This window comes from Schistocerca americana, chromosome 8 (genome assembly GCF_021461395.2).
Source record: "Schistocerca americana isolate TAMUIC-IGC-003095 chromosome 8, iqSchAmer2.1, whole genome shotgun sequence".
In the NCBI taxonomy this organism is placed as follows: Eukaryota; Metazoa; Arthropoda; class Insecta; order Orthoptera; family Acrididae; genus Schistocerca; species Schistocerca americana.
In genome coordinates, this window is record NC_060126.1 from 288,965,824 (window position 1) to 289,110,002 (window position 144,179).

Consider the following 144,179-nt stretch of genomic DNA (forward strand, 5'->3'; position numbering starts at 1 on the left):
AGGGTTTCAGAAGTGAAGAGTTTTGAAATTTGGTGCTACAGAAAAATACTGAAGATTAGATCGAACAACTGGTGAGGGCCGGCCGCTGTGACCGAGCGGTTCTAGGTGCTTCAGTCCAGCACCGCGCTGCTGCTGCGGTCGCAGGTTCGAATCCTGCGTCGGGCATGGCTGTGTGTGATGTCCTTAGGTTAGTTAGGTTTAAGTTGTTCTAAGTCTAGCAGACTGATGACCTCAAATGTTAAATCCCATAGTGCTTAGAGCCATCTGAACTGGTGAGGAAATACTGATTCGATGTGGGGAAAAAGGAAGTTTGTAGTACAACTTAACTGAAAGAAGGGACCGGTTCATAGGTCATATTCCGAGGCATGAATGACTCGTCGATTTGGTAATGGCATGAAGTGGAAGGGGCAGGGAATAAAACCGATAGAGGGAGACCAAAGCATGACTACAGTAAGCAGTTTCAAATGGACGCAGCATGCAGAAGTTATTCAGAGATAAAAAGGCTTGCACAGAGTAGAGTAGCGTGTAAAGCTGCATCAAATTGAAGACCACAGCAACAACGGAAGCTCGTACAGCACTAAACGTGGCTGCAGACAAAGCCTGGTGGGCCCCACAAATCAGGCCTCATTAGTAGTCGAGATGGCGGCCTCGTTAGCCGCTCGCCCATGGGGCGGTCGGTCGGTGGTGAAATCCTCGGCAGCGTCTGCTCTCTCCTGAGCGTGTGACAACGGGAAGCTCTGCGCCACTGGTTGTATAGGAGGCAGACCCGGTCGAGAAAGCAATTACTGCCCTACAACTTTCCTGTCATCGCCTAAGTGTGGGCCGGGGTATCTATGACGGCATGACCGTGTCAGAACTGCCGTGAGTCAACCATGCTGCTCTGCTGCAAGGCGCTGAGTTCCGGATTGCGGGACTGTAACGAGAACGCGGAATCGAGCTGGATACAGAGGGCTGTTCTAGAAACTGATACAGATAGGTGTTTTGCCGAAAATAAGCAGGAAACAATCTACCTCGTATTATTTTACAGTAAATCTAACTGCTCTAGTGTTCTGGTGGTTGTCAGCTAAAGATTAATAACTTATTGTAGCCTAATTTGTCATTATAGACATGGTATCTACAGAAGTTTTATCGTTTACATTTCTCGGCCTTGTTTAGTATGTAATGAGACAGCAACGATGTTTCTGGAATCCATTCAGTCGTATGCCACACTGATGCCCTTTACACGTCTCAGATTCGCATTTCACAGCCCTTACCTCTGTAGTTCCCAACCCTTTCTACCTGGTGCTACCTTTTGCAATCCCAGATTGTCTCAAGCCGCCGCATGTTCACTTTTATATAATTTTTTGCTTATTTCCAAAAACGTCTTTTGACAATAATCTGCAATCCACACTTTAGTAAAAGAGGTTTATCAAATGTAGAGTAGCATAAAACTATAGTATTTTAAAGGAGTTGGTAGCCGAAATAGAAATGTCTTTATGTCTTACTTAAATACCTAATGATACTGTTTTTACTTGAACAACACTTTCCACATCTGACATCATTTTTATATAAAAGTCATAAGGATTATCCTGAACATCAATGAGACCATTGAAATTACTTTTTTTTAAGCAGTTCCCTAATGTTTGGTTTCCAACTATTGAAAGCGCATTTAAGGTCACTTTCCAGATTCAGGCGTCTGTGGTGTTTTCTTTTCATGATTGCTAGTGTCGAGAAGCCACTCTCGCGTAGCAATGTAGATGAAAACTGTGCGAGGACTTTTAATTCTTCCTTGGCCACTCCTGGATAAATAGAAAGGAAATTGGACCAGAATTCTTACAACCCCATTTGCTGAAATTCAAATCAAATATCAATTCAATTATATCCTCTTTTATTTCATCAGCAAGTGCATGCACATCATTTATGGAGGGTGAGCTTGCTAATTTGCACTGACAGCCGTTTGAAGACAAATCAGGAACGTAAAGTTTGAACTCTTGTTGAAACCATGCCAGGTATTCACTGAAGATAACTCTCCACTCCTTGACATCATACTGTTGCCTACGTAGAAATTCACTGAACTGAGGGAATGACTAAAATTGTTGGAAGCATCCAGGCAACGTTTCCATAGTTGTGCCTTTTCCAAGACCTCCATTATGGTGATGTTTCTCCCACGTAGTTTCAAACTGATATTATTTAGGGTTTCAATAAGGTCTGCAACGTATCCTAGGAAAAATATAGTGCTGTCATCAGTGAAACAATGATGAACTTCAGCTTTCCCTTGACTTAAAAGAAATTGTTCTACCTATGATTTCAATTAATACAGCTTCCTAAGCACAATGACCTTCGAAAACCGACAGACTTGTGTATTTAAGATATGGATTGGTGCTCAGAACTGAGATCATTACACAGAACTCGGAAAAAACAGTATTCACAGCACTTGACTTAGTTTTATTAACTACGTTGACAGCCCGTTTCAGTGGAACGTTCAGTCTCTCAGGTAAAGTCTTAGAAACTATGGCTTATCAGTGGATCGTAGAATGAGAGCCGATCAGATTATATGATTTTTTTCTTTGCAAATGCTTAGGATGCCAGAACGTGAACTTAACATGACTGATGCACCTATTTCCATAACTCTCTCCCAAGACAAATCATTTTCTACCAGAAATTCATAAACGTTAGAAAATACATCAGAAGCTTTCTATGCCGATTGCAGATTTTTAGAAAACAATAGTTCTCCCATTAGTTTCTTATCATCCACAAGTCGGCAGTACACTGTTAAGTGATACTGCTGAACTATATCAATAGAATCATCACATTGCAAGGCAAAATATGGATGCAAGACAAAAAATGGAGACATTTCCAGACTTTTAACTACCAATTCTCCCACGTTTAGAGCCATTTCTTCAATCGTATGTTGCACACTGTTGTTTGAAAGAGGTATTTTCTCCGTTTCTCGCTGAATATCTTTTCAAAAATCAATTCTGTTTGCTGTAGAAATGGAAGGTATGATTAACGTTTCACCAATAATATGAAGTTCCTTGTTTTTTTGCCCTGGAGAGCTGCTGTAAGACGTCGTTTCAGGAGCACAGGCAACAGTGGTTCGTTACTGCAGACATTACGATACAAATACACTCCGGCAGCTGGTAATCCGTATTTGACACATTCTTAATTATGCAATCTTCTTTTAGGGTACCTTTTCACTCAGTGTACAAAACCAACAAAAACACTATTTACTTCTACAGAGCACAACAAGCTTAATACTTAGATAAGAATGCAGAGCGCAGACTGAAGAATGTGTTGCGTCAGCAATAACTTGTTGAGGCGCGAGTCAAATCTCATGCTGCGAACTCCACAAAAAATTCGCTCTCTGACTGTAGTCAGGAAGTAACATTTTTGACCTCTCGATCCGCAGGTTTCTGCTCTCTTCTGAACTGTCTGTGCCCCCCTCACCGTCCTTTAAATCTCTCGCGTCTCCTCCCCCCCCCCTCCACCCATTCCATCCCCAGAGTGGCAAGGTCCACAGAATCGAAAACCAGTAACAGATGTCCGCATGAACCAGAGCGAGCATCTAAATTGTCGAATAGAAGACTGCCAAAGTTTCTAAGACATCACAATATGCTATACAGAAACAAAAATTCGTATTTAGTACTGTCGTTGTCCTGTAGCAGCTCTATTACAGCAATATACGGGGCGAGCCCGAAGACCACCGAAAAAATTTCGGGCACTGATCGGTGATACTTTCTGAATGTTTTGGTCAGAGGACACGGATCTCTGATCTCTCGTTAAAGGGCTGTTACTTTTCGTTTGCTTTCTCAGCCTTATTAAATTTCTTTTGATATCTTACCCCCATTTAAACAGTCTATATGAATAATATTGAAAATATCGGCACAACAGGGTAAATGTCAACAGCAGAAGCTGTGGGTCTTATGTGGAAACAAACTAGTCCTATTCTCTCACAGTACTTGTTGTAGACAACATTGATGGCCACTTTACCCTTGGTCCTCTAGCTTCCATTCAGTCCTGCTCGGTTGTGCTTTTCCAGCAGTGTTAGTTGCATATTAACAGTGATATGCAGAAGTGTTTACAGCTCTTCTGATGAAGAATTGGACAGTTTGCTCCTCATGTATGGGTTCAATAAATGTTCAGTGAAAGTGAAGCACAGTGAAGGTACACTGAGCTGTTGCCTCGGGAAGGCAGCCACATCACAGCGCTCTTTCATCTGCGGATTTTTCTATTCCTTTTCTATATTATACGTTTTGGAGACTACGTGTTACAACCTTTATCAATGTTTGGGGATGTTTTTAAACAAAAACAAATAGATTATTACACTGTGACGATCAATCGGAGATAAACCAACCCTCCTCCCGAGAAACTCAACCGGAACAAATATCAGTGGAGTTCGCGCTCACTCATTAGTCAAATGTGGGTCAAAGAATAAAAGTTCCAGGAGGGTCGATCTAATGATGAATGCTCGCGTCGGGCATGGGTGTGTGTATTGTTCTTAACACAAGTTACTTTAAGTTACTTTAAGTAGTGTGTAAGTCTTGGGATCGATGACCTCAGCAGTTTGGTTCCTTAGAAATTCACACACATTTAAACATTTGAATGCTCGCGTGTGTAGCTTTTAATAGTGCCAGCCCATCATTGCTCGGTACCATTCGACTATTAGTGATTTTGACAGGTTCTCTTACCTTCATTGATTTCTTAGTCACGGCTATCATCTGTATTTTTCCACATGTGTCAAATAACTGTCATCCTTTCCGTAACTGCATTACCCAGTCTCCAGCATCTTAGCTCATTTTCCATTCCCTTCTCCGTTTGCCGGCCGGAGTGGCCGTGCGGTTCTAGGCACTGCAGTCTGGAACCAAGCGACCGTTACGGTCGCAGGTTCGAATCCTGCCTCGGGCATGGATGTGTGTGATGTCCTTAGGTTAGTTAGGTTTAATTAGTTCTAAGTTCTAGGCGACTGATGACCTCAGAAGTTAAGTTGCATAGTGCTCACAGCCATTTGGACCAACCTTCTCCGTTTCAGTAATGTGTTTCTGGAAAAAACTAACCTGAAACCAGTTGTGATCCAAGGCTAACTACATTCAGATGGGAACTTAACTTTTTCCTGTTAATTTAGTTCCAACAGCAGCCACAGAAGTGTCTAAGAAATCTTTTTCTGTTGTTATCGACATTGATTCCCTGTCAGCATACCTGAGCCCTTTCCCTCGTGTCCAAAAGAGAACCAGTCCATCATTCACATCCTCAACACACTCCTACATTTCCTCGGCTTTATCTGTTTTTCTTCCTCGGTTTCTCCTCTTTACTTTATGATTTTTGCTGTTTACAAGAAAACTGTGTCTCCAGATTTGATTCCTTCCATATTGCTGCTCTGCCTTTCTCTCTGTACATCGTCACTTCCATTCCACAGAAATATTATATAAAATTAATGCTCTTGACTAAATGTTAATACACTATACATTACGACGATTTTCTAGCTGATTATTGTAACGATATTAACAGCAACAACTACTACTAATACTACTACTATAATTACTAGTACTACTACTATTGCTACTACTACTGCAATTATTATTATTATTGTGTCAAGTTCTAAACACATAGCAATATTAACTGCGAAAATAATCTCTGAGGAAGACTAGTCTCATGTAAGAGGCGCCCTGAAATTCTTAATCGTGATAGTAGATTAAATAAATTGTTAATCGTAATAAATAGTGAAAATAATATGCCCAGTATATTACAAAATGACCATCTGTTTCTGTATGGGCCTGCAAAGAAATCAAAAGTTGTGAAGTCTCTAAATCTTCGTTATCATTAGATCTGCTAACACAAATGAGATTCACAGTCTTTGCTCTTCTTTCACTTTAATGAACAGCTGTTGCAACATCAGTGCCTCTGGCTAGTGAGGAAAACTGGTACTTCCCAAGAGTGTGATACCTGTAATCACCTTTTGATTACAGATCAATCAGTATCTCAGCTACTGTATCCAAAGCCCTGGAGTATATTGCTCAGTATCAAATAACTGAATACTTGCGCAAATTCACCTTAACTTACTGACAAATATCAGGCTGCCTCTCGTAAACATCATAGCACAAACAAAGCAGTAATTAAGCAGTAATATACCGTGAAAAGATACGTTCCGTTTTGGATTAACGTTTGATGATGTCTGCTTTGTGAGGCGCTCAACTGCGCGGTCATCAGCGCCCGTAAAAAGTCCCAATTTTTAGAAAGCCCAATTTTTTACACAATCCAATCGACTCACTGTCACGAATGATGATGATGATGATGACGAATTGATGAGGACAACACAAACACCCAGTCCCTGGGTACAGAAAATCCCCAACCGGCCGGGAATCGAACCCGGGACTCCGTGTCCAGAGCCGGCAACGCTAGCCATTAGACCACGAGCTGCGGACGTCTTAACGCTTAAGAAGAGAAGAATGATTAGTGCATTCAAATATTGACTAATAGTGTTGTGGATTGGCAAGAGAGCCAAACCACTATGAGAGGAAGCCGAAAGGCACGCGTTTTAGCTCACGCAGGCTGGCGTGAGGTCTGGAACAGGTCAAGGAAATGAGACTAGCAAAAAAGGACGTAGCTGTGGAATACTTAACTTTAATCCATAAATGGTGAACATCGCTCTTGACGGTACATGTTTTACAGCATCAATAGTAACTGGTAATGGCGCCTTGCTTGGTCGTAGCAAATGATGTAGCTGAAGGCTATGCTAACTATCGTCTCGGCAAATGAGAGCGTATTTTGTCAGTGAACCATCGCTAGCAAAGTCGGCTGTACAACTGGGGCGAGTGCTAGGAAGTCTCTCTAGACCTGCCGTGTGGCGGCGCTCGGTCTACAATCACTGATAGTGGCGACACGCGGGTCCGACGTATACTAACGGACCGCGGCCGATTTAAAGGCTACCACCTAGCAAGTGTGGTGTCTGGCGGTGACACCACAAATCTCAAATGAATATCACGAGACAGATGATTTTTATATTACATTTCTTTGCATTTTTCAATCGGCTGTATTCAACAAAATTATTACATCAGTTCCTCTTCTTCTAACCAAAATCTCTAATGCAGAAATAAGCCATGCAGCGTAACGGCGAATTTTGTGCCATTTTCTCCGTTGACTAAGCCAGAAAGGGTGAAAGAAAAAGACAGAGAAATCTGAACGTCCCGCAATAAAACAGGATATGAACGTAATTCCCAGCGATGACGCAAAATAAAACAAAATAAAATAAAATCTATCGGTTCTCTGTCTCAAAAAAATACATCTCTGTAAATATACAAAAATTTAATAAACGCTAGTGTTGTAATATTTCCTCAAAAATTAACGTGTACTGCCAATTTGTCCTCTACGAAACAGTAATTGTTCCCAGCTCCACTAATACACGATTCGTGCTCATCTCCAAGCTTTATTATTTTCCTCTTTCTCTCACGCTTCCATTCCATGTAATGTCCGTTGCTACTACCGATACAAATATGCATAAATTGGTACTGCAGTGACACAGTGACACAAAATGGGCTAAAAGCAGTCTTTACATACTGGAGAGAACTTAAAATGCCTGCCAAAAACTGACAAGCTGGATAGATTGGAAATTCCGTAAAATATTTCTAATAACGCTTTTACTCTTTTACGCTGGGTATTTTCAATGAATTGCGATCGATGAGTAAAGTATCCGGGAGAAATATAAACCAAGCGTTGTTGTGTTCATCGTATATTATGTGTACTTACTTGTTGTTCACGAGGTATGTTCAAAAAAATCCAGCACTTTGTCCACAAAATTTTTCTACCCATGTGTATCGAGTATTGAGCCGGGGACCTAGAAACGACGGAGAGGCTTCCTCGCGCCAGCGCCATGGCCCTCAGCGGTTCACAACACCACAGTGGACAAACTCTCCCCCTCCCCCCCCCCCCCTCACCCCCACCCCGGGGAACGCCTCATATCAGACGAGTCTAAACCCAGGTGTTTGCGTGGTAGAATAATTATGGTATACGCGTATGTGGTGACAGTGTTTGCGCAGCAATCGTCGACATAGTGTAACTGTGGCGGAGTAAGGGTAACCAGCCCGCATTCGTCGAGGCAGATAGAAAACCGCCTTAAAAATCATCCACAGGCAGCCCGGCACACTGAACCTAGACACTAATCCGCCGGCTGGATTCGTACTGGGGACCAACAAACCTTCCCGCTCGGGAAGCAGCGCGATATACCGCGTGGCTAACCGGGCGGACTTTCCCGCCCTTACCTTTTACTCAATGTGTACGGTCTCCTTCGAAACATTCTCCTCCGCAATTGATACACCGCTCCCAACGCCAGCAGTCTCGGTACGCCTTTTGCTAAATCACGCGAAGCGCCGTCTGCGATTTTATGTTATATCGTCTGTCGCTGAAAGTCTTCGTCCTTTCAGCTTCTCAACATCATAACCGTAGACTCACGTCTCATTACTCATCATTGTCTTAAGGAACTTCCCGTCCTCATTTGCGCGATCCGAAAGCTTTTCAAAAGGACTATTGCTCTTGAGTCATGAACCTTGGGATCAACTTGTAGACATATATGTGTCAAAGTACATGAATGCGTCGAAATTTATAAATGAGCTGTCAAAACTTTACTGACCTATGGAATTCGTTTCATATAAGCAACACCAGGGAACCAGTGGAAAAATTCTGTTGTCGCTGCACAAAAGGGCAAATTAGTTCCTCTTTAGAAGAATCTGACTGAAAAATGGGGACCATTATGCCTTCCTCACAAAAACTTTTCGCATGCGAACATATTCGTATTTTTTATGCTGAAATAATCAGAGAGCCAATCACGATGGAAGAGAAAGGAGACAGTGCCAGTGGGGTAAAAATAGAGAGAGATTGTGGTGGTGGGAAAGGGAAAATGTCAGAGGAAGAGAAAGAGAGGTGGATGAAGGCAGTGGCAGTGGGAGCCAAAGAGAGAGAAGATATTGATAGTCCCTCAGAAACAGTGGCAGTAAAAGATAAAAAGAGATGGACGAAGATAGAAGTAGTGGTAACAGAAGAGAGAGGAGACAGTGGAAATGTGAAATGTAGGTAAATGGAAAGCTTACATAATATTGGGGGTTTTGGATTCTCTGAGACCAGAGAACTTAAAGACGGGGGTATACAGCAGAGCGCATTTTGAAACAAAATTTGAAACATGTGTGTCTATGGTAAGGAATAAGTTGGAACCCCCAGAATTTTTGAGCTGCTGAACTATGGCAGAGACAGTGGCAGTAGGAAATAAAGACGAAAGGAGACAAAAAACAAAAGGAGAAAAAGGAAACATGGGATATATCCCATTGTTATAAATCATTGATTCCTTTTTCTCCTTACATATATAAGGTGAGTCACTATTGCCACTTCGAATAAGAATGGAAGAATGTTAGTAGCTGAAACATTTGTGGGACAAATGTTGCATGGGACAACGGGGCTCATAATATGATTCGTAACGAAAAAGCTCCGAAATTGTGAAGTAAAGGTCATCATGTACACTGACGGCAATAAGCTACATTCTTCATGTTCGTATAGTAAAATGTAGACTTTCACGGCCAGAAATGTCGCAATTAATAAAGTGTTCCACGCTATTATACTGTGGTCGTCGGATCCACACTGTGACTCGCTACGTTCTCAAATCTGAATATATTCGAAAGATGAAGCTGGTTCCTACTAGTGCATGGAACGTCACCGTCAGAGCTACTCTTCTTGAAACTGGAAGACAACTAGTGTAAGTAGGCTGTTTAGGTTTTCTTATTGGTAACGCCACGTAGCGCTCTGTATGAAAAATGACTGGCTGTGCTGTGTGCAGTCTGTGGCTAGGTTGCATTGTTGTCTGCCATTGTAGTGTTGGGCAGCTGGATGTGAACAGCGCGTAGCGTTGGGCAGTTGGAGGTGAGTCGCCAGCAGTGGTGGATGTGGGGAGAGAGATGGCGGAGTTTTGAAATTTGTAAGACTGGATGTCATGAACTGCTATATACATTATGACTTTTGAACACTATTGAGGTAAATACATTGTTTGTTCTCTATCAAAATGTTTCATTTGCTAACTATGCCTATTAGTAGTTAGTGCCTTCAGTAGTTTGAATCTTTTATTTAGCTGGCAGTAGTGGCGCTCGCTGTATTGCAGTAGTTCGAATAACGAAGATTTTTGGTGAGGTAAGTGATTTGTGAAAGGTATAGGTTAATGTTAGTCAGGGCCATTCTTTTGTAGGGATTTTTGAAAGTCAGATTGCGTTGCGCTGAAAATATTGTGTGTCAGTTTAAACACAGTCATGTACAATTGTTCTAAGGGGACGTTTCATATGTCGACCCTTAGCCGAGGACACCTCAGTGGAATCTTCTGATTTTTTTCTTGTAGTTTGTGTAATTAGTGCAGCCTTTGTTTATTGCTAGCGCGTAATTGTAGAGAGAATGTCCTTTGTAGTTGTAGTTTTTCATTGTTGTACAGTAAAACAGTTGTGGCATGCATGTAGATTTGCACCAAGTATTTCGCAGCTGCACTTGCAATTAACGAGATATTATTTTCAATGTTATGTTAATGTGTTTTCTTATTTTGCTCTTCAAATTGTATTTTTCTATGTTGTCGAGTGAAATATTGTGACAATAATGGTGTGTGAAAAACGTAATCCTAGGCTCCAACGTAAACTGAGAAATGACAGTGAAGACGAAAGCAGTGTGTTAACGCCGCCGAGTAATGAATTAACTAATGTTCAAAGCAGTAATTTGGTAACTGTGCATAGGGAAATGGAGCGGGCTGCAAATAATGGTGTAGGCAGTGACACAATTAGTGAACAAGGAAGCATTATCGATCGATCGGTCGGCAACAGCTTGCCTCAGGAATCCGAAAGGACAGGACACAATCTCGCAAATACTGTAGATTCAGGTTTTGGGTCCTCACCGTTTTCTCAAATAAGACAAGACACATTTTCTGCTTGTCAAAATGTGAATGTTGCCGGTGCAAATTCACTGCCGAAAAGCACTGAGGAACCTGTTTCAGACACCAGTGCATTGTTATTACAATTAATACAACAAATGGGAAAACACAGCAAAAGCTTCAAAAGTTAGACACAATGGAACAAAATCTTCAAAAGTTAGACACAATGGAACAAAATCATCAAAAGTTAGACACAATGGAACAACACCAGAGACAAACACAGCAACAGTTAGACGCAATGGAACAAAATCTTCACACCACGCTTGAACAAACACGTGAAAGGGAATACGGAATCGGATTTTGGGTTAAAAAATCGAATTTTTTTTATTGGCGTATTATATTCTGCCATGTTTCCTCTTTAAAATGACGTATCATACATAGCTCTACTACAATTATAACTATTTTATTTTTATATATTTGTGAGATCGGGTATTGCGCTTTAGTTATACACGTCTCTCGTGGCTGACCATGAACTTTTTGGCAGTACCTTTAAAGTGACATGAATTCAAATATCCCGGTTTCCAGCGACTATTTATACACTAGTTGCCCGAAAATGTTTCTTTCTGGTTTCCTCAAGTTACTCTTTGACTTTGTGGCGGGACTGTTTTGTAAACAGTGTGATATAAGAAAGTAGTTGTTGTTGAGTTATTTCGTATTTAGTGCTTCATTTTTCGCAGTGAAAATGCCTAGAGCTAAAGCAAAAGTATTTAAAAAGCGTGTGAACTGGCAAAAGAAAAGAAATAATGATTCATTAGCAAAGCAAAGCAGTTCATCATCATCACTGTTGGAAAATGTGAATCCACTTATTACTGATTTGCCGAACGAACTTACACCAAATGAAAACAGTGCTTCTCATAAAAAACCAAGAGATTTGGAAGAGAAATATAATTTACTTGATAGAGGGAATGAAGTTTTTGAACTCATTGATACGAATATATTGTGTGAAGCTCTTGAAAACAGTTTGTGCTGCAAAAAATGTCATGGAAACGTTTCTCTGAAAGTAGAATCCCATGTTGGCCTGGCTGCCCAGTTTAATTTAATATGCAGTGTTTGTAAATACAGCTGTAAGTTTCCAAGTTCGGTTTCAGTAACTGTAAATAATGGATACAAGAAAACTGAACTTTATAGTGTAAATATTAGGTTAGTTTATGGATTGCGAGCAATTGGTAAGGACAAAGCAGCTGGTGATATGCTATGTGGTGTTCTAAATCTTCCAAGTGCACCTTCAAAGTTTGAAGCTTACAATTATGTACTAGGATCTGCAGTTGAAGATGTAGCACAGAAGTCAATGCAGGTTGCTGTGGAAGAAGCAGTGGAAGAAAATGACGGCAGTCGTGACCTCACAGTGGCGTTTGATGGCACGTGGCAGAAAAGGGGCCACACCTCCAACAATGGTGTTGTAACAGCAACTAGTGTTGATACTGGCAAGGTTATTGATGTTGCAATAATGTCTAAATACTGTAGGTGCACAGGCAGGCTGAAAAATGAACACAGTGATGACTGTATTGCTAATTATTATGGTAGTAGTGGTGGCATGGAGGTTGCTGGGGTGAAGAAAATTTTTCATCGCTCTTCACAGTGGTATAATGTTCGCTATGTCAAATATCTGGGAGATGGTGACTCTAAAGCATTCAAAGAAGTTTTGGAAAGCAAACCATATGGGAACAGTGTAAATATAAGCAAACTTGAATGTATAGGACATGTGCAGAAGAGAATGGGTGCCAGGCTGAGAAGGTTAAAATCAGTTATGAAAGGGAAAAAACTAGATGATGGGAAAACCTTGGATGGCAGAGGAAGATTGACTGATTCCATAATAGACCACATTCAGAACTGCTATGGCCTTGCAATCAGGCAAAATACAGGCAATCTTGAAGAAATGAGGAGAGCTATATGGGCTTTATATTTCCACACCGCATCCACGGATGAGCATCCACAACATGGTTTGTGGCCCAAAGGTGAAAACAGCTGGTGTAAATACAATAGGGGACTAACAACAGGAGAGAAATACATTCACCACCACAGTCTACCATCAGCCATCATGGCAGAAATAAAGCCCATTTTCAGAGATCTGGCTGACAGAAGTCTTCTGATGAAATGTCTTCACGGAAAAACGCAGAACCCCAACGAGTGCTTGAATAGTGTGATATGGCATCGTCTCCCAAAAACACTGTTTGTCGGAATTAATACACTACATTTTGGTGTGTATGATGCTGTGGCAACCTTCAATCTTGGAAATATAACTAAATGCCAGGTCCTTCAAAAGTTGGGTATGTGTGTTGGTTCCCGTACGGTACGTGCTATGTTCTTTTTAGATCAGCACAGACTAAGGCATGCTGATAATATAATCAAGACATAAGTGAAAAAAGCAAGACAGGTGCAGAGGGCTGCCAAAAGAAGACTTGAAGATGATTATGAAGACTGTAAAGGGGGTATTAGCTACGGATCAGGAATGTTTTAATCTTCTTTCTCCGTTTCCCGTAAGTTTACTTTTTACTTCATCTAGGAACATTATCTCAGGTACTGGTCAACCTAGAAGTCTGAAATTTTTATGACGTAGTGACATAGGTCCCTATTACATACTGAAACAACGATTTTTTAATTACTTGATTTACAAAAGACTTAGGGGTGATAGTCTAGTAAAAAGCGATGGAAAAAATTTACTTAAAAATAAATGTACAATATCTCTGTAAGAAAATACTTTGACAATAAACTGTTGTTTCAGTATTGTTGTAACATATGAATGCACATACAGTAAAATTTTTACCTCTCTGTCTCCAGTAGTTTGTGAGAAAATGTTCCCTATAGTAGGCATATATTAACATTGCGGGGATAGGTGATTCCGTATCCCCTTAAAAGAATTAGAAATTGACACTGACAATCGCGGAACGCGAAAACAGGAACACAACAATTACAGGTCCCATCCGTCACAATTCCGCAACGAAAGAAATAGTAACTGGACTCGACAAGGCTATTCTTACAACGCAAACCGTGACCAAAACAGACATCATCCATATGACAACCACTGGCAGAGTAATAGTTACAGAGAAAGATCGCATTTCCGTAGTAATGAATATGACAGAGATTACCACAGAAACAGACAATATGGGAACAAAATCAATTATTATCACGGGAGACAGAATAACTTCAGACGCAACGGTCCAGCGTGCAGTTACGATGCAGGGAGAAATTCTCCACCACGTGACCGACAAGAAAGAAACTATGGAATCTACCGACATGACGACAGACGATATGATCGTAACGACAGACCTGAATTGCATCAGAACTGGCGAGATTCAAACAGAGCAGGGCACTCTCGACAAGGTGAATTTGTAGAAGTTAGGTCTCCTAATCCCAATAACGACGCGCGCCAACAAAGAGACAGACAATGACTCGCACCGCAGGCAGCCACGTGCGCCCGCTCGCTCCGAGAAAAATAGCATAAGACGCTAGCCTTGAGAAAAATTTTAGCATTCCTTACCGACGTATACAACATGATAATTGCTTTGAAGTTGAAACTCAGCGCACTAGAGAGTAAAGGATTGCACCACATTTCACATGTAAGACTGTTTATTGAAAGATAATCTGCTTTTTAACTTTTTCTTTGCCATAAAACTTTTCACTTTACATTTCTAGTATGCTTTGTCAGACTTAGAATGTGTTAACATGCAACAATGTTTGAAGTTAAATATCCAGTCAAGAACCAAGAGAAATTACTTAAACCGAAATTACGAATGCATTGTTATAGTGAGCAGATGACACAATGTTGTTGTTTGTACATTCTTGCTTGTTAGTTCCACTATCACGTAACGACTATAAGGATCACATACTTAGAACATATACCGGCAACGCTAATGAGATTTTCATGCAACATTTTGGTTTACTTGAAAAGACATTCTTCTGTGGGATTAAAGATGACTTAGCATTTGGTTTCTTAGACAGCTACACATCTATATCACGACGCTACTAATATGTGACAATTTACAATGTTGCTTTTGCGGTGTATCTGCTTTATATCTGCACAGTTTTTCTAAAATCTTCTGTGAAGTAAAACATGTTTTACTTTTGTGGTATAGCTACAAGGAGACAGCCTTGTCCATAGGACAACAATACATTACAGCACAGTACTTTCTTCATCACGGCAATAAGCGTAATAACTAAGATATCTATACGCAAAGCATTTCACTTTTGTGTATCATGAGGTAAGTACATTGACTTCTGCAGAACTTAGCTTTCGGCGAACGATAACTACGACACCTCCACAGAGATTATCTTACAACATGACGCACAGTTTAGCGTTACAGTACACGTATTTGAGTGATTAATTTTGTACTTAAAACATTTATTTTTAAAGATATTTCAAGTACAATGATACAAAGGTTTTCCGTGATACATTTCATTTCGTTGCTGTAATCTTTAACACCTGAGGGTATAATTACATTAATCTTCAGGGGGTACACGTTTACTTTGTGTACCATGTGTTTGGCAAGCACAAGGAGCCCTAGCTAATATGGTATTTGCTTATACAACTTTACACATTGGTACCATATTTCTCTAACAAACAAATTACACAGCTATCTGATCATTTAACTGAGAGATAAACATTTTTTTTACTACATCAGTGACACATGTTTACGCAATTACACAGATGGATAACTTCACACTTATGAAACTGTATTTTGTCTGTACTTTCTGAAATGTTCATATTTTTTTGGAACCATTGTGATACTATGAGAGCTTTGAATGATATATTTGGTATGGGATCATGATTTTTAAAGTATATTTGAGGTAGATGACACTATAAAATGAGCAGAGAATTTTCTTTAGGTTTTGGTATTATTGGAGGAAGCTACGACGTTTTGAGGTTTGACTGAGGTGTTATGATGTTATTATTACGATGACGATGTGTATTATGCTGCTGAGGTATGTTTATGATTAATAAGCTGATTCTATATGAGTTATTTGATTATGCTATGTATCTGTTATGATGAAATATTGAAGAAGTGTCGACGAATATGTATATGTGTAAAAAGGTGAGGAATAATGAGTAGTGGTTAGGGACTCTGGTTTGTGAAAAAGGTTGTTGGAAACCAAGAATCGTACTTTACGAGTTATGAAATGTATGTAAATGCATGAATGTATTACAATGCCGACGAAAATTTTTTGGATACTGTTATATCAATAGGATTTTGTTTCTACACATTTGTAACGCAAATTCTCAACCTGTGGAATTTTTTTATATGAGGCTGCCACTGTAGCAGAAACTGCTGTCGTAAATATTTCAGTAAGAAAGGTAAGTGACCTTGACGTAATGCGTTTTGGGCGCCCAGCTGAGAGGTAGTCGTCTGACAAAAGAGGGCCATTAGGTGGAGAAAAAAAGAGGCCATTATCCTCGCCATTGACATTCCTTTAGAGAAAGCATCGCAAATAAGACACGCTCATTACTTGGAAAGATACTTACACCTGCACACCTGATTATGACAAGTGTCTTTCTACGAGAGTTGAGAGAATTTCTATTAACTTATGAAATGTCACATGGCTATTGAATGATATTTTTATGCTTTGCTTTTCATAGTTGCTTATTTCATTTGATATCTAGTTTCCAGCTGTGTTGCAGCATTGGTTTTATAAAATAAAATTAAATGCATTTGCTAATGTGAACACTTTCCATGAACAGATCTATTAAATAATTATTTTATGATCCACATTCTTCGAAAAAGGAGCACTTGGAAAGGAAAGAACAATAAGAAGGTATTAATAACAGTTATTGCATATATAATTTTCTTTTCAAGTACTTGGTAATTTTTTGTAGAATTAGTTTTCGTGGTGCACCACTTTAATTACATAGACATTAAGATGTGAATATACATTTCCCTTGTCTGCATTGTTGTCTTTAGTGTAATATTTTTTCTGCTTGAGCTATGTCATGTTTAGATATAAGTTATTGCACTTGCTGCTGCTGTTTGCCAGGCATAGTGCTACTAAATTTCACTTTACATTAATCTGTTAAGCCAGTTTTACTACTGATTTATTTTTCTTGTTTGCTGCACAGTGTCTGATATTACTTGTAATACTGCAATTGCTTTGCTAATTTAGATTTCCTGCTGCCTGCTTTGCCAATTTGCATTTTTTTGTCATTGCTGTTTGCATTAATTGTTTTGTGCTGCTGCATTGCCTTGTCCCTTAGTTTAGCATCTGAGCTCAGTGGATTTAACTTAGCTTAAGAGGAGGTAGACTATATAAGAGAACGTGTTATGACGAATTGGAAGAAATGCATTGAGAAGCTATAAGAAAATGGTTTGGCCAAAAAAGTAGTGTACAGTGGAGAAAAACTATTTTTGAAAGAGGATATGAACAAAAAAGTAGGGTTTAGTGACAACAGGTTTAGGTAGGATTTTCTTGGAAATAAATGATGAGGTAAGATAATGGAAAATAAATAATGAGGTAAGAAATATGTGAACATATAAATACAGAAAGCATGCTTGGATAGGATTTTTTTGGTGGAAACAAATGTTGAAATAAGACGAAAAATCTATGGAATGAAGTTTTGTGTTGGACTGCAGTACCAAATGTTACACTGACAACAAACCCTGTCCTGTATTTTGGTGCTATTACGCTACGTGAATTTGTATTTTTCCTGTCTGTATGTGTTTAGCTAATAAGATTTATGTTGTAGAATTTTTCTGATAATATGTTATTTACCTTGTAAAGATGCTTAGACATTGTTTATTCCGTTTTGTTTTAATGCTCATGTGTAAAGTTGATGTTTCAAAAGTTATTCTGATCTTTTATGTATTTACTTATGTCATAGTTCCTGTAACACTGATGTATATGTTAGTTCGATTCTTTTGTAAAGCTCATATTACTACAAATGTTATCTGTATTGTTATGTTCTTTAATGATATATTTTGTACCTTTGTCATTGTTTTCTCATGTTATAATATTGTAATTGACACCAGTTCAGCAAATTAAGTAACTTGTAAGTTCCATTTCACTGCACCCATTTCTGTTGGTGATAGTATATGGACAATATGTGAGAAGTAGAGACTGTTAGCGTTTGGACATGTGTTAATAATTCAGCAAGGGCCCGATTAACAGCATTGCTGGTTCTAAGGACAATTCTAGAAACTTTGTGAGTGCACAAGTGGTGGTTTATGGACTTGCTATATTGTCTGCAAGACTCTTTGATGGTGATAGTGCACCTGCACAGTCGCAGCAGATGGCTGCTGAACATCTCTACAAGAACTACAGTGGGTCTGCTCTTTGATGACCTACCTACCAATATTCTTCAAAACTTCGACTGACTCTGCAGTGGGTTTGCTCTGTTGTGGCCCATTACATGTCAGCATGTCAAGAGTCAGCACTGCCTTTCCGTTGGAGGGACAAGACTGCATGGAAATCCACTACTTCCATGTGCATTGTCTTTTACTGCTCAGACTTTGAGAAAATGGTTCAAATGGCTCTGACCACTATGCGACTTAACATCTGAGGTCATCAGTCGCCTAGAACTTAGAACTAATTAAACCTAACTAACCTAAGGACATCACACACATCCATGCCTGAGGCAGAATTCGAACCTGCGACCGTAGCGGTCTTGCGGTTCCAGACTGTAGTGCCTTTAACCGCACGGCCACTTCGGCCGGCCTTTGAGAAAAGAAACGGCAGTTTTACTGTGATGAATGATCAGGACTGTCTTTATGGACTGTGAGAAAATTTTAGCTTTTGAGCAACATTGTATTAGTAAGTGTGTTCATTTGATATCTTTCTTACTGTAATTATGAAAAAAATTTTCAAATCTGTATTGGCCAGTGCACAAAACAATTTGTAAAATTTTTTGTGGGGAGCATGGGGGCTATGTAAGTAGGCTGTTTAGGTTTTCTTATTGGTAACGCCACGTAGCGCTCTGTATGAAAAATGACTGGCTGTGCTGTGTGCAGTCTGTGGCTAGGTTGCATTGTTGTCTGCCATTGTAGTGTTGGGCAGCTGGATGTGAACAGCGCGTAGCGTTGGGCAGTTGGAGGTGAGTCGCCAGCAGTGGTGGATGTGGGGAGAGAGATGGCGGAGTTTTGAAATTTGTAAGACTGGATGTCATGAACTGCTATATACATTATGACTTTTGAACACTATTGAGGTAAATACATTGTTTGTTCTCTATCAAAATGTTTCATTTGCTAACTATGCCTATTAGTAGTTAGTGCCTTCAGTAGTTTGAATCTTTTATTTAGCTGGCAGTAGTGGCGCTCTCTGTATTGCAGTAGTTCGAATAACGAAGATTTTTGGTGAGGTAAGTGATTTGTGAAAGGTATAGGTTAATGTTAGTCAGGGCCATTCTTTTGTAGGGATTTTTGAAAGTCAGATTGCGTTGCGCTGAAAATATTGTGTGTCAGTTTAAACACAGTCATGTACAATTTTTCAAAGGGGACGTTTCACTAGCAAACCGTAAGTCGACAAGAAAGGGTTACGTGCGGCGAGCTGCCTGTAGCTACTGGCTTCGGCTCGCCCCTGTAGCCGTAACTGGATCGCGCAGAGCGACGCCTGGTCCTGAGGAGGACCGTGCGGCCAGCTCCGGCGGCCGCTATGCAGCGGCGCGGACTGCACCCGAGTGTGGGGCAAGGCGTAGCCGAGTGTTGCGAAACTGGACGAGGAAGCGGCTGCGGCTGCCGCTGCGGCTGCGGCGCTGCCAGAAACCGGACACTGGCGCACGCCGCCACCGCGCCGCACCTCGCCGAGCCACGCAGCGGCCCGACGGTCACGCTCTCGCCGCAGAAGAGGGCGCGTGTCGCGCGTGCCGCCCACACGCGTCCCACCTAGCATCAGCTCCACTTGCTCAACCACTCTCTGTTATATCTCTATAAACAGATTGCGGCTGTTCGCCATTCCCATGATGCTCTCTCAGCAGTTAACTAGATATACATTGTGTGTGTGTATGTGTGTGTGTGTGTGTGTGTGTGTGTGTGCGTTTACTGCTTGACAGAGGGCCGTGAAATTCGAAATCTATGGTAAGGTCCTATGGGACCAAACTGCTGAAGTCATCGGTCCATAGGCTTACACACAACTTAATCTAACTTAAACTAACTTACGCTTACATCGGCTGTCATTACTATTCGGTCACATCTCTATTTCGAGCAGAACGTCTCCTCCCACCATGAAAAAAAAGTAATAAAATAAAATGAAAGTCATTGGGAATACCCGGAATTGAAACTAGGTATTTCAGGTGGCTGTCGTACACTCTGACAAGGGAAACTCCTCTTCGCACCCCCGTCAAATTTGGTGGTAAGATGCGTGACGTCTCCTGGCAAGACATTCACAAAATCGTTGTAATACAAGAAAAAAAAACATTTATCTGTACTACTATTATTATTTCATATCTGTATGAACGGTTGTCGATTATGTAGACTCTGTAAAACAAGAAATAATCTTTTGTCATTTTTATGATTGTGCAGTAATTATGTGTCTATATTTTGCAAATAACGTCTGTGGTCGGCGAGTGTAGAAATCGAAGCAGACAATGACAAACAAAAAAGATTACAAAGATGCATATTAAATTGCCTATAAATGGTGTAGGTTAAAACATTACTCTCTCTGACTTCTTGTAGCCGTTTAAGTTGAAAGAGCCGGTAACGTTCGATTGAATGCTTGTTTAGCTTTCTTTTCTTCCTTGTTCGAAGAAGACGCCATTGGAGGCTGACGAATGAAAAAGGTGTGTACTTTAAATTTATGTGATTTTTGAATATAGAAATTGTTAAAAATATTTGTAATTGTTTATTGCTAGCTTTCCCAGTATTTCATTCCACATTTTTAGCCGTTTCCAGCATATTTAGAATTTTTCATGACGCAGAGCTATGTAGAGATCGCGGGAACCGCTGCCGCGGCAAATTCAAATTAAATTGAATGAATGCAGTTTTCCCGCAATTAAGCTGGCAGGTAACGGTATATCAAAATTATTTCTTTCAGCTTCCCGGAGACGTAAGAGGTGAATCATGGATTTTATAATGTCATTTTCAAGTGGACATGGGCAACTGCTATTACAATATCAGTCACGTAAATAATTTACGTAAATCTGAGTAATAAAATTTTACTTGAGTGATATCAAAGACTGCTGTGATGAAACCAATTCTGGCTGGCTATAATAATACTAATTTTCAGTGCATTTGAGAGATGAAAGTAGCAAAGGACATGTTTAATTTCATAATTATTTACTGTAATGATACCGTGTTCCATTTCTAACAAGCCAGATCAGGGTAATATAAAAATAGTTTGCAAATTAAAGATCATACGTGCACAGCAGGAAATCTTTTAGCGTTGTGCGAATCCCCACGTAATAGATCAAGGTGCACAAAGTTAAAATATTTTCAACTGCAGCAACTAATAGTGAGAATCTGAATTTTGAAAAAAAGAAGAAAAATAGAAACAGTGGGCTATCCAAGCTCAATATGTGGAACATCGAGCGAACAAGGAGGGTCACGGCATCGTGGTTATGTGGTCACAATATTCGATTGCAAAGCGGGGGATCTCCCTTGTCTCCCTTTTTTTTTACAAAATTATGAACAGTCCGTCCCGTAACTGACGTGTCTGTTCGCTGTATTCAAATCTATGTATGTGTCGTGCCGCAGCGGCCAAATGTAAGGAAGGGACCTAGAATGAAAGTCGTTCCGAACAACTACTTGCGCAGCCGAAAGTAAGTGGTTCTCGAATGGAAACCGCAAACGTTTGATGACAAGGGACGAGTTAACCGGGTTCTCCACCGGAAAACACTACATCGGTAACAGTATGCGTGTCATATGATAGGAATCTCTTGTCGGCGCAACTCACTTGCATGCCGGGTGAGTAAGTGAGATATGCCTCCTTGCCCGATGTAGCTGTTCGTACGAATGTGAAAGTGCTCACTCACAAAGAAATGGTGAAAATCATTTTTTTTTCCATGGTGGGAGAACACTTTCTGCTAAAAATAGTGACTTGGCCGAATATTAAAGACTGCCATTGTAAACAATACAGAACATTAGGGTGGGTTGAATTGTTTGGGGGAGGAGACCAAACAGCGAGGTCATTGGTCTCATAGAATTAGGGAAGAATGGGGAAGGAATTCGGCCGTACCCTTTGAAAGGAATCATCCCGGCATTTGCCTGGAGCGATTTAGGGAAATCACGGAAAACCTAAATCATGATTGCCGGACGCGGGATTGAACGAACCGTCGGCCTCCCGAATGCCTCCAGTGTGCAAATCACTGCGCCACCTCGCTCTGTCAGAACATTGGGGGTTAGCACAAGTATCCTAGTAGCTTGTCACATAAGCTGCAACAAATGAACGCAGCAATTTCACAATCACACGGTTTTCCATGTGCTCAGTCAAAATAGATTTTTTTAACGTTTTTGAATTTTTCCACATCTACGCCATGAGAATCCCGCATATATCGATGCAAATCTCAACGTGTCCTGGAATTCTGGAAGGCGAAATTCATTATGTGTGACAGCTTGGACTTTTGTAATAGACACACGATCACGTAAACAATGGCGCTCTTTGTGTCTAAGCAGCTTTGATAAGCTGTAGAATATTTTCACGCACTCCTCCAAAACCAAACACATCTAACCACCGTGGCCGTAGAGGTGTAGAACCTGGAGGAATGGTAATAACGTCTACTTCCACATCAAAATTGTACAATGCCTGATCCTTCTGTCGTGCATACCTGTCAAGCAGTAAAGCAAAACCTTTGTTCCGTAAGAAACAATCACATGTTCATTAAAATCTCTCACTAGTCTTTTCTCCATTTTGCCTGAAGCACTAACGAGTGAGGTGGCGCAGTGGTTAGCACACTGGACTCGCAATCGGGGGGACGACGTTTCAAACTCGCATCCAGCCATCCTGATTTAGGTTTTCCGTGATTTCCCTAAATCACTTCAGGCAAATGCCGGTATGGTTCCTTTGAAAGGGCACGGCCGATTTCCTTCCCTATCCTTCCCTCATCCGGTGGGACGGATGACCTCACTGTTCGGTTACTTCCCCCAAATCAACCAACCAACCTGACGCACTAGAATACACAAAATTGGGGGTTTGCGCAATTATCCTGTTCACTAGCTGCTGAACTTGAGGTCTACTACACCACCTTTTCCCGCAAATATCGGAAAATGTAGGTAAAGGAAATCGTTCTTTGTTAAGGTCATATTGTATGGCGTAACTGTGGGAAGTGAGTGCAACTGGTATACACTACAATTAGTGTCGTCTTCTCCGACTAACGATAACGTGCGGGTCGATTCATTTCATACTTAAAACCAGATTCGTCTGTGTTGGTGACATATGGCAGATGTCATCGAGATTGATGGTCACGAAGTAGATGAAGTTAAGGAAGTCTGCTACCAAGGCAACAAAATATCCAATGACGGACGGAGCAAGAAGGATATCAAAAGCAGACTAGCGCTGGTAAAAAGGCATCACTGGACAATGATGTCTGCTAGTTTCAAACATAGGCCTTAATTTGAGGAATAAATTTCTAGGAATGTACGTTTGGAGCACAGCCGTGTCTGGTAGTGAAACAGGGCTGTGGGAAAACCGGAAGAGAAGACAATCGTAGCATTTCAGACGTGATGCTACAGCCGAATGTTGAAAATTCGGTGGACTGATAAGGTAAGAAATCGGTGAGGAATCACTGAGAAGGAGAAGGGACAGTATGATAGGACAACTGTTAAGGCATCAGCGAATGTCTTCCTTTGTGCTAATTGGAGCTGTAGAGCGCGAAAACTGTAGAGGAAGACAGAGATTGGAATACATCCAGCAAATAATTGAGGACGTAGGTTTCAAGTGTTACTCTGCGCTGAAGAGGTTGGCACAGGAGAGGAATTCGGGGGGGCCGCATCATACCAGTCATAAGATTGATAACTCAAAAAAAAAAAAGAATGGGCAAATATCGAATGGTTACACCAGCGTGTGGCGCCACCTCGTGATATGATGTTCACTAACTATGTCTACGACCCACATAAAATTTCAATCGGTACGAAAAATTATAGGCCTATGTAAACGGTACTCACTCAAAGCCTCTAGAATAAAGAAGTCGTTTAGGAATGATATTAAAATTATCTGCTTCAACTCATTTCACACACAATACGTGGCTAGATCACACCAATGAAATCCACGTATGAGGCCATTAAGGTTCGCGTACTTTCTCTTGAGACAATCCAACAGGACTTCCGTGACCAAAAACGTGTTTTCGTGCCACACTTTGTGTACGCACACTAAGAACTCGCCAAGATACTACTCTGTGCGCATAGGCTTGCCGGTCCTAAGGGCACAACAGAAGGCTGTTTAGTGTCGGCTATTGAGCACATTTTTGGGGGAGATGCCATACGCCAACAACCGTGTTCAAAATGGTTCAAATGGCTCTGAGCACTACGGGACTTAACTTCTGAGGTCATCAGTCCCCTATAACTTAGAACTATTTAAACCTAACTAACCTAAGGATACCACACACATCCATGCACGAGGCAAGATTCGAACCTGCGACCGTAGCGGTCGCACGGTAACAGACCGAAGTGCCTAGAATAACCGTGTGCGCGAAGCATTTGTATCGTAGTAATCAAACAAAACGGGCAGCCGTGTTTATGTACCACGCACAGTCAGTGTTTTACAGAACGCAACAGGAATTCTAAGTACTGGTTGTAATTTGCAAAGCCTAAAAACCAACTGGCGAATACCATGCAGATCTTGTGTACTAAATGATCGTTGAAATTACGTGGGAAGAGGTCTCAAAGGGAAAAAACTATCCTACTTCATCAGGACGATGCATCTGTCCACAAAAGAGCATGGAGTGCTGGAAAACAGAGGGACTTTACGTATGAATGGCTGAAAGTGCATTATCGCGATTCCTCTCCTGTGTCAACTTCTTCATCTCAGAGTAGTACTTGCAACCTACATCCTGAATTATTTGCTGGGTGTGACATAATCTCTGTCTTCCTCTACAGTTTTTACCCTCTGCAGCTCTCTCTAGTACCATGAAAGCTATTCTCTGATGTTCATTCCATTCAACACATCTTGTAATTCTTCTTCACTTTTCACTGATGATATCACTGTCGTCAGCGAATCTTAACATTGATATCCGTTCACCTTAAATTGCAAGTCCACTCTTGAACCTTCCTTTTATTTCCGTGTTTGTTTCTTTGATATTTAGATTGAACATTAAGAGCGAAAGACTGCATCCTTGTCTCACACCCCTTTTAATCCAAGCACTCCGTTGTTGGTCTTCATATCTGTCATTGTCGAAAGCTTTTTCCAGGTCGACATATCGTATGAACAGTCCTGATTTTTTTTCAGTCTCGCTTCCATTATCAGCAGCATCGTCAGAAAGGCCTCTCTGGTGGCTTCAACTTTCCTAAAGACAAACTGATCGTTATTTTACAGATTCTTCATTTTCTTTTCCATTTTTCTGTATATTTTTCTTGTCGGCATCTTGGATGCATGAGCTGTCAGGCACTGAAAATTGATATGAGTAGTGGTAACAGTAAGGATATATGTGTATTATTACGAACATGATAAATCGTTGTCAGGTTAAACACTTAGATTTGTTGGGAGTATTCTGAGATAGTAGATGGCATTTATCAAGATCAAATGGTTCAAATGGCTCTGAGCACTATGGGACTTAACATCTGAGGTTATCAGTCCCCTACAACTTAGAACTACTTAAAGCTAACTAAACTAAGGACATCACACACATCCATGCCCGAGGCAGGATTCGAACCTGCGACCGTAGCAGTCGCTCGGTTCCGTATTGAAGCGCCTAGAACCGCTCGACCACCGCGGCCGGCGGCATTTATTAAGAGCATCACACACAAACCCTGTAGCTAATACGGAAATGTAACTGTAATGTTCAAGAAAATACAACTTGAATCGTTAGAAGACAGAGTGACTTCATGTATTGTGAATTTAGAAGACTGCTATTCGAGGTAGACTGTGAATCAGCTCTATTGTCTTCATCGTTATCTATCTAAGTATAAAGTAACAGAACTTTGGAATATAGGAAATCATCCAATTGTTCCATATTTTCGTAATAATATCCTTGTGGACGCTCGCGTCTTCCAAGATGACAACAGTCGTAACCACACGGCTGCAGGCATACGTTCCTACTTTGTCGAATACTATGCCATCCTACAGCAAGAGTGTCCAGCTAAATCACACGATCTTAATCCCGTAGTAAATGTTTAGGACTATTCTAACAGCTGCTAAAGTGTGGAAATCAAAACCCCGCAGTTGGTGGCTTTACGGGGTCTAAATCATTAGTGAGTGGTTTCAGTTGGCCACTGCATACCTGGATATTGCTGTAGATTCTTCTTCGCCGAATTGATTACGTAAACAAGGCCAGAGACGCATTTTGCACGTTGTAACACTGATGTCTCCTGGGGGGCGACAAGGTGTCCGTCTGGTGTGCTTATGTAGGTAGTTGCAAATTCAGATAAGCAGTCGCCAAATGCCTAGAATTCGCTTAAAGCAAACCACCGTCACAGATTTGCTAGCTGAAGTATAGGTAAAGGAAAACTTGTGTAACATACACCAAGCAGAAGTAATTAGCAAGAAAGTCAGTTTCAACAATAAGTCCGCACCAGTTATCTACTGATCAAACATTTACGACACGCTCCGGTCAGAGAAAACTCTCGTTCCATCATTGTTGCTGCAGTGGGAAAACGCCTGTCGGAGTTTCAGCTGGGGCAGATAGGAATCGGATGGGAGACTGCTTTCCTTGCGGGAAAGCTTCTGTTCGGCTGTTGGAGCGACGCCTCCTGCGCTTCCGGACGCCCATTGTCTGGCATTCCTCGCGGAACACAACAATTAACGCGCCACGACCGGCTGCCTCGTGGCACGCGTATTGTCTGGCCTTTACGGACGTCCGCCTGATCTCGCAGTCACGCCCCCAGGATTCAGAGCAACGAGAAGGCGAGGCGGCAGCGGCTGGCTGGCCGTGGCTGAGGTCAGTGCTCACTGAGCAGTAGCCAGAGAGTCCAAGGCCATCAGAGCGTATTGAGCTATGTCGCGGCTATTGTTGCGTCCGCTGTCTCTCATTATTGGCTAAATTTCTAGCTGGTGTAGTGTTATTGTGTGTGTGTGAAATCTTATGGAACTTAACTGCTAAGGTCATCAGTCTCTAAGCTTACACACTACTTAACCTAAATTATCCTAATGACAAACACACACACCCATGCCCGAGGGAGGACTCGAACCTCCGCCAGGACCAGCCGCACAGTCCATGACTTCAGTGCCTTAGACCGCTCGGCTAATCCCGCTCGGCAGTGTTATTGAAATTCCCAATGTTAACGTATATCCATCCGACGCAGACGTTCTGTTATTTTTACCGTGCAGTAAGCATTCCAACACAAAAGTTGGTGTACAGTGATGAAAACACTGGGTGGCTATAATTAAAGTGTAATTATCTGAGAAGGTCCAGTATGGGCTATAATTATTGTATGGCAGCCAAACGTGGTAGTTATACAAATGCGTCGACGTGGAACCAATTTAATCAAGAAAACAAATTAATTCTAATTTTGCCCACCAGGTACATATCTGGCGCTGTACACCGTTTGTATGACGTTATGACATCCACGCTGTCATTTGACAAGCCATAACGTAGTGAGCAGTTTGGCTGCTGGCAAGAGAGACACCGTGTGCTGTTAGTGAAACTGTTTTATGTCTGAAATTACAGCGGAGCACTGAGAGATATCGCTGACTGAAAAATCTAAGTGAAGGCCCGATGTCATTAAGTGGTTTAATGAAGACGATAATGAAAATCGAAAACACTGGGGAGCTTGGTGTGCCTCCTGGAAGAAAAAGGCGTCCTATCCCGGCTGAAGCTATTGATGAGATTGTCACGGCTGTAACTGACCAAGCAGCATGTGCCCCTCGTAGTGCTGCTCCTCGTCCAGTATCATGGGAACTGGCCATCCGATCTCCAACGGTACGGAAAGTTATCCGTGCATGATCCAGGCGGTGCAGCAACTGAAACCTCATCGTCTGCAGCAACCTTCTGAATTGCTCTTCAGTTTCGGGCACGGATCGAATTGATGGCATGTGGCTGATTCTATGGAGTGACGAAGCGCATTTTACACTACAGGATGCAGTGATTGGTTGGTTTATTTGGTGGAAGAGACCAAACAGCGAGGTCATCGGTCGCATCGGATGAGGGATGGAAGCCAGCCGTGCCATTTCAAAGGAACCATCCCGACAGTTACCTGAACAGAGTTAGGGAAATCACGGAAAACCTAAATCAGGATGGCCGCACGCGAGATTGAACCGACGTCCTCCCGAATGCGAGTCCAGTGTGCAACAGGATGCAGTGACCACACAGAATGGCGACTTCAGGAAACTGTCAAACTGCGTGTTGTGCACGATGAGCCAATGCACTCGCCGCATGTGATTGTGTGGTATGAATTCACAAGTACCTTTATTTTCGGTCGGTTCTTCTTTGAGGAGAATACACACAAAGGGCCTATCAAGTGTACCGTTACCTCTGCGTGTAACCACTGTTTTCTTGCAAGATGGGGCAACATCTCATGTCGCTCGCTCAGTTCGAGATCTGCTTAATGCAACATTGCACAAACGTGTTATTTCCTGAGTTTTCCAGATGCTTGCTCTGCAAGATGACCTGAACTGAACCCATATGACCATATGACTTTCGCCTCTTGGAATTTCTGAAAGACCACGTCCGGTCTCTACCTGGTCTGCAGGACAGTATACAGGAGCACGCTGCACACATTCTACCGTAGCTGCTACGAGCAACTGTTCATCACGTCATTTTAGAGCAACTGTGTAATGGTGGTTAATAAGAAACAACATTATGCCTTCCTGGTCCTTTTGACTTTTTCTGCCCATGTGCTGTTCCTAATCCATTAGATATGAAAACATTTCTACACGTCTCTCTTGCATTGACAGCACTAGATTTGGGCCTGGTGGCCAAAATTGGAACTATTTTTTATCCCAGTGCAAATCGGTTTCGCATTAACACACTAGAATATCTACCTAGTTTTGCTGCCATACAGTGATTAGATCCCAAAATGGACCTTTTGAGTAGCTGCACTTTAATTATGACCACTCGGTATTATACAGTCCTGCTTCTTCTGTTGTCAAGTTATAGCGAGTCCACAATCACTGGACTCGTCATCTAGTCCCTTCTGTCTCAGTGAAGCGTACTTCAGTCGCTCAGTTACTGAACATGCTCATTTCCACGCCAGTTCAAAAACATTTTATTTCTCAACAAACTAATATTTAGTTTAGCACATTCTTAATAGAATAAAAACTCTTTTTAGTGATACAATTGGATACAACTGTTCAATAGAGCTGCGGTTTGTGGCACACGAATCATGCTACAGCTCATACAGGCAGTTTGTTCATTCTTAATACGCCAACACCTAATAATGTGCTCCCATGACAGAATTTTGCTTGTACCAAAAGCTACGTGAATTACAATCTATTGGCCTCACACACGCTGTGACCACAAAATCAGTGGAGAACAGAGTAATTCTACCGACGATACGGGACAGAACTGAGGAAAACCACTTATCGTAAAATAAAGCGTTCATGACTAGTCTCAAGTACTGGTAAATCATAAGGGATATCCATCATAGCGCATATTTGTAAGTGCGTCTGACGTCTTGTTCAGTCAGAAAGACTCAGCGGGACTAAGAGCACCTCTGTAGATCTCAAATGCAGCTCTGGACGAAATGTCAGGAATGAAAATGCTTCATGAACCACCCCCATTCATCCCGCAAACTTTGACAGCGGAAATCCACTGGCATTAACTACTTTGGCAAAGACCACCTTGTTATTTTTAGACCCCTGGGAACGAGCAACTCGGAAGCTGGTCCGCTGTTCGCATACTACTGTCGTAATCGTCCGTGGAATATGGCTGGACTGTGAAGCCACGAGAAAGCGATGAGATTTTGAACGTCCATGCCTTATCACGGATCGTGGGGGTGCGACGCTTGCCCTCTCGGTAAAGTAGGATAGGCGGCGATTTGTGGCAGGTCTCACGACTGGGTGTAATGCTGGTGAAGGAAAAAGTGTGTCGGTGCACACAGTTCTGTATACTGTGGTTGAAAATGAGCTGCACTCAAATTTCCGCAACGTGTTCACTTTCTGGCCCAGCGACGTCGTCAGTTATGATTGCTGTGGGTATCAGGATCATCAAGATTAGACCGTGGATCAACGGAAGTGTGACGCCCGGTCGGATGAATCTCGTTTCTACTTACATTAGGCGGATGCTCGTGTCTGGATGTACGAAACTTGCCAAGCCGCGGCAGCCCACTAGTGGGGGCAGAATTGTTAAATGAGCAATATTCACCAGTCTTGCCTATGGACTACGTGAACATGACTGATGACCACTGCATCCCTTCATGCTTGATGACTTCCTCGACGGCGATGCCGTCGTCCAGCAGGACAACTGTTCACGTCAGAAGCGCAGAATTGTGCGACAAATTTTTGAGGAATTTGATAGTGAAAGTCTGATAGTGAACTTACATTAATGCCTTGGCCATATGATTTGCCTGATCTGAACCAGATGGAGCGCAACTGAGACGGAACCATGGGTCACCTCCGCGCCCACAAACCGAGCCTTATTTGACTAGAATTGTGCGCCTGTGCCTAGACATCTGGTGTCACATACCTCCGGAAACCTACCAATGACCTCTGGAATGCATGACACGTAGAATGTCTGTTGTATTGCCTTCCGAAGGTGGATCAACACGGAAATATGCAGTTTTGCACAACGTTTTGGCTCCTCAGTAGATATGTTCTTACAAATGGGTTAAAAATGTATTCATTTGTCAACGTAGCATGTGTTCATTTCTTCGCGTAGAATTGACATAGAATTCTAAGTTTGTTTCTTACTGAACTTAATTTTTCATGAACATATCCAACATACACTGAAGAGACAAAGAAACTGATACACCTGCTTAATATCGTGTAGGGCCCCGTGACCACGCAGAAGTGCCACAACACTACGTGGCATGGACTCGACTAATGTCTGAACAAGTGCTGTAGGGAACTAACAACATGAATCTTACAAGGCTGTCAATGAATCCGTAAGAGTTCGAGGGTGGTGGAGATCTCTTCTGAACATCTCTTCTGAACATCGCTTCTGAACATCTCTTCTGAACATCTCTTCTGAACATCACGTTACAAGGCATCTGAGATACGCTCAATGATGTTCACGCCTGGGGAGTTTGGTGGCCAGCGGAAGTATTTAAATTCAGAAGAGTGTTCCTGTAGCAATTCTCGAAGTGTGGAGTGTCGCATTGTCCTGCTGGAATTGTCCAAGTCGATGCGCGTTGGACATGAATGAATGCAGATGATCAGACAGGATGCTTATGTACGTGTCACCTGTCAGAGTCGTATCTAGACGTATCAGGGTCCAATATTGCTCCAACTGCACACGCCCTACACCATTACAGGGCCTCCACCAGCTTCAGCAGTCCCCTGCTGACATGCAGGTCCATGGGTTCATGAGGTTGTCTCCATACCCGTACACCTCCATCCTCTCCATATAATTTGCAACGAGACTCATCCGACCAGGCTACATGTTTCCAGTTATCAACAGTCCAATGTCGGTGTTGTAGGGCCCAGGCAAGGCGTAATTCTTTGTGTCGTGCAGCCATCAAGGGTGCACGAGAGGGTCTTCAGCTCCGAAAGTCCATATCGATGAGATTCGCACGCTGACGCTTGTTGATTGCCTAGCATTGAAATCTGCAGCACTTCTGTCACGTTGAACGAGTCCCTTAAGTCGTCGTTGGTCCCGTTCCTGCAGGATCTTTTTCCGGCCGCAGCGATGTCAGAGATTTGATGTTTTACCGGATTTCTGCAACTCACGGTACATTCGTGAAATGGTCGTACGGGAAAATCCCCACTTCATCGCCACCTCTGAGATGCTGTGTCGTGTGCCGACTATAACACTTAGTTCAAATTCACTTAAATCTTGATAACCTGCCATTGTAGCAGCAACAACGGATCTAACAAAGGCGTCAGGCGTCGTAGGGCGCAGCACCGGCTTCTGCCTGTTTACATATCTCTGTATTTGAATACGCTTGCCTATACCTGTTTCTTGGCGCTTCTGTGCAGAAATTTAGTACAGTATGCTCTCTGGATCATGCTATCAAGATATTTGCAGGTAGATACAGTTGAACAAATTTAACTTTGTTCTCAAAATTAGAAGAAACCAGTTAACCAAGTAAATATCTATGTACGAGACCTATCCACAAAGTACATCACGTTTTGGAATTAAAAATAAATAAAGTATTGGAAAATTTTTTATTATATACAGATGAAAGCCACACTTAAATACTACTTTTCTACATAGTTGCCATTTAAATTAAGGTACTTATCGTAGCGATGGACGAGCTTGGAAATTCCTTCGTCGTAAAATTAGGCCGCCTGCGGCTTCAACCACGTGGTTACCTCTTCTTGAAGCTGTGCGTCGTCATCAAAACACAATCAGCATAGCCAACCACTTCTTCATTGCTGGGAATAAGTGGAAGTCGCACGGTGCCAGGTCGGGACTGTACGGCGGATGAGGAGACAACTCGCACTTAAAAGATTCGAGAACTTCACGAGTGGCATTTGCCGTGTGGGCCCGGGCGTTGTCGTGAATCAGCAAGATCTTTCAGCCAATCTTTCCCCTGCGCTTGTTTTGTATTGCTCTTCTGAGGTTGTGCAGAGTTTGGCAATACCTTTGAGAGTTTATTGTAGTGCCTCTTTCCAGGAAATCCACAAAAACCACACCTTTTGTGTCCCAAAAGAAGAGGTAACCACGTGGTTGAAGGCGTAGGCGGTCGAATTTAACGACGAAGGAATTTTCAAGCTCTTCCATCGCTACGATAAGTGCCTTAATTTAAATGGCAACTATGAAGAAAAGTAGTATTTAAGTGTGGCTTTCATCTGCATATAATAATAAAATTTCCAATACTTTATTTATTTTTAATTCCAAAACATAATGTACTTTGTGGATAGCCCTCGTAATATAGAAGTTATATGGTTACTTTTTTGTATATTTTTCATCCTCGACGCAGAGGGAGGCCGTTCGAGTAAAGACCCATGGAATACCAAGTGAGTTGATAGTGGGGCAGAAGGCGTCTCAGTTGGGAATATTTGAGTTCCGGTACTGGACTTACAGCTAAAGGTAGCCTCACGAAAAGCTTGATCAAAACAAGTACTCTGAACACACTGATTCATGTTTGTCAAACTCACTTCTTGACTAAGCAGTAGTTTAGTGTCAAATGTTCTCCTATCACGAACTCTACTAAGAAGCCAAAAGGCATAAATATGACTGCCGTTTCGTGTTTAACGTATGTTTCTGTCTATATGATTTCAACTCTCTTTTGCTTCCAGATTAATCTCAGGTACTAGGCACATTGTTTTTTTATCTTTCTTATTTTTTGAGAGTGACTGAGAACTGATTAACATCTTTCAAAGTTTTAAATTCCATACAACAAGTAATTTATTAAATATGAGGTGATTGTAATAGTGCTTCGAACTTTACTTACGTACAAAATTACATTAAGAATGCTGCTGCACCTAGTAGAGGTGTCACTTTGTAGTAAAATACTACAACTTATATCCCATGTGTTTATTTCTCTTTAACCTCCACTTCAACTTTCACTTTGGCTGAATGTGACTGGCATTGGTCATACAGCAAACGTCCCCTCTAACATCAGTTCATTGCGACACTTTATTTAGTATATCTGGTGTCACTTTTGTAGCTGCGTCAATAATTTTACCTCTTAGCTCTTGGAGATCCATCGGGAATGGTGGAGCATACTCCCAGTTTCTAATGAAACCCCCTCCTCCCCCCCCCCCCTCCCCCCCCCCCCAAAAAAATTACGATAGTCAAGCCTGAAGAACGGGGCGGCCATGCAATTGGTTCCCTTTGACCAATCCAACGACCTCTATCAAGGGCACCTAGGTAGTGAAGTGATCACTCGTTTTGCTGGAAGTGAATGTGTCTATCTCGATCACCAACACGTAATTGTGGGAATTTTAGAGCATATACACTTAAGTAAAACCGTTTATGGTTTTCTCGTAGTTTTACTCAGGGCACAAAAACATTCACTTTGGGGCTATCACGAATGTCTTACACGTAGTATTTTGGCTTTTCACTACACAAAATGCTGCGGTTGTGTTTGTTGTCGTTGACATTGATATGAAATTTTCTCTCGTCACTGAAAAGCATGCGAGTAACTAATGTCTCATCTTCCTCAATCCGACATAACATTTCTGCACAAAATGTGTCGCAGGTTCGAATCCTGCTTCGGGCATGGATGTGTGTGATGTCCGTACGTTAGTTAGGTTTAAGTAGTTCTAAGTCCAAGGGACTGATGACCTCAGATGTTAAGTCCCATAGTGCTCAGAGCCATTTGAACCATTATACATTATTTTTCTACATAACCTCCCTGCACTTCGATACACACTGTACAACGTTACACAAGCTTTTTGATTCTGTCGGAAAAAAAAGGTTTTTTTTTTTGTTGGACCTGTAACCAGTTTTACACGGTTATCATTGACTTCCGCATCGATTGCAACTCTTCTTTCCCTGAACGCTTCTTTCAGTGAACGAAATATATGAAAATCGTTTGAAGCGGGTGTTCCAGCCGTTCGAATCCCAACTTTTTCATTGTTTTGGTAGTCCGTTTTGCGGCCGAGCGTTATCTTGCTGCAGGATGACACCTCTGCGCAGTTGACCGCGACCATTCGCTCTGAGTGCAGGTTTCGGCTTGGTTCGCAACACATCACAATAGTTCTCACTGTTTACAGTTTCGTCTTTTGGGGTGAAACGAACGTCTACCACACCTTCCATGTCTCAGAACAGTGTTAACGTAATCTTACTGGGTTGGCACTTAAATGTTTTAGACTTTAGTGACGACGGGTGTTTCCAAACCACGCTCGCAGCCATACTTTCCGGTTCGTGATGTCACACCCACGTTTAATCTACAATAATGAGTTGCTATATAAATCCATCTCCCTTGCGAGATAAAGGGCCATATGTTTAAGAGATGTCCATCATTTTCGCCTCATGCTGCGCTGACAGTTCTTTCGGTGTCCAACTTGACACACTTTCCGAAAATGTAGCTTATCGTTTAAAATGGAAAACGCTGAACCATGAATGATATCTAAAGTATTGGCGATTTCGTCCACTGTGATTCATCTGTTTTCCATCACCATACCCTCAACGACTTACAAATTGTCCTTAGTTGTTGATGTCGATGGCCTGCCCAACATAGAGAAGTTGAAACGCTCTATGCATTCGTATATCTTGCTTCACGATAAGCAGTTGTCACTTGCATTCAACTAATAATTTCCACAGGTTAACACCTTCCACAGACAAAAAGCGATTCACTGCGCTCATTTCCCCTTTGGTGCAGGCCTACAATGGAGCTGCCATGTTTCACGGTCTTCTACAATACAATGAGCAACGGATATAAAAGCGACACGTTGTATAGAAGTGTTGCAGATGGCAATACTTCAGCCCAGTATTACCAAGACGTACGGTGAAAAACTGCGAAAATCTCTTTATTTTTTGACTTCCCCTCGTATGTTAGAAATTTACATGAATTCCTTTGCACTATCTATACTTGCAAACAGTGTTTTCCATGCATTTCTATTCTCTGCGTGGTTTTTTATACCCGCGACAATCCGCATGACACCATACTGTATCTGCAGCTTTAATCTTCGTCCAGCCGTTCAGATATTTTTCGTTGTTTTCTTAAATCTGGTGATAACAATGGTTTGTTTGAAAGCGACGCAGCTTTCTACTCGATCATACTTATACACATGTGCTTCCGCTTCAGCCGCATCGTCGTCGATTGGACGTCGAAGCCTACGTTTTCTTTCTTCCACCTCATGGTTCAACGTTTCTTTTCCTTCTTTTTTCTTTCAGTCTTCTGCATAGTTTTGTGGCGTCCCATGAATTTCTCTCGTGTCAAGCTCCTTTATAGTTTTTACCTCTTACAGCTCCTCCAAATATCATGGAAGTTATTCCTCGAAGTCTTGACACATATCTTATCATCCTGGACGTTCTTCTTGTCAGTGGTTTCCACATTTTGTTGGGTGGTTATAATTAAAATGCAGCAACCCATAGTGGTCCAGTGTAGGCTGTAGTTATCGTATGGCGGCAAACGTGGTTAGAATATCAACCAAGTTCATGCGGAACTGATTTTTGCTGAAAAAAAAATTACTTCTAATTTTGGCCACCACGTGCAAATCTCGCGTTGTGAATTCAAGAAAGCCGCATAGAAATGTTTCCATACGCAACCGATTAGAAACGTGACGTGGCTAGAAAACGTCAAATAACTGAGAGAGGCATAATGTTGATTTTATTATTAAGTGATGCTTACATAAAGTGTTCAATACGAGCACCGGAGGCATCGACGAGTTACTATACAGCGCGAGATTTGCACCTGGTGGTCAAAATTGAAACTATTTCTTCCAGAATAAGTCGGCTTCGCAGTAAAGCATTAGTGGTTCGCTGTATCAGATAGTAACAACCCACACTGGACCTCCATGAGCAACTACGCTTTAATACCCAGTACGACACTTCAACCGAATGGTGCCACAGGCAACGTTGTTCAAGTGCAAGCACATCCACGGTGGACTCTCCATACATGATTTCTTTCAGATACCTCCACATACAAAAATCAATATTGAGTTCCGGTGAATGGACCACCTCATCCAATCCGTCTTCTGTGATAGGTGCTGTCGAGATGCATCGATACAGAAATAAGGAAGTGAGCTGGAGTACCACCATGTACCAGCCGCATTACCTTTCATACTACCAAAGACACGTCTTCCGGCAGGAAAGGTAGGGCCACCCACAGGAAGTGTAGAAGTATCTTGTTCGAAGGTATCTCGAGATGGTCGTCACTATCCCTGCCTACACTGGTGACCTGTGTGAGGAATCAGCGACAAAAAAAATGGTTCAAATGGCTCTGAGCACTATAGGACTTAATGTCTGAGGTCATCAGTCCCCTAGAACTTAGAACTACTTAATCCTAGCTAACCTAAGGACATCACACATCCATGCCCGAGGCAGCATTCGAACCTGCGACGGTAGCGGTCGCGCGGTTACAGTCTGAAGCGCCTAGAACCACTCGTCCACACCGGCCGGCCCAGCGACAAAACCGTTGCCCTGAACTCAAGTCCGTAAGTAGAGAAACCTGCACGTGTTGTAAGTGATAAGAACAGTAACAGGTGTGGAGAACATTCCACTAGGTTGTCTGACTTATCCCAATTGCTTAGTACTGATATCGGGGTTATATTTTACGGTGTTCAACACGAGTTCCTCCAAGACGTTGTAAGTACGGGGAGCACCCACATTTCATGGTTACCCACTCCTGTAAACGAGCCTGCCTCACAAAAACGACAAAACACAGTTGCAATCAGTTTATGGCGCTTTTACTGTCGGTGGGACTACTTTTTCCGGAACAGTCGTGTTCGGTGTGCCATCTGCCGTTTGCCTGTCCGTATGCAAAGACCGTGTCCACCTATTCCTGGTAGCCGTACCGGTTTTATCATCTCTCAACGTTGCACTACACAATCACGTCCACAGCAAAGTGAGTCGGCAAAAGCAGTGAAGCGGACGTCCCCTAGTACAGATGTGTGGGCACCGTCTGTTACGGACAACATTACTGGCCGCTTGTGGAGCTAAAATGGTAGTACACATACTTATCTGATGTATTCTCAATCAATGAAACCTACACTTTCAAATCTTTTATTTCCACCTTCAAGCAGAAGTACCTACCGAGCGGTGTAGCAGTGTGTGGACTCGCATTCGGGACGACAACGGACGACGATTGGAATCCGCGTGCGGCCATTCTGTTTTCCGTGATTTCCCTCACTCGCTTAAGGCAAATGCCGGAATGGCTCATTCGAAAGAGCACGGCCGCTTTCCTTCTCTGTCCATCCCTAAACCGAGCGTGTGCTCTGTCTGTAATTAGCTCGATGTCAACGGGAGGGTAAACACTCATCTCCTCCTCCCGGAAGTACCTGCACTGAAACTCTTTCCCAGCCACAAGTCCACATGATCTGTTTTGCTCTGTATCTTTTCAGAGATCCTCCAGTTTGTCCCCATTTAGTAAAATCACCCTGTGTAGTATCGTATCTCAGACGCTTCTATTAGCTGATATCGTTGCTATCCTCAGTGAAGGTGAGGAATAAATACTGGACCTTTTGAAATGGAATGAATTGCAGTGAAACCCTATGGATTGAGAATAAACCGCAGGAAGATAAAAGTAATGGAGAAGCGGTCTTAGAGATAGACTAACTTTAAATCGGGGGACCACAAAGTAAATGAAGTAAACGAATACTATTAAAAATAACAACACTCAAAAACCATTCAAATTATCATAAAAACTATAACGGTTAAAAAGTTAAGAATTTTGAGGTGTTCCCAGAAGGTGCGTGGTTGTACGAAGGTTATTCGATACTACCAATTTCAAATCTGTATAGAAGCATCTTCACTTTCATGATGGATATATTTCCATAATGTAGATAGACAATTACAGAGTCCCAGCTAGCTGCAAGTTACCCACGTTAAGAGTCAAACCAAAATGGTGGACTGTCATAATAAAACTGAGTACACACAAAAGAAGCTTGTCAAAATGTACAAACTGCTGAACGAACCAGACCTGAAAACACGAGCTACGGCATATTATAAAATCCGAAAGACATCATCTGTATAAAAACAATGAAGTATAACTCAAAATACCTTATAATGTGCGTACTTCCGCCGTACTGCCAACAGGCCGATGTTGTGTAAGCGCCCCGTGGAGACTAGGAATATAATCCTGAAGTTCATCCCCGTTTTCAAGAAGGGACGTCGGACAGATGTGCAGAACTATAGACCTATATCTCTAACGTTGATCAGTTGTAGAATTTTGGAACACGTATTATGTTCGAGTATAATGACTTTTCTGGAGACTAGAAATCTACTCTGTAGGAATCAGCATGGGTTTCGAAAAAGACGGTCGTGTGAAACCCAGCTCGCGCTATTCGTCCACGAGACTCAGAGGGCCATAGAGACGGGTTGACAGGTAGATGCCGTGTTTCTTGACTTCCGCAAGGCGTTCGATACAGTTCCCCACAGTCGTTTAATGAACAAAGTAAGAGCATATGGGCTATCAAACCAATTGTGTGATTGGATTGAAGAGTTCCTAGATAACAGAACGCAGCATGTCATTCTCAATGGAGAGAAGTCTTCCGAAGTAAGAGTGATTTCAGGTGTGCCGCAGGGGAGTGTCGTAGGACCGTTGCTATTCACAATATACATAAATGACCTTGTGGATGACATCGGAAGATCACTGAGGCTTTTTGCGGTTGATGCTGTGGTACATCGAGAGGTTGTAACAATGGAAAATTGTACTGAAATGCAGGAGGATCTGCAGCGAATTGACGCATGGTGCAGGGAATGGCAATTGAATCTCAATGTAGACAAGTGTAATGTGCTGCGAATACATAGAAAGATAGTTCCCTTATCATTTAGCTACAAAATAGCAGGTCAGCAACTGGAAGCAGTTAATTCCATAAATTATCTGGGAGTACGCATTAGGAGTGATTTAAAATGGAATGATCATATAAAGTTGATCGTCGGTAAAGCAGATGCCCGACTGAGATTCATCGGAAGAATCCTAAGGAAATGCAACCCGAAACAAAGGAAGTAGGTTACAGTACGCTTGTTCGCCCACTGCTTGAATACTGCTCAGCAGTGTGGGATCCGCATCAGATAGGGTTAATATAACAGATAGAGAAGATCCAACGGAGAGCAGCGCGCTTCGTTACAGGATCATTTAGTAATCGCGAAAGCGTTACGGAGATGATACATAAACTCCAGTGGAAGACTCTACAGGAGAGACGCTCAGTAGCTCGGTACGGGCTTTTGTTGAAGTTTCGGGAACATACCTTCACCGAAGAGTCAAGCAGTATATTGCTCCCTCCTACGTATATCTCGCGAAAGACCATGAGGATAAAATCAGAGAGATTAGAGCCCATACAGAAGCATACCGACAATCCTTTCTTCCACGAACAATACGAGACTGGAATAGAAGGGAGAAGCGATAGAGGTAGTCAAGGTACCCTCCGCCACACACCGTCAGGTGGCTTGCGGAGTATGGATTTAGATGTAGATATAGAAGATGCGTTTATACTGACGTGAAACTGGTAGTTGCGAATAAAGTACCTTCATACAGGTATGCTGTTTTGGGAACGCTTCAACGGTCTCCACTTTTTAATTGTCATAATTTTATGATAATTTGATTGCTTATTGAGTGTAGAGTGTTGTTAGCGTTATTCATAGTGTCCTTCAGATGTGGTTGTCCTTCCAGGAAGTTATTTGAAGTCTATTAATTTGGAAACAAAATAACTCATGGTGGACGACGCAAGGAAGACGTAAAAAACACGCTAGCGCAGGCAAAGACAAGATTCGTGCCCAAGAGAATCCTACTTGTATCAAACATAGGCCATAATTTAGGAAGAAATTTCTGAAAATGCATGTTTTGAGGACAGCATTGTATGGAAGTGAATGATGGACAAGGATTTATGAAGTGCTTCGTCTATTTGCCTCCGTCTTACAACTGCAGTAGCCACATATGAAGACACAAAAATGCGGGACAAGCTTCACTACAGTCTGTATGTTTATAGTGCATCCGGTGAAGGGCACATTGAACATTTGCGTAAAGTTAACGAAACCTTTAATCCGTAAGAGTAAAAACGAAAGAGTAAGACGTAAGAGTAAAAAGCACCCTATGTTTGTACATGTATACGTATAAGAGACATACCTTTATAAAATCAGATCTTTGTTTTCGAAGCATACACTATGCGTACATTAGCGTTCGCCAAAGACTTTTGCCGCTGTTAAAGTAGAAGATATTCCTTATATATAAAATTCCAAAGTCACAGTGTTAGTTGCCATACTCCTCCAAAACGCTTAGATCGATTCTGATGAAATTTTATTTGTGTATTCGGTACGTCTGAGAAGCGGTGGTAATCTGTTTTTCATACCCCCAAGTGATAAGGGTAGTCCACCCCAAAAAATTTTTTCTTACTTTTTGGACAGAACTTTTCCAATAGATTGTGGTCAGAGTCCATATCTGCCCCTGGAAATGTCTTACAATTTAAAACCTGGTTCCTAAATCTCTGTCTTACCATTATATAATCTGTCTGAAACCTGTCAGTATCTCCAGGCTTCTTCCATGTATACACCCTTCTTTTATAATTCTTGAACCAAGTGTTAGCTTTGATTAAGTTGTACCATGTGCAAAATTCTACCAAGCGGCTTCCTCTTTAATTTCATAGCCCCAATCCATATTCACCTACTACGATTCATTCTCTCCCTTTTCCTAATACCGACTTCCAGTCACCCATGACTATTAAATTTTCGTCTCCCTTCACTATCTGAATAATTTCTTTTATTTCATCATACGTTTCTTCAACTTCGTCGTCATCTTCAGAGCTAGTTGGCATATAAACTTATGCTACTGTAGTAGGCATGGGCTTCGTGTCTATCTTGGCCACAATAAGGCGTTCACTATGCTATTTGTAGTAGCTTACCCGCACTCCTATTTTTTTATTCATTATTAAACCGACTCCTGCATTACCCCTATTTGATTTTGTATTTATAACCCTGTATTCGCCTGACCAAAAGTCTTGTTCCTCCTGCCACCGGACTTCACTAATTCCTACTATGTCTAACTTTAAGCTATCCATTTCCCTTTTTAAATTTTCTAACCTACCTCCTCGATTAAGGGATCTGACATTCCACGCTCCGATCCGTAGAACGCCAGTTTTCTTTCTCCTGATAACGACGTCCTCCTGAGTAGTCCCTGCCCGGAGATCCGAATGGGGGACTAGTTTACCTCCGGAATATTTTACCCAAGAGTACGCCATCATCATTTAACCATACAGTAAAGCTGCATACCCTCGGGAAAATTTACGGCTGTAGTTTCCCCTTGCTTTCAGCCGTTCGCAGTACCAGCACAGCAAGGCCGTTTTGGTTAGTGTTACAAGGCCAGATCAGTCAATCATCCAGACTGTTGCCCCTGCAACTACTGAAAAGGCTGCTGCCCCTCTTCAGGAACCACACGTTTGTCTGACCTCTCAACAGATACTCCTCCGTTGTGGTTGCACCTACGGTACGGCTATCTGTATCGCTGAGGCACGCAAGCCTCCCCACCAACGGCAAGGTCCATGGTTCTTGAGGGGTAAAAGAATTTAATCGTACAATATTTTTACGTACGATAAAAAATCGATGCGTGTACGCTTGGCCTTATTCACAATGCTGGTGAACAAGTTTCGACACTAAATTGCCGCCATGTTTGTATGATCTTGGACGAGCCGTGTAGCGGCTGCAATTGTTAAATCCACGCGATATGCCGTAGAAACGCTAGAACTAATAGTGGCCGATACTGCCAGACTTCCCCCTAAGCCTTTTCACTTGCCGTACACGGTTTTCGGCCTTTATAATTGTTTGTGTCACGAGCTTCAGCCAACGACAGCTATTATGTTACACGTATATTGTATGACACGTATACATTATTCTTATAGACTAGAGATAATTTATATGGCAAAACAACGATATCCGGGTCAACTATAACATATAAAGGTTTTCAGAGGCGGAACGAAGTTCGCCGGTTATAGTTGTTATGTAAAATCACTTGAATCTCTTACTTCAATTACAGGCGCTCCACAGACTTCCTGAATAAAATACCGCCGTTTGTCTATAAGAACTTCATTATTCATTTATTTCACACTAACGCACTTCAGGCTTTGTAGCCCTTTTTGTGTCATCAGTCTTCTGACTGAACTGATACTGCCCGCCGCGAGTTCCTCTGCTATGGCAACCTCTTTATCTCAGAGTTGCAATTGAAACCTAAGTTCTCAGTTATTTGCTGGATGTAATCCTCTACAGTTTTTGCCCTCTACAGCTCCTCCTAGTACCATGTAAGTTATTCCCTGATATGTTAACAGATGTCCTATCTTCTTGTCCCTTCTTCTTGTCAGTGTTTTCCGAATATTGGTCTGCTCGCCAACTCTTCGGAGAATCTCCTCATTTCTTGCCTCATCAGACCACCTAATTTTCAACATTCTTCTGTAGCATGACTCCACAAATGTTTATAGTCTCTTCTGTTCCGGTTTTCCCACACTCGCAGCCATACCAAATGCAGAGGTGCACTGAAACCAGTAGAACGTATGGATCATATAGTGCGACGCATAATGTGATAACATAAGATCAACATAAAGTTTTAAAGTGTATTTCTTAGACACTTACACATAGAATATGTATGAATGACATGTCGTCGTCTGTATATTAGGTATATGTGGCCATATCAGTCGTCACATTGTAACATCTGACATGGTAGACCGTCATAACTGTTAATGACGAATTTCCATGAGTCTCACGTATGTTGTTGAGGAATCTGTCCTGAATACCTGCCTAGTGGATTTCCATACGATGGCCCCGAGTTTACGACAAAATCTAAGTTGAAGTTTCATGCATACCTTCTACAAGGGTGAATTTCATCAAATTTGCGCAGTAGTTGAGGATCACGGCTATCATGCTGGTGGTAGGGGTCCAAACCTTTTCTATGCACTTTATATGTTTTTCAGTTTCATCGTAAAGAATATAATTAAATAGCAGTCATGCCAATATGTTCAAAAATAGTCAAATTCACACTAGTTATTCCGTTAATAATTCAATTATTACAACAGACTTTCTTTTGAAATGTGGATTCCAGTTGTTAAAGGTTACAGAATCGCCTTACTCGCTAGCGCTTTCATCGTTTTCTGTGCTAGAACACAATTACAGTTGATATTTATTGTACAAGCAACCGGAACACATATTCGTAGAACAGCACACAAATTTAATAAAGTCTCCTGCCCTGTAGGCACACGGATTTTTCAGAAGCAATACCGAAAAAATGGCTCATTTAAATTCAGAAAGATTTTTCTTTCGTCGCTCAACTTGGATGCGAACCTCGCGTATATGATGATTTCTGTGAAAGCAGGTGAACTAAATTTATACAGAATTAAACATTTTTAACATTTTCGTGAAAATTGTAAGTTGCCTGTATGAGTAAACATCATAGGTTTGGCTAATCCATACTGCAACGTGATAGCTGTGTATGCGTTGCCCTCGCTTGGTCAAATTAGGAATAACATTACGAGTATAGGACATGCGAATAAAACTCAGCATCGTTTTTCTAGGGAACTAGAGACATCTACATCTACATGGATACTGTGTAAGTCACACTTAAGTGCCTGGCAGAGGGTTCATCGAACCACCTTCACAATAACTCTCTATTAGCCAAGCTCGAATAGCGCGCGGAAAAAACGAAGACCTATATCTTTCCGTGCGGACTATTATTTCCCATATTTTATTATGATGTTAGTTTCTCCCTATGTAGGTCGGCGGCAACAAAATATTTTCGCATTCGGAGGAGCAAATTGGTGATTGAAATTCGTGAGAAGATTCCGCCGCAACGAAAATCGCCTTTGTTTTAATGATGTAAACCGCTCGTACGAAAAGTCGCTAGCCAGGTACTCAGAACCTGTCCCTCTGCAACACACCGAATACTGAACAAAATCTTTGTTTAAGAGGCCTGATGGTCTCCTTTTGAGTGTGAAGGTACAGCGATAGACATTACGCACAACAGGCACATTGTAACGCAAAGTACATTATGACTGAGGTTCCGAACGAAGGACAAACCTTTACGAGCTGTTACATATCGCCGCCTTTCCTCATGTAGGTGTCGTCATAGCAGCAATTTCTGAATAGCTACGTGGGAGTTTCTAGCCCTCCATTTACCTTCTTCTACTCAACTAAGGTCAACTAAATAATAACCGAATCTCGGGTACAAATTTCCAGGCTGAGTTTATGACATCTACGATAGACTAATTACGGCAGTCTGTGACGTGCTCGGTACCCCTCTCTCCGCCTCTTCTTTCTCTCGGCGCGCACACACTGACACACGCACACCGAGTTCCAGCACGTGGGCGTCGTGTACCGTGCAGCCCATTAGCGCCGGTCTCTGACCTGGCCTGGAGCTGCAGTTTCGGCACGGAATGTCAAGTTCGTTAGCGGACGCTTCCGCCCCGCTGAATTAGGCCTCCCACCATTAAGACCCCACCTTTTCCCGCCTCGTCGTTGCCACTGGGAAGCCGCTTTTCACGAAGACACCAGCGACCGTGCAATCACTGCAACACAAATTAGGAAATGGTTGCCTGCTATGAATCTGATTTTTCTGCGATTCCTTCGCCGTTACAGCTTATTCGCTAGGTAACATTAAGAAGTTCCATCACCACGTACGAAATTTTTATTTGAAAGTAGGCCTCCGGAGTAGACAACATCCCCACAGAACTATAGATGTTCTTTCGGGAGCCTGTAATGACAAATTTGTTTCACGTGCACTCGTGGTCTAGGGGTAGCGTCTTTTATTCATAATCAAGACGTCTTCGGTCCCGGGTTCGATCCCTGCCACTGCCTAAATTTTGATAAATAATCAGCATTGGCAGCCGAAGACTTCCGCCATAAGCAGTCAGCCTCATTCTGCCAACGGCCTTGTAAAAGAGGACGGAGGAGCGATTAGAGGTTCAGGGCACTCTCTTGTCGTAGGGGTGGGAAATTGCCCCTAAAGGCGGAAGAATCAGCAATGATCAACGACATGAGGATGCAGAAGGCAATGGAAACCACTGCATTAAAGACACGTAACGTGTATCCACAGGACATGTGGCCTGTAATTGAAGAAGTGTCATGATGATCTCTCCATTGGCAAAAGATTCCGGAGTAGTCCCCCATTCGGATCTCCGGGAGAGAACTGCCAAGGGGGAGGTTACCATGAGAAAAAGATTGAATAATCTACGAAAGGATAACGTTCTACGAGTCGGGGCGTGGAATGTCAGAAGCTTGAACGTGGTAGGGAAACTAGAAAATCTGAAAAGGGAAATGCAAAGGCTCAATCTAGATATAGTAGGGGTCAGTGAAGTGAAGTGGAAGGAAGGCAAGGATCTCTGGTCAGTTGAGTATCGGGTAATATCAACAGCAGCAGAAAATGGTATAACAGGTGTAGGATTCATTATGAATAGGAAGGTAGGGCAGAGGGTGTGTTACTGTGAACAGTTCAGTGACAGGGTTGTTCTAATCAGAATCGACAGCAGACCAACACCGACAACGATAGTTCAGGTATACATGCCGACATCCCAACCTGAAGATGAACAGATAGAGAAAGTGTATGAGGATATTGAAAGGGCAATGCAGTATGTAAAGGGGGACGAAAATCTGTCATGGGCGACTGGAATGCAGTTGTAGGGGAAGGAGTAGAATAAAAGGTTACAGGAGAATATGGGCTTGGGACAAGGAATGAAATAGGAGAAAGACTAATTGAGTTCTGTAACAAGTTTCAGCTAGTAATAGCGAATACCCTGTTCAAAAATCACAAGAGGAGGAAGTATACTTGGAAAAGGCCGGGAGATACGGGAAGATTTCAATTAGATTACATCATGGTCAGACAGAAATTCCGAAATCAGATAGTGGATTGTAAGGCGTACCCAGGAGCAGATATAGACTCAGATCACAATTTAGTAGTGATGAAGAGTAGGCTGAAGTTCAAGACATTAGTCAGGAAGAATCAATACGCAAAGAAGTGGGATACGGAAGTTCTCTAACGCTATAGATATAGCAATAAGGAATAGCGCAGTAGGCAGTACAGTTGAAGAGGAATGGACATCTCTAAAGAGGGCCATCACAAAAGTTGGGAAGGAAAACATAGGTACAAAGAAGGTAGCTGCAAAGAAACCATGGGTAACAGAAGAAATACTTCAGTTGATTGATGAAAGGAAGAAGTACAAACATGTTACGGGAAAATCAGGAATACAGAAATACAAGTCGCTGAGGAATGAAATAAATAGGAAGTGCAGGGAAGCTAAGACGAAATGGCTGCAGGAAAAATGTGAAGACATCGAAAAAGATATGATTGTCGGAAGGACAGACTCAGCATACAGGAAAGTCAAAACAACCTTTGGTGACATTAAAAGCAACGGTGGTAACGTTAAGAGTGCAACGGGAATTCCACTGTTAAATGCAGAGGAGAGAGCAGATAGGTGGAAAGAATACATTGAAAGCATCTATGAGGGTGAAGATTTGTCTGATGTGATAGAAGAAGAAACAGGAGTCGATTTAGAAGAGATAGGGGGTCCAGTATTAGAATCGGAATTTAAAAGAGCTTTGGAGGACTTACGGTCAAATAAGGCAGAAGGGATAGATAACATTCCATCAGAATTTCTAAAATCATTGGGGGAAGTGGCAACAAAACGACTATTCACGTTGGTGTGTAGAATATATGAGTCTGGCGATATACCATCTGACTTTCTGAAAAGCATCATCCGCACAATTCCGAAGACGGCAAGAGCTGACAAGTCCGAGAATTATCGCACAATCAGCTTAACAGCTCATGCATCGAAGCTGCTTACAAGAATAATATACAGAAGAATGGAAAAGAAAATTGAGAATGTGTTAGGTGACGATCAGTTTGGCTTTCGGAAAAGTAAAGGGACGAGAGAAGCAATTCTGACGTTACGGCTAATAATGGAAGCAAGGCTAAAGAAAAATCAAGACACTTCCATAGGATTTGTCGACCTCGAAAAAGCGTTCGACAATATAAAATGGTGCAAGCTGTTCGAGATTCTGAAAAAAGTAGGGGTAAGCTATAGGGAGAGACGGGTCATATACAATATGTACAACAACCAAGAGGGAATAATAAGAGTGGACGATCAAAAACGAAGTGCTCGTATTAAGAAGGGTGTAAGACAAGGCTGTAGCCTTTCGCCCCTACTCTTCAATCTGTACATCGAGGAAGCAATGACGGAAATGAAAGAAAGGTTCAGGAGTGGAATTAAAATATAAGGTGAAAGGATATCAATGTTACGATTCGCTGATGACATTGCTATCCTGAGTGAAAGTGAAGAAGAATTAAATGATCTCCTGAACGGAATTAACAGTCTAATGAGTACACATATGGTTTGAGAGTAAATCGGAGAAAGACGAAGGTAATGAGAAGTAGTAGAAATGAGAACAGCGAGAAATTTAACATCAGGATTGATGGTCACGAAGTCAATGAAGTTAAGGAATTCTGCTACCTTGGCAGTAAAATAACCAATGACGGACGGAGCAAGGAGGACATCAAAAGCAGACCCGCTATGGCAAAAAAGGCATTTCTGGCCAAGAGAAGTCTACTAATATCAAATACCGGCCTTACTTTGAGGAAGAAATTTCTGAGGATGTACGTCTGGAGTACAGCATTGTATGGTAGTGAAACAAGGACTGTGGGAAAACCGGAACAGAAGAGAATCGAAGCATTTCAGATGTGCTGCTATAGACGAATGTTGAAAATTAGGTGGACTGATAAGGTAAGGAATGAGGAGGTTCTACGCAGAATCGGAGAGGAAAGGAATATGTGGAAAACACTGATAAGGAGAAGGGACAGGATGATAGGACATCTGCTAAGACATGAGGGAATGACTTCCATGGTACTAGAGGGAGCTGTAGAGTGCAAAAACTGTAGAGGAAGACAGAGATTGGAATACGTCAAGCAAATAATTGAGGACATAGGTTGCAAGTGCTACTCTGAGATGAAGAGGTTAGCATAGGAAAGGAATTCGTGGCGGGCCGCATCAAACCAGTCAGTAGACTGATGACCAAAAAAAAAAAAAATGTGCACAGATATCAGACCAGGGAAATAACCTCAGACTTCTTGAAAAATGTAATAATTGAAATTTCAGAAAAGAGAAGCTGCTGACATGTATGAATTTCAACGAACTGTCAATGTAATAAGGCATGTTTGTGTAAAACTGACACGAATCGTTCACAGAGAATGGAAAAACTGATAGAAGTCGACCTCAAGGACGATGAGCTTGGGCTCCGGAGAAATGTAAGAATGAGCGAGGCAGTTCTGATCCTATCATAGTAGATCGCTTACATAGAGGCAAACCTATATTTTAGCATATTACGTGCTTGCGAATTATCGTCTCAGTTATGCGACTGGATTCGTGTTTTCCTGTTAGAGACAGTTCGTAGTAATTGAAGGAAAGTCGTCCACTAAAACAGAAGTTACTATTGAATACATTGTGGGAGAGAACAGTGATCAATGTGTTACAAATATTTACTATCAAAAACAGTCTTGATCACAATTTATTTATTATAGTGACCGGTTTCGACCACTAGTGTGGTCGTAACCGGTCACCGTAATAAATAAGTTGTGATCAAGACTGTTGTCGATAGCAAATAAAACAGAAGTGATTCCTGACGTTCCTCCACGTAGTGTTATAGGCCCTTACTGTTCCATATCTATACAAACGATTTAGGAGACAGCCGTCTTAGGTTGTTTGCAGAAGATACTGTGGTTTATCGTCTGCTATAGTCATTAGAAGATCAAAAAAATTGACGTGGAAAACTATTTAAAAAAGATATCTGCATGGTGCGAAAATTGCCCCTAAATAATTAAGTGTTTGATCATCCACATGAATACTAAAAGGAATCCTTTGAACTTCGGTTACACGACAAATCAGCCAAATCTAAAGGCCGTAAATTCAACGAAATGGCTAGGAATTACAATAACGAACAATTTCAGTTGGAACGAACACACAGAAAATATGGTGGGGAACGCGAACCAAAGGCGACTTTTTGGCAGAACACTTAGAAGATGCAAGAAATCTATTAAAGAGATTCCTATGCTCTTTAGGAGTACTCCTGTGTGGTGTGGGATCCTTACCAGGTAGTATTAACGGCGTACATCGAAAAAGTTCAGAGAAGAGCAGCACGTTGTGTATAATCGAGAAACAGGTGAAAGAGTGTCACCGACATGATACACGATTTGGAGTAGACACCATTAAAGCAAAGGCCTTTCTCATTGCGGCGGGATCTTCTCACGAAATTTCAATCACGAACATTCTCCTCCGAATGCAAAAATATATTTTTGATGTCGATCTACATCGAGAGAACTGATCATTATAATAAAATGAGAGACCTGAAAGCTCGCACGTTCGTTCCTTACGCGCGCTGTTGGCGAGTGGAATAACAGAGAATTATTGTGAACCCTCTGTCAGGCACTTAAGTTTGATTTGTAGTGAGTCTATATATATGTAAATGTAGATGATTTAGACTTACAGAAAGCTTTTGACAATGTTTGCTGGAATATATCCTTCAAATCCTAACGGTAGCAGGGATAAATTACACAGTTTGTAGGCTGCAGTTCTAAGAATCGAAGTGTGGTGACGTCCACAGAACGAGGTCTGATGCCAAAGTTGGTACTTCTCGATGCCACCACAAGTAAAGACAGTCGCTGCCAGAGCAGCAACGAATCGGAGACGTCGGCGTCGATACACCCTCATGCGTTCCCGTACGACGCCGCAGCCGGAAAGCTATTTATCGTTCTGTAAATGAAGTACTAAATGTTATAAGTGTGTCAGCGACAGCATCAATTTCATGTCATCTATGTGAACACTAGTTGTTCTATAGTGTGCCCATACCAAAATGTAATACAAATACTTTCTGCAAGTGAAGTGAGACACAAAAATTACAAAAAATGTAGTGTGACTATAAAATGTCTAAAGAAAGTTTTTTGCGAACAATTACGAAAATTAATTATATATGTAAAGGTTCTGTCGTTCTAGTTCTCTCTCTCTCTCTCTCTCTCTCTCTCTCTCTCCCTCCCTCCCTCCCTTCTGTTGGCTTTCAAAGCGTTATTACGTACACTGCTTATCCATGTCTGTAATGTAATGTAATTTACTGAGCTGATGTCAAATAGATGATGAGTTAAAATGTCAGTTGCGTTTTATTTACAGAAGTGTTAAACCTGTGTCGAATAATCCCCATTTACAGAATTATAGGCGGTTTATAGCCTTATCTGCAGCGGAACGAAAATAGCATCGCTGAAGAGCTGCAGTCCGCCGCCATTAGGCGGCACATTGAAATTTACATTGTTGCTTTACAGGCGTGTTAATATCAGCGCAGATTGTATAATAAATTTTCTTCTAGAAAAGTTGGAGATCTGGACCAGGTAGTTTTATTGACGAATCTGCCAGTCATTTTAAGGTATTGTGTGGAATTAGATCCTGGCCTGCATTACATCTAATGAATAATCACGTTTATTACAAACAGTCAACTTTATAAATGATCTACCACGTTGAAAAGAAAAATGACATGTGAAAGAATATTTATTCTCTTGAATAGTTATCAAGGTAAATGCGGTTGTGTTTAAGGTGTTCGTAAGATACCAATCGTCTCTGGCTAGAATTTGTATAGCATTACTAGATTGCATTTATGATTTTATCAATTGTAGCAATATTATGTCACATACAGACAATTTCACTGAAATGGTACTATTTAATCAACATAATAATGACAGTTTCAAGGAATATATAAAATATAATTCAGTCAGCGAGTAAGGGAACATTAGAGTTTCCCAAGTGAAGTATTCATCATGGACTAGTTTTAATAAATCACTAATAATTTGCGTGCGTGTTGTAGTATCTGCACGAGCTCCTCCTGAACCAGAAGTGTTATAATCCGCCAAACTAAGGACAGGGAAGCAGTAGCGAAGAAGGGAGTCACACGGTGTTGTAGTCTATCCCCAATGTTATTCAATCTATACCGATCAAGCAATAAAGGAGAAATTTGGAAAAGGAATTAAAATTCGAAGAGAAGAAATTAAAATTTTAAGGTTTGCCGATTACATTGTAGGTCCGTCACAGGCAGTAAAGAATTTGGAAAAACAGTTGTACGGAACGGATGTCTTGGGAAGAGTTCATGAGCATCAACCACAGTAAAAGAACGGTAATGTAATGTTGTCAAATTAAATAAGGCGACGTTTGAGGCCATTAGTTTAGGAAATAGAACACTAAATGCAGTAGATGACTTTTTCTGTTTGGAGTAAAATAACACGATGGTAGTAGCAGAGGAGATATAAAATTTCGATTGGCTACAGTAAGGAAAGTATTTCGGAGAAAGAGGAATGTGGTAACATAGAATATAAAATTAAATGTTAGAAAATATTTTGTATAGGTGTTTCCTAGACTGTAGCCTTGTACCGAATTGAAAAGTGAAGGACAGGCGTTTCAGAGCAGAAGAGAAAAAGAAGATTTTGAAGTGTGGTGCTGTAGAAGAATACTGAAGATCAGACGGGTAGACAGCGTAGCTAATGAATAGGTACTGAATGTAACTGGGGAAAACAGAAATTTTTGGCACGAGTTGACCAAAGAAGGGATTGGTTGACATCCTGAGGCTACAAGGAACAGTCAGTTTATAACTGAAAAATGTGGAAGATAAAAGTTTTAGAGGGAGACCTAGTGATGAATGCACTAAGTAGATTCGAATGGACGTGAGCTGCAGCAGTATTTCAGAGGTATAAAGTATAGCATATGATAGAGAAGTGTTGAGTGGCCGGCCGGAGTGGCCGAGCGGTTAAAGGCGCTACAGTCTGGAACCGCACGACCGCTACGGTCGCAGGTTCGAATCCTGCCTCGGGCATGGATGTGTGTGCTGTCCTTAGGTTAGTTAGGTTTAAGTAGTTCTAAGTTCTAGGGGACTTATGACCACAGCAGTTTAGTCCCATAGTGCTCAGAGCCATTTGAACCATTTTGAGTGTTGAGTGCTGCACCAGACGGGTCTTTGGACTGAAGAAAAAATACTAGGTTACAACTACCGTCATTCGTTATTCCATACGAGTTGAATACGTCGTGTTGTATATTATTAGCTTATAATGTTAAGCACCATATTGGATACAAACTACTACAATTTTTGTTACCTACTGCTTTTAAAGGTCTTGTTGTCCCATGACACAATACCGAACTACACCTGTGAGTTTCATTGCGACCTTACTGTAGCATGCCTAACATACCTTCGTGACTTCTTTACCAGTGTACAGCCAGCCACGTTTGATAAGGCCTCACGTGTCCCTGTAAATCAGGCAACACTGAGAGTACGTGGCTCTAGAGAAAGAGCTGGACGTTATCACTGCACTCGATGAAATGTCAGTCAGAAACAAATTGAAAAAAAGCAATATTTCTGAAGTACCAAGAGCCCTGATTCCTATTTATCTTCAGTCCTTACACTGCTATTTGAAAAATGGTTCAAATGGCTCTGAACACTACGGGACTTAACATCTCAGGTCATTAGTCCCGTAGAACTTAGAACTACTTAAACCTAACTAACCTAAGGACATCACACACATCCATGACCGAGGCAGGATTAGAACCTGCGACCGTAGCGGTCGCACGGTTCCGGACTGTAGCGCCTAGAACCGCTCGGCCACCAGGGCAGGCTACTACTTGAACAACGCAGCAAAAATACTCGTTCTCAATGAAGCGAAATCCTCTCTGTAATACTACAGAATAGTATAGTGTGCTATATGTCATTTTCTGTATCAGGAACCCGACTTTGAAACCTCCAAAATATTAGATAAATTCAAATCATTTCAAACATCAAAAGATAACTAATGGCACACATCCTATCACAGTAGCTATTCTTTTTGCAGTTCACTACTATCAACCCTCCCTCCTCCATCTCTTTAGTCATCCCTTGCCTACAGAGTTCACTGTTGAAATTCTCTTTTTTCCTAGCAGTCATTGTCACTTTCATTTCAATCCTCTCCTCTTTCATTATCCCCTGCACTTCTTCTGATATTAAACAAGGCTTAATGTCTCCATTATTTTATTATTATTAGTGTTACTATTATTATTATTATTATTACAAATTATTACTTTCGTTAATAATGGATATTATTGTTATTGCTTTACTTGTGTAATAAATAATTAATTGGTTCAAATGGCTCTGAGCACTATGGGACTTAACTGCTGAGGTCATCAGTCCCCTAGAACTTAGAACTACTTAAACCTAACTAACCTAAGGACATCACACACATCCATGCCCGAGGCAGGATTCGAACCTGCGACCTTAGCGGTCGCGCGGCTCCAGTCTGTAGCGCCTAGAACCGCTCGGCCAAAATAATTAATATCATTCTCAATTCCTCCATTATTTTACTACCGTTATAAATGTTTCTATTCTCATTATTATTATACTGTTAATTATTATTTTCATTACTGATTTAAATTATTATTATTGTGTTTGTTATTTAACATTTTTCTTTTGTATATGTTGCTACTGGTCAGATGTAAGAGTGGGCCTAATGTCGCTAGGCTAAATAAGCAATAAATAAATAAATCTGTACTAACTCAAGTCCGAGTGCGTTCTGCATACTCTACATAGGTCCGTATACAGAGTGCACGCCCCACAGGTGTACGAAAAGTAAATTTGAGGATTATTACATTAATACACTTCGCCACTGACTGAACTAACCCGTCTTACTATTGAAGAAATCCTCAGAAAAATGAAGATGGTTTTTATTTTACTTTTGATGCCACAGTAAAAAAGTGGCAATACAGAATGCTGAGTGGGTCGAAATTGTTAGTTAATAAAGGTGTTTTTCACATAGAAGTGCCGCAACAGGGCGTGGCATGGACTCGACTAATGTCTGAAGTAGTGCTGGAGGGAACTGACACCATGAATCCTGCAGGGCTATCCGTAAATCCGTAAGAGTTCGAGAGGTTGGAGATCTCCTCTGAACGGCACGTTGCAAGGCATCCCACATATGTCCAATAATGTTCATGCTGGGGAGTTTTGGTTACCATGGAAGTTCAAATGGTTCAAATGGCTCTGAGCACTATGGGACTCAACTGCTGAGGTCATTAGTCCCCTAGAACTTAGAACTAGTTAAACCTAACTAACCTAAGGACATCACAAACATCCATGCCCGAGGCAGGATTCGAACCTGCGACCGTAGCGGTCTTGCGGTTCCAGACTGCAGCGCCTTTAACCGCACGGCCACTTCGGCCGGCTACCATGGAAGTGTTTAAACTCAGAAGAATGTTACTGGAGCCACTTTGTAGCAATACTGGACGTGTGGGGGTGTCGCAATGTCCTGCTGAAATTGCCCAAGTCAGTCGGAATGCACAATGGGCATGAATGGAAGCAGGTGATCAGACAAGATGAGTACGTACGTATCACCTGGCAGGGTCGTATCTAGACGTCTCATGGGTCCCATATTACCCCAACTGCACACGCCTCATACCATTACAGAGCTTCCACCAACTTTAACAGTCCCCTGCTTACAAGTAGTGTCCATGGATTCACGATGTTGTCTCCATACCTGTAGACGTCCATCCGCTCGATACAATTTGAAACGAGATTCGTCCGACCAGGCAACATATTTCCAGTCATCAACGGCCCAAAGTCGGTGTTGACGGGCACAGGCGAGGAGTAAAGCTTTGTGTCGTGCAATCATCAAAGGTACAGGAGGGGCCTTGGGCTGTGTAAAACCATATCGATGATATCTCGTTTAATGGTTCACACACTGACACTTGTTGATGGCCCAGTATTGAAATCTGCAGCAATTTGCGGAAGGGTTGCAGCTCTGTCACGCTAAACGATTGTCTTCAGTCATCGTTGCTCCCGTCCTTGCAGGATCTTTTTCCGGTCGCAGCGATATCGGAGATTTTATGTTTTAGCGGATTCTTGACATTCACGGTACACTCGTGAAATAGTCGTACTGGAAAATCCTTGCTTCATCGCTGCCTCGGATATGCTATGTCCCATCGATCGTGTGCCGACTATAACACCACTTTCAAACTCACTTAAATCTTGATAATCTGTCATTGTGGCGGCAGTAACCGGTGTAACGACTGCGCCAGGCACTTGTCTTATACGCGTTGCCAACCAACAGCGCTGTGTTCTGTCTGTTTACATATCTCTGTATTTGAATACGCATGCCTATACAGATTTCTTTGGCGCTTCAGTGTAAGGCATTTTTCAAATACACTGCCCAATAAAAAGAAGTTAAGCTCCCAGAATAGGAGGACTAAATGACATGAAAATTCACAGTTTGAGAGGATATGTCATGTTATTTCGGTGATTACAAATTGGAATCAAATTTACCAAGAATTTGGCAGTACGAGCCCAATTACCAGTAAAATTCTTCTATCCTCTGACCTGGATGAATACACTGATTTAACTGGGAACTGTGTCATCAAACCGTTGCAAACTTTACTGAGGCAAGCTGGCCCACGATTATTGTAGCTAGTCCTTGATATCCTGAATACTGCCACTGGGGCGGAGTTGACTTCCGAGCTGGCTTCCCACACTTGTATCGAGGACAGATCTTTGGATCCTCCCGGCCATGGGATTGCCTCAACATCATACATGCAGGTGGCATTTGTGGATGAGTACTGTCCTGTAGAAAAATAGCACAACGATATTGTCGCATGAGGTTGCGTGATGTCTTTGATGACTTTTGTCACCTCATTGTATGTAATGCACAGATGAACAACGCATTGTCTGATGGATTACGTTGAAAAAGCTGGACTGGGCTCGTGAATATACTGACACCATGAGTAAGACGTACAGATTCCCGTATGGAGGACATAGTGATAGACATCCCTGGGGTTGTAAAGCAGCTGAATTAGTTGAAAATAAATAAATCGCCAGGTCCTGATGGGAATTCAATTCGGTTTTACAGAGAGTAGGCCTACTCTACTGCATTGGCTCCTTACTTAACTTGCATTTATCGCGATTCTCCTGCCCAACGTAAAGTCCCGAGCGACTGGAAAAAAGCGCAGGTGACGCCTGTATATAAGAAGGGTAGAAGGACGGATCCTCAAAATTACAGTCCAATATCCTTAGCATCAGTTTGTTGCAGGATTCTCGAACATATTCTCAGTTCGAATATAATGAATTTTCTTGAGACAGAGAAGTTGCTGTCCATGCATCAGCGCGGCTTTAGAAAGCATCGCTCCTGCGAAACGCTACTCGCCCTTTTCTCACATTATATCTTGCGAACCATGGATGAAGGGTATCAGACGGATGCCATATTCCTTGACTTCCGGAAAGCGTTTGACTCGGTGCCCCACTGCAAACTCCTGACTAAGGTACGAGCATATGGGATTGGTTCCCAAGTATGTGAGTGGCTCGAAGACTTCTTAAGTAATAGAACCTAGTACGTTGTTCTCGATGGTGAGTGTTCATCGGAGGTGAGGGTATCATCTGGGGGGCCCCAGGGAAGTGTGGTAGGTCCGCTGTTGTTTTCTATCTACTTAAATGATCTTTTGGATAGGTTGGATAGCAATGTGCGGCTGTTTGCTGATGATGCTGTGGTGTACGGGAAGGTGTCGTCGTTGAGTGACTGTAGGAGGATACAAGATGACTTGGACAGGATTTGTGATTGGTGTAAAGAATGGCAGCTAACTCCAAATATAGATAAATGTAAATTAATGCAGATGAATATAAAAAAGAATCCTGTAATGTTTGAATACTCCTTTAGTAGTGTAGCGCTTGACACAGTCACCTCGATTAAATATTTGGGCGTAACATTGCAGAGCGATATGAAGTGGGACAAGCATGTAATGGCAGTTTTGGGGAAGGCGGATAGTCGTCTTCGGTTCATTGGTAGAATTTTAGGAAGATGTGGTTCATCTGTAAAGGAGACCGCTTATGAAACACTAATACGACCTATTCTTGAGTACCGCTCGAGCGTTTGGGATCCCTATCAGATCGGATTGAGGGAGGACATAGCAGCAATTCAGAGGCGGGCTGCTAGATTTGTTACTGGTAGGTTTGATCATCACGCGAGTGTTGCGGAAATGCTTCAGGAACTCGGGTGGGAGTCTCTAGGGGAAAGGAGGCGCTCTTTTCGTGAATCGCTACTGAGGAAATTTAGAGAACCAGCATTTGGGGCTGACTGCAGTACAATTTTACTGCCGCCAACGTACATTTCGCGGAAAGAGCACGAAGATAAGATAAGAGAGATTAGGGCTCGTACAGAGGCATATAGGCAGTCATTTTTCCCTCGTTCTGTTTGGGAGTGGAATAGGGAGAGAAGATGCTAGTTGTGGTACGAGGTACCCTCCGCCACTCACCGTATGGTGGATAGCGGAGTATGTATGTAGATGTAGATGTAGTTGTATAAGAAGATATTCAACGCAGTGCGTCAATGAACAGGTAGGTTTGTCAGACCAAAGCTAAGGTGGGAGGAAGATGTTAACGATCCATAAAAAGATCTGGAATTCATCATAAAATGGTTCAAATGGTTCTAAGCACTATGGGACTTAACATCTGAGGTCATCAGTCCCCTAGACTTAGAAGTACTTAAACCTAACGAACCCAAGGACATCACACACATCCATAGCCGAAGCAGGATTCGAACCTGCGACCGTAGCAGCAGCGCGGTTCCGGACTGAAGCGCCTAGAACCGCTCGGCCACAGCGGTCGGGTGGAACTCATCATTTGAGGTGTTCGGTACTAGACAGGAATGAAAGGAATTATCGTTCATAGTAGGCCAAGGTTCAGAATAAGCTATCATGCCACTAATGTTCATAATAAATCTCGACCATTAGCAAACGTGCGGTACAATTGTGATTACTGTTGTTACTAAGGAGTTAATCTTCGTTACATATTAGTACATGACTTTTTCTCGACTACGAACTGTGTCCCTGCACTGTTAAAAGTTCCATTTCTATCAGCTCGGTATGACAGTTTACCACACACGTTCTGTAACACTCCGCCGGTAAATGTGTGCTAGGACGCAGAAGAATGGAGACCTGAATTTTTAGTATTGCCCGTAAATTATACTCATCTTCGAAGTATGACATATTTGAGTCCGCATTTTCTGTTCCTGCTTCTGCTAGAAACATTTCTATATGTTCCATGATCTTCATTATTTTCGAAGGAGAATTCTGTTTACAGATCCATGGTTGATAATGCATTTATTTTCGAGGTCGCAGCCCCATTTTCATGCATTCACGTGTACAGTCAAGCGGTCGTGCCGCTCTTACAATGAAAATGTTCCTTTATATTCAGCTAGACTTGGCAGCAGTGACGTCACAGGAGATAGTGCGGCTGCGCACTGCAGCAGGAATCACACTACAGTCACCACTTGAGAGTTGCCGAGGAGCACAAGGCCGAAAACTCGTTGCTATTTAACCCCTTGACGCACATGGAAGCCCGAGAAAGTTTTATCATTCTATGATTCTTTCACGGAAGATGGAGAATGATAAATGTATCAATCTGAGGTAATGGACCCTATTCCGTAAGCGCCTAGTCGAAAAGTCATGCACGAGAATATTTCTGATAGCTCTGACAGTGCAGCTCTGCTGCAAGCTCTTTGTTTCCCTTACTGTGGGAGGAGGCATTATGGATAAAAACAAAAGCCTCTAGTAAGCATGGGCTCTAAAATATATACCTGAAGAGCTATGAGCACTTGCTCAGTAGAAGAGAAGTATTTCACAGTAATAAAGACGAGCAAGTGTTCATACTTCTTAAGGTATCAGCATTAGAGCTCATGTTCACTTGACACTTTTTCTTGTTTTCGTCCATACTGCCCATTCTCAAAATATGAAAAGCAAAGAGCTTGAAATAGATGAGGTCCACGGTCAGAGGTATCACAAAGATTTGCGCTTATAACTTAAGACTTAATCGTTTCTGGGCCTGTGTCCCACATCTACAGTTGATGCACTTACCCTTCTCCACCATCACTGAAAGTTTGTAACATCATCATAGAATCTTCCTGTATATCGACATGAAACCATGCATTCTAACATAAATTGTCATTAGTTTTTCCGCGTTAGTATATACAATTCAACAAAGGTCGGACAGTATTTTTGAAACTTACTCTACGCACTCTCTTTCTGCCTCTCTCATCCCCCCTCTCCCCACACCTCTCTCTCTCTATCTCTTTATCTCTTTCTCTCTCTATCCTCTCTCTCTCTCTCTCTCTCTCCCTCTCTTTCTCTTTTTTTTTTCTTTCTTGTTGAGTCAACGGCCTTCTGACTGGTTTGATCGGCATCGGCCCGCCACGAATTTCTCATCATTTTGAAGGTAGCATTTGAAACCTATGTCCTCAATTACTTCTTGAATGTATTAAAAAATGGCTCTGAGCACTATGGGACTTAACATCTGAGGTCATCAGTCCCCTAGAACTCCCTTAGAACTACTTAAACCTAACTAACCTAAGGACATCACAAACATCACACACATCCATGCCCGAGGCAGGATTCGAACCTGCGACCGTAGCGGTCGCGCGGTTCCAGACTGAAGCGCCTTGAACCGCTCGGCCACCACGGCCGGCTTGAATGTATTCCAATTTTAGTTTTCCTCAAGCGTCTTAACAGAAGTCCTATCGTCCCATTCCTCGTCGGTTCTCCGGGCAACTGCTTCTATCTTTACCCTTAATTTTCAACATTCATTTGTCACCACATCTCAAATACTTCGACTCTATTATTTTCCGGTGTTCCCACAGTCCATGTTTCACTAAGATTCAATTCTGTACTCAAAACGTACATTCCTAGAAATTTCTTCCTCAAATAAGACTTACATTTGATATTAGTAGACTTCTCGTTCCCGGAAATGCCCTTTTTACCAGCGCTAATTTGGTTTTTGTATCCTCCTTGCTCCGTCCGATATGGATTATTATGCTTACTTACTAGCAGAATTCCTTGACTTCATCTATATCTCGTGATCACCAATCCAGATGTTAAGGTTTTCGCTTTTCTCCTTTCTGCTACTTTTCATTACTTTCGACTTTCTTCGAGTTAATCGCAATAGATTCATAAGCCTGTTCATTTCTCTCAGTCGATCTTGTAATTCTTCTTCACTTTCAGCGGGGATAGCAATGTCATCAGCGAATCTTATCATTGATATTCTTTCACTTGGAATTTTAATTCCACTCTTTAGCTTTTCTTTTATTCCCGCCATTCCTTCTTCAATGAATAGGTTGAGAAGTTGGGGACGAAGGTTACGTCCTTATCTTAGACGCTTTTTTGACCCGAGTATTTCGTTCTTCGTCTTCCACTGTTATTGTTCCCTCTTGATGTAAATTGTATATTACCCGTCTTTCCCTATAGCTTACTGCTATTTTCCTCAGAATTTCCAACATATTGATATTGTCAAATGCTTTTCCAAATCGACAATCCTAGGAACGTGTGTTGCTGTTTCATCATTATCAATCACAACGTCAGAACTGCCTCTCTGGTGACTTTACCCTCCCTAAAGCCAATCTGATCAGCTAACAGATCGTCAATTTTATTTTTATTCTTCTGTACATTATTCTGGTCAACAGCTTGCATGCATGAGCTGCTAGGCTGTTGTTGTTGTGGTCATCAGTCCACAGACTGGTATGATGCAGATCTCAATCCTACTCTATCCTATGCAAGCCTCCTCATCTCCGACTAACTACTCCAACCTACACCCTTCTGAAACTGCTTAGTGTATTCATCTCTTGGTGTCCCTCTACGATTTTTACCCTCCACGCTTCCCTCCATTACTACAATGGAGATCTCTTGATGCCTTAGAACGTACTCTACCAACCGATCCCTTCTTCTAGTCAAGTTCTGCCACAAATTTCACCGCTCCCCATTTCAGTTAAGTACCTCCTCATTAGTTATGTTATCTAGCCGTCCAATCTTCAGCTTTCTTCTACAGCACTTCATTTCGAGAGCTCCTATTCTCTTCTTGTCTAAATTATTTATCGTCCATGTTTCACTTCCATACATGGCTACACTCCATACTTCCTGACACTAAAGTCTATACTCGATATCAACAGATTTATCTTTTTCAGAAAAGCTTTCCTTGCCATAGCCAATCTACATTTTATATCCTCTCTACTGCGACCATCATCAGTTATTTTGCTCCCCAAATATCAAAACTCAGCTACTACATTAGGTGTCTCATTTCCTAATCTAATTCCCTCCGCATCACACAATTTAACTCGACCACATTCCATTATCCTCGTTTTGTTTTGATGATGTTCATCTTATAACCTCCTTTCAAGACACTGTCCATTTCGTTCGGCTGCTCTTCCAGGTCCTTTGCAGTCTTAATAGTATTACAATGTCGTCGGCTAACCTCAAGTTTTTATTTCTTCTCCATGGATTTTAATTCCAACTCCAGATTTTTATTTTGTTTCCTTTATTGCTTGCTCGATATACAGATTGAATAACATCGGAGAGAGGCTACAAGCCTGTCTCACTCCCTTCTTAACCACTGCTTCCCTTTCGTGCCCCTCGACTCTTATAACTGCCATTTGATCTCTGTACAAATTGTAGACAGCCTATCGTTCTCTTTATTTTACCCCGCCACCTTCAGAACTTGAAAGACAGGTATCCATTCAATATTGTCAAAAGTTTTCCCTAAGTCTGCAATTGCTTTACACGTAGGTTTGCCTTTCCTTAACCTAGCTTCTAAGATACGTCGTAGGGCCAGTATTGCCACGCGATTTCCTACATTTCTACGGAATCAAAACTAATCTTCCCCGAGGGCGGCTTCTATCAATTTTTCCATTCGTCTGTAAAGAATTCCTGTTAGTATTTTGAAATCGTGGCTTAATAAACTAATAGTTCGGTAATTCTCACACCCGTCACCACCTGCTTTCTTTGCGATTGGAATTATTATATTCGTCTTGAAGTCTGAGGGTATTTCACCTCTACCATATATCTTGTTCACCAGATGGAAGCGTTTTGTTATGGCTGGCTCTCCCAAGGCTATCAGTAGTTCTACCAAGGCTATCAGTAGTTCTAATGGAATGTTGTCTACTCCCGGGCCCTTGTTTCGACAGGTCTTTCAGTGCCCTGTCAAATTCTTGATGCGGTATCGTATCTCCCATTTCATCTTCATCTCCGTCCTCTATAACTTCCATAACATTGTCCTCATGTACATCGCCATTTTACAGACACTCTATATACTCCTTCCGCCTCCCTACTTTTTCTTCTTTCCTTAGGACGGGTTTTTCATATTTTGATATTCATGCAGGTGGTTCTCTTTTCTCCAAAGGTCTCTTTATTCTTGTAGGCAGTATCTACGTGTAGTGATACATGCTCCTATATCCTTACATTTGTTCTCTAGCCATTCTTACATAGCCATTTTGCACTTCCTGTCGGTCTCATTTTTGAGACGTTTGTACTCCTTTTCACCTGCATCATTTACTACATTTTTATATCGTCTCTTTTCATCAATTAAATTCAGTATCTCTCCTGTTACCCATAGATTTTTACTAGCCCTCGTCTTATTATCTACTTGATCCTCTCCTGCCTTCACTATTCCATCTCTCAAAGCTACCCATCCTTCTTCTGCTGTATTTCTTTCTCTGAAACTCTCTACAGCTTCTGGTAGTTTCAGTTTATCCAGGTACCATTACCTTAAATTCCTTCCTCTTTGCAGCTTCTTCAGTTTTAGTCGGTAGTTCACAACCAATAACTTGTGGTCAGAGTCCACATCTGCCCCTAGAAATATCTTGTAGTTTAAAACCTGGTTCCTGAATCTCTGACTTACCATTATAGAATCTAGCTGAAACTTTCCAGTGTCTCCAGGCCTCTTCCTCGTCTACAACCTTCTTTCAAGTTTCTTAAACCAATTGTTAGCTATGATTAAGTTATGCTCTATGGAAAATTCTAACAGGTGGCTTCCTCTTTCATTCTTTACCCCCAGGCCATATTCATACCACTTTTCCTTCTCTTCCTTTTCCTATTATCGAATTCCAGTCCCCATAACTATTAAATTTTAGTCATCCTTAACTGTCTCAATGATCTCTTTTATCGCTTCATACATTTCGTCAATCTCTTCATCATCTGCGGAGCTAGTTGGTATATAAACTTGTGCTATTGTGGTAGGCGTGAGCTTGTGTCTATCTTGGATACAATAATGCGTTCACTACGCTATTCGTAGTAGCTTACCCGCGTTCCTATTTTTTTTATTCATTACTAAACCTACTCCTTGTTATCTATCCTTTCTCCCTTTTTCGATCTTAAGTCTTCCAAAGCTCCTTTAAATTCTGATTCTAATACTGGATCCCCTATCTCTTCTAATTTGGCTCCCGTTTCTTCTTCTATAGCGCCATCAGACAAGTCTTTCCCCCATACTGGACTTCAATATACTCTTTCCACTTATCTGCTCTCTCCTCTGCGTTTAACAGTGGAAATGCCATTGCACTCTTAATGTTACCACCCTTGCTTTTAATTTCACCGACGGTTGTTTTGACTTTTCTATACGCCGAGTCAGCCCTTCCGACAATCATTCCTTTTTCGATTTCTTCACATTTTTCATCCAGTCATTTCGCTTTAGCTTCCCTGCACTTCCCATCCTAAGGCTGAATCTAGAGATAGTGGGGTCAGTGAAGTGAAATGGAAGGAAGACAAGGATTTCTTGTCTGAGGAGTGTAGGGTAAAATCAACAGCAGCAGAAAACTGTATAACAAGGCTATGATTCGTTATGAATAGGAGGGTGGGGCAGAGAGTGAGCTACTGTGAACAGTACAGTGACAAGGTTTTTCTCGTCAGAATCAACGGCAAACCAATAACGTTGACGATAGTTTAGATATACATGCCGACGTCGCAAACTGAAGATGAAAAGATAGAGAAAGTATGAGACGATACTGAACGGGTAATTCAGTGCGTAAAGAGAGATGAAAATCTAATGGTCGCTGAGGACTGGAATGCATTTTAGAGAACGGAGTAGAAGAAAGGGTTACGCGAGAACATTGGCTTGGTAGTAGGAATGGGAAAGGAGATAGACTGAGCTCTACGCTAAATTACAGCTGATAAATTACTTTGAATACGCTGATTAAGAATAACATGAGGTGGAGGCAGTAGACTTGGTAAAGGCCGTGAGATAGAGGAAGATTTCAGTTAGATTACATTATGGTCAGGCAGAGATTCGGAAATCAGATACTGGAATGTAAGGCATACCAAGGACCAGATATGGACTCAGATAACAACTTAGTAGTGACGAAGAGTAGGCTGAAGATTGAGAGACTAGTTAAGAAGAATCAGAGCGTAAGGGTTACACGGGAGTACTAAGGAATGAAGAGATACGCTTGAAGCTCTCTGACACTATAGATACTGCGATAAGGAATATCTCAGTAGGCAGTTCAGTTGAAAAATTATTGGCATCTCTAAAAAGGGCATTTACAGAAATTGGAAAGAAAAACCTTGATACAAAAAAGGCAACTGCGAAGAAACTATGGGTAACACAAGAAATACTTCAATTGATCGATGAAAGAATGAAGCACCAAGTATCATAAACCGCTATATTTAGTGGTCGTTAACATCAGTTGCTTTGTCTCCAAATCTGGGAAACACGTTTATTTGTGATGAGGATCACGTATTGGTGAGAAGCAGGAGCTAACGTTATTTCATACAGTCCACTCCAACTTTCCATCTCAGGGTTCTTCAAAGCCGTTCGGCTGTGTTCCTTGTGCAAATTTTGTGAGTTAACTGTTTCTTTGTTAAAGATCGTTTATGATTTCAAGGTGAGAATCAGACTGCAGGTAACAGACAGAAATCCATGGTTTTCGAGCTGTGTTTTCATCTGCTTATCAACCCACTCATTAGAACCTATTTGAATTTTAATGTAATATTTTTTTAATCAAGAATATATACGCTGCTTTTGATTATATGGTAATCAGAGAAGTAATTTTGCAACAATCCATTTCAATTTTAACTGAATTAACCTCTAAATTAGTTTAACTGAAACTTACAGTAAGCGAGCACCAAAATCTCTTTTACTTTTACCATCGAGTAGGTTGTTTTAAGTGAGAAATGATAGGAATCGTTCAATATTGCTTATTGTCTGATAAAAGTGTATTTCCATTTGTTGTATCGCATTGCCAGCGGATTGTGTTGAGGTGGTGTTAATCTTAAATTAAAAGAGCATTAATGATATTTATTAAAAGCAGCTAAATATACTGTCGTCTTCAACTGAACAAATCGTATAAAATCTCGTCTTCATCATTATCACTCTAGCTATTTCATAAAATCATTCGTTATGTCACATTCCAAGGTACCTGTTCCCTCCCAATTGCTGAATAACTTAGCTGCACATAAACTCGAAGTTTAAGAAAATCATACGTAATATATAATTACCAGCCAAACCCAACAATGCCTTCCCATTGTGCTAATTTTTGGCATTATAATTATTTTCGTGACTCCTTTGGCTATTTCCCGCCCGATAACTTTGTATTAATCAGAAATGAAATTAACAGAGAAACTTTTTAAAAGGACATCCTTTTGTCCATGTTTGTGGTTTCTGGTCGATACATATTACTAGTGAACCTGGCAATGGTTCGCAGTTGCTAAGCATCTGTAGCAGTTACACATATGTCGTGACGTACCTTCGTCCCCTTTCTTTGTCCTCCTCCTCCTCCTCCTCCTCCTTCCTACCTCTCTCCACCTTCTCTTCCTCTTTCCATCCCTTCATGCTCTCTCTCTGTGCCCATCCACCTCTCCCCCCCCCCTCCCCCGCTCTGTTCATCTCCTCTTGCCTCCCTAGCTTTGACTTTGAGCTTTGTTTATTATTGTTATTACCAACGAGTCCTTTGTTGGGAAGTCCCTTAAAATGAATGGGCAAACTGATCAGGATCATTGCTGCACGATATATGGATCTGTGAGGATACTGTGAGGACATTGTTTCACTTAATTTCAATCAGCAAACGTGCAGCATTACAAAGTTTAGGACGATTCAGGTTCCGCAGTAGTATTCTAATCACAAGCCAATAAGCCATGCATACAACCCTTTCCTGTTTTCTGTTAAAACAGGTTGCGAGGTAGAAAACAAACAGCACATAGTTGTGTATGGGTTTTTTGTTTTTAAATTATATATAAGGAGAATGAACGTGCACTGATCAGCCAGAAAATCGTGACCACCGACGTATTATCGATACAAACGCGTCCAGGTGATAACAGCGTCACCTGGTTACTGCTAGTCAGACACACTAACGGCACATGTAGTACCACTGACCGCGCTGTCCGTGTTTGGAATGGAGAAGGCGCACGATCTACCTGAGTTTGACCGAGGGCAGATTGTGATGGCCCGGAATCGTGGCACGAGCATTTCGGAAACTCCACAAATTGTCCAGTGTTCGAGGAGCGCTGTGTCTTCAACTCGTGGCTAAACCAAGGTGAAAGAAAGCCCACACGTCATGGGGTTGAACGTCCACCCCTCACTGTCGAACATCGTTGGCTGGGCAGACTCGTAAAACAGGCCAGGTGGCAAAATGTGGCACAACTAACAGCAGACTGGAATAATGCTGTGCAGAGTACAAGTGTGTCTGAACAAACAGTGCACGAACACTCCTAACGATGAGCCTCTGCAGCAGACCATACTTGAATGCGCCCGTATTACCACCATAACATCGATGAAATGGGCACGTGACCATAGGCACTTGACGTTGCCGCAGTGGCAGAGCGTTGCGTGATCTAATGATTCCCGCCACCTTCTTCATAACGTCGATGAGAGGGTGAGAGTCCGTCGTCTTCCAGGAGAACAGCTCCTTGACATGTGTACTGCGGGACGGAGACAAGCTGCCGGCGGCTCCCATATGCTCCGTGGAACATTCGCACGGGCATCCGTGAGTCCAGTGGTGCTTGTGCAAGGTACCATGACGGGCAAGGTGTATCGTACACTGGTGGCAGGTCTGCACCCCTCTATGACCATCATTTTTCCCAACGGCTGTGGCAGTCTTCAACAAGATAACACGCCATGTCGCAACGTCAGAAGTGTGACGGGGTGGTTCGAGGAACATAGTGGCGACGTCCAATTGACGTGCTGGCCCCGCATCTGGGATGTGACTGAACGTGGCGTCGGAGATAGCCGCCCCCGTGCCCCGAATTTACGGGAATTAGGTAATTTGTGTGTGCATATGTGATGCACCTCCCTCCAGCGGCCAACCAAGGCCTAATTGTATCCATTATTCGATGTGTTGCCGCTATTAACCATGCCAGAGGTGGCATACCAGCTATTAGGAAGGTGATCGTTATGTTCTGTCTGATCAGTCTATAAGGGAGAAACAGTTTGTCTTATCTTCAAATCCGCTGCTGTCACTGACTGCCAGAAAGAAAACGAAACGGTATTTTTTCAGCACTTCGTGGCATAGCAGTTTCTCACTCAGAGTCTGTTTTAACAGAAAACCTGTACATCATTGTTAAAAAAATATAGCTGTTTTCGAATGTTTATTAGACTATCGTGTATAAATTTGAAGTAGGTCTGTCGAGAAATGTCGAGATTTTCACATTTTTTCCTAATTATATATATATCCATCCTAATTATATATATATCCATCCATACACCACATATATTAAAAAAATGTTACCTATGTTTGCCCAACGTTTATTATAGTATGGCGTAAAAATTTAAAGTAAACCTGTCAAGAACTTCTTGAGATTTTTTTTAACAACGTTTCCTTCATATATCAGTCCAAATGTTTGATAGTATCGTGCAAAAATTTGAAGTAAATTGGTCAAGAACTGTTCGAGATGTTTGGTAACAACGTTGAACAATTCCATGTCTTCATACAGTAGTACAGACTAAAGAATTCCGTTTTGGTGGTCAAACTGCAGTTGTGTTCTGCCGTATCGTTTCTTAACTCCAGCCAATCTTTACACGCGGGTCAGCGCTCTCCTTTCTACTGTGCCGCTCTACCGTCACACGTGCTGCAACACACGCTTGCACCTACCTGTGGAAGCGGCCGAATGTCGCTTCTCAACTGCTCAACTGTACCACTTGTCGCGGACAAATTCAGTATTATTTGTAAAAAAAAAAAAAAAAAAAAGTAAAAAATGGTATGAATGTGCACAGAATGGTCCCATCTCGCTTTGTAGTTTCTTTCGTCAAACGTAATAAGTATTTACGTAGAAACGATGAATGAACTGCGAGAGTTAACACACGCACGTGTGGCGCGGATCTGCTGTGACGTCGCAGTACAGCGCAAGAATTCCACGAAGCCCCCTGGAGCCTGCGTAGCAAACCACTTGTTGCGTAACGCGCGCTCCTTTCTCAGACAGATTTTTTTCCTATGTCGAGCAGCCTCTAAGATCACATAATTGAGGTAGTGTTCGCAGAAGCACAGGAAATTAATTGGATAACCGCCTGTCAACTGCTAACCCGGCGCTTAGGTTAAGTGCTGCAACCAGCTATTTATTAAAATTGTGTGGCATTAGTCTCGCTAGTACGAACCGAAAACATGGGCTGATAGCAGGTGAAAGTGAAAGGAGCAAGTGTGCTTCGTGAATGACTCACCGCCGTAACGTATCTGGAGTGGAGAAGAGCTGCGCGGTGAAATTACATGGAACATGCTTGTAAGACAGTTACTTTATACGAGGGAGTGTCGAAAAGTAATGCCTCCGAATTTTTTATGCGACAATTCTCAACGTTTTTAAATAAAACAAACGATATTAACATACTTAATAACGCACTGGTGTACATCACACCCTTTTGCAAGTAGTTCTTCATATTGGCACTGATGGATAGTTGTTGGACCTCCTCCTGAGGGATGTCGTACCAAATTCTGCCCAATTGGCGCTTTAGATCCTCAAAATCTCGAGATGGTCGGCGAGCTCTGCGGGTAATGTTCCAACCGTTCTCAATGGCAGAGATTTGGCGAGCCTGCTGGCCAAGATAGACTTTGGCAAGGCCAGATACAAGCAGTAGAACGTCTCGCCACTTGTGGGTGGCTATTATCTTGCGGAAATGTAAGCCCAGGATGGCTTGCCGCGAAGGGCGGCAGAAGAGGGCGTGTAATATCGTCGATGTAAGGGTGTCACAGATGATAACCAAAGGGGTCCTGCTATGAGAAGGAATGGCACCCGAGACTACCACTCTTATTTTTCGGGCCGAATGGCAGGCAACAGTCAAACCCACCGCTGTCCAGGGTGTCTCCAGCCAAATCGTCGGCCTGGAATCTTATTGACTGAAGCACAATTGTCTCAGACAACGACGAGTAATGTCTGGGGTGCCCTTTATTTTCACAGCAGCATCCCTTTGGTTGTCATCCACGGCACCCTTACAGCACAGCGGTACGTTGACGATATTCTTCATCCCGTTTTGTTGTCCTTCATGGCAAGCCATCTTGTCCTTACATTCCAGCAAGATAATGCTCGCCTGCACAGAGGGAGAATTTCTACTGATTGTATTCGTCCTTGGCAAACCATACCTTAGAAAGCAAGGTCGCCGCATCTCTCCCCAATTAGAACGTTTGGAGCATTATGGACAGGACCCTCCAACTATCTCGCAATTTTGAGGATCGAAAGAACCAGTTCACTCAGGCGGACATACATCAACTCTCTCAATCTATACCAAAACGAATAACTGCTTGCATAAGGGCCAGAGGTGGACCAACCCGTTATTGACTTGCTCAATTTCTGAAGCTTTTTCTGTTGGATAAATCATTCAGTGTTTCTGACATTGTAATAATTTGTATGTCCCTACATGTACGTACATCTACCGATCTCAGTGTCACTGGGTGTCCTTCGTGGTACGTTGTTCGTTTTTGCCTTAGAGTGTATTCAGACATAGAATAAACTGTAGAATCTCTGTATGTCCATCTTTTCAGAGATGGTTGCGGGACTCGCCAGTTCGGTATAGGTTGTCAAATCAAACACCTTTCAGCCGTCTAATTTCCAAACTGTTATTTTATTTTCCTATCAGTTTCGGCGATTTACTACACCATCTTCAGGCCTCCTGACCGACGTGCAGGAAGATTCCAACCTCTGTGCCTGTGAAAATAGGGGACAGCATTCAAATACTGGTATGCGTAGATTTCTGCTTGATATATCTATCACTTCAACCATCGGCAGATTCTGGTTGAAGTGATAGATATATCAAGCAGAAATCTACGCATACCAGTATTTGAATGTTGGCCCCTATTTTCAACGGCACCGAAGTTGGAACGTGTTCGATTTGAAAGACGTAGAAGCTTAATAACTTCTGTTTTATTTAAAAAGCGTGAAGTTTTTTCACATTAAAATGTTAGAGGCATTACTTTTCAGCACGGCCTCACAGAAATTCGTCTAAAGCATGCAACAGTATAGGTTACTAATCCTTTAGTTAGATCGTTAATCTTTTTTTTTAATTATGTTCTATGTGTTCCTAGTAAAATACTTGTGTCCTGAGAGTATATCTCTAGTGGATGGATACTACATCTAACTCAGATTTTCCGTTCTCGAGCCACTACCCTCCGTTGAGGCCGAGCGGTTCTAGGCGCTTCAGTCTGGAGCCACGCGACCGCTACGGTCGCAGGTTCGAATCCTGCATCGTGCATGGATGTGTGTTGTAACGTCCCCTTTGGAAAAATTATTAACTACTGTGCTGATAAACCTCTTACGTCATTTGATTTTTCAAACAGCTGAGCAAAACTGAAAGTACTCAGACATTTCTCTCTTTGCTTATTCTGATCAACAGTAAACTGACACATAATATTTTTATTTTTTTAACGCAATGCAATCTGACTTTCAATAATCCCTACAAAAGAATCGCCCTGAGTAACAATAACCTATACCTTTCTTGACTCACTCACCTCACAAGAATCTTCGTTACTCAAACTACTGCAAAACTAATAATAACCTATACCTTTCATGAATCACTTACCTCACAAAAATCTTCGTTACTCAAACTACTGCAATACAGCGAGTGCCAATACTGCCAGCTAAATAAAAGATTCTAACTACTGAAGGCACTAACTACTGATAGGCATAGTTAGCAAACAAAAGATTTTGATACAGGACAAACAATGTATTTACCTTAATAGTTATCAAAAGTCATTATATATATATATATATATATATATATATATATATATATATATATATCAGTTCATGACACCCAGACTTACAAATTTCCTTTTTCTGACGGATGCACATCCAGATAGTTTGCTCTCAAAACTCCGCCATCTCTCTATCCCACGTCCACCACTGCTGCCGGCTCACCTCCAACTGTGCAACGCTACGCGCTGTTCACATCCAACTGCCCAACACTACAATATCAAATATTCCAACAATGAAAACCAGCCACAGACTGCACACAGCACAGTCAGTGATTTTCATACAGAGCGCTACGTGGCGTTGCCAACATAAAAACCTACTTACAGTGTGATGTCCTTAGATTAGTTAGGTTTAAGTAGGTCTAAGTTCTAGGGGACTGATGACCTCAGATGGTAAGTCCCATGGTGCTCAGAGTCATTTGAACCATCCGTTCTCGACACAAAAATTTGTATATCTTCATTCAATTGTCCTTCTTTCCTCTGTAAATCAATTTATTCGAACATCGTTAGGGTTACTTTTTAAAATATTGACTCTGTTTCATTATAATGTCTAACATGCCGATGTTTCGGTACATCGATGTACCTTGCAATACCTTATAGTCTGCTGAAGACAATGACTTAACGTTAGATTTTATAATTGAATGACAGTCCCAATGAATCGTTCATATGAGCTGTAGTAGACAGAAAGCAAGATGATGTCTCTATCGTCTACCCGTATAGCAGCCATTCATAACGAGAGTGGCAAATCAAAATCCTACCAAAAGTGAGCTCCATTCCCTAATACGAATTTTAGTGAAGGAAGAATCTCAAACGGCTTTGCGCGGAATGGACACGCGGTTTGAGGCGCCATGTTATGGATTGCGCGGCCCTCCCACCAGTGGTTCGAGTCGTCCCTCGGGCCTGGGTGTGTGTGTTGTTCTTATCATAAGTAAGATTAAGTTAGTTTAAGTAGTGTGTACGTCTAGAGACCGATGACCATAGAAGTTTGGTCCCTTAGTAATTCACACCAATCTGAACATTTTTTTCCAAACGGTTTTTAGTGACGGAAGAATCTCAAAGCTATTGTTATTAGTTGCGAAGTTTGTACTGTAGGTGGACCGAATGCGATGAGTGAAGGTGTTCTGTGTGAGTTGTGTCGTTTAGGAAGTGAATTTTCATGATGCCAGAAATGGCTGTCAGTCTGTGGTGGGCAACGCACTAATACAGAAAGCTGACCAAAAGAATTCGTGAAAACCAGCATTTCACGATATCTCAACTATAGGACTACGTCCCTCAGATTTGTAGGACAATATTGCATAAGATCATGACTAATAAATTGGGATGCCACAGGTTCCGAGTTCTTTAAATCCAAAACTTTCAGGCATCAGCATTTTATGAAGAGGCAGCTTGTCAACTCGTTGAGATATATGATAAATGTTAGATGGTGATTATATACAGACGTAGCGTAAAGATGTAGTTTTAAAATTTACATTGTAAAATTGCTGAATTTGTCCCATTATTTCATTTATAGACTAACGCAAGTTAAATGCAAACATAGGCTTTCGCAGCCGTTGTCACAGTCAATAAAATTCTTTTGAGTTTGGGACAGCATTGTCAATTATAAAATTCCAAAGTTTCGGCGACTATTGCAAGACGCCTTCCTCAGGGAAATACACCCTGAGGAAGGCGTCTTACAATATTCACCGAAACGTCGGAATTTTATAGTTAACAATGCGGCCCCAAACGCAGAAGAATTTTATTGACTGTAACGCAAGTTACTTGTCGCATATCCCTCGCACTTGACATAATTTTCGTTGAATGACTTTGTTCAGTAACAATGACAGACCTTCAGCCTAAAGAAAATCTGATTAAGTCTCGTCTCAGTAAAACTAGATTATCACTTTTTCCGGGAAATTTAATCAAACGCCTGATACGTGATCATATCTAATTTGTCTTACTTTTCTTGACGTGCAGTGTTCTACGACGTACAGTATCTTTATGCATGAATGGTGATATAAACGGTGTATTTACATTCGTTTTGGTCAAATTAGGGTAGCGCAATCCATAAAAGATTAGAGTTAGTGTGTTGGGCTGCGACCTTACTGTTTGGGAGTCTTATTTACCGTACACTACTTTCAGAACTCGTATTTTTTCTAATAGCTAAGCAAAGTATTGTCCTTCATGTGGATTTTTAATTTTGCTACGGGCAGAGGTATTTCAAGTCATTACGCAAGTGTTATTATTACACATTCGTAACACACGCCCATTTCCAGCTTAACCGATTTCTTGTTATTATAACCAAGTTGTCTGGATACTACAGTCTGTCTGTCAAGAGTGGTACAATATCACTATTTTATTTAGTTATGTATTTGAAGGTCATGTCTGCCAGCAATTTAAACCGTTGTCGGTCTCATCATGGTATGTACTACACTGAATGACAGCAACACCAAAAACTAATTCACGTAAAGTATCGTCCGGAAACACATTTGTCTGGGTAACATACACTCCTGGAAATTGAAATAAGAACACCGTGAATTCATTGTCCCAGGAAGGGGAAACTTTATTGACACATTCCTGGGGTCAGATACATCACATGATCACACTGACAGAACCACAGGCACATAGACACAGGCAACAGACCATGCACAATGTCGGCACTAGTACAGTGTATATCCACCTTTCGCAGCAATGCAAGCTGCTATTCTCCCATGGAGACGATCGTAGAGATGCTGGATGTAGTCCTTGGAACGGCTTGCCATGCCATTTCCACCTGGCGCCTCAGTTGGACCAGCGTTCGTGCTGGACGTGCAGACCGCGTGAGACGACGCTTCATCCAGTCCCAAACATGCTCAATGGGGGACAGATCCGGAGATCTTGCTGGCCAGGGTAGTTGACTCACACCTTCTAGAGCACGTTGGGTGGCACGGGATACATGCGGACGTGCATTGTCCTGTTGGAACAGCAAGTTCCCTTGCCGGTCTAGGAATGGTAGAACGATGGGTTCGATGACGGTTTGGATGTACCGTGCACTATTCAGTGTCCCCTCGACGATCACCAGTGGTGTACGGCCAGTGTAGGAGATCGCTCCCCACACCATGATGCCGGGTGTTGGCCCTGTGTGCCTCGGTCGTATGCAGTCCCGATTGTGGCGCTCACCTGCACGGCGCCAAACACGCATACGACCATCATTGGCACCAAGGCAGAAGCGACTCTCATCGCTGAAGACGACACGTCTCCATTCGTCCCTCCATTCACGCCTGTCGCAACACCACTGGAGGCGGGCTGCACGATGTTGGGGCGTGAGCGGAAGACGGCCTAACGGTGTGCGGGACCGTAGCCCAGCTTCATGGAGACGGTTGCGAATGGTCCTCGCCGATACCCCAGGAGCAACAGTGTCCCTAATTTGCTGGGAAGTGGCGGTGCGGTCCCCTACGGCACTGCGTAGGATCCTACGGTCTTGGCGTGCATCCGTGCGTCGCTGCGGTCCGGTCCCAGGTCGACGGGCACGTGCACCTTCCGCCGACCACTGGCGACAACATCGATGTACTGTGGAGACCTCACGCCCCACGTGTTGAGCAATTCGGCGGTACGTCCACCCGGCCTCCCGCATGCCCACTATACGCCCACGCTCAAAGTCCGTCAACTGCACAAACGGTTCACGTCCACGCTGTCGCGGCATGCTACCAGTGTTAAAGACGGCGATGGAGCTCCGTATGCCACGGCAAACTGGCTGACACTGACGGCGGCGGTGCACAAATGCTGCGCAGCTAGCGCCATTCGACGGCCAACACCGTGGTTCCTGGTGTGTCCGGTGTGCCGTGCGTGTGATCATTGCTTGTACAGCCCTCTCGCAGTGTCCGGAGCAAGTATGGTGGGTCTGACACACCGGTGTCAATGTGTTCTTTTTTCCATTTCCAGGAGTGTTTTTAACTGATTAAAATAGCAGTATCACAGGCTAATGTAAGCACGAGATAAGCCATTGCAAATGTAAAGCGCTGGTGCCTTAACAACCGTTGTAACCGCCATAATGTGGAATGCAAGCTTACTAACGTGCGTTGATAGTGTTGTGTAGATGCTGGATATCAGTCTGTGGGACAGAGTTCCATGTCTGTTGCACTTGGTCAGTCAATACAGGAATAATTAATGCTGTTTGTGAATGACGGTGGAATTGTCGTCCGATAATGCCCCATATGTGCTCCATTGGAGACAGATCTGGTGATCGAGTAGGCAAAATGTCGACAAACTGCAGAGCATGTTGGTTTACAACAGCAAATGAGCGAGCGTTATCGTGTAGGAAAACACCCACTGGAATTTTGTTCATGAATGGCAGCATAACAGTTCGATTCATCAGGCAGACGTACAAACTTGCATTCGTGGTACATGAATGCCGCTGTCGTAAGAAATTGCATTCCCAGACCATAACAGTAAGTGTAGGCTCTCTCTGAGTACTATTGAACTTACCTTCGGAAATCATCAGTCCCCTAGAACTTAGAACTACTTAAACCTAACTAACGTAAGGACATCACTCACATCCATGCCCGAGGCAGGATTCGAACCTACGACCGTAGCGGTGGCGCGGTTCCAGACTGTAGCGGCTAGAACCGCTCGGCCACTCTGGCCGGCAGTAAGTGTAGGTCCAGTGTTGTACCACATAGTCAGGTTGCTTGCGGGTCCTCAACTGGCCTCCTTCTAAGCAACACACGACCATCACTGGCACCGAACCACAACCAGATTTCATCATAAAACACAACAGACCCTCACCCTATCCTCCAACGAGCTCTCGCTTGACACCACTGAAGTGGCAAATGGCCGAGGTTTGTGGTCAGCGTTTCTGGCTCGGAGCTGTCCTTGAAGTAACCGATTTTTAACCGTTCCTTGTGACACATTGGTGCCAACTGCTGCTTATGTTGCTGCTGCAGCTGCAGTATGACGCCTCAGAGCCATATGCTGAATATGGTAGTCTTCCCTCTCAGTAGCGCCACGTGGCCCTCCGCAGCACGGTCTTCTTGCGACAGTACATTCCTGTGACCACCGCTTCCAGGAATCGTGTACGGTGGCTACATTCCCACGTAGTCCTTCTGCAGTGTCGCAGAAGCTTTTCGTAACACTATTACACGACTTTGTTCAAACTCAATGAGGTGTTGATAATGTCGTCTTTGTGCCCTTAAAGAAATTCTTGTCTAATTTTAATTTACCACATCCTATCTCAAAGTAATAACCGTAAGGGTCGTGATCGTTACGTAAAGCGTGTAGTTAAAGCTAACTTGATTCACTTCCTCATAGTGGTGCCACTAGCCACTCTAACGCATCATCTTTCAGATGTGAAACACGCCTGTCAACTTTCCATGACAACGGTCATGGGACACCTCCTAATATGGTGTCGGATCTCCTTTTTCCCAGCGTAGTGCAGCAACACGACATGGTATGGACTCAACAAGTCGTTGGAAGTCCATTGAAGAGATATTGAGCCATGCTGCCTCTATAACCATCAATAATTGCGAAACCGCTGCAGGTGCAGGATTTTGTCCACGAACTGACCTCGCGATTATGCGCCATAAATGTTCGATGGGACTCATATCGGGCAATCTGGGTGGTCAAATCATTCACTCCAATTGTCTAGAATGTTCTTCGAATCAGACGCGAACAGTTGTGGCCCGGTGACATGGCGCAATGTTATCTATAAATATTCCATCTTTGTTTGAGAACATGAACGGTTGCAAATGGCCTCCAAGTAGCCGAACTCAACCGGTTTGCAGTCAATGATCGATTCAGTTGGACCACAGGGCACAGTCTGTTCCACTTAAACACAGCCCAGAACATTATGGAGCCACCACAAGCTTGCCCAGTGCCTGGTTGACAGGCTGGGTCTATGGTTTCGTGGGTTCTGGACTACTATCGATCCTACAAACAGCTGTTACTAGCTGAAGTCGGAACTCATCTGACCAAGCCATGGTTTTTCAGTCGTCTACGGTCCAATCAAGCCCAGGAGATGTGCTGATGTTTATGATGTGCTTTTAGCAAAGGTACTCGCTCCGATCGTCTTCCGCCGTAGCTCATTAACGCCAGATATCGCCACACTATGCTAAGGGATACGTTTGCCGTACGTTTCATATTGATTTCTGCCCAAGCAGTGTTGCTAGTCTGTTAGCACTGACGTCTCTATGCAAGCTCCGCTGCTTTCGGCCACTGCGTCGTCCGTGATGAGAGGTAATGCCTGAAATGTGGTATTCTTGGCTCATTCTTGACACTGTGGATTTCGGAATATTTGATTCCATAAAGATTATGGAAATGGAATGTCCCATGCGTCCAGCTTCAACTGCCATTCCGCACTCAAAGTCTCTTAATTCCCGACTTGCGACCATAATCACGTCGTAAATCTTTCCACAGGAGTCATCTGAGAACAAATGACAGCTCTGCCAATGCCCAGCCCTTTTACACCTTGTGTACGCGATTCTACCGCCATCTGTAAATGTGCATATCGCTTTCCCGTGACTTTTCAGTGTAATGTGTTTCATCATACTTCTTTACAAGTATCATTAAGTTGACAGAAAGAGTACTGCGATTCTGGCAGGAAGTTGTATACGGCCGCTTCTTCCGTTCAGATTATTCCTGAAGTGAGGCTTTATTTGTGAAACCATTTAGTATTGTCAGGATCACATGCTAGAGTGATTTACCAGTCATAGTCAAACTGGATCTGCGTCGTACTATTCTTCTACAGCCGGGCTCAATGGCTGTTAATGTGTTGTCATTCATCTATTATATCGAATATATTCGACTCATTAGAAGGACAGAGATTCCAGTCTTTGAAAACCGTGCTGAGTCTGTGAAACACGTTGGTCTTAGACTTCAAGATACAATATTGTTCATATTGTTCCTAAAGAAGGCTTATTAAGAGCAAAAACGTCCATGATTTTTAAGCTATAGTCACGAACAACCCTTGGTAAAATTTTTGTGAATAACAGAAAAGACAAAGTTGAAAATTTTGTGAGAAGATGTTGAAGAGGTAGAACAGTTGGAGACGACGCTATTCGCCCGGCTCGTCTGGTTCACTGACACTTTCTGGCTGGGTATAGAGGCGTACAGTAACTTACCTGGAAGGTTTGCGCTGCAACAACTGGCTCCCTGCTGTCCGGGGAATGTCGAAGCAGTTCCAAAAATATTTTGTGCCAATTACGATTATCAACTTATTCTGTATAATGCTAGATTTTGTAGGATTTACTTTACAATATTGCATAGCTTTGCGCTTGCTATGAAATGACATTATTATGAGTTACAAAATTAGATATTTCTTCTCTATATTTTGCTATTAACTAGTTATTTTATTAAACTGTCGTTACGTACATGCTCATATCTTGTAGAAATACACACGGAAACAAAGTGTGCGTTTATAATGCACCACGCTCATCATTTACAACTCCAGAAATCACTAAACACACACAAACGCACAGACACACACACACACACACACACACACACACAAGCAAACACACACACACACACACACACACACACATACATACGTACATACAGACATACATACATACATTCATAGACACACGCGCTCGCGCAGTGGGATGAACAAAGGAGTACCATGAACACGGTGTGTTCTTTAGTTCAAAGTTGTAACTACTCATGTCGTTCATCACAAGCAAGCCCTGTGTTTGTGTATGTATTTAAAAATGGTTCAAATGCCTCTGAGCACTATGGGACTTAACATCTGAGGTCATCAGTCCCCTAGAACTGAGAACTACTTAAACCTAACTAACCTAAGGACATCACACACATTAATGCCCGAGGCAGGATTCGAACCTGCGACCGTAGCGGTCGCGTGGTTCCAGACTGTAGCGCCTAGAACCGCTCGCCCACACCGTCCGGCTGTATGTATTTATAAAACAGATGAGCATACAGACAGATACAGACAGTACGCAAATAACTGTAAGTAATCGCAAAATGTAAACAAGAAACATTTTCCTGAAATTATATCTTTATGGATGGCAAGCTATAATATTGTGATTAAGGTCCTATAGAATCAAACAATCTAGGGAACAGTTTACTAATAACGACGGATATCTAATGTTTTGGGACCTAATTTTTCATTCTATAATTAATGTAATAGACATTTACAAATGCTGCTCACAATGCTACCTCATTTCTAAAAAGAACAAAAACTACAGAAAATAGCGTAACCTGTTTATTGCTGTCAGTAGCGCGCATTTGTTCATGAGATTCTACACTGGAGTGCCAAAAAACTGATGTAGGCATGCGTATTTTTGACGAGTATACCGTGCATATCAGGAATCCGGTAAAACGTCAAATCTCCGATATCGCCGCTGCCAGAGTAAGATCCTGCAAGAACGGGTCCAACGACGACTGAAGAGAATCGTTCAACGAGATAGAAGTGCAGCCCATCCGTAAATTAGAGCAGATTTCAACAAGAGTCGGAGTGCGAACCATTTGACGCAACATCATCGATATGGGCTTTCAGAACCGAAGGCCCACTCGTCTACCCTTGATGACTGCACGACACAAAGCCTTACGCCTCGCCTGGGCTCGTCAACACCGACATTGGACTGTTGGTGTCTGGAAACATGTTGCCTGGTCAGACGAGTCTCGTTTCAAATTGTACCGAGCAGATGGACGTGTACGGGTACGGAGAGACCCTCACTAATGCATGGACCCTGCACGTCAGCAGGGGAATGTTCAAGCTTGTGGAGCCTCTGTAATGATGTGGGGCGTGTGCAGCTGGAGTGACATGGAACCCATGAGACGTCTAGATACACACTGTCAGGTGATACGTACGTACTCATCCTGTCTGATCACCTGCATCCATTCATGTCCATTGTGAACTGCAACGGATTTAGGGATTTCCAGCAGGACAATGCGACACCCCAAACGTCTGTAATTGCTACAGAGTGGCTCCAGGAACACTTTTCTGAGATTAAACACTTCCGCTGGCCACCAAACACCACAGGCATTATTGAGCGGATCTGGGATGCCTTGCAGCTTGCCGTTCAGAAGAGATCTCCACCCCCTCGTACTCTTACGGATTTATGGTGGAGAGCTCTGCAGGATATATGGTGTCATTTCCCTTCAGCACTACTTCAGATATTAGTCGAGTCCATGTCACGTCCTGTTGCGGCACTTCAGCGTGCTCGTTTGGGCCCTAGACGATATTAGGCAGGTGTACCAGTCTACTCACTGGTTTGATGCGGCCCGCCACGAATTCCTTTCCTATGCTAACCTCTTCATCTCAGAGTAGCACTTGCAACCTACGTCCTCAATTATTTCCTTGACGTATTCCAATCTCTGTCTTCCTCTACAGTTTTTGCCCTCTACAGCTCCCTCTAGTACCACGGAAGTCATTCCCTCACGTCTCAGCAGATGTCCTATCATCCTGTCCCTTCTCCTCATCAGTGTTTTCCACATATTCCCTTCCTCTCCGATTCTGCGTAGAACCTCCTCATTCCTTACCTTATCAGTCCACCTAATTTTCAACATTCGTCTATAGCACCACATCTCAAATGCTTCGATTCTCTTCTGTTCCGGTTTTCCCACAGTCCATGTTTCACTACCATACAATGCTGTACTCCAGACGTACATCCTCAGAAATTTCTTCCTCAAATTAAGGCCGGTATTTGATATTAGTAGACTTCTCTTGGCCAGAAATGCCTTTTTTGCCATAGCGAGTCTGCTTTTGATGTCCTCCTTGCTCCGTCCGTCATTGGTTACTTTACTGCCTAGGTAGCAGAATTCCGTAACTTCATTGACTTCGTGACCATCAATCCTGATGTTAAGTTTCTCGCTGTTCTCATTTCTACTACATCTCATTACCTTCGTCTTTCTCCGATTTTCTCTCAAGCCATACTGTGTACTCATTAGACTGTTCATTCCGTTCAGCAGATCATTTAATTCTTCTTCACTTTCACTCAGGATAGCAATGTCATCAGCGAATCGTATCATTGATATCCTTTCGCCTTGTATTTTAATTCCACTCCTGAACCTTTCTTTTATTTCCACCATTGCTTCCTCGATGTACAGATTCAAGAGTAGGGGCGAAAGGCTACAGCCTTGTCTTACACCCTTCTTAATACGAGCACTTCGCTCTTGATCGTCCACTCTTATTATTCCCTCTTGGTTGTTGTACATATTCCCGTCTCTCCCTATAGCTTACCCCTACTTCTTTCAGAATCTCGAACAGCTTGCACCATTTTATATTGTCGAACGCTTTTTCCAGGTCGACAAATCCTATGAAAGTGTCTTGATTTTTCTTTAGCCTCGCATCCATTATTAGCCGTAACGTCAGAATTGCCTCTCTCGTCCCTTTACTTTTCCTAAAGCTTCTTTGCTCAGCAGTGTAAAATGAGTTACTATAGTACCGATCAAAACCTATCGTGAGATCGTAGACACACTATCCTCTAAGTACAATACTCTTCCCTGCGTTTTCCGACGGAGCCGACATAGAGTACTGGACGTGTTGTCCACAGAGCGGCAACAGCCGCTTGCTGTCAGCAGATCGCGCTCCGGCAGCCCCTCCCGGAGAAAGCCGGCATCCGGCAAGGCACACGCGTTCGCACGTAACCATCCGCGCCGACCAGATCAGCCGCTGCACACATTACGTAACGCGCGTACCGGCCGTGCGTGCACGCACCGATTTCTACATTTAGCGACTCGGTTGCGGAGACAGGCTGCGCGACCATGCCTTTTTGAGACAAGTAACTGAAGCTGACTAGTGGCATTGAGTATGAGGCACAGTTTTTTTCTCGCGGTTACTGCTAGCAACGGTACTCTTGAAGATTACGTACAGATTGTTGGCTGTCTGCTGTTGTTATGGGGGAGGAGATCGTAACTGACCTTGAGGGAGTTACTTTATTGTGTGCCCAATATTATATTTAAACATCTTAGCTAACTGTATTGTCTGTACACTATTATCAATGTTACCTAAAATGGTCCTTGAGGGAGTTACTTTATTGGGTGCCCAATATTATATTAAACATCTTAGCTAACTGTATTGTCTGTACACTATTATCAATGTTACCTAAAATGGTCTTACGGACTTCTTTGTCCGTTTTTACTTAGTTTTGATTTCTGCATATCAAATCATCGGTGTGAAAATTTTATTCATTACTTAAGTAAGTGTAATTAATCTATGGATATAATTTCGAAAGTAATGTACTGTAAAAGAACAAAAATGTTAAAACTTTACTTGTAAAACTGGCCCATGCGTAGGGAAACTATGTAATCCTGTAAAACTTGGAGGGAGTCCCTCCGCAACGGAATTAGGTAGGCGGGAATAAAAAAGGTAGATCTGGCGATCAAACTGCAAGACACATGTGTAGCATGTCTAAGGGTTGGAAAGGTGTAGGTTTCGAGAATGATTGGTACAACAGTTCTACGATCTTCTGTCTGTTTGTGAGATCTATCGGTATGATGCCTTCACGTCCCCCATGCCACTCGTTCAACCTTTTTAGAAGTCATAAGTTGCCGGTAGGTTACACGTGCACGTAAACTTGGCATGCTGTGTTGTAATCTCCACCTAAAAAGTTCCAACAGCGTTGGACACAATAGCCATTATGTGTTCCCACCATTTATCTTCTATGGGAATGACTTTTATGAAATTTTAACCAAGATATTCCGCAGCCATGGAAATACCGAATTATCAGTTTGGTATCGCTCGGACATAGCGTTCGAGGTGTAAGACCTTTCATTTCGGTAAGTATATTTGTTGGATTTATCCCAATATCTATCTTCCCCTACTAACTTTTGTTCTCCTGTGGTACTAAAGAAATTATTACCTGAAATCTTCAGGCAAATCGTCATCCTGTCCCCCGTCTAGGTAGTGTTTTCCACGTATTCGCTTCCTCGCCAATTTTGCGAATGACATGTCCCCTACTTACCTTAATTAATTTTCAACTTCCTTACACTAACACAGCTCAGATTCTGCGAATCTCTTCTTTTAAGGATTTCCGTCTATGATTCACATGTCGCTGACCCCATTTCTGCTGTTCCTCAGTACTTAGGTCTTTCCTTGGTTTATTTTCAAACCGTAGCCTGTGCTTGCCAGACAGTTCCTTACATTTCTTCCTCATTTTCACAGAGATCAGCAGTGCTGTCAGCAAATATTGTCATCGATATCCTTTCATCCTAAATTTAATCCCACTTCTGAAGCACTTCTTATGTATTATCCAGCAAAGAGAGCTGAAGATCTCGTCAAGGCGGTAGCACTGAGGAACAGGAAGGAGAGAGAATACCTTCGTACGCTCCAGTATCCTTAAGGGTGTGAAGCTGCCGCACGGTACATGTCTGTAGGTCAGTATCCTGTGTTGCACGACAATTACTGACCGATACTTCTACCTGACAATACTCCACGCACACTATCATTGCGACAAAATCCATCCCCAAAGTAATTTCTCTGAATAACCATGGCCGTTGTAATTATGAAGCTTCATTTCTTCGTAAAAATCTAACGCGGTATTTTATGAAACCAAACGAAACTCACATGTCGTCTTCGTCGACATGATAACTTGTTTATTCTACCAACTTTTACACCCAAACCCTGTAGACAGAATAATTTTTCTCAGAGTTTCTTTGCTAGTCTTGAAGTCAAGACATGTAAAACAAAAGTTGTTAAATTTTCTCAAAGATGTCATTTCTTTGTAGGTCTAAGAGCTTGCTTCCAATAAGGCAATGGGATATTTATCGCTTGAACTTTATTGCTCCGAATAGATACGTGAATCGCCTTCCGCTCGGCTTTGTGTACCTACTTCCATAATTGTAACTTCATTACTTTACTCAAATTTAACGTTGGAGTTTCCACGTTCCGTCGCCTTTTTCTCCAGCAGTTACTCCTTTCTCCTTCATATAGTCAGTAATTTAATGACATTAACGGGAAGCCGTCACGGTGTTCAGCGAGGGCATTTTCCGCAAACCCTTCGTGATTGCACTGCATTAACTTGAACGGGAACTTGGCTGTACACAGTCATGTGACATATTAGAGAGCGTGTCTCCTGTTCACTTTGCCGACCAATATCTTTGTATTTCTTTTGACCCACAATTGAATCAAATTCTACACAGTGAGTTGTTTGAAATTGTTGAAATTTGAGTCATTTTAATATGTTCACATGCACATGAATTTCAGTCACGAATACTTTTCCTGATGCGTACAGATATGTTCTAAAATACTAGAGCCCTACATTTACACATCATCAACATAATGGAAGAAGAGAGTGGAAGTTTGAAAATAAACACCGAGTCTCACTTCCCAGGATACTGCACAGTCCTTCGCTTCTGATTTCGGCCCTGCCATACTAACACCTTGCACCATTATCCTTGCTTCGAGCGCAGTCTGACCAAGCTATACAAGTACTTTCTACCAGTATCTACATGCATGAGCAATCCATTAAGGTCGCTGTGTTCGAGCCTGAGCGCTACTGGCACCATGGCTAACTGTACAGTTTGTCGTAATTGGGGTGATGATATATCTTGACCGGCCCTCGTATTGACAATATAAATGCACTTGTTCACACTAGATGAGCGAATTCATCAAATCTGGTTTCGGTCAGGTAGGAAGAACCTGACATATGGCCACTGGATTGGTATGCCATCATGTTCATAGTATACTGCGAGGACCGCCTTATACTCGCTGACAACCGCCGTCTCAAGAGACAACAGCATTTTGGGTGCAAGATTTTCTGTCGATTATCATGGTTTGGATCAGTGTGCACTACAACAGATCACTGATCAAATGAACATAAAACTACTGATGAGCAGCCATACCGTCTACAAGCAGCTGCTCGCTGTTGGGTCCAGAATCCATCAGCCCAGATCAGTATAATGTACGACACAGAACACAAATAAAGTAGCATATATTCAGGAAAATCATCATTGGACTCATGTAGTATGGAAAAAGTCTCCTGTACTGTAGAGCACACGTTGGTGCAGGCTGGAGGAGTTCTAAAACTACATCTCTCCATATCTGATGTCTGGACTTTGGACATGCTGTTAAGCGTTCTTACTTTCTTTACGCCTGTAACTATTCACACTTTTCATTTGTTTATAAGAGAAGAAAATATATAATTACTGTTGAACAGCAATATACCACTGATTCTAGTTGGATTTAATTGGCTACAGTGATTTGTTAATAACATGCCAACTTTACTAGATCTACTTCACCTGCTGCGGAAAGGTATGTCATTTCTCCAGTACTTGAAATGGTCTCTCTTCCTGGGTGTCGATGACACTCTACTTTTAAGCTCTATATTAACGAACGAAAGTGAGAGAACAGACGTGGAAATAACAAACGATAACACGATAAAATGAGTTTCAGGTTCATGAAATATTATTCTAATTATAATATTTCCATTTGGCTGTAAGACACTACGCACTAACCATAAACAAACGATTACGTTAATGATAGCGGTATTGTATCTGTATAACTTGCCCACGTTTATCATGTACAACTAAGAATTTCTTTCTTTCCATTTATGACAAGCATACTGAGATCAAGAAAAAACGGCCAAAGGAACATAGCAATTTTATGTCTCGAAAAAGCTACTAAAGTCTCATAGAGAAGGCAGGACTCGATTTTTAATCCTTTGTACCTCTTGTTAAAAAGTACGTATCTGTAAGTATACAGTAACCTTAGCAATACCAACATATTTTTCATAACGCGTACTACCAGGCGGAAGGCGGAGGGGTGAGTGTGGGAAGGGGTGGGGGGCGGGGAGGGGTGTTTTATGCCCACCGCAAAGAAATTAAAAATTAAATTTCCTTAACTGTCGTTATTTATTATTAACAAAGTACATTTAAAATGGTCGCTTTTGCGTAAGTAGGGTTCAGAGCCTGGAAATATCTTTTAAGGAATGCCATGCATTTTCCACAACTAATTGCGATACCGTATGACCACCGCAAAAAATTTATAAAAATATAAGTTTCGATCATTGTCGTTGACTTTTATTAACAACATATTTTTTTAAGATAAATTGAGGTATAGGAAGATCCCTAATCCTGAAAACATGAATATGACATTTGTTGTGAAACGTGACATCCACTAAAACACTAAATCTTTTGTTAAGTTTTACTCAAAAATTTATAACAATTAAAATAAATCATTAAAACAATAACAATTCTCTTCCAGATTTTAATATATGAGGTACATGAGAAGATAAGAATATTTTCAAAAGGTGGGCATAGAGTATCCCCCTCCCCCCCCCCCCTTTGGTATTGTGAGGGTTAATTACACTAGTTCGCTTCATATTTATGTTTCTGTGGTAGAATCTTGAAATACTACTTTCATTTTCAGTAATTACTCACGTCACAGTCATTGTTCTGAACAATCCAGACTTGTTAAAATTTCTTTAACCATGGAAAAAATAATTGAATTGAAGGCTCTTTTGCACCGTCTAATTTGTCTGTGGTCTCTTGAAATGGTTTCAGGAAATCAATAAATCTTGCTGGAAGCTCATTATCGCATCCCTGGAATCTGTAAGCGTTATTCTCTTCTGCAACAAATCAGCAGATCAACTACCTTGAATGAGTAAGTTCCCAGGGTATTACCGAAGCTGTTCCAGGGTATGCTGACCTCTCGCTTTAAAGATCAATTCAAAGATGAGCAGAAGCCACCTTTCTTCATGTGCCGTACAATGCATTTTGAATTATTAATTGTGGCTGCGACGTTAGGGAAGGCAGTTAACAAGAAGTTGTTTCGTTCGTAAGAGCGACTAAGTGCTGTGTTAATGCAATGAGCAGCATAAGGAAGCCGTGCGTGATTTTACAAAGTTTTCATTTCATTGACACACTGGTCTGAGACACAAATTGATGCAACATGTACGGTGAACTGTTCCAGTCAGATATTCTTTCTTCTGTTTTCATAATATTTACCACTCTCTTGTTAAACACAAAGAATCTGGTTGTAAAGGAAACACTGTTCACAAGAGACCAACTTGCATTTACTGCAGTAAGCGACAAATAGAGCACCTGATTGTGCTAATTCCATATAGCAACCGTCGGAGTACATATTCTATTAATAAGGTGCCACAGAACAGGCTGATAGAATTCTGAACAGTATAATGCTTTCTGTTATTAATAACTTCTTAATATCAGAAGGCATTACACTGTTTCGGATTCTATCAGCCCGTTCTGTGGTATGTCTACTCATAGTAGAAGGATGTGGCATGACGACTGAAACGCTGTCTTCTCCACAGTATGCCTAGTTCTTTGAAAGCTTCGCAAGAAACAGCATTAAAACGACTCACATCTTTTGCACACTTTGCAATACATTCTGCAGTAATGCTGTTTTTTATTACTGTTGGTATCCTCGAAGGAGCTTTTTCAGTGTGAGATTTCTCACAACTGTGTTTCTTGAAATGGTAACACCGCTTCCCGGCAGGTCACAGAAGTTAAACACTGTCAGATTTGCTAACACTTGCATGCTCACCGTCCTGGTAAGCCGAGTGCTGTTGGCAAGCGGGGTGCATCCGGCCCTTGTGAGGCCAATTTAGGAGCTACCTGATTGAGAACTAGCGGCTCCGGTCACGAAAACTGACAACGGCGGGGAGAGCGGTGTGCTGGCCACTTGCCCCTTCGTATCCGCATCCGGTGACGTCTTAGGGCTGAGCACGACAAGCAGCCGATCGGTACCGTTGGGTCTTCAAGGGCTGTTCGGACGGGGTTTGTTTGTTTTTGTGTTTCTTGAAATGAGTCGTTACTGATTGGAATAACAATAATGTAGAGCAGTTTATCCACGATACGAACACAGTGGGCTTTCTACCATGATCTCCCTTTTCCTACTCGCAAATTATCCCCTATCGAAATTAAATGTTCGTCGTCTTCCTTAGAGATCTAAATAATTTCTTTTATCTCATACATTGTTTTAACACGTAAATCCATCTGCGGAGTTAGTGGGCAAAACGAGTTGTTACTGTGGATTTGTGTGCATTCTGGCTACTACAGCGTTTTCCGTAAAATAGGAATTAGAAAGAAAACTGAAAATCGACAAATTTTTATATTGGAGATTTAAAACACTGCTCTAGGAAGAAATCAAGGATCGAGGCGGAGCTAACAGATGTGTAATCCAGAGCTCTTGTCCGACACACTACGAGAAGTCCACAGTAACAGAGAATAAAATACAACTTGTGGGGAATGCATTCAGCATTCTATTTTTTCCTTAATTTCTAAATTTAAGTTGAGAGTTAGTGTTGTCGTGGTTTTAAAAACAGTGGTAATAAAATTTTAAAGTTTATTTACGTGAAATCAGTAACGTTATCTTTAAAGCACGAGTAATCCTTCCTAAAGTTCTAAGTGGTTGCAGCAGCAACCATCTGCTCTTAGTCACCACTTCCTGTACTGAAACTGGAGCACCCGAGATACAAATCTCTTACAACATGCGGGTTAAGCACCGTAACAGGTATCGAGTGACAGATTATGTCACGGGCTGTGATGTTGCTCCCGCATTCACGAGTTGCGACACCAGGGAGAGACGGAGACCTGTTCAGCGTAGATGGACCGAGAAGCGCCGCTGATAGGATTATTTCACAAGGCGTCGCGGCGGATCGCGGCCAATTAGCGTCGTGAGTAATCCTGCCCGTGGCCGGCAGGTCCACGTGCCCCTGCGCATGTGGGAGCGGCTACCTGCAACGCAGAGCCGCCTGACCGGTTCCAGACCACGGGCTGCGAATTGTCCACGGCTGGAACCAGAAAGACGCTGTAGCGCTTGCGATTCTATCGTGCGAGTTCCTCATTCCCATTCCTGAGCGTTCTATGTTTCTCCGTAAGTGATAATATCTGTGTGCTTATCTCCTGGGATCTAAGTGCCTATAAGGAAGCACCTGGATGTACATATACTTTCAACTGTTCATCAAACTGTTGCCTAGTGCGATTAAAAATTTTGGTATGTAAGTTTTTGCGGGACCAGGTTCTTCGTGTCAGGTACTTCCTCATTGATCAGTCACTTTGTGTTGGCCTCTACAATGTAATGAATTGAGCCAGAAGTAAGTTTCTGAAAACAAGACATACAAACTCTCTATACCGGGTCTGGCCACGGCGTCCCAAACTTCATGCGTGCAGCGTGTGCGGGCCGCGGGCTTTGCGCCGTCCTTCCCGGAAGTATCTAGAGCAGCACAACATTTCATTCAGCGTTGCGGTGCGGCATTTTGCGGTAGGCATAACTCTCCAGGTTCGACAGAATCGTGGTTTCGGCGCTGTTTACCCTTCAATATTTGTTTGAGATATGAAGGACGTTCACTGGTCCAATGGCTCTTTGCAAAAAACGTGGCAGTCTAGTGATCTGTCGTCACAACACTTTAAAAGGAGTGGGAATGACAGACGAGAGGGACGAGAATTCTCAATTCGCATAAGCGATGGGTACTGCTTATCCTTTACGTTATAGTACCATACAGACAGAATTTAAACTTTTAAATGACAATAACATGGCGAAAAATTACAACGTTCGACAGATGTGATTTATTGTTCTAGACATCAAGAAGTACTTTGTGCTACATTTACAGGGAAGGAACACTTGTGGAATCTGCTGGTATGAATAGTTCAATTTTTGAAGTCGCACCACTATTCCACTGTTTGTTGTAACAGTTTTCAATGGCAATGAACGAAAAGTATGGAGACTTAATATATTACTCTAAATAGTGTTGGTCAAGTCAAGTAGCATGCCTGGAACGATTTTCCGATTGAAATTTCGTTATTGTTGAATTTATGAAGGAAAGGAGTGCAGGAACGAAAATTAGAAAATCTCCAATGGATTACTGACATTGCATTTGAAGTGAACTTTACTGCACTCTGCCCACAGTAAGACACTGCAAGGTAACTTCTTTCTCTGACAAAGGCAGTCTAGTTTTCTAACCTCCCTGGCGTTAAGGAAAGCACGAGGTTTGAAGGATTCATTATGGTCCTGCAACAGCTACATCAATAGCTTTATAAAGGTTTTGAGAACATTGTCAATTTTACATCTATTTTCGAGCTGTTTTCGAGAACGTTTGCCGTTTCAGTTGAAAGCGCCACAGTGTATGTGCAAATGTAAATGACCGACTTGCAAGGTAATTACAGTTTTACCTTAAAACTGTCCAAGACGTTTACATTGCTTGTCTCAGATAGATTATCAAAGTCTCCATAATGAGATTGCAAAAGTGCTACAATATTTCGATCGACATATATGTGTGTGAAAGACCTTTTTTCGCTTATGAAACTAAGTAAGTCACGATTACAAGGCAACTTCAGAGCAAAACTCTGAAGTTTTCTGTGCCTGTCCTTATGCCAACATTTCGTATCAGATAAAAATTATATTATGCCCTCAGCGCGCCAAAAATAATTAACTAGTAACGAAAACTTGGTTTGAATGTCACCTATATTGTTGAGAAATGTGAAATATAAAACCAAGTCATATGCAGTACGTCTGTACTGCCATTTAAATGCAATGTTTTCGCTGTTTTCCCCTCTTCTCCCTCATCTCGCTCAGACAGTGCGGATTGGGTTGGGGGAAATGTGAAGTGAGTCTGAGAGCTTTGGCACTCGGTCTCAGGCATAGCCCGCGAGTCAAAATCTTGGCCACTCCTGCTCTAAAGGGTCACAACACATTATGTAGAAACTAATGTTAACTTATATCAAGTGGATGATAAGGTGAATCATGGCATCAGAAAGCAATGACATGCTTTGATCGTTTATTTGCTGGCCTATCAGATAGCCTGCATCACTCCACGAAAAACAATACCAAGCTGAATTCGTCCAAACTTTGCACTGAAGTAACATAATCGTTATTGCTGTCCTGACTACTGTGCTGCAAGGGGTCACCGTGTTCTATGCTCAACGTCTTTCACTAGTAATTAAAACATTTTCGGTCCTATGTTCGATCCCACTGCATAAATTTAGAACAACAATCATCAACAATGGCGGCCGAAGTTTCTGGCATAGGTAGCTACCTTCGTTCTGGCAACCACCTTGCAAAAGTTTCATGGTACCCTCTTGCATTTAGGGGGAGGGGGAAACTGTCCATGAAAGACTGAACAAACAGCAATGATCAACGGAATGGGGATGCAGAAGCCAATGGGAACAACTACTCTAGAGACACATATTGTTTATCCACAGATAATGTGACATGTATTGAGAAAATGTCATGATGATCTCTCCATTGGCGAAGGATTTCGGATTAGACCACCATTTCGATCTTCATGAGGGGCCTGTAGAAGGACAGGTAACAATTCGAAAAATATTTTTTACATCTACAAAATGGTTACATTCTCAGGATCGGAACGTGAAACTCTCATCATAATCGACAGCAATCCAATGTCAATATAAACAGTTCAGGAATACTTTGATGAAGTATGTATTTCTTTTTGTATAAGTTTTTTGTATCTTTGATGACATATTAGTGTCGTCGTAACTGCCGTCTGCTTCACGTCTGCTGTGCAGCGAGCTACGTTAATTTAAGTATTAACTGTATTTTTCTTACTTGTCACTTCTTCTTCCGTGTGTTTTTGCTTTTTGGAAGCTTTAATTGTCGAGTGTTAGTAATAGTGTTCCATAGATTTCGTGTTTGTTTTGAATACAGTCAGAGAGAGAGACCCTTTAGTCAACCATAGTGCCAGTAGTGCTAGTGTTTGTTTTCAATACAGTCCAGAGACAGGTAGTGCTATTTTCATTGTTTTCTACAAGAAGTGTCTAGCAACCATAGTTTAGTCAACAATCAGCCGCCTTTAGTGAATTAGCAGTCTAGTTACAAGTTGATTAACTCTCTACAGTAAATTGATTTCTTAGGATGGATAGGATGTGTGACTGCTGTGTACGGACGCAGGAGGAGCTGGCCACTGTTCGCGAACAGCTGAACGTGCTGATGGCCGCGGTCGGCCGTCTTCAGGCTGCTGCCTCGGAGTGTAGCGGCAGTGGAGAGTCTGGTGCGTCGCATGGTACACCCCAGGTGTTACATGCTTCACCCACAGTCCCTGCTGTCGACACATCTTCGCGGGTACCGGGCGCGGTTGGGCCACCCTCTCCCCAAGGGGAGTGGTGGGTTCAGCGGCGTTCGCGGCGCACGAGGCGGAGGGTCAATGCGGAGGCTGGCCGTGTGGCATCGCCCGCTCTGCCTGTGAGTGGATATGTGGTCGCTCCTTCAGCAAGGTCCGAGCAGGCACACGGGGGGAGGGGTTTATTAGTTATTGGGAGCTCCAACGTTAGGCAGGTGATTGAGCCCCTTAGGGAAATAGCGGAAAGGTCGGGAAGAAGGCCAGTGTTCACTCTGTCTGCTTGCCGGGGGGTCTCATCCGAGATGTGGAGGAGGCCCTGCCGGCGGCGATAGAGGGCAGTGGGTGCACCCGACTGCAAATTGTTGCTCATGTCGGCACCAATGACTCCTGCCGCCTGGGTTCAGAGGTCATCCTCAGTTCGTACAGGCGGTTGGCGGAATGGGTGAAGACGGAAAGCCTCGCTCGCGGGGTGGAATCTGAGCTAATTGTAGTATCGTTCCCAGAACCGATCGCGGTCCTCTGGTTTGGAGCCGAGTAGAAGGCTTAAACCAGAGGCTCAGACGATTCTGCAGAGATCTGGGGTGCAAATTTCTCGACCTCCGCTATCGGGTGGAGAAATGTAGGGTCTCCCTGAATAGGTCAGACGTGCACTACACGCCGGAAGCGGCTACAAGGGTAGCGGAGTACGTGTGGAATTCACATGTGGGTTTTTTAGGTTAGAGAATTCCCTCCCTAGGCCCGACAAGACGTCTTCTGAGACGCGGCAAGGTAGGAGTAGGCAAAATCCAACAGGGAATAACAGTATTAATGTGCTAATAGTAAACTGCAGGAGCGTCTATAGAAAGTTCCCAGAACTGCTCTCATTAATAAACGGTCACAATGCCCATATAGTACTAGGGACAGAAAGTTGGCTGAAACCAGACGTAAACAGCAATGAAATCCTAAACTCAGATTGGAATGTATACCGCAGAGACAGGCTGGACAGTGAAGGGGGAAGAGTGTTTATAGTGATAAGAAGTGCAATAGTATCGAAGGAAATTGACGGAGATCCGAAATGTGAAATAATTTGGGTGAAGGTCACGGTTAAAGCAGGCTCAGACATGGTAATTGAATGTCTCTATAGGCCCCCTAGCTCAGCAGCTGTTGTGGCTGAGCACCTGAAGGATAATTTGGAAAATATTTTGAGTAGATTTCCCCACCATGTTATAGTTCTGAGTGGAGATTTTAATTTGCCGGATATAGACTGCGAGACTCAAACGTTCATAACGGGTAGCAGGGACAAATAATCCAGTGAAATTTTTTTAAGTGCTTTATCTGAAAACTACCTTGAGCAGTTAAACAGAGAACCGACTCGTGGCGATAACGTATTAAATAGAAATATTAAAAAGGGTAGGAAGATTTTTCTGTTTAGCAAAAGTGACAAAAAGCAGATTTCAGACTACCTGACGGCTCAACACAAAAGTTTTGTCTCAAGTACAGATAGTGTTGAGGATCAACGGACAAAGTTCAAAACCATCGTACAATATGCGTTAGATGAGTATGTGCCAAGCAAGATCGTAAGAGATGGAAAAGAGTCACCGTTGTACAACAACTGAATTAGAAAACTGCTTCGGAAGCAAAGGGAACTTCACAGCAAACATAAACATAGGCAAAGCCTTGCAGACAAACAAAAATTACGCGAAGCGAAATGCAGTGTGAGGAGGGCTATGCGAGAGGCGTTCAATGAATTCGAAAGTAAAGTTCTATGTACTGACTTGCGAGAAAATCCTAAGAAATTTTGGTCTTATGTCAAAGCGGTAGGTGGATCAAAACAAAATGTCCAGACACTCTGTGACCAAAATGGTACTGAAACAGAGGATGACAGACTAAAGGCCGAAATACTAAATGTCTTTTTTCAAAGCTGTTTCATAGAGGAAGGCTGCACTGTAGTTCCGTCTCTAGATTGTCGGACAGATGACAAAATGGTAGATATCGAAATAGATGACAGAGGGATAGAAAAGCTATTAAAATTGCTCAAAAGAGGAAAGGCTGCTGGACCTGATGGGATACTAGTTCGATTTTACACAGAGTACGCGAAGGAACTTGCCCCCCTTCTTGCAGCGGTGTACCGTAGGTCTCTAGAAGAGCGTAGCGTTCCAAAGGATTGGAAAAGGGCACAGGTCATCCCCGTTTTCAAGAAGGGACGCCGAACAGATGTGCAGAACTATATCTCTAACGTCGATCAGTTGTAGAATTTTGGAACACGTATTATGTTCGAGTATAATGACTTTCCTGGAGACTAGAAATCTACTCTGTAGGAATCAGCATGGGTTTCGAAAAAGACGGTCGTGTGAAACCCAGCTCGCGCTATTCGTCCACGAGACTCAGAGGGCCATAGACACGGGTTCACAGGTAGATGCCGTGTTTCTTGACTTCCTCAAGTCGTTCGATACAGTTCCCCAGAGTCGTGTAATGAACAAAGTAAGAGCATATGGACTACCAGACCAATTGTGTGATTGGATTGAAGAGTTCCTAGATAACAGAACGCAGCATGTCATTCAATGGAGAGAAGTCTTCCGAAGTAAGAGTGATTTCAGGTGTGCCGCAGGGGAGTGTCATAGGACGTTGCTATTCACAATATACATAAATGACCTTGTAGATGACATCGGAAGTTCACTGAGGCTTCTTGCAGATGATGCTGTGGTGTATCGAGAGGTTGTAACAATGGAAAATTGTACTGAAATGCAAGAGGATCTGCAGCGAATTGACGCATTGTGCAGGGAATGGCAATTGAATCTCAATGTAGATAAGTGTAATGTGCTGCGAATACATAGAAAGATAGATCCCTTTTCATTTAGCTACAAAATAGCAGGTCAGCAACTGGAAGCAGTTAATTCCATAAATTATCTGGGAGTTCGCATTAGGAGTGATTTAAAATGGAATGACTATATAAAGTTGATCGTCGGTAAAGCAGATGCCAGACCTAGGTTCATTGGAAGAATCCTAAGGAAATGCAATCCGAAAACAAAGGAAGTAGGTTACAGTATGCTTGTTCGACCACTACTTGAATATTGCTCAGCAGTGTGGGATCCGTACCAGTTAGGGTTGATAGAAGAGATAGAGAAGATCCAACGGAGAGCAGCGCGCTTCGTTACAGGATCATTTAGTAATCGCGAAAGCGTTACGGAGATGATAGATAAACTCCAGTGGAAGACTCTACAGGAGAGACGCTCAGTAGCTCGGTACGGGCTTTCGTTAAAGTTTCGAGAACATACCTACACCGAAGAGTCAAGCAGTATATTGCTTCCTCCCATGTATATCTCACGAAGAGACCATGAGGATAAAATATCAGAGCCCACACAGAAGCATACCGACAATCCTTTTTTCCACGAACAATACGAGACTGGAATAGAAGGGAGAACCGATAGAGGTACTCAAGGTACCCTCCGCCACACACCGTCAGGTGGCTTTCGGAGTATGGATGTAGATGTTAATTTCGTTGCTATGACCTCCATTTTATTTTAAGACGTTGAACACGCCATGTGCAGTTATATTTTACACATTAGAAGATCTTATTTTAACGTATTGTATGCTGGAACTGTTGCAAAACCCATGTAAGGCTCGCATTTTCTCTTTTTACATACCAGACAGTACGTTGACGGTAATATGATATGAAATTCATATTTCTACATTTTTCAAGTGAATTGTGCTAAATAGCAATGTATGTATAAGTTGTGGCCGTTAGCTACTATGGTCGTAAGATACCGTCATTACAGATATCATCAAATTTTCCTCCGTCAACACGGATATGTGGAATGTAAAATGCCATATGATTATAACATTTTATGATGATGCCAGTAGCAGAGTTGTGTAAATTTTTATATGTGTATTTTTTGATTGTCGTTCTTCTCCATTCTTGAAGCGGCTTTTAATATTGTTTTTACCATCCAGTAGATTGAAAATACCCTATGGTATGAAATTAGCTAACAACTAAAATACGAATTGTGTCAAAATAATAACAGCCTGCATAGTTAAATGACTTTTTGCAAGAAACGTGGCTGCATAAATTGTTAAGGTAAATGTACGACGGTTTTCAGACTTATCTTTCTTCCTACCTTCGGCATTGTGTGGATGATATTATTCTAGACGTCTTATGGTACGTCTCTAGCCTCGTAGAATGTACACACAAATCTGAATATTATGTCTGCCATTCGCCCCAATGATGACAGTTTTTCCGAAGGAATGTTATATATACATTTCGCTTTATTTGATCGCAAGCCTTCTTAAGCTCTATTAAGTTCTTACTTTAATACTGTGTATGCTATGTCTTCCATAAGTCAACGGCCTTGACGCAGTGGTAACACCGGTTCCAGTCAGATCACCAAAGTCTAGCGCTGTCGGGCTTGGCTAGCACTTGGATGGGTTACCGTCTGGGTCTGCCGAGTACTGCTGCAAGTAGGTGCAGTCATCCCCTTTGAGGTCAGTTAAGGAGCTACTTCACTGAGGAGAAGTGGCACCAGTTACGAAAACTGACAGCAGCCTGCAGAGCAGCGTGCTGACCGTGTGCCCTCTCTATCGGCATCCAGTGATGCCTAAAGGCTGATGGGGACAAGTCGGCCGCTCGGTACCGTTGGGCCTTCAAGGCCTGTTCGGACGGTATTTGTTTGTTTACGTCTTCCATATTGACTCCCAATTCTTTCTCAAATATAGCAGACAGGTCTTGCCCTCATAGAGGCCTTCAATGTACTAATCCTATCACCTTCCGCTCTCTGCTGTGCGTTTGGCAGTGGCGATCCTATTACGTTCTGAATGGTGACGCAGGTACTTTTAATTTCAACGTACTGCGTCGGGGCTCTGACGATAAAAGGAGCCTATTAGCCGTGATGCCAAAACTCGCTTGATGTGTGTTTATGATATGTTTCTCTAGAAAATGCTCTCAGTCCCACCACCACTCTTCAGTAACTTGTTTACTGAACTCTGATGTACGTAGATGCACCGCACCACATTTTTAAGTAAAACTGGGTCTCTAGAATAAGAAAGAATGAGAAGCTATGAAAATAACCAGAAGTCTTCAAAAGTAGAATAAATGTAGAAGACTTAATAGTTCAGATGGAAAGGAAACGCCGGCCGGTGTGGCCGTGCGGTTCTAGGCGCTTTAGTCGGGAACCGCGTGACCGTTACGGTCGCAGGTTCGAATCCTGCCTCGGGCATGGATGTGTGTGATGTCCTTAGGTTAGTTAGGTTTAAGTAGTTCTAAGTTCTAGGGGACTGATGACCTCAGATGTTAAGTCACATAGTGCTCAGAGCCATTTGAACCATTTTTTTGAAAGGAAACCTGCATTTCCAAACACTATGAATGAAGGCCAGTCTTGCAAAACTGATGAACTGTATTTGTGGTAACTTAGATTTACGTTGTTGCCAGTGAAATATTATGTTGTTTTCCAGTAGAGTAACATGAGATAAAAGTCTGATAAACTTGCAGAACACTGTCTGTGGGTTTGCTCTATTTTGCATTTTATCTTAAACACTTTAATCATGAGGGATTAATTTTGTATTCTCCCCATCACAGAGGCAGAGGTTGATAATAGAAGCAACGCTAAAGAAAAGTCAAGACACCCTCATAGGTTTTGTCGACTTGGAAAAAGAGTTCGACAGTTCGGAATTGGAAGAAAAATGGGGCTGCGCTGTAGGGAAAGGCTGGTAATATATAATGTTTACAAGAACCAATAGGGAACGATAAGGGTAGAAGACCAAGAACGAAGTGCTCAGATTAAAAATGGCGTAAGACAGAGATATTGTCTCACCCCTATTGTTCAATCTATACATAGAAAAGCAATAAAGGAAGTAAAAGAGAGGTTATAAGGTTTTGGAGGTCACAACAGCAACTGTGTAAGTTGTAAACTATTTTGGTTTAATGTTGCAATCTTGTCACAGGAATACACGCATTTACACAGTTTGCAATGTGACAGTGTTACGGCAGTTGTCAAACGGACGCATCTCGTCCTCAGAAAGTGAAATAATCATAAACACAACAATGGTAAATTTTAACTAGAAATCTCTTTACAAAATTATTCTTATGACTACGTCATGACGTTGGGCAGTACTACGAAAAATCATCCGATTCCAAGTTCGGTACTATTTAGGGTGACAATCAAGTCTACGGAGGGTGGTTACTTCTGTGACAAGTTGAGCAACAGATTACCCTAGGTCGCTCGAGTTTACAGTGGACGCAAGCTGGTGAACCAACAAGTTTACGCCACTACTCACAGTATTTACCTTAGCTGCGATGAGCTGTCGTATGCACGGCTGCTCTCGTCCTCTGAAATTCCTATGAAAACTAATTAGGCCTTTGCTGATTTTTCCAGCAGAAACTTCCTATGTTTCTCGTTATGCGAGAAAACAGACACTCATTCCTAGTCCTGTAATATGGCGATATGCACGTGCATGGCTGGAGCAGCGTGCATATTAAAATGCCCTCTCAGTCCTCGCAAGGATAATTAACTAACTGTCTGGTTCGTTGCTCCACAGTTGGAGCTCAACGACGCTACAGCTAATATGTAGCTGAATGTCAGCCGCAGTGAACGCAGTGTTCACACAAATTTCTCCTCTGCATCATACAGAGCGTTATGCGCCCCATTGTGCACTTGACGCCAGTTCAGAGAAGAGTTATCGAAAATTTTAGCTCTTGTGTCTCTCGTAGCCGAGCTGTCTCGCCACCTGTGTTCTTTCGTTCTTCACGTCACAGCTTTTTTCGACCAGTAGGAGTGTTCCTCTTATTTTGTTGAAACTCTCTCTGCCAATCGCAAGGGCCTTACCATTGAACTGTGTCGAAATATCAGCACTTTACTCCTTCCTAGTTCGTTTCCGCCAATCGTATGTTTTGTGCCCGCTTTAGACGCCTAAAAGTTAATTGCGTCCATAACATGTGTGCCATTTGCTGTTCACGTGGTCAACTGCGTCACTGGTTTTGTTTGTATCCATTTGAAACTCCAAAACGCAGTTTTCTAAGTCTTCTTTCTGTTCTACTTCTGACGTCCCGTTACTTGCTCTCCAGTATGCGTCACCTGTCCGGTCGCTGACTTCCACCACAGAACGACCCCTAAGAGCTTTTTGTGGTGCCTCCCATGGTGCAGCCTCGTCTTCTGCCTACACTTGCTTCCACACACAACGTTTCCTCTCGCTGCTTGTTTCACCTTCTGCTCATTGACATGCGTTATATAGAAGCGGTGTGTTGATACTGTCGATTGAGTGCCATCCCCTTTGCATTACATACTTATAGGCAAATCTCCTCATTACTACCAAAGTACGTTAGGTGTCATATCCACCTTCCGTTGCGATGTATAAAACTCTTATGTAAGGTGCGAAATTGACCTTCATTTATTCTGCCACCTTACAAGATTCAAGAGTGGAATTAAAATTCCAGATGGATGGATATCAATAATAAGATTCGCTACCCTCAGTGAAAGTGAAGAAGAATGCCAAGAGCCTCTGAATCTAGTCAACAGTCTAATGAGTACCTAATATGGATTGAGAGTGAATCAAAGGAAGACGAAAGTAATGAGAATTAGAAGGAATGAGAAACTTAACAACAGGACTGGAGATTACATGGTAGATGAAGTTATGGAATTCTGTTGCTTATGTAGTAAAACCAGCCAAGATGGCCAGAGCAACGAGGACATAAAAAGCAGACTAGCACCGGCAAATGGGCATTCCTGGCAAAGACAAGTCTACTCGTATCAAATATAGGCCTTAATTTCGAGGAAGGAAGTTCTGAGGATGTACGTTTGGAGGACAGCACTGTATGGAAGTGAAACATGGACTGTGGGAAAATGGGACAAGAATACATTCGAAGTATTTGCGATGTGGTGCTACAGACGAATGTTGAAAATTAGGTGGACTGAAAGGTAAGAAATGAGAAGGGACACGATGGTAGGACACCTGTTAAGACATCACGGAATTACTTCTGTGGTACTAGAGGGAGCTGTAGAGGGTAACAATTGTAGAGCAAAACAGAGATTGGAGTATAAAACAGGTTGGAATACATGCAGCAAATAATTGAGGACGTCGGTTGTAATAGCTGTTTTTAGATGAAGAGGTTGGCACAGGAGAGGAATTAAAACCAGTTAGAAGATTGATGACTCAAAAAAAAGTCCTCCCCTAAGCTCACTTTTAATCAACGCTACTTCAGATCTGTTTATAATCCTCCTAATCTTAGCTGACCGATTCTTCAAGTTGGTTCCAGCATACCTCGTTAGCACACCGAGTGACAAACACATCTACATCTGTGATACACATGGAATATTTTCACACATTCCTAAGCGGTTTTATTTAGTGCAAGAAGGAAGAAGTCTTCGTAGTATGCCAGTCTCTCGATTGAATGTACCCCGACGGAACGTTGACAATTATTCAAAAGGTGCGCCATCAGCTGATTGGTCCGTAATGTCATTCGCATCACGTGATTGCATTCGTGCAGAACCTTCTCATTTCTTACCTCATCAGTCCACCTAATTTTGAACATTCGTCTGTAGCACCACATCTCAAATACTCGTGTATGCGCCTGCTCTCCTCGCCTAATAGCAGTCACTTTCCGAAAGTGGCCTTTATAGTTTCGGAGTACCGACATCGTAACAATGAGCACAAATTATAGGTTATCGGGCGAGTCCTGTTATGGGTTTGAAATGTGCCGTTATGGACTATATCAGACTGACGAGAAGCGGTGACAAATGATCATATGTGCGTGCGTGTGTGTGTTTGTGTGTGGGCATGAAAACATTGCGCGTGATCGCCTATTTTCACTTGCCGTAACGAAGCACGTGAGACAAGTCATTAGAGCGCACGTAAAAGAGAACATTGTATTCAGTTTCTGTGTCTTCTTATGGTATGCACATAACATATCTCCTTTAATTCTGGAGTAACTCTCTCGCCTCTTGTGAACTCTGTATAGCCATCGATAGTCTTCCGAGATCTCATTTTCAGTGTAGGTTTTCATTTCTACGCATTTTTTCGTAATGTCCACAACTTTGAGACGTATGTCAAATAAGGTGAGGCCACTCCTTTATACAATTTTATTTTTGTTTGTTTCCGGACTTTGTTTCATAGTGTTCTATGTGTTGGAGCATATATTGTTTGATGTTTATTTTATTTTATATCTCCTTGTCGAAATATCAGCATATTGTTTATAGGTAAAACTCAATACAACATATGAAGTGGCACTTCCTGGCAGATTGAAGCTGTGTTCCAGACCGAGACTCGAACTCGGAACCTTGCCTTTCTCGTGAAAGTGCTCTATCAACTGAGCTACCCAAGCACAACTCACGGCCGGTCCTCACAGCTCAAATTCTACCAATACCTCGTCTCCTACCTTCCAAACTGCGCAGAAGCTCTCCTGAGAGCCTTGCAGAACTAGTACTCCTGGAAGAAAGGATATTGTGGAGACATGGCACACTCCTCGCACATACGTCCGAAAAATGGAATACCTTCGACACTTACCCTGTCCTTAAGGGGTGCGACAGGTCTGTATTGAGTTGCACCGCCGTATACCTTCGTATCTCAAGATCGCTGGCTGCTGGGCGATAATTATTTACGATGGTTAGCCGACGACCTGCTCCGGATGTGGATAGGTAGGACACATGCGTACCGAATGCCTGCAACGCAGACTCGTGCAACCACCCTCAGCTGATCAGATTCAACGGTCGATAACGACCTCTATGCCGATTACGTATGTTGCGGGGGACGTCAGCTGTCTATGACGACTCTTCTGTATTGGTGCAAGCCTTGGAGGCCCGTGCAGTAGTTCCTCAGGAGCCCCCAGCATATTCTAGCGCCAATTCTTCTGCTGCCCTCTCGTCGAGCCCAGGCGCACGGCTACAACGACAAGCCGACGGTGCGGTGGAAGTTGAAGAACAGGATATAGCGTCCTTCCTCTGCCCTAAGACGGAAACAGAGGCCAGACAGTGTAAACGGAAATCGCCAAAGTGCCATAAGAAACGGTGCATAACAACCGACGCAATAGAACAGTCCGAGGCGGCAGCGATGGACGATGAGGTGCGTCAGCCGATAAACCGATCCGACACGGGTGATACTAACGTACCACACGGCTCGACGTCTTCTCCCGCTACCTGTGGGTCTGCGCACTTTGGGGATGCCGGAGATTACCGACCACGGGGATGCACCCACGGCTACGTCTGCCTCTCCAGATCCAGTGATAGCGCCGTCCCTGGGAGACTGGGAGCATGTGATGGAAGTGAAGGATGCGTTTCAGGACCCTGACGATACACCGATGCAACTGGCAACATCTACGTTGCTGGAGACAGACGCCTGGGCCGGCATGACCCACACCTGTCGCTTCCTATCTCTACGCCATAACGATGCTCCACACCACGACTACTGCCCACCTGTAATACCAAGGACACCCTCCGCGACTTTATGGAGCAAGCATACCGCTTCCCCACGATCAATGTCAACGGCGTTATTTCTGCTGTCAAAACCCGTATGCTGCAAGATACGTTACGATCTGCGGATCTGGATATTGTTTTCCTTCAAGAAGTCCGACCAGGAAGGATATGATGCCTATGCCTTCAGATGTGGGAGGCGGAGGTACAGCAGTTCTACTGAGGGGAGGGATTATGGCAACTGATGTCTCCTACTTACCGTCGGCCGCACGATTGGTACAGTTCGTCTGGTGAACCTGTATGCTCCTCCCGGCACCGACAGAAGGGGAGAACGCCGCACCTTTTTTGCCGAAGACAAAGCTCTGCCCTTCCAGGGCAATGCCGACCACTTGGTAGTAGGCGGAGATTTCAATTCTGTGCTCAGACCATCCGACCAGGTGCCACACTGTACCACCTGCCCAGTACTTCAGGCACTTGTAAAGGACTTTGCTTTTTCGGACACTTGCCTCATACAACACGGCGACCGAAAGGCATACACTTAGTTTACTAGTCACTCGAAGAGCTGTCTGGATCGAGTCTACGTCACACGCGGCCTGCGGTAGGCAATTGTGGACGCTGAGATGTGGCCGGCAGCGTTCACGGATCACCTAGGGTATGTGTGTACTCTCACCCTCCCCCGCCAACGCGTCCAACGAAGTAGATGTCCGTGGCGCCTCAATGTGGCCGTTCTTGATCAGGTAAATTGCAGACGCGAAGTTGAGTCCTCATGGCGCAAATGCCACCGGCAATTACCCGCATACGGTTCCGTACTTCAGTGGTGGTTACTGGGTGTCAAACCCGCCTTGTGCAGAACAGTAGCCAGCTATGGACAAAATAGAGCGCGCTGGTATACTACGACCACTGATTTCTATTACACTGCGCTCCGAGAACTGGCTGTGCAACAGCGGTCGCCGGAACGACAATCCGCAGAACACCACGTCAAGGCACAGTTGGTACGTATCACCGCCGCACGTCTTGTGGGTGTGCGGGTGCGAGCGAGAATAGCTGCTGATGTTAGTGGAGAACGACCTTCCCTCCACCATATCATTCAAGATAGAAGAAGACGCAAGAAGCAGCTCATTACGGAGGTCAAGACGGAGGATTGACGACGAGTTGACACGCAAATGAACATCGTCCGAGCGTTCACACAGTCATATACAATTCTCTACGAGCGAGAGTACAACATGTATTTATGAGTCAGGGAAGTCCTATCTGACCTACCCGTCTCTCGGAACCCACAAGATGATGCTACGCGCTTGTCGGAGGTGACTGGAAGAATTATGAGAGGTTATGTTGCGCGATGCTCCCCAGGCCCTGACGGACTCCTTCTTGAATTTTTCAGAATGTTTTTTCATCTCATGAGCCCAATGTGGGTCAGGTTGTACAGAGAACTCCTGAACTCTGATTTTCAGGTACCATCTGAATTCACTGAAGGCCTCTTGTTTCCGGTGACCAAACGCGGATGAGGGTGTCGCCCACTTGATTTTCCCCCAATAACAATGCTAGACACCGACTACAAGCTGTTGACACGCATCCTCCATGAGAGGCTCAAACCTACGGTAATGGCGGCCATTCACACTGACCATACCTGCCTCGGAGGCGACACTAATGTGTTTACGACTTTAAGCACCTATAGAGACGTGGTGTCGCTCATGTAGACATGCCGCCTCCACGGCGCTCTTGTTGGGCTGGGTTTTGACCATGCTTCCGATTGCGTTGAATATGGTTTCCTGCGTGCAATTATGGAACACTTCGATATCCCGAGCAAGACGACATCTGTTGTGGTTCGTTTGGTCCATGGTGCGGTCGCGAGGATGATAGTAAACGGCGATCGGTCCACCCCCGTCCGTGTCAATGGGTCTGTCGGACAGGGTTGTCCTCTTTCTGCCATGTTATTCGCCATTGTCCTCGAACCATCTGATCATGGACTGCGGAGACGCTTGGAGGACTTAGCCTCCGCTCCGTGACCTTTCGATGTATTGCATACGCCGATGATGTGATGTTCTCAGCACGGCCTGATGACGAAATACATACGGCGCTTTCCTGGCTCCAACAGTATGGGGCAGGCAGTGTGATGAACCTCCTTAAATCACGCTCCAGGGACGAGGCATGCCTGCAGAACTGGAAGTACCCCTGACGAAGGTCCCAATGCTCAAATGTTTAGGGGTATCGCTCCATCGACAAATGCAACGTACGGCGGCCTTTACGTACTGTAAGGCCTTACGACGACTCCGCACAGAGGCTCGCCTCAGTAAATTCATATTGTTGGACATTTTTCAACGCGCTAAATACAATGTGTACATGGCTTCTCACCTTGACCGACACTATAGTTCCAGGATACAAGCAGTGTTTCAACACTTGGTGAACGCTGGTGACGTTTTTAAGATCCGTTTTGTTACTCTTACTTTACCCTCCCACAAAGGAGGTGTTGGACTCAAGCACAGAGTGTTGGCGCTGTACCTTCGCTCAATGCGGCGACTCTGGCTTTCAGCAACAGGCAGTGTTCCTGGCCTCCTGATAGCGGAGGTGGCCCCACACACGCTGTACCCACCGGTACCCGTTGGACATTCTCTCCCTCACTATCACATATTAGGACATTTTTCGTGTAGCACAGCTACATGTTGGGGGTTATACCGGAGACACGGAATCCGACAGCAAAGTGGTCTCAAAGGCTGGAATCCGGCTACCGACATTGAACGAAGCCGCCCCACGGTCGACTGGACGCGGGTTTGGCGAGCCAGCCACGTGCTCTTCCTGTCAACTTTAGTGCGTTCGACGTGGTATGTGGTCACTAACGAGAAATTTCCGACCAGACGAAGGCTACATGCCATTCACCTAACTGAGACCCTATGTGCCCCCTGTTGTGCGACGGTAGACACGGACGACCACTGACTGAACTGTGGCCCCGCACGCGAGTGCTGGAAAATGATCCGCCATATACTGGCTGTCCTCATACGCCACCCCTATCTTTAGATTGTGCCCCTGGACCTCTGCCATCCAGAAACTGTCTATTTCCCGATGACCCGGATGAATGCGATCAACTGGGTACGAGAAATAGCGATACACTGCATGTACCGCGACGGCGAAAAGGAAGTCCTCGATTTGTGGCAATACATGATCGACGAGTTCCTGGTCTTAACAAAACGCAATACCGGAACTTTCGGCCAACTATTTGGGATCGTCATTCATGGACCCACCGCCCAGCTTGGGTGTGCCGGGTGTGAGAATAAATTGAGTTGCAGACGTGGCAGACGTGATGTTTCCACGATTCCCCCACGGTAACAGAAACAGTCTCTGAGTGTGTGCAACGGCCCAGGACGCTCTGACAGTTGACGACTGCTGATGTCCATTGCAATGACGACCGCCTGTTGCTGGGGGCCCGCTTAGATAAGGTGATACTAGCGGGCATAATTTTTCGCGTATGGCTCCCTTGTTTTTGTTACTTCTTGCGTAAGAAAGTGGTCGGTGGGAGAGACATCGTGGCTAGGCCTCGGAATTCAACCTTTACCCGCCTTGCCTCCTTCACCCTGCTGCTGACTGTGCTATTGCAGCTACGGGCGATGCATTTGTTTTTAATTTAATGTTCCGTTTCCATATGCAAGAGGTAGAAGAAATGCAGTAATTGTTTTTGCCATAAAGCAGACAAAACCTCCTTTTTCAATTAAAGAATAAATGTATTCTAAAAAAAATTTGGTAGAGCCCTTGCCCGCGAAAGGCAAAGGTCTCGAGTTCGAGTCTCGGTCCGGTGTAAAAAAATAAATAAACAAATAAGCAAAAAAGAAAGTTGGTAGGGCACTTGCTCGTGAAAGGCAAAGGTCCCGAGTTCGAGTCCCGATCCGGCACACAGTTTTACTCTGCCAGGGAGTTTCATATCAGCGCACTCTCCGCTGCATAATGAAAATCTCATTCATATGAAGTAGCGCTAACAGCATAAATATTCTCATGCAGTGCAGGAGTAGATGTCTCTTACTGATCTAACAAACTAGTAATACGACGGCTGTTCAATAAAGAATGATCATAATTTTTACGGTCATAATTTCTCGCGCTAAAATTTAATCCTATGATATTCTGTCAGCTTAATGTACAACAAACACGCCACAGTAGTTTCATTGTTGGGTCTCCTGGCTCCCACCTGTGAGAAGCAGGCAAGATCAGACACTTTCAGTATCGCCAACCGCTGCAATGGAGGTAACACACGATGAACAATACGAGGCTTTGAAATTCTGCTTTCGTCTAAACAAATCTTCAGCTGAGGCCTATACAATGTTACAGCAGGCCTATGCAGAGTCTGTTCTCTCCTACAGCACAGCTCGGAGTTGGTTTAAAATGTTTAAAGAGGGGAGACAATCAAAGGAAGGTTGACCCGGTGCTCCAGTTACAGCTCTTACGCAAGAAAACATCAACACTGCTGCTGTCATTGTGAGAGAGGTTCGACGAATTACCTTAAGATCACTTTCTGAAACATTTAATGGCTCTGAGCACTATGCGACTTAACTTCTGAGGTCATCAGTCGCCTAGAACTTAGAACTAATGAAACCTAACTAACCTAAGGACATCACACACATCCATACCCGAGGCAGGATTCGAACCTGCGACCGGAGCGGTCGCTCGGCTCCAGACTGTAGCGCCTAGAACCGCACGGCCACTCTGGCCGAAACATTTAATATTTCATTGTGTGCCACCCACACGTTGGTGGCAGAAAAATTACACATGACACGTGTTTGTGCGCGATGGGTTCTAAGAATGTTGATTCCCGAAAAAAGGACATTCGCGTGCAGGTCTGCATGCAGTTTAAGTTGATGTTAGAGAAAGATAAGGAGTTTTTTCCAGATGTAATTACTGCTGATGAAACTTGGCTACTTCATTTTGATTCTGAGAGCAAACAGCAAATCTCAGTGTGGAAATCTCCTTCATCACCAACCCCCAAAAGAGCAAAACTGGTTGCTTCTGCTAGGAAAGTTATGGTCATCTCCTTCTTTGATATTCGTGGAATGGTTTATCAGCATGTTGTACCTTCACACACATCAGTACACATTTCCGTGAAGCAGGCTGCATTCTGCACTACAATAATGTGCGGCCGCATATCTCCCATGTTGTTGATGAATATCTTGCCAAAATCAGGGTGAAGTCCATCCATTACCCTCCCTATGGTCCGGATTTAGCCCCATGTGACTTTTTTCTATTCCCTAACATTAAGAAACGCCTTCGTGGGAGGCATTATCAATTATCAGAAGCCGAGGTGAAGGCTGCGGAGGCGATTTTGAAGGACCTCTCAAAAAATGGTTACCAGCATGTATTTGAAGACTGGCAGAAACGCTGGGTCAAGCGCGTCGCATTCATGGGAGACTACTCTGAGAAGGACCATCAAAGTTATGAGGATGAGTAAAGGCATGTTGTCAAAAAAAATTATGATCATTCTTTATTGAACAGCTCTCGAAGTGGAGCCATATGAAGAAGGAACCGTAGAAACCAACAAAGGCAATGAAGTGAAACTTTTGGAAATGTATTCCCACATAATTGACGCCTCTCTCAACAGTCTTCTCTTGAACTACGATCACGGAGTGCAAGATCTATCATGAATAAACTATTATGTAAAATAATATATTACATAATTAACATTCATCATAAAACTGTATTAAATTGTCAGCTATTGCGGTATATTCACTAGGTATCTAATTAATAAATGCACTTTGTCTTTCAGAATAACTGAATTCATTTAGTAAGTGGTCGAGGAGGAGCTAACTGCACAACAGAAAAATTCTGCAAGGTCAGTCAGCCTCTTGAATCCAACGCTTTTGAATTCTCATTCACTGAAATTTTTACTTTGTCCTCAGTCCATCGGAACCCCAAATTTCGAGGACATATAAACGAACCGACGGAACGCCGTGTTTTCCAGGACTCAGAGAAAGTGCATAAGTAAAGAGCGCGAGGTGACCTGTTAGTTGGAAGTAGCACTTGTACTCGTTTTCCCCTTCGGAATGCTAACGATGCTGCAAATAACGAGAATGAGGTTCTGAAGTCCGGAAATATATTTTTTTTCCTTATTGGTGTACCTACGACCGGACGTCGGCAGTGAAATTCGGAAGCCGTGATTTCCGGCATCTAAGTTGGGGTAGGATATCGAATATTAGTCACGTATCTTTGCAAATAACTACCGAGCAAACTGCCGGAAGCAGCTGTGATACATGCGAACTCCCGTATGGTTTTATACGTTTTTGAAGGGCACTCTTTTATTTCTATTGATCGGAAGTGCGGAAATATGCTTTCATTACACGACGGCAAGTCAAAAACTAAAGATAAGTTTCCTTCTACTCCATAGGTTGACACTTCTAACTCAACGATGGTATGCGCTAACCTCAGTATTGTTTCTTAGCGTTAGCTGCGTTGGTTCAGCGAGTAGCTACATCCGTAGTAATTTCAGTTTATGAGACAGAGGTGCGTTGTTACAACTAACAGAGTAAGCGGGAGAGCATGTTGCGGATAGATCCCTCTCCCCCTACAATAGAAAAGTTGAAAAGTCAAGATTCCATGAAACCGATAATGGAGAGAATGGAAGCGCCAGAGATGTGGTGCTGTAAAAGAATGTTGAAATTCATGTACGCGGCTAAGAAACGGGCCATAAAAATGAAAAAGCTAATGAGTAAATTGTGGCTAGGATCGGCGAGGATAGGAAATATGGAAAAGACTGACAAGATGAAAAAGAATGATTGCACATCGGTTAACGCGTCAGTCAATAGCTTTCATGTTACTAGAGGGAGCTGTAGAGAACAAAGCTGTTGGGGAAGAATGAAAATGGGATGTATCCAACAACAATTGAGGACGTCGGTTGCAGATGCTTCTCAGAAATTAAGTGTTTGGCACAATTCCTCAGTTGTGCATTTTATAGTCCATGTTTACTGGACGTTCTTCCTTGTTTTGATCCATACTACCACCTCTGAAAATTGTGTACCAAGCAGCCATAGGCGCAACAGTACCGGTACATGTATTCCACTGTCAGAAGTATCAGGACGACTTTCGCTTATAACTTTCGACTCTTTCTCCTTCTCCATCATCTCTGAAAGTTTGCAACATCATCACGGAAATACCCTGCATACACGTACATACAAACATACCGGATGTCCGGGAGGCAAAAAGAGGTACAGGAAACTGAATAATGAATTAACAAGAGAAACTGAAGAAGCAAGAGAAAAATGGGTGAAACAGAAATGCGACGAAATAGAGAAAATGGAGAGAGAGGGAAAATATGAAATGATGTATAGACTGGCTAGTGAGATAGTTTTGAAACGTAAAAGAAAGAGGAATAACATGGAAATAGAAAGAGCGGATCGTACTATAGCAGAAGAACCATAGGAGGTTTTGAACAGATGGCAAGAATATATTGAATGTCTGTATAAGGGGGATGAAATGCAATGCGAAATTAAGGTTGAAGAGGAGCAATATGTGCCGAAAGATGGAAAGGGATTTACCATCTTGGAAGCAGAAGTAGAAAAGGCGCTGAAGGAGATGAAGAATAGGAAGGCATGTGGAATAGATGATTTGCCAGCAGAACTGTTGAAGTTTCTGGGAAACAAGGCAAGAAAAGAAATAGTCTACCTCCGTAACGAGATATATGACAAAGGGGTATGGCCTGAGGACTTCGCTGCAACAGTTTGAAGAGCACCGGACCATCAGTCTAATTTCTCATGCAGCTAAAGTCTTGCTGAGCGTGTTGAGCAGAAGGTTGTATGGCAAGCTAGATAGAGGGATTGCAGAGTAGTTCGGATTTAGAAGAGGAAAAGGAACAAGAGATGCTATTGGCCTGCTAAGAACTATAGGGGAGAGATATATGGAAAAGGGTGGATAAATCTTTGCTGTCTTTATAGATTTAGAAAAGGCTTTTGACAGAGTTCAGTGGAACAAGCTGATGGATATCTTGAAGAGGAAAGAAGTAGATTGGAAAGAGAGACGACTGATACAGAATCTATATTTACACCAGAATGTAAGGATAAGGATTGGAAATGAAATGTCAGAAGGAAGCAGCATTGGACGAGGTGTTAGACAAGGTTGTTGCCTTTCCCCACTGTTGTTTAACGTATACCTTGAAGAGATTATTGTGAAAAGTTTAGATGGGAAAAGAGGAATATGTATTGGTGGAAAGAGAATAGAATGTATAAGATTTGCTGATGACATGGTATTAGTGGTAGAAAGTGAGCGGACAGCGAATAACATGCTCAAAGATCTGAATGAAGCTTGTGTGGAATATGGGATGCAAATAAACACAGCAAAAACAAAGAGTATGGTCATCAGTACAAGACGCAGACTGTCCAATATTAAAATAGGACAATGGTTCAAATGGTTCAAATGGCTCTGACCACTATGGGACTTAACATCTGTGGTCATCAGTCCCCTAGAACTCAGAACTACTTAAACCTAACTAATCTAAGGACATCACACACATCCATGCCCGAGGTAGGATTCGAACCTGCGACCGTAGCAGTCGCGCGGTTCCGGACTGAGCTCCTAGAACAGCTAGACCACCGCGGCCGGCAAAAAAATAGGACAATCTACAATTAGCCAAGTAAGTCAATTTAAATATCTTGGAAGCATAATAACTGAAGACTTGAGATGTCACCAGGAGGTGAAAACTCAAATTGCCATAGCAAAGGAGGCATTCGACAGAAAGAGGAGACTTTTATTTGGCAAATTAGATAAAGGACTAAGGAAAAGGCTTGGCAAATGTTTTGTCTGGAGTGTGGCACTATATGGAGCAGAAACATGGACACTGAGACGAGAGGATGAAAAAAGGTTAGAAGCATTTCAGATGTGGATGTGGAGGAGAATGGAGAGAATAAGCTGGAAGGAAAGAGTGAGTAATGAAAGAGTATTGGGAAGAGTTGGTGAGAGAAGATGTCTGCTGAAGGCTGTAAGAGAAAGGAAAAAGGACTGGTTGGGACATTCATTGAGAAGGGAGTGCTTGCTAGTAGATGCTTTGGAAGGATTGGTTTGTGGGAGAAGACTCAGAGGAAGAAAGAGATACAAGGTGATAGACGACATAACGGGAAGAGGAAATTATGCAGACCTGAAGGGGATGGCAGAAGACCGGACAGCCTGGAGAACAACCATGTGAAAACCTGCCTTTAGGCAGAACACTGATGATGATGATTTACTTAAACGCTTTCAGAATACAGCAGTATATTTGTTAGTTATAAAAAACTTCTTTTATTTGTAATTTAGTGCCCTCACATCAGACATTTAAAATACTTTTACGTACAGTAGCATCAGTCTTCTTCTGTTGGCCAAATCACCGGTCGTACGTAACACATGCTGTCGAGTACGTGCAGTTTACCGTAATCGCCATCACAGATCTCATGGACTATTCATTTAAAATACAGGCTGTTTGCAAAGTTAATGTTAGCAACAGTGTAACACACTTTTACGTACAAACGAATCGATTTCGAAGTGAAATCCCAGAGAACTTTATTAATTCATGCCCTGCTGAAATTTATTGGTCTGATGTTTGCAGAAGTAATTTACGCAAACATTTTGAGCTTTCTCCCACAAATCTTTAAAAATATTGACATAGCACCAGAGTGCTGTTGGTCTCATAATTGTGTTTGAGTATTAATGTGGTTTTCTGGAAATAATATCAGGTTTTAATGCAGGGATTAACGATGGTGTCTCAAACTTTCATTTGAATTTGAAGCATATTTAAAGATCAGTGAAACTGCAAGGTAATACACTACGCAAACACGATACGACACGTCACAAATTGTAGTTGATGGCAATGTTTTGCGTTGGGTTTCAGCTGATACCGAACATCAAAATTACTTGTAATTTCGTTGCGATTTCTAATGTATATCCAATGCTATTTTATCATGTTATGTGAGACGATAATGTTCTTAAATGTAGTAATTGCATTCATTTCACGTTCGTTGTGAAAAGTGTAATAGCAGTAAATTTCAGCGACCGACAACGGGTGAAAATCGTACTTCTACAATGGGTGACAGACAAACGAAACATTAATAAAACTCTAACTCCACACAGAAATTTGTAGAGTAGTTCAGCGGGGAAAGTTGTACACTATGTGCGAACGGTAGGATGTACAGTAAGTGAGAGGAAAACGCAATGAAGGCTTCGCCACGAACCGTGACGTCATCGGAATGAAGGTGCAGAAGATGAAGAGGAATTTCAAACGACTAGGAGGTCAGGAGTTCGAATTTAGGTTGGTGCAGAAGAATGACAGATTAGGTGTAACTAACGTTCAGTGAATAGTGTTTCACTAACACGTTTTTATTTGACTCGTTCTTTTATTACAACAATTTAACTGACTAATAATTGGCGTAAGTGTGTGGTTGTGGTCTTCAAACAGAACACTGACTTGATGCAGTTCTCGGTGCTAGTGTATACTTTCTTCATCTCTGTCTACTGCTACCTTACCTCCGTTTGGACCTGCTTCCGGTTGTCAAACCACGGTCTTTCTCAACAACTGCGTGAGTTTACGATTTTTAAAGCCAACTTTTATCAATGGTTCTAAAGATTGTTTTTATTCATCTGAAAAATATTATTTTCATTACAAACAATTTGTTAAATATAAGAGCATACTCAAGAATCTTCTGCAAAATACAAGTTCATTTCATACATGGGTCACCTTGCTGCTGGATAAATGCGATAATAATCACGCCACACAAAATGTAGCCACATCCGAATAAAGCTGTTACGCTATTACGAACACTGACAAACAAGGCAGTGATGGTATGAACTGGGCAACACATTTCTGTATCCATAAGTGTCCAACTACACTCCCCACAACATCTGACGCATTTCACTGAGGTTGTTTCGATGCTGACGCTATGTATGGCACATAATATCATGTTACCCCAAAGATTTTCAATTTGCTTCACTTCCCTGATTTTGTGCATAACATTAAATATCTATTATTCGTGAATGTCTCCACTATGAAGTAGTAGTAGTTTTAGCCTTGTAGGCATGTAAGGAGTGTGTCAGTACTCTCCATTACACTGATTAAATATTACATTGAGTATTGAAAACAATATATCCAACTTAAGGCTATTCTTTACATTGTGTTAGATTCTCTATGGAAATAAATAAGCACGCAGATATCGATAGTAACAATCTGAGGTCGAAATATGGGAGCGCGATTCTAACCATTGTTATGAGACGAGGTCTGCGCTACGCTTGAAGATGGAATTCAAGGTAAAAATCGCAAGCATAGCGTAAAGCGCAACTGCAGGGTTACGCTCGTGATTGTTAGTCCGAGTTTGCAATAGTCCCATGTTTTTCTTGTCAGTTAAAGGAGCCGCCTCCTTATCCTCCAAATAATAATTATTCTCCACATCTAATTCATAAACAGGCTGTGGTTATTAACTGGTAATGTAGCTTGAAATTGAAATAATTTTTTAATCTGGCAATCAGCCGTTATTGATACTTATAAAGTCATTGCCAAACATTTCACCATTATTAATATTTGTCAAACTATTATTGGTCATGGTGATTTCCGAAGTTTTGTAAAAAGACTTAATTTACGAAATCCCTCCTTACAAGTTATAGTAGTTAACAGGACCCAAGCAAACTCCTTTAATTAAATTCATTCTTAGTAACAATAAACTTTAGCCGCTACTGCTGCATGCTGCTGCGAATTACTGTAAACCACTTGGGAAAAGGCAGTCATCTAAAGAGGTGAGTGTCAGTTTCACTGTCATTTAAGCCCTCCACAGATCGTAACATTTGAATAAGCTATCTGACTGCGTATTTGAATATGAAAAACTACAGGAACAAGTGAACCTATAGCAATGAATACCTAAGGGCCAAAACAGAAACACTGACACACCCCAACATGTCACGTACTCTAATCCAGTAAATTCCATTGCACAAGCCAGATTCAGTATCGCTTTTAAATTCTTATTCAAATATGCAGTCAGATAGCTTAGATATTCATTGTTATAGGTTCACATGTTCCTGTAGTTTTTCATATTCAAATACGCAGTCAGATAGCTTACCCAAATGTTAGTTTTAAGTTTATCATGTAACAATCTGTTGAGGGCTTAAATGACAGTTGAACTGACAGTCATACGACACGCACACAGTGTTATGCACGTTAGATTCTAATTACTGATCGCTCATGTTTCTTATCGAGTCCATTTTCGCAGACGAACATAGACCTTATTTGTCGTAGGTACGTTACAGGCACTATAAAGTAAAAGTTCACATTTACATTATATCGTGGATTTTAACAACTGTCAAACATCAAATGAGTGCCACATGTGTAGACATGTCAAGTTCGACAAGGTACGTTTCAGCTGTGTGCACTGAGGTGATGAAGCCATGGTACAGTTATATGCACATATGCAGATAGCGGTAGTGTCACACACACCAGGTATAAAAGGGCAGTGCATTAGCGGGGCTATTATTTTTACTCCGATGGTTCATATGAAAAGATTTCCCCCTTGATTATGACTGCACGGCGGGAATTAACAGATTTTGAACACGGTGTAGTAGTTGGAGCTAGAGGCATGGGACATTCCATTTCGGAAATGGTCAGGGAATTCCAGATTCCGTGACTCATTTCTGTGACTCACAGTGTCAAGTGAATCCCCAGAATGCCGCGTTTCAGGTATTGCCTCTCACCACAGACAACGCAGTGGCCGACAGCCTTCAGTTAAGGACCGAGAGCAGCCGCGTTTGCGTAGAGTTGTCAGCGCTACGGACAAGCAACCCTGCATGAAATAACCGCAGAAATCAAAGTGTGACGTCCGACGAACGTTTCCATTTGGACAGTGCGGCAAATTTGGCATCAGTGGGCTATGGCAGCAGGAGATAGACGCGAGTGCCTTTGCTAACAGCACGACATCGCCTGCATCGCCTCTCGTGTTCTCATGGTTACATCGGCTAGGCCCTACCCAACTGGAAAATCATGACCTGGTCAGATGAGTCCTGATTTCAGTTGGTAAGTGCTGATGGTAGGGTCAGTTGAGGCGCGGGCTCCACGAAGCCATGGAGCCAAGTTGACAACAAGGCGCTGTGCAAGCTTGCAAGCTGGTAGTGGGGGTCCTCTGGTCCAACTGAACCGATCATTGACTGGATATGGTTATATTCGTCTACTTCGAGACCATTGCAGCCATACAAGGACTTCATGTTCCCATACAAAAACGAACTTTTTATGGATGAGAATTTATCATGTCACTCAGTCACAATTATTCACTGTTAGTTTGAAGAAAGCTCTGGACTATTCGAGCGATTGATTTGGCCACCCAGATCGCCCGACATTGACATGGACATAATCGAGAGGTTAGTTCGTACACAAAATCCTGTTTTGGCAACACTTCCTGGTATTATGGACGGCTACGGAGGCAGCATGGCTCAGTATTTCTGCAAGTGAGTTCCAACGACTTGTTGAGTCCGTGTCGCGTCGAGTAGCTGCACTACATCTGACAAATTGGTGGTCTGATAAGATATTGGGAAGTATCCCATGACTTTTGTCACCTCAGCGTGTAATTTTATTTGTGGCAAGCATGTGTACAATTTTATTTTTGGCAACCCTTTGCGGAATGTGTAATATACTCCCCACAAAAATATTAACATGGCATGACTAACTAACGCACAATGGAACATGACGTACAACCCAAAAAGCTTTTAAATATCTGAAGATGACAGTCTCACCTGTTGAAACCGGTGAATAAGAAACAGTTTCGAAAGCAAACTTGGCTATAAATAATTTCTTAAACGTATACACAGACCACACCTTCTCATTTCTCATTATGGAAACTTCAATTAGATGTTATATGAGAAATTTAAATGTGAGCCGTGGGGATGATCTGGTAGTATTTCTAAGTGTAACACGCCTGCATCTTATACACTACCTATGCTTTTTAAATAACTAACACCTGCAGCTGTAAGATATTTACATTGGAAAATATTACCTGTACTCTCGTTGAGGAGGCTATTGGTTGTATCGCACCATAAAATATAAGTAAAAATGAGAATGCACCCTGTCGTGAAGCACTATCTGTGTGGCAACGATTTGTAGACAATAGCACTCCTGTAATGGACTGGCCTACCCGAAGTCCAGAAAGAACTCAGTGGCATGAGTTATAATGTCGATTTCACTCCAGACCCCAGCGTCGAACATCACTGCGTTCTATGGTTTCTGCTCTAGAAGAAGAATGGGCTGCTATTCTTCCATAGACATTCAGAGACGTCACATAAAGTGTCCCCAAAGAGTCCAATTCGTCATAAAGGCGGAGGATGGACACACATCATTCTAATGTCCAGTAATAGATGCTTGGATACTTTTGAGGTGATAGTTTAGTTGTAGGTGTCGGCAACAAACATTTAAATCCCCGCAGCGACCACTCCATAACGAATTAACAGCAGGCCTGCGTTTACGTGGTCAAAAGTTCACTCCTGCCATCCACCACTGCCTCAAGAACTGTAAATATTGTTTCCCTCGTCGTAGAGCGCCTAATGAAGGTTGCCAATCAGCACTGAGAAATCCCTTATCCCCCATAACGAGATTCAACCTGAGTCGCATTTCAGTTGCATCCCTAATAATACTGTCCCAGAAACCACTCACTGGGCAGATAACAGACGTCTCTTCGAAATCGAAAATGTGATCTTACATTAAGCTGTGTCTCAGCCGGTGCTGATTTTACTTTGTGGCCGAGTATATGTTCAGTGCAGAGTACGGAGATGCAGCACCGTCCATATTCAATGTATGACTTGCCATACTCGGAGGGAATTGGATACACACGAGATTTTCGTAAGCTTACGTTACGTTTCACACTGCCCAAGAGATTTCTTATTTTTGCAAGTGGTTGGAGGATAGGCTTGATCGCTCTGTCTCTCTCTCTTCTTTAGGACTTGGCTGATTCTTGTGGACGTATGTGATGGGTGTGTCCCAAGAAAGTGATAGGACTGCTCCACTTTACAGTATATACACATGATCTAGTAGAATCAGTCGGATGCTCATTAAGAGTGTTCGAAGATAACGCAGATGTCTCTGAGAAGGTAACAACGCCAGAAGACAGTAACGTTTTGCAGGTAAAGTACAGAGAATTGCTGAACAGTGCAGGGTCTGACAATTGGCCCTGAACGTAAATAAATGTAACATGTTGCCCTTACATAGGAAAAGAAATCAACTACTGTACAGCTACAGTGTTGGTGACAAATTACTGGAAACAGTAAGCCCGGTAAAACATCTAGAGGTATCTATAAGGAGCGATGTTAATTGGAATGATCACCCAAACAAATAGTAGGAAAAGTAGATTCCAGACTAGAGTTCATAGGAAGTATCTTCAAGAAATGTAATTCATCCTTTAAAGACGTGGCTTACAAGGCCTTTGTTCGACCGATTCCTGAGCATTGTTCATCACTCTGGGACCGTTACCAGGTACGACTGATAGAAGAGAGAGAGAGAATATCCAACGAAGAGCGGAGCACTTCGTCACGGGATCGTGCAGTCGGCGCGAGAGCGTTACAGGAACGTTTACCAAACTGCAGTGGCAAATGCTACGACAGAGGCATTGCACATCATGGACATGTTGAAATTTAGAGAGAGTACGTTCCGGGTACAGTCGAAGTATATATTATTTCCTCCCACAAACATCTCACGAAATGACCACAGTGAGAAAATGCGAGAAATTAGAGCCAATACACAAACTTACAGAGAGTGGTTCTTCCCAAGCGCCGCTTAACAAGGGGGCATTAGTTAGTGGTACCAGAAGTACCCTCTACCACGCACCGTAGGCAGGCTTAACGAGTGTTTATGTAGACGTAGAGGCTGCTCCATCATACCGCACGACGTCGATTCTCTAATATCTTGCTTTTGTTTCTACGTCTTGGTGTCCTCAGCGCCCTCGTTCCTTGTTTTCTCATTGGACGACAGGGTCTTTTCAGAAGATTCAGCTCCTTTGGTATGTTATCTTCGTCAGATACAGCCTTTGCTCAGTGTATCGGTTACATCGAACAAGAAAGATTACTTGTTCTGACATACACGTAAGTGGGCTTTCTGTGTATACCACATCCCATACTATCATCACGTTTCTTCTCCAGGAGACGTCCAGGAGCGACAGACGGTTGTTCTTCTCAAAGTTCGTGGTGAAACGTAGCTGTTATTCTGCGGATTGACGCGTCAATAAGGCCGGGAAAATTTTGTTGTCTTGGCACGGAGAGAAACTGGAAAAAATAATATCGTTATCGGTGGAATCATAGTGGATAGCCAGTGAAAAGGGTACGCGCAAGAGCTACTGAAGCGAGGCGGACGGCTTCTCCGCCCGACTCAAGGCCTAGAACAGGTGGCCGTGGCCCCGGCAGCTGAACCAGAGCCTATAAGCCTGCCGCTGCCGCTGCTGGCGGAGTTTCGCAAAACGGGAGGCCAGGCCAAGGCTCCGCCGCCCCAGCCGGCTGTTCGAGTCCCCGACACTGACCCACGCCAGCCAGTGGCCGCACCTTGCCCAGTCACGCCATCTGCTGCGCTCATCCCAGGGACCTCGAGCAGCTGCGACTCGTCTGCGCCACTGCTTGAATTCCTTGTTCAGATGGAGCTGGTCTCTTAAATGAACAAATAGTCATAGTGGTTTCCGTTGACTTTAGTATAGAACGTTTAAGTTGGCAGTACATGGAAAAACTCATTTTGCAATACGTACGTGGCATAGAAAATTGTGAACTGCCATACGATCCTGTGCTTCAACCGCACATTCTCAGAATTTTTTTCTTCAGATTAAGACCTAAGTTTGATACTAGTAGACTTCTCTTGGCCAGGAATGCCCTTTTTGCCATTGCTAATCTGCTTTTGATGTCCTCCTTGCTCCATCCATCATAGGTATTTTCCTGCCTAGGTAGCAGAATTCCTTAACTTCATCTGCCTCGTGACGATCATCCTGATGTTACGTTTCTCACTGTTTTCATTTTGTGCTATTTCTCATTACATTCGTCTTTCTTCAATTTACTCTCAATGCATAGTATGTACTCATTAGACTGTTCACTCCATTCAGAAGATCCTGTAATTCTCCGTCACTCTACACCGAGCGACGTAGCGCAGTGGCTAGCACACTGGACTCGCATTAGGGAGGACGACGGTTCAATCCCGTGTCCAGCCATCCTGATTTATGTTTTCCGTGATTTCCCTAAACCACTCCAGGCAAATGCCGGGACGGTTCCTTTGAAAGGGCACGGCCGACTTCCTTCTCATTCCTTCCCTAATCCGATGAGACCGATGACCTCGCTGTCTGGTCTCCTCCCCCTAAAAACAACCAACAAACCATCCATCACTCTCACTGATGGTAGCAATGTCATCAGCGAATCTTATCATCGATCTCCTTCCTCATTGAATTTTAATTCCACTCTCGATGTATAGATTGAGAAGTGGGGGCAACAGACTACATATCTTTCTTACACCCGCTACGGTCGCAGGTTCGAATCCTGCCTCGGGCATGGATGTTTGTGGTGTCCTTAGGTTAGCTAGGTTTAACTAGTTCTAAGTTCTAGGGGACTAATGACCTCAGCAGTTGAGTCCCATAGTGCTCAGAGCCATTTTTTTTTCTTACACCCTTCTTAACCCGTTCACTTCGTTCTTGTGCATATTCTATATTACCCACCTTTTCCTATAGATTACCCCTATTTTTCTCAGACTTTCTAACATCTGGCATCATTTTACATTATTTAAGCAAGGCTTTCTCCATGTCCACGAGTCCTGCGAACGTGATTTGATTTTTCTTCAGTATTGCTTCCATTATCAAACACATCGTCAGAAATGTCCCTATGGTGCCTTTACCTTCCAAAAATTAAACTCATCGTCATCTAAAGATCCTCATTTTTCTTTTCCATTCTTCTGTATATTATTTTTGGCAGCAACTTGCATGCATGACCCGTTAAACTGATTGTGCAATAATTTTCGCACTCGTCTGCTCTTGCAATCATGGGATTTGGTAGATGATGTTTTCCCGAAAGTCTGATGGCGCACATTCTACACACCAGCATGAATAATTGTTCTGTTGCCACTCCCCCATCCCCTCTCCCTCCAATGATTTTAGAAATTCGGATGGAATGTTATCTATCCCATCTGCCTTATATGATTTTAAATCTTCTAAAGCTCTTATAAATTCTGAGTCTATTAATGGATCCCCTATCTCTTTCCTATCGACTCCTGTTTCTTCTTCTGTCACGTCATCAGGTACGTTCTCAGTGTAATCTTTCCACATAATCGCTCTCTGTACTATTAATGATATTTAGTTGCACCGAAAGGTGTTTTGACTTTTCTATATGCTGAGTCAGTGATTCCGACAATCATTTCTTTTTCGATTTCTTCCCTATTAATGGATCCCCTATCTCTTTCCTATCGACTCCTGTTTCTTCTTCTGTCACGTCATCATTTACGTTCTCAGTGTAATCTTTCCACATAATCGCTCTCTGTACTATTAATGATATTTAGTTGCACCGAAAGGTGTTTTGACTTTTCTATATGCTGAGTCAGTGATTCCGACAATCATTTCTTTTTCGATTTCTTCCCTTTTTTCATGCAGCTAATACGCCTTAGTTTCGCTGCACTTTCTGTTTATTTCACTCCTAAATGACTCGTATTTCCGTGTTTCTGAATTTCTCTTAACATTATTGTACTTCCCTCTTTCGTCGATCAGCTGACGTATTTCTTCCATTATCCATGATTTCTTTGCAGTTACCATCGTTGTACCTACGTTTCTTTTTTCAACTTTTGTCATTGCTATTTTAAAAGAACTGCCTAATGGGCTATTCATTATCGCAGTATCTGTAGCTTCAAGGAACTTCAAGCGTGTCTCCTCATTCTTTAGTACTTCCGCATCTCACTTTTTTGCTCATTGATTCTTCGTGACTAGTCTCTTAAACTCCATCCTACTCTTCATCATTAGCGAATAATGATCTGAGTCTATATCTGCCCCTGCGTACGCCTAACAGTCCAATATCTGATTTCGGAATCTTTGCCTATGCAAGTTGTATGGCTCTGAACACTATTGGACTTAACTGCTGTGGTCATCAGTCCCCTAGAACTTAGAACTACTTAAACCTAACTAACCTAACGACATCACACACATCCATGCCCGAAGCAGGATTCGAACCTGCGACCGTAGCAGTCACGCGGTTGCAGACTGTAGCGCCTAGAACCGCTCGGCCACTCCGGCCGGCCTGCAAGTTGTAATCTAACTGAAATCTTCCTGTAATTCCCGGCCTTTTCCAAGTACACGTCCATCTCTTGTGATTCTTGAACAGAGTATTCGCTATAACCATATGAAATTTGTTGTACAACTCGATCAGTCTTTCCCGTCTCCCATTCCTACTGCCAAGCCCATATTCTCCTGTAACCTTTTCTTCTACTCCTTCCCCTACAATTGCTTTCCAGTCCCCCATGACTGTTAGATTTTCATCTACGTCGACGTACTTAGTTACCCGTTCAATATCCACATATCCTTTCTCTATCTCTTCATCTTCAGCTTGCGACGTCGGCATGTTTACCTGAGTACCATTGTCGGTGTTGGTTTTCTCTCGATTCTGGTATAACAACCCTATAACTGAACTGTTCACAGTAACTCACTCTCTGCCCTACCTTCCTATTCATAAAGAATCCCACTCCTGTTACACCAATGTCTACTGCTGTTGATACTACCCTCCACTTTCAGAAATCCTCATTTTCTTTCAATTTCACTTCACTGACGCCCACTGTATCTAGACTGAACTTTATCATTTCCATTTTAAGATTTTCTGGCTTCCCTACCACGCTCAAACTTCTGACTTTCCACGCCCCGATTCGAAGAACGTTATCCTTTCGTTGGTTATTCAGTCTTTTTCTCATGGTCACCTCCCCCTTGTCAGTTCCATCCTGGATGAAGTCCCTAATGAGGGTTTAGTCAGGAATCTTTTGCCAATGGAGAGATCGTCATGATCATTTTTTCAATTAAAGGTCACATTTCCTGTGAATACACGTTATGTGTCTTTAATACAGTGGTTTCCATTGTGTCTGCATTCTCATGCCCGTGATCATTACCGATTCTTCCGCCTTTTACGGGCAGTTTCCCACCCTAAGGGCAAGAGAGTGTCCTCAATCTCTCTCCACACATCCAACCTCTCTGACAAGGCCTTTGTCATAATAATGGTGACCTCTCATGCCAGAAGTGTTCGACCACCATTGCTGATAATTTTTGTTCAAAATTTAAGCAGTGGTGGGGTTCGAGCCCCTTACCGAATACTTTTTGATTACTAATCAAGGACGCTACCCCTTTATCACGGGTGCATGGCTCATGTTTTCTATGCAAGTTCAAAAACATCCTAGTGGCTTCTGGAGGACCGTGTCGAACAAATTGCTGCCGACGTTGGTGGCCAATACGTCAGTTCATCGTGCAAGTGTTAGTAGCAGTAGTTCCCTTTGAAGTTCAAAGAAACTTAGCATATTTCTTGTCTCATGTACCCGAGTACCTTCTGATCTAACATTTGTAATCAGTTCTAGTGTCTACGACTGAGTTTCAGTAACAACGAGACACAGTCAAAAAAGAGCTCTAAACAATGATTAACAAACAGCCCATTGTATTGACAGCATTCTTAAGAAAAAGTTAAACGCTATAACACACTAGTGCGTTCACAATAGTGGTCCCAACAGCTGCCAGAAAAAAATTGCTTTTCTATTTGTTTGCTAGATTTTCTACCTAAATAGTCAATATTCTGAAAATGAAGGAGTATTTAGTGACCTTCTATGCCACAATGATAGTAGACAAAATTTTGTCTAACCACGAATACAAACAGTCCCCACTGAACAAAAGATGAGTCTATAAGACTAACTGCAAAGAGTTTGGCTCATACTACATAGGCTTAGAACGTAGATTAGTGAGTTCCAGATCGAAATAACAACACAAAATCTGGAAACTGACTTCATCTTTGCATAGCGTTGACTGAAAACAGGACACAGATAAGGAGCAGATGCAGAAAAAGTACAATCTCGGCACACTGGGGAGAAACTGTCTCTGCTTGAAATGCAGGAGATCAAGAGGCACCACAAGAACCACTTTAAACAGCTACTGAATTAATAGTCGGACTGCAGCCACTCTCCCCTTCTTGGCACTGCTAAATCTGACTGCCTAATCAGTTTCCCTTTAATAGTGTCCCACTATGAATCGATGTATCGATCATTAATTTGTTTTAGTGCCCTATCATAAGCATACACTATTTTCCTTATCTGGTATTAGAAATTAATTTCTCTGATGATTGTAAGTTATTTGCTGTCTATGACCGTACCGTTATACAGAGTACGTCTTCGTCATTTATGTTAAACGAGTTAATAACCCGAAACCAAGCTCACAACAAAATTAACTAGTACAGCATTTTTGCCAACGAGGTGTTTTTCTCGAAACAGTATTTAATTTGTTGTTAAACCGGCAGTTTCTTTCCAGTGATTTGTGTCTTCGATGTGGCAACTGATAAGGTTAAATGGACAGTGACTGGAGGCTGTGCCTGGGAAACAGTTGTTATGGCAGTCGGACACGAACGTTAAATGCTGACCAAGTGCTTGTCAGCCAGAGAAAGGCAACTGGACAGGAGAGAGGCGAAAGGTGTATCCATGCACTTCTGTACAAAAATTGAGCAGCCTGTATCGCCCTAAGAGGCCGACAACTGCTTTCATTCCCAAGTAAAACAAAAAGTAGTGATCATAAGAATATTCAAGCTACTTCTTGATGAAAAAGAAAAGATCAGTTTGGAATGGTGCAGAGTGTAAACACTGGACTCGCACTCGCACCCATACAGATTTAGATTTTCTTTGGGTTATCTAAATCGATAAAAGTGAATTTTAGGATAGTTATTTTGAGAAAGACAAGATCGACTTCTTTCCATAGCTTTGTTCAAACGTAGTTAGTGCGTTTTCTCCAATGGTTTCTTATGGGCGGGAATTTAGGCCCCCTTCTGGCTTCTGGAGAGCATAATTAGAAAATATTGTCGTAAATCGTTCCACTTGCCATACATGCCCATATTGGCCAAAACCCAGCAGTATATTAAAATATCGTTTCAGTAATCAGTGTGAGGCGGAGGTGGAGACATTCTCATTTGCATGGGAAGCGAATTTTTTGCGAGTAGCAAAAGATTGTCCACATAATTTAATAACTTCCTGTGTTTCATACTGATGAGTGTTCGAAATAGAGCTGGACGATGTTAGCAGATCATCACTGTTTATTTTCATTTCTTCATTGACGTCCAAATATCTATAGCTGATTATAACTGTTCCCAAAATATCGATGCTTTGACATCGAAGTTAAATGATAAATTTGTAGAATACCGTAAAAAGCAATATACAAATGCATCAATATTATTTTATAAATCAATAAATATGGCAATAATTAACGTGTCGTATCCCACAATATGTATATAGAGCAAAAAGCACGTTATTGCGAGTAGTTATTCAAAACCTAACCATGCAGCTATATTTCAGCACAGCTGTTTGTATCTTTAAATAAGTTGTAACTATGATGTGATACCATACTTGCTAATATAATGGATCTCGTTGAAAATCTAGAAGGCAACCTTTCGGAAAATAAGTGAACTTCGATGTTAGGCCCCTTCCTTTTCCGGTTTGGAAATTATTATTTTCTTGTGCTATTTTATCATCACCCCACTGCAGTGATAAAAATTTGATTTCTTTCTTTTTTTTTTTGCAAAACACACATCAAAAACGTTTTGCATCGCTTCGGTCCCGAGAGTTCCGGAACCTGCACAGAAATTTCGAATAGAGAGCAACATAAATGTCATTTCCGCCCTTTTTACTCAATTTTTTTTTTTTTTTTTTTTTTTTTTTTTTTTTTTTTTTTTTTCTCACGAAAACCACACATTGCATGTTGTACCATCATACAGCGAGATCTTCAGAGGTGATGGTCCAGATTGCTGTAAACACCGGTACCTCTAATACCCAGTAGCACGTCCTCTTGCATTGATGCACGCCTGTATTCGTCGTGGCATACTATATCCACAAGTTCATCAAGGTCCACATTTTCCCACTCCTCAAAGGCAATTCGGTTTAGATCTCTCAGAGTGGTTGGTGGGTCACGTCGTCCGTAAACAGTCCTTTTCAATCTATCCTAGCTATGTTCGATAGGGTACATGTATGCAGAAAATGCTGGTCACTCTAGTCGAGCGACGTCATTATCCTGAAGAAGTTACTCACAAGATCTGCACGATGGGGGCGCAAAGTGTCGCCCATGAAGACGAATGCCTCGGCAATATGATGCCGATATGATTGCACTATCGGTCAGAGGATAGCATTCACATATAGTGCAGCCGTTATGGCGCCTTCCATGACCAACTGCGGCGTGCGTTGGCCCCACATAATGCCACCCTAAAACTGCAGGGAACCTCCACCTTACTGCACTCGCTGGACGGTGTGTCTGAGGGGTTCAGCCTGACTAGCCTGACCGGTTTGCCTCCAAACATGCCTCCGATGATTGTCTGGTTGAAGGCATATGCGACACTCATCCGCGTAAAGAACGTAATGCCAATCCCGAGCGGTCCATTCGGCATGTTGTTGGGCCCATATGTACCGCGCTGCATGGTACATGGTACATGGTGGCGTTGCTGTCAGGGTTCCTCCGAGCCATAATCCGTAAGTAGCGGTCATCCACTGCAGTAATAGTCCTTGGGTGGCCTGAGCGAGGCATGCCATCGACGGTTCCGGTATCTCTGTATCTCCCCCGTGTTCAGATAACATCGCTTTGGTTCACTCCGTGACGCCTGGACACATCCCTTGTTGAGAGCCCTTTCTGGCACAAAGTAAGAATGAGGACGCAATCGAAACGCGTTATTGACCGTCTAGGCATTGTTGAACTACAGACAACTCGAGCCGCGTACCTCCTTCCCGGTGGAATGACTGAAGCCAATCGGCTGTCGGACCCTCTTCGACTAACAAGCGCTGCTCATGCATGGTTTTTTACACGTTTGGGTGGGTTTAGTGACGTTTCTGGAGTCAAAGGTACTGTGTCTGTGATATAATGTCCACAGTCAACGTCCCTTCAGAAGTTCTGGGAACTGGGGTTATGCAAAACTGTTTTTGATGTGTGTATATCAATGTGTTAGCCCATCCTATCTGACAGTGTTTTCAACCGCTGCTAGCAAATTACGGATGGCTTTGATTGCCTTCAAACATACTGAAGCACCTTGAAAGTGTATGCTCATCAGTGCCGGATCGATCAACATTGATATAGCTGATACGTTGACACGTTCAGTTGATGCAATCACTTTTCGATTTCTGGTAAGATGTTTCTCTTCAGATTCTCTCCAGTAATCTGTGTTGTTAAGTACCAGCTAGTTATTGGTATTATTTTACTGCCTTCAACGTACTTTTTTACCCCAATTTCGGGGAGTATCCACTTCTACAAGCCGCAGAATGTCACACGTATCTGCCAGGTCTACCATGTCTGCGGCTGTTAACATGGATGGTGCATTAGTATGGCAAATACCGATTTTGTTAATCACTTTGCACAGCTGCAAAAATCTTTCAGTAATACTGAATATTGAATTCTAGTCTACACTTCTTGGATTAGTTTGAAGGCTGACTCTTTTCTCAGCTCATCACTTGGTACTACCCTCCGTTTATACTACACAGCAATCTTTTAACCTTATTAATCATCTCAGACAGTTTGTCAATGTTTAGTGTAGAACTTCTGGTACCAAATAGAGTGGGTGGGAATATCACTGTTTATGACTTTTCCTTAACACGTGCCGTTTCTACTCCTTTAACCACTGCACTCATGTTGTAATGGGATATTCTCAGAAAATGATGAATAAGTTATGGATAGTGATAGTGAATGGCCTTTTTTTTAATATTGAAACTCGATATTTGGTCTTTAACAACAATGTTACAGTGTTTCTGAATCTTCAGTATCGATATTAAAACGCTGATGTTTAGACTCCCAACATCAATATTCTGAAAACATCGAGTATTATCGCCCACACCTACTTCACAGTTCATGCAAACAAGATTTATGCTCATTTATTGCTAACAGTGATGAAATTGAAAAGTTGGAGCTTTTGCGTAAGAAAAATACATTGCGTTTTACATATCGTGAATACGGTACAAAACGATTCATTTACAAAGATGCCCGCCCGGGTTGGCCGAGCGGTTCTAGGCGCTACAGTCTGGAACCGCACGACCACTACGGTCGCAGGTTCGAATCCTGCCCCGGGCATTAATGTGTGGTGTCCTTAGGTTAGTTACGTTTAAGTAGTTCTAAGTTGTAGGGGACTGATGACCTTAGAAGTTAAGTCCCATAGTGCTCAGAGCCGTTTGAACCATTTACAAAGATGTTGAACGCTGTCGGTTTATTCTGACACATTGTACACTACCGTGCACTTGTCCAAAATTATTTAGGAAAGACAACTTTTTCAGTGCAATCATTTTCTTTTGATATTCAAAGAATTTTCTGTCAAGCATTTCGAAAGACATTTCACGCGAACTTTCCAAAGCGAATAGCAAAACAACACGTGCAGCTTGCTTTGTTAACACGATGCTGACCTATATTTGCGCAATCGGTGACGTAGATTTCTTGTGAATCAGGTTGAGACGAAAGGTAAATTTTTGTGTCCCACACTCCTCCTGTCGCTTACTGATACTCATAGTTATGACCCTTACACTGAGTTCAGGACACAGGCTGCTGAGCATGAGGTAAACACCAAACCTATCATCCAGATCTGACGAGCTACCCGCATCCATAATAACTCTGCAACACATTTATTCCGCTCATTTTGTCCGAAACACAATCGCCATTGATTAGCTCATCAGTGCTAATTCTTCTTATCATTTTAGGTACCAACGCCAGAAATGTGTTACATACAATAATCACTTAACCACAGACACCAACAGTCAACATATTGGGAGCCCTATACGTTCTCATACGCCGTACCTACCTACAATCTCTGTCCCAATCCTACACCCCCCCCCCTCACCCAACTTCATTTGAGTCAATGCCTTTTCTTGCCAAATCTGAATTAACAGCATCAAAATTCAAATGGCTCTAAGCGACTATGGAACTTGAGATTATCAGTCTCCTGGACTTAGAACTACTTAAACCTAACTAACGACATCACACACATCCATGCCCGAGGCAGGATTCGAACCTGTGATCGTAGCAGCCGCGTGGTTCTGGACTGGAGTGCCTAAACCGCTCGGCCACAGCGGCCGACTTAACAGCATCCACTCGCTTTTGAGACACTACCCTACCTAACTTCATGCTCGCACTATTGAAGACTTATTCGTTTTCTTATTGCAAACATCAAAATTTGAAACATTTCAGGAATCCCATATCCTACCCCCTTCGTTTCCACCTAAATATTTCGCTGTATATTGCCACAAGCATTCCCACCTTTTTCCACATAGAAATTTGTACAACTCCTCTCCTTATCAACCATATGCCTAAGAACATCCTTCTTGAACCCTCTGTCATAAATTTACCCATTTTACCTGAAGCCGGTCTTTGAGCCACTGAAGTCTCTAGATGAGGCATAGCTGCACCAACGTCCACTTTATTAGTAGAAAATATCAGCACCAGGAGTATGAGCACTGATATCATGATCACATGACATTAGTTGCAGCATCATTTTCCCCGGCAGAGTAATTAATTGAGAAGCCGATGTGTTTGGTGGATAAACACTTTTCGGCTGTGAACATGCATCGACGGCAGAATGAAATACAATACAGAAATTATGCTGGCTTCTATATAATGCTCTCAAGAGTTTTTTTCTTACTTTGGTTCTATTACAAATAAATTTAGTTTCACGTAATGAGCTTAGCTGTTGAAAACAAACTGTCAAATAGTTCGGTTTCCATTTTCTCACCTGTTGTTAAAGATTTTTGTTTACATCTTGTTTTTATTTCAAATAGTATACATCAAAAATAACTTTCGCGAGTTCTCATACACAAATAAATTAATAGTGAGTGGTGATGACTGACCCTGCATAGTTGCGGAAAAAAGTGTTAGTTTGTCGGAGTTACACTTCAGAGCTACTAACATTTTCATGAATGACTCTGTAAATCTGAAACGCCACTTAGTAGCCATTTAAGTTATAGAGAGAAAACTGTTCGTCTCTGTCTGGTTTACCTGCACCGACATTAGTCGGACAATGTAGTGACAAAGTATAATATGCCAGTAAAAACTACGTCGTTGTGACAATGACTCAAGCCCAACAAACAACATACAGTGTACAATTTGATGTTCATAGTACGAACAATGATATCATGAGAAACGATGATTTTACTGGCCCAACTGTCGCTAAAATCGCCTTGATTCGGCATTATCGCATTATGATAGCTCACGCTGGGGCGAATTGCTGGGTGGAGGGGGGGAGGGGGGGGGAGGGGGTGAGAACGGGAAATTGGGATCATACGTCGGACTGGATGAGAGTGGGGTAGTCCTTTTGGAGGAACTGTCCGGGGATTCAGGGCATATTTGGGGAAATCACAGGAAACCTAGTGCTGCATGCACCGAAGTAGTTTTAGATCCTCGGCCTCCTCCTCCCTACTTCTGGTTCGCTAGTTAGGACATTACTGGTGACAGTATCGAACACATTTACGTAGTAAGACTGCCGAGTTGGAACTCTTTATGGCATCAGACTGGACGTAAAACCTGATGCGGATCAGAACTGAAAGTGGTTGCATGGGTCCTGTGGAAGATAAATCGCGTCAAAACAGAAGCTGTGCAGAAAGTAACTTTTCATTTCTCAGCTAGATCTAGGAAAGAGAAGAGGGAGGCAGGTGGACGGGCGTCGCAGTATGTGTGTGTGTGTGTGTGCGCGCGCGAAGCTGGCCCAGATTGCGGGGTCTGTATCTGTCGCGCCGTTGATGTACGGCGGCTGCGTTGCGCAACCGAGCGCGGGTGAAAGGCGTGACGCAAGAGCGGCGCAATTGGAGCGAGCGCTACCCGGGGGGTCGAACCGTCGCAGCAGGAACTAGTCGCCCGCCACAACACGTCCGACACCAAGAGCCGGCCTACACAACAGGCGACTAAAGCTGCTGCTGAAAATGTACCTCCACGTCTCCCTCAATTCCGGTAGGCGTCCGATACAGTTCTGCGCTATCGTTCAAAGAGAATATCGGAACAGATTGTGACTGAACTGAAGAGCTTGTAGCAAATAGCACACAGCATGTCGCTCTGAACAGAGAGAGACTTTAAGACGTAAGACTTCCAGTGTTCTCGAAGGGAGTCTTGCAGCGTCACTATTGTACTCAATATGTACAAATGTCTTATCAGATAACGATCGAAGCTGTATGGGGCAGTTTGCTGATAACGCTGTTGTACGCAGAGAGGTCGCCACGCTTGGAAACAAGCGAAATACAGGATGACCCTCAGAGGACCGTTTTGCGTAGGGACTGGCAGTTTGAGACGCAACGTGAACAGATCTAACGCATGACGCGTAAATAGGCGGTAGAAATTTCGTATGACTACACGATTGAAGAGCAATAACTGGAAACAGCTACATCCATTAAACTTCACAGAGTAAGTGTATGAAGCGATTTAAAATGGAACGACCATACAAAACATTCATTGGAAGAATTGTCAGGAAGAGCATTCCAGACACAGAGAAGATAACTTACTTGAATATTTCTCGTCAGTGTGGGTCCCGTGTCAGAAGGGATTGCTACAGGATGTAGAGAAGATACAAAGTAGAGTGACGCGTTCCGCCACGGCTTCATCTAGCAAGCGCGAAAGTGTCTCGGAGATACCCGTCCTATTGGAATGCCGAGAGCGTACATTCCTACAAGAGTCAGCCAATATTGATTCCTCCCACATATATTTCGCGAAACGACCATGAATGTAAAATTAGCGCTGCTGCGGATCCATGAATCGATGAATAGTAGCTGTAGTTCCTAAACCCCTCTTTACTCAACTCCACGATTATTTTCGACTTTTATATTGAAGCCATTTCCTATTGGAATCTGAACATTGTGCTATGGTGAAGCGGAGTCAATTTGATTTGACTTTGCTCCACCATAAAAGCCGAAACCGACTGTGGAACAAAATAAAGAACATTATAGCAAATGGAGCAGATATTCATCAATATTTAAGGTTTCTTTTCCATGTTCTGCTGACCACAGTTTCCACTCATTTATATTTCTTGACGTACTCTGATGGTTAGAGGTATAGATTTTCTACGTATTCCTGTTTTTATAGTTATAATTTCTTATAATAAATTATTATATAGACTACATCAGCGCAACACGCATTACTTTGTAATCTGTCATCTGTTACTGTACATACGGCGATGCTGACTGGTTTTTGTTATATACAGTTTACGTATCATAAATTAATTACTTTGTTACTTCAATTTAATGTCCTCTGATGCTACTATCATGAATAGTGAGATAAGTTAGATACATACATTACATCATTTTTTAGTTGTATAATGTTGTTAATTCTTCAGAAAGACGATAATAACAGAATAAGTGAAACTTCCTGGCAGTTTAAAACTGAGTGGCGGACCGAAGCGCGAAATAGGGACATTTGCCTTTCGCGGGCGAATGCTCTGCCGACTGAGCCACCCAAGTACTACTCACGACCCTTCGTTACAGATGTACCTCCATCAGTACATCGTCGCCTACCTACCAAACTTTCCAGAAGATCTCCGGTGAAGTTTGCAAGATTAGTCGTCCTGAACGAACGGATACTGCGAAAGTGGCTTAGTCATAGCCTGGGGGATTTTTCCAGAACGAAATTTTGACTCTGCAGCAGACAAGTGCTCTACCGATTTTTCTTTTTTTTTTTTTATCGGGAACGGTCGCCTTACCTTCTTTTGATACTGAGTACGGAAGAAACGGAAAAAAACTCAAGGGAACGCTTCCACAACTCGCAGCATGTGGCGTCGACACTCCATACATAAGCTCCGCAGCCTGCCAATTTTTTTCGAGTTTAGAGATCTGCCCCCCCCCCCCCCCTCCCCCACCTTCACCACCACCGCCATCAGGGTGCATCGTCACAGTGTTTTTTTTTTTAATTTTAACACAAATTAAAAATCAACAATTGCAACGGAGCCATAAGGCAAAAATTATGACATATTGTGAACAATGAACAGCCGTCTTGCCCGCTGGGAACACCTTACCGAAGATGGCGGCCAGTAAGAGGCGGTTGTCATTTCAACAGTCATCACCAGGCGTCAACCGTCGGAGTGTCCGGGGCCGCTACACACAGTCAGAAACTGTTTCTGTTATCGTATGGGGATCGAGGAAACATCACGCCTACAATTCAACTTCTCACAACTGGCACACCCTAGCTGGGCGGTGGGCCCATGAACGACGACCCCAGATAGTTAGCAAAAAGTTTCCAATATTCCATTCTGTTTGTTAAGATCATGAACTCGTCCATCATGTGGCGCCAGAAATCGAGGTCTTCCATTTCGCTGTTGCGGTACATGTAATGTATCGCCATTCCCTTCAGCCGACTGACCGCACTCATCCGGGTCATCGGAAACTAGACGGCGTCGGGATGAAAGATGTCCATGGGCACAGTCGAAACAAAGGGACGGCGTAGAAGGAAAGCCAGTATCTGGCGGACCGGTTTCCGTCCGTATGCGGGCCACAGTTCAGTCTATTTCGCACAACGTCGCGCAAAGGGGGCACATGGGATCATCAGTTACGTGAATAGACTGGAGCCTTCGCTGGATCGAAAATTTCTCGTTAGTGACCATATACCACGTCGACTGCACGAGACTGAACAGGAAGGGCTTGTGGACGGCTCTCCATACCCGCGACCAGTCAGGATAAGTTTCGAAGGTTTCCATTTTTCAGCCGTATGGCTAAGGACTGTACCATAAGGTTGGTGAGCATTGGTGACTAAATCTGCTGGGGACTTCAAATAGCACATTTTGTATTCCCAGTACAGCTCGTTCAAATGTTACCACACCCACGTTTCCGTCATAGTGGCAAAGCGGTAACCTTCCATCGAGGAGCGTAGAAGTTTCTCACAGGCTTCATCGTCAGTAAACTTGAGATTTGCAATGCTGGAGACGATAGTCACGTGGATACCCAGCAGCCTCTTTGGATCAATGTGTACCACATCTCGTATAAATCTCACCACTTCGTGGGCCGTCAGCCCGGAGTACGTTGCGTCAAACTGCAGCTCGATCGTGGCTTCCCGATACGGAAGAGCCATCGGATGTCCGGAACGTAGCTACGACATTCGACACTAGCGCAATGGCGCGGTAAACAACAGCAGACCCGGAAACGCGACACGGAACGGCCGGGGCGTACCGCAATGTTTCACAGCCAAAGGCCGGCTGGACTGAGCTACCCACACACGACTCACGACCCGTCCTCACAGCTGTACTTTAGTCAGTAAGCCGTCTCCTACCATCCAGCTTTGCGTAGCTCAGTCGGTAGAGCACGTGCCCGCGAAAGACAAAGTTCCCGAATTAGAGTCTCGGTTTGTCGCACAGACTTAATCTGACAGGAAGTTTGTTATCAGTACATACTCAGCTACAGAGTTAAAATTTCGTTCTGGAAACAGAGGTAGTGCTACCAAGAGAAGGAAAAAGTTTGTTGAGTTCCTGAGCTACTTCTATTCCTGAATTATATGTTGTCCAAAATTTGTTTCTTTAATTCGACTCGATGATCACAAAATTTGTCGTGAGAGTATCGATTTCAATTTGCAGTATCCATCTTCAGATCTGTTTAAAACATACAAAGCGCTATATTATTTGTGTCTTCTAGTGAGACAGCGGCAGAGAAATTACAAAAAATGGCCTTAAATAGCGGGAGCAGCTTGTGATGTTCCTTCTTCGTCAGTAATTACACTTCCCATTTTCGATGATGGATTCTTTCATCATTAGTGTTATTTAGTGATCATTTGTGTGAAGTTCATTAAGCATGATGGCTTGCTACGCGGTACTGTCAGTCGGACGTTATTACAGTCTGAATGGGGCGTAGCCTCTGTGTGGACGCAACTGCCTGGTGGAGCGGTTGATGTATTTTCCTGGCCAGCAGGACAGAGATCCCAGTAGTGGTGGAAAAAGGGGCTTCTGCATGTCAAGAGGAGGACTATCTGAATTATTTTGAAGCTCACGATTTCATGCTGGTGGTTCAAAATGGTTCAAATGGCTCTGAGCACTATCAGACTTAACATCTGAGGTCATCAGTCCTCTAGATTTAGAACTACTTTAACCAAACTAACCTAAGGACATCACACACATCTATGCCCGAGGCAGGATTCGAACCTTCGACAGTAGCGGTTGATACAGACATTTAGAAATTTTTCAGGTCAGAATAGTTTTGCGGGAGTGAGACCTAGACTCTGAGCTCTGTCAGACCCTAGAGATTTTGTGTATCTCTCAGTGGTTTACTGTTATGTAAATAGTTTAAGGCAGTTGTAAATTTTAATATTTCGCTGCATTTATTGTTTCCAATTGTGTGATGAAATTGTTACGAATTTTTCACAATAGTATTAGTGATTAATAAAATGCGGTGTTTGGTGTGACTTTGTGATGATTATTATTCTGCACCTTGTTTTCGTGAATTAATGCACATCTGTATAAACTCCTTTTCAGCATTTTATTCTGTGTAAATATTCTGCTTGTTCTATTGAACTATATTTTTTGCTCTGCTGATTTAACTATTGTTCAACTGATGTATGAGTTTTATCTATGTAACTCCGCTTTCGCATATTTGTGCTAATGTTTATGGAATAATAACTTGACTCTAATTTTAACAATCTGGTTTAGCGCTCAGCAAGCTCCTGACTTTTTCTTCCCTACGTCAATTACTCATGTATTATATATTTTCATTTCAATGACTTCTCTGTGCTAATAAAAGGTTTGAGGAATATTTAACTGTGTTGGTGTTTGGGCTTAAAAGCGATGGTGCACGATTACCTCCTATTAACTTCAGCGAACAATGATAAAATTTTAGGTCGTGTATTGACCTTACGAAGCTGCTAGGTCGAGTCTTAGCTGTATTGTGCCATCTTGATACTAGTCGAACTACAACGCGGTGAAACAGATTCTGGAATAGTATACCGAAGACTTGGACGTTTCCAGTAGCAGATGTAAACTCAGATTACAATTTAGTGATGATGAAGAGTAGGCTGAAGTTTAAGAGCACTGTCACAAACAGTAAGTGTGTAAGTAAGTGGGATACTGAAGAGCTGACGAAAAATGGACCTTTCAAGTTCTGAGCATGCGGATACTGTGATAATTAATAGCACAATAGACAGTTCAGTTATCGAGGAAGAAAGATCTCTAAACAGGAGATCACAGAAATTGGACAGACAGCTATAGATATAGTAACTGCAGTGTAACCTCAGGTAAATGAAGAAATACTTCTTTTGATCGACCGAAGAGGGAAGTACAGTACCGTGCAGGAAAAGGCAGGAACGCAGCAGTTAAAGTCACTAGGAATGAAATTAATACAAACTGCGAAGAGAATTTGTTGCACGAAAAGAATGAAGAAATTGTAAAGGAAGTTCTCGTTGGAATAACAGATTTAGTTTGTAAGAAAGGAAAACAAGCATCCGATGACATTAAAAGCGTCACCAATGCCGCACTTCTTGAAACATTTAACAATTATAACTTCTCTCGCTCTCGACGAAGATTGTTTTATCGACTGACACATTGGTTTGACGGTAGGTAGCTTTAAAGTTCCCTTCGGCGTGAATTCATGTTGGGTTTCATCCATCACCCATTTGTTCCATTCCTCTCTCACATACACTTTAAATATTTTATTTATAGAGCCATCAGTAGGTTGCGATAAACCAAACATAGGAATTTTTATATTAATTTCGAGAATAAGACGCACCTGAATTTTGGAGGCAATTTTTCGAAGTGAAGAAGAAAATGAGTCGTATATTACGTAAAATAGGGTATGTGGAAAGAGTACACTGAAGACCTCTAAGGGAGGGAGGAACTCTCTGATGACGTGATAGAAAGGCAGATGGGCATTCACTATGAGAATTTAACAAAAATGGCTCTGAGCACTATGGGACTTAACATCTGAGGTCATCAGTCCCCTAGAACTTAGAACTACTTAAACCTAACTAACCTAAGTACATCACACACATCCATGCCCGAGGCAGGATTCGAAACTGCGACCGTAGCGGTCACGCGGTTCCGGACTGAAGCACCTAGAACCACTCGGCCACTCCGGCCGGAGGGAGAGTTAAACAGAGTTCTGAAATACTCAGTTACATGAAACAGGAGGGAGAGATATTTTTTCGGAATTTCTAAATTTATTGGACGACCAATCTACTGTTGAAGTTGGTGTTTGGTGTGTATGATGCCTGAGATATATATCATCAGAATTTAGGAAAAATATCATCCACATAATCCCGAAGATAGTAAATATAGATACATACGAGAACTACCACACAATTAGCTTAACACTTCATAAATACACGTTACTGACTATAATAGTATGCAGGAGAATCCAAACTGAGATTGAGGACTGTTAGCTGTCTATCAGTTTGGCTTTACAAAAAGAAAAGCTACCACTTAGGCAGTTCTCACGTTGCACTTGATGCTGGAAACAAGGCTTGTGAAAAATGAAGACATCGTCATAGGATTTGTCGAGCTAAGAAATGATTTGTGAATGTAAAATTAACATTGAGAAGGAATGATAAAGAAAGGTGTTTGGATTAAAAAGTGTGTAAATTATGAAATTATGGATGCAGTATTTCTCCTTTACAGCTCTATCTGTGCATCGAAGAAACAATGATGGGAATAAAATAAACGTTCAGGAGATGGATTAACGTACAGGGTGAAAGAATATCAATGACAAGACAATCAGTGGAAATGAGAAAAATTGCAGGACCTGTTGCCTGGAATGAACAAATCACTGAGCGCAGAATGTGGACTGAGAGTAAACTAAAGAAAGACGAATGCAATGATGAGTAGAAGAAATGAAATAAGCGATAAACTTAGGATCTAAATTGGCGGCAAAGTAGTGGAATTGTGCTACCTAAGAAGCAAAATAATGCATAAGGATGTGAAAAGTAAAGTATCATAGGTAAGGAGGGATTTGCTGGCCAAAAGTATTCTACCACAACAATCAAAATCCTTGAGGAATAAATCTCTGAGGGAACGTTCGATTGAAACACAGCATCGTATGGCAATGAAACATGGACACTGGGAAAAGGGGGAAAGAAGAGAATCGAAATATTTTACATGTGATATTATGGAAGCATGTTGAACCTCATATGGACTGCAGAAATGTCGAGAAAAAAATGTTTGGAAATAGCTAAGTAGAAGACGGTACGTATTGACAAGATGTGTTAAGACATTAGGGAATAACTTTCCCGGTATTTGTGAGAGCTGTTGAAGACAAAAACAGTACAGGAAAACGGAAACCGGAGTATAACCAATAAATTATGGAAGATTTTTTTATAAGGTGTTCTCTGAGATGAATAGTTCGTCCTGTCAATGTTGATGAGAAAGCTTGATTCCCGTATTACTGTATGTACAAATGTATAATCTTAACATGGTTTGCACGCTATTATAGAATAAACCGTTTTGTCTGTTTGGTTGATTTGAAAAAGGATTCAGGTAATACATTCTCATTCATCAATTAAATAAGTAAAAAAACTGTATCTTGCAACTCTGGCTGCTTTTTACGTCAAACAGGTCTTCGTAATACGTTTCGCATATATGACGGAATTATAAAATGGTTGAAATGGCTCTGAGCAATATGGGACTTAACTTCTGAGGTCATCAGTCCCCTAGAACTTAGAACTATTTAAACGTAACTAACCTAAGGACATCACACACATCCATGCCCGTGGCAGGATTCGAACCTGCGACCGTAGCGGTCGCGCGGTTCCACACTGTAGCGCCTATAACCGTTCGGCCACCCCGGCCGGCCGGAATTATAAGTCTAAACTTTTAAACTGTATATTATGTTGATATTTTATACTAATAATATATATAATAGATGCATCGACTGAAGTACTGTGCACTGTGCTACCTTACATTGTACAGTAGGCTTATCGTTTCATTCTTTACTTGAAACTAATGACAAAAGAGAATGACCCTCTTTGGCAGATTATAACAATCTGCTGGAATTGTACTCAAAGACAGGGACTTTGCCTTTTGCAGGGTAATGCTCTACCGACTGAGCTTAGAAATACGAGTGCTCACATCTTCCCCTCCGCCATTACCTTCTGTCTTGATCTTCCAGACATTTCTTCCAAGATTTGCTAGTCCCTCAAGGCAAGCAGCAGGACGTCTGTGAGGTCTGGAAGGTAGGAGATGAGGTACTGGCGGAAGTGCAACTGTGAGGGCAGAAGATGAGTAGTGCTTCGATAGCTCAGTAAGTAATGAACTTCTCCACGAAAGATAAAGTTCCCAGTTTCGAGTGTCGGTGGAACACTCAAGAAGTTTCAAGTCAGCACACCCTCAGCTACAGAGTGAAAATTCATCCTGGAAAAAATAGAATGGTTGGATGCGAGTATCAAGTTGATCCCTGCTAGTCGGAGGCTCTGCCGACTTGGCAGCATCTGCTGAGTGCACACATCCCTGCGGGAATACGAGTCGGTGGTGGCGCGTGGATAATTATTCAAGTTAGACCGAAGCCAGTCCAGTCTATCATAAACGCCGGGTCTTAATGCTCTGCAACAGTGTAAAAGGATAAATCTGCAGTACATACTGTGTACTAAAAGCAAAGAGCATATAGAAAGAATTAGAGGTCACAGTAGAGATATGTTTAATTTTTAAACCATCAGAAACATCTTTCGATAGGTAGCATCACTAGTTTATTAGCTACTCGTGTCTCCGTTTCTCAAACTCACCAACAAACCGTTTCCTGTAGATCGCATAAGTCCCTGCGCTGTGTCTCATCGCAGTTCATCTTTCCATTAGTAATCTGATAACATGTTCGACTGCACATATTCGTTGCAGACCTGACGATATGGTGTCACTCGTGAATCCAATATTTTTCTCAATCATTACCGTTCAGCAAATGGTGAGGTTGTTTCCACCACTCGCAACTAATGAAATTAGCTCTGGAGAATTAAAATTGCAACAACACCTATGCACCAAGTGACAAATGTCAAATAGACATGAATATGGGTGCGCAAATAATTAACAATTGGGCCAAACCTCATGACGTAAGTGCAAGGAACGCCATCTACGTTCTATGTATACTGGAAGATTACACAGTGGGCTCATCATTTACAAATCGCATTTGAATCTTGGTTGTTTATGAGAAATTTCTAAAAGTACGTGTCAAATTCGATAATCACATGATCGATCCCTATCGACACTGGCATCCTGTTTCGTGATATTGCTGCTCGCGTTTGTCAAGATTCCACGACTCCCATGCTAATTTATGGTTCAGGGGCCATACTCTTCTCCGTACTGGATCTCAACGGCCTCGTGCGAAATGCCCCAGAGGACAGACATACAGTTCGCTCGACCGTACAAGACCGTAGGCTACGTCCTGTACTTGAGCCAGGAAATATGCCGTTCTACAGCCTAGAGAAGTATCCGTGCAGATAGCGCAACGACGCTGTAACAACGTGGACTGCCAGAACGTAGACCACTGGTGCGGGCATGAGGGAGGCGAGCCGACAGTAGTGTGCGAAGCGGCAACAGTGAACACAGCAGTGGCCCCACGTCGTCAGTTCTGACGACTCCTGGTTCTGCAAACAGCATAACGGTGGACGTCTCTGTCTGCGAGGCTTCGAGGCGACGAACGTTGCCGGGTTACATTCGCCATGATTATATCAGCCCAACACCAGGCGTGTTAGAATCGATATCATATATAGTAATTTGGACAAAAGGCATTACGATGTTTATGACTTACAATGCCACTGCAAGTGCCCTATCTTCGAGACCTTAATGAAGTTATCTTTTAAATGTCATCTTTCAACAAGGTAATGCAAGTCTGCACTTTCCACACGTTGTTCCGACATACGCCGATAAAGATAGTATTCGAATGTTGCTGTGTAACCTGTATATTCTCCAAATCTCTTGATAATGATAATGTTGAAGTCCCATACTCCTTGGCAGAGCGTAGGGGAACGATGCGGGAGACCCGCACCGCCGTACTAGGCAACGTCGTAGTGGAGGTGGTTTACCATTGCCTTCCTCCACCCGTAATGGGGATGAATGATGATGATGAAGACGACACAACAACACCCAGTCATCTCGACGCAGGTGAAAATCCCTGACCCCACCGGGAATCGAACCTGGGACCCCGTGCTCAGGAAGAGAAAACGCTACCGCGAGACCATGAGCTGCAGTCCAAATCTCTTACGGACTGAAAACATTTAGTCACAGGTCGTCGAGTGACTGACAAGCAACCACTCGTCAGCCGCTACGAACGATGAACTCTCACATAAAGTCGAGCGTGTCTGTCATCCAAGTTCAGTTTAACGTAATGTCCAACCGGATTTGAGTCATCTTTGCTGCCACAGTGGCACTTCTCTAGACTAATTTTCAAACACTGTTTTTCCCAGATCGCCTACAAATTTAATCACGTGTTCTCCATACCATACTGTCTACAAACACTATACTTTATCTGCCGTCCCTCTTCATGTAGGAATTACACTGCCTGAAAAAACAATTGAAGCAGCCAGAAGAGATGGTAGCATGTCAATATACACGTAACCAACATCTGCAGGTTTGTTAATTATTAAAGTTACAATTCCCGTGAGAGATAGGACTGCCACCAGAGTGCATTAGTGTTGTTCATGTTTAACGTTGTCACCAGGCATGACGGACGTAAATAGCGTCAGATGCTGAATGATCACTCTGAAGGATCTGACAGTGTTTGAAGGGGTCTTACTGTAAGTTCCAATATGCAGATTTGTGGGGCCTTCGAATATGACAGTGGTTTGATGTTGGACAGCATTGGAAAGTGACGGGAGCATACTCGTCCTCAAGTTTCTAGTCATGCGTGTGTGATCACCAGAAGAGAGAATCACTGTATTGCACTTCGTAACACCTTTACAGCCGGCCGGTGTGGCCGTGCGGTTCTAGGCGCTTCAGTCTGGAACCGCGTGACCGCTACGGTCGCAGGTTCGAATCCTGCCTCGGGCATGGATGTGTGTGATGTCCTTAGATTAGTTAGGTTTAATTAGTTCTAAGTTCTAGGCGTCTGATGACCTCAGAAGTTAAGTCGCATAGTGCTCAGAGCCATTTGAACCATTTGAACACCTTCACATCTTCCTGCAACATTCCGCGTCGCCTCGCACCATTTGTCGGAGACTAGCAGCAGCGGGAAAAGGGAATTACCATACCATCCTTAGGCTGCCTTTAACGCTACAGCACAAACGGCTGTGTTTAGAGTAGTACTGCGACTGGAAGGCATTGACTGCGGATGCATGTGTCACATTTGTTCAGGTCAAATCCTCCACTAACATCTATGACCATCGTTGGCGGGTATGGCGCGATCTGGGAGAGGTTCCATTGTTCCAGTGCTTACAGCAGTGTTACTCTTGGCTTCTTGGCTTCATGCTGGAGGGAGCCGTCAGCATCACTGCGATCACGGGTGATTGTGATTGAGGGAACTCTGAAGGCACAACGTTACGTCAAGGAGACCCTAGGTCCTCGTGTGTTACCTCCCACTTCACAGTATAATGCTACCGTTTTTCAACAATCCGCGCTCACACATTGCACATGTGTCTATGAACTGTATACGATATGTTAAGATATTGCAGTGGCCATAAAATTCCCGATATCTTTGATGGAACGCGTGTGCTACTAGCTCAGACGTCAACTCTGTCTCAGTTCTAGTACCCAGCACATCAAGGGCCAGTTACAGCAGCTTCTGGCTATCTTCCTCAGGAGAGGATACAATGTCTTTATTCCCAACCGAATCTGTGCATGTATCCAGGACAGACGGATGAGAGGGTGCGCCATTATACAAATTACTGAGTCAAAATTTCCCAAATATTTATAAGCTTCACTCAAATTTGTGATCACTGAAATGACATCACATACTTTCTCAACGCGTGAAGTACTATTTCCTTTCCTCCTTCCTTTCTGGGTGCTGCACTTCTTTTCTCAGACAGTGTATGATGACCAGAAAATTCAATGGTGTACACGTTTGAATTCTGAGTAAAGTAAATTTGCATTTATTGAACTAAAGAAATCGAGCTTCCTTATAACATCCGCCAGCTTGGTTGTCCGTACATGGAAATCCTATGTATTAATTCTGTAACCGGATATAACGCAATTACGCTAGGGCTGATCCACCGTATGTTTCTAAGAGCAGTCTAATTGGCTTTTACATCTGGAAAAGGGAAAAAAATACGATTTAACGTCATCTCAGTGAGGAGGTCATTACGGACATAGCACAAGCTAGATCTAAGCAAGGTTGAGTGAAAAACCCCTCATCGCGGTATTGACCTTACGCTGAAAACCTAAATCTAGAAGCTGGATGGGGATCTGTACCAACGAAGAAAAGATGTAATTGCTTGTAATGGGGAATGGAAAGAGCAGTAGTTGTAATTTAGATTTGTACAGCTATTACGTAAAAAGCACACACATCAAAAAGGTTTGCATCGCCTCAATTCCGAGGAGTTTCGGAACCTGTACAAAAAATTGGAGTAGAAATCAACATAAACATCATTTCCGCCATTTTTATTGCTCATGAAAACCACACATTGCATTTTGTACCACCATAAAGCGAGACCTTCAGAGGTGGTCGTTCAGATTGCTGTATACACCGGTACCTCTAACACCCAAAAGCTCGTCCTCTTGCATTGATGCATGCATGTATTCGTCACGACATACTATCCACAAGTTCATCAAGACACTGTTGGTCCAGATTGTCCCATTCCTCAACAGTGATTCGGCGTGTCCCTCAGAGTGGTTGGTGAGCCACATCGTCCATAAACAGCCCTTTTCAATCTATCGCAGGCATGTTCGATGTGGCTCATATCTGGAGAACATGCTGGTCACCCTAGTCGAGCGATGTCGTTATCCTGAAGGAAGTCATTCACAAGATGTGCACGTTGGGGGCGCAAATTGTCGTCTATGAAGACGAATGCCTCGCCAATATGTTGTCGATATGGTTATACTATCACTCAGAGGATGGCATTCCCGTAACGTACAGACGTTATGGCGTCTTCCATGACCACTAGCGGCGTACGTCGGCCGCACATAATGCCACCCCGAAACAGTAGGAAACCTCCACCTTGCTGCACTCGCTGCACAGTGTATCTAAGGCGTTCAGCCTGACCGGGTTGCCTTCAAACACGTCTCCGATGATTCTCTGGTTGGAGGCAAATGCGATACTCATCGATGAGGAGAACGAGATGCCAAGTGGTCCATTCGGCATGCTGTTGGTCCCATCTGTATCGCGCTGCATGGTGTCATGGCT